General features: G+C 43.6%; 2 protein-coding genes across 3 annotated transcripts in view; both read left to right on the top strand.

Annotated features, from left to right (window-relative positions):
• The first annotated feature begins 4,574 nt into the window (after window positions 1-4,574).
• Window positions 4,575-93,321, top strand: blmh (bleomycin hydrolase). The gene is made up of 12 exons (XM_080210743.1): window positions 4,575-4,844; window positions 10,185-10,382; window positions 16,525-16,634; window positions 18,406-18,559; window positions 20,722-20,810; window positions 21,805-21,897; window positions 52,263-52,418; window positions 53,567-53,725; window positions 56,652-56,719; window positions 60,376-60,493; window positions 68,184-68,253; window positions 93,083-93,321. Exons 1-12 carry the CDS (start codon window positions 4,835-4,837, stop codon window positions 93,229-93,231), a joined length of 1,374 nt encoding a protein of 457 aa, XP_080066869.1. The 5' UTR covers window positions 4,575-4,834; the 3' UTR covers window positions 93,232-93,321.
• Window positions 93,322-119,605: 26,284 nt separating this feature from the next.
• LOC145357536 (sodium-dependent serotonin transporter-like) overlaps window positions 119,606-121,896 on the top strand; it is an 84,400-nt gene continuing 82,109 nt past the window's right edge. The window contains exon 1 of one of the 2 annotated variants that reach the window (XM_080210986.1): window positions 119,606-119,753. The gene's annotated coding sequence lies outside the window, so the exon portion shown is untranslated. Of the gene's footprint in view, window positions 119,832-121,896 lie in introns of both variants that reach the window. The other variant, XM_080210987.1, reaches the window with a different exon arrangement.

The raw sequence follows: 121,896 nt of genomic DNA, 5'->3' as shown, positions 1-121,896 counted from the left end.
CTGGTCAGTGGAGTTGGAGAACTTCACCCTAGTTTCCTTGGCAGAACTGACACTTTGCCAAGTTCTGGTAAGATCATCACCACCCTCCCTTTGTCAACCAATGTCCATTTTAAAGAGTGGACAATTACTTTGTGGCATAATGTTTACTGAATTAATTTGAAGTGACAACAATAAACAGACATAGCAACAAATTATTTAGAAAGGGAATTGTAAACCTATTTCACTTGATGCACATATTTGATGCCCTCATCATTAGAACAAACACATGTGGAAAGGCAACATCCTGGTAGTATTATCGCTTGGCTATTAATCCAGAGACTCAGCTAATGTTCTGGGGAGCTGGGTTCAAATCCCACCATGGCAGATGGTGGAATTTGAATTCAATAAAAAAATCTGGAATTAAAGATCTACTGATGACCATGAAACCATTTGTCGGAAAAGCCCATCTGGTTCACTAATGTCCTTTAGGGAAGGAAATCTATTGTCCTTACCTGGACTGGCCTACATGAAACTCCAGAACTGCAGCAATGTGGTTGACACTCAACTGCCCTCAGGTAACTTGGGATGGGCAATAAATGCTGGCCAGCCAGCTGCACCCATGTCCCACAAATGAATAAGAAAACTTGGAAATCAATTATGTTGGAGCTTTGGTGAAGTAAGACTATTAAAATTTTGGGGCTGCTCAATGGACATGAACAATATTCATAAAGTCTGACACACTGATGTACATTTTATAGAGGTTTTTATGGAGGAGTGAAGTCATAACTGACTTGAAAATAAAAGTAATTGCATTCTTGTTCATAGGACTTTGCTTCTCTATAAATCTGGATGACAGATATTCTTATGGTTCAACAAACCTAAGCTTGTATAAATATTTGGAAATATTTAATTGTGCAGTGGCACTTGGAAACATTGAAATCACATGTGTGCTCAATTTTTAAAGAAATAATATCAAAACTACAGAAACGTTAAGAAAAATGTAAAGTTCTCAAAACCATCTGTTCAGGATGAGTAGTGTTAAGATCTGGATAAGCCCGTTACCAGTTACAAAAATACCTCGTTTTAACCAACAGAACTATGCCACAAGATGTTACCACTTTTTAAAGAAAACATACTTAGTTGCATATAAAAGACTTAAACAAATCAAGCACTAATAACTTAACAATTTGATTTATAACTCTATATGTTATGCACTCAGGTCTAGAATCATAAAAACCCTACAATGCTGAAGGAGGCCATTCAGCCCATCAAGTCTGCACCAACAACAATCCTCTCCAAGCCCTACACTGTAACCCCACATATTGGCCATGCTAATTCCTCCTACCTATGCATCCTGGGACACTAAGGGGCAATTTAGCATGGCCAATCAACCTAACCCATGCATCTTTGGACTGTGGGAGGAAACGCATGCAGACACAGGGAGAATGTGCAAACTCCACACAGACAGTGACTCAAGCCGGCAATTGAACCCAGGACCCTGGAGCTGTGAGGTAGCAGTGCTAACCACCGTGCCACTGTGCCACCCCACTACTTCCCACTCTGAGAATTCTCTTACACGACACTTCATTATTAAAGTTATTTACTTCTGTAGGGACCATACTTAAATATGAAACAGTCCTCAGGAGAATGTCCTTCAGCACAAGATAGTCTCAGAGGTAAAAACTTTCATTTGCCATCTCATGACTGTGAAGGTCTTGTTCTAGTAACTTTTCAAGACTTCCACTAGTTATTTCCTTTTGCAATAAGACATTGTGAGTCCCATTGTCGATTCCCCCACTATGTTAACTAGGCACTCACAAAATTTGAACTGAGATTAAGCCTCACCTGCCCTCCTCATGGTCAGAGTAAATGCTTACCTTACTTACAGTGCAGGTGTGTATAATTGTCATTTATTTTGACTAAATTCTCTCAATGAGCTTCAAACCACACAAGGTCCAAATTGCAACTGAAGAGCTCTTCCTGCCAACACCCAGATAAACTGAACCAGAGAGCCTTCCTAAATTCCACTCCATGATGAATTAGTTTGTCTGGGCTATCCTCAAACAGGCCTTTAATTTAATTATCCCTTATTTACAAGTTACTTTTTAAAAAGCTAAACTAAATGGATTTTACAACTATTCAAAATTTACCAAATGCTTTTAAACCATTTTGGCTCTAATCTAAGTCCCAAACGAAATCACCTCAATGGACTGTGCCGCTTCTCAAGTAATGAAGACATCACATCTCCAGTTCTCCAGCTAAGTTAGCCCACTTACTGTTTTGTGATCTTCTAGCCGCTAACCGCTTAAAGCAACATGGCCTCAATCTTTTGAGTTTAATAGACCCTGAGCTACTTTAATTGTATTGATCCCATCTTCTACAATTAAACTTTAATTCCTTAAAATTACATGTTGCACGAAAAGACAGATAGTTGAAACATGAACCATGAACTAGGTTTGTGCAACTGTAGAATAAGGAAGCTGTATGCAAAATTCCTTTGTTACGTGTTTAAGGTTTTTTTCAGTGACTAACTTCACAAGTGCCCAGTGCTGCTGTAAAGCAGGTTAATATCTTTACAAAAACTGAGTCAGAGGCTGAAGGTTGCAGAGAGAAAATCACTGAAGCAGCGAGCATGGGCATGTTCCTGTGATTTAAAAAACCCTGTAAGAAATCTCACAACACCAGGTTAAAGTCCAACCAATTTATTTGATAGTAAACTCACAAGCTTTCGGGGTTTGCCCCTTCGTCAGGTGAATGGAGAGTTCTGGCCTCAGGCAGAGCATATAACAACACATGGTAGCTTCTTTCTCCCTCATGCTGTGTTATTTCTACATATGTCTTAAATCATGATATTTATTCTCCCTAGGCTAGCTTTAGCCATTAACTTATAAATACATACAATATAATTGCTGCTGCTAATACCAAAACCTATCTAAATGGCTTCCAACAGAAAATACTGGATTTTGTTTTAATTCTTTCATGAGATGTGAGCATTGTTTTTGATTTGATTTGATTTATTATTGACACATGTATTTGTATACAGTGAAAAGTATTCTTTCTTGCATGTCGTACATAGTGAAGGAAAGGAGAGGGTGTAGAATGTACTGTTACAGTCATAGCTGGGGTGTGGAGAAAGATTAACTTAATACCATTCAAAAGACTGGTGGCAGCAGGGAAGAAGCTATCCTTGAGTCAGTTGGTACCGGACCTCAGGCATTTGTATCTCTTCCCAACGGAAGACAGTGGAAGGGAATATATCTGTGGTGTGTGATTGGTAATATTTCCCTGAATTATGTGGCCATTTGAGGATTAAAAAAAGAAACACCATCCTTAGGTTACAAAGCGAATGTTCAGAAAGGACCGGGTAAACCCAAATCCATTCCTTGCTTGCTCCAAAAACCAAATTCAAATTCCAAATGAATCTAATTCATGGTCCCCACAAGAGTGGCCACAAGATCCAAGCTACAAGAAAAGGCATTGCACCCCATCTTGGGCTTCATCTTACCCTGAGGATTTGCAGCCTTCATCTTGACGTTGGCCTATTCATACATACTTCAGGCCAGAACTAGAGCAGTAAAAGCTGTATCCTTTTCCTCCCTGAATTATGATCACAAATTAATTGTGCCTCCTCCCTCCAATTGCTCTTCAACCCGGAGCTGGGATTGAGAATAGTTAAGGCATAAAGTGGCATGGTGACACAGTGGTCAGCACTGCTGCTTCACAGCGCCAGTGACCCGAGTTCAATTCTGGCCTTGGGCCACAGTCTGTGTGGAGTTTGCATGTTGTCTGCCTGGGTTTCCTCCAGGTGCTCTGGTTTCCTCCCACAGTCCAAAGCTGTGCCGGTTAGGTTGATTGGCCAAGCTCTATTTTGTCTTTTAAAAAGCCTTTCGACAGCTACATGGGTGAGATGCATATAGAGGGATATGGGCCAAATGCGGGCAATTGGAACTAGTTTAGGGGTTTAAAAAAGGGCAGCATGGACAAACTGGGCCGAAGGGTCTGTTCCCATGCTGTAAACCTCTATGACTCTATAAATTGCCCTTTGATGTCAGGTGGATTAGCAGAGTAAATAAGACAGGTTATGGGAATAGGACTTGGGTGGGATTGTGGTCTGTGCATACTCGATGGGCCAAATGGTCTCCTTCTGCACTGCACCCCACTGTAATGATTCTATACGAGACATTGTGCTATTAATGAGTGGCAGAGAAGAAATGCACACTGGTTGGACACCCTGTCTAGGCGAGGAAATGGCAAGGATGCGTGGAAAAGTTATTTGAAACTGTGATTTGAAAGTAGCATCTTCTGCCCTACCTATGTATGGGAATTTCCTTCATTAGGCATTAAGATACGGTTGTGAAACCTATATGTTTAAAAAAGTTTGTTTTTTTTTGTCGACATGGTAATAGGTGTCTGGGGGGATGTTTATTGTGTTAAAACATCCCGGAATAGTGAAGGTTTCTTCCTATCTCCGGGCAGGCAATACACGTACATGCAGCCCTCAGTGTAATGCACCCTGCTGCCAGTGTCTGGCAGAGAAGAGAATGTGGGTTATTTTTAATCTTTGTCATTTAAACCAAGCAATCAGATAGCCCCGGGGCTCCAGGAAGAGGCGTGGGAGGTGGTCCTGGGATTGCAGTGAAATTGCCCGGTCGCTGCTGCAGCCACACACAGACTGTCCGCTCCTGACACATCCCAGGCTGGTCTCTCTGCTGCCTCAACTTGTTTCGGTTTCCTGTTTCCGGTGCTTCCTTTAAGACGCTGCAGCCCTTCGTGACTCCTGGCGAATTATTTAAAAGTTGCAGATCATCCAGAAGAAGGCAACTTTTTTTGTTCTCCCCACCCTCCCGGCTACAGAATGACAGCGGGTAAGGAGCTTCCCTCCCTTTGTGCAACCTCGCTCTGTTGGGAGGGACTGTGCTGAGCCGTCCTTTTGTGTCACTTGGATTTCCAGTTGCAGTTCCTATGTGTGTGTGTGTGTGTGTAAAGATGCCTGTGTCTGTGCAAGCCTCTTCCCCACCGCCCCCCCGCAATTGCTGTCTTGCTCACTCAGGTTGCCCTTGAATGAATGGGCGTTTTCGCTGTTAACCGGAGTTCGTGCAGAGCCCAGTTGATGCTGAGTCACATTTAAGGCCTGCAGGCAGTTCAGGGGATTGAATAGCTCTCCCTTCTGTACGGTATTCTCAAAGCCCCCTGTTGCTTCTTAACAAGCTGCGTCGCTTGCCTTTCGCATCGGACGATGTTGTTAACTTGAAAGAATGAGAACTCACAACGAGTTCGACAAAGAAAAGGGTGGAAGCACCTTTTTTTTCCCCTCCCAGATATCTCCCTTCAGAAATTGCCACTTTGCAACATTTTGTGTGGCCAGTATCTGTGCGCCTTGCTAATGGTGATGGATACGGGTGGCAAACTCCTTTTGGGATCACTGTGAGTGAAATGCAGGAGAGGGGAAACACTCTGCACAGAGGTAACTATGGGCTCTGGTTACAGTAGCTCTGTGGATCTTTGCATGAGATCTGTAACACAGTGGATGGCACATCCCCTCCACCTTCCTGCCCAGCTGATTCCCCCCAGGAGCATCACTCTGGGTATTGAGTGGTGGTGGTGGTGGTTGAGAAGTGAATAGTGGGATAACTACAGGAGGAATTTTCCTGTCCCACCCACCACAGGAGTCTTGGCAGACATTCCCAGCTTGGGTCACCGTCTGTGTGGGGTTTGTACATTCTCCGTGCCCGTGTGGGTTTCCTCCGGGTGTGCCAGTTTCATCCACTGTCCAAAGATGTGCAGATTAGTTGATTAGCCATGTTAAATTGTCCCTAAGTGTCGAGGGGACTAGCTAGTGTAAATGCATGGGGTTATGGGGGTAGGGCCTGGGTGGGATTATGGTTGGAGCAGTCTTGATGGGCCAAATAGCCTCCTTCTGCACTGTAGGACTCTTTGATTCTGTACATTTCCCTGACGCGTCCAGGCGATAACTAAACTGGAGGTTGTGTTAAAGTTTCCTCCTACCTTTCATTGGGATGGTGTTGAGGGCATCAGCCCTCTGCTTGAGGGCATGTGGTGGTCTAAACCACAGTGAGTCATTCCTAACAGGGATCCCATGGGGATAATGTTCACTACGTACTGGTTTGGATGTGGTGACTCAGAATATGACTGGCCAAGAATTGCCAAAAAACAAATCCTGGGCCTTCCAACGCTTTTTTAAAAAAATGGAACAGGATACCCAGAAAGCGAAGGACATTTGACCCTCAGAAGTTTGACCCTCAGTTTGGATCTGCTATCAGGTTAAGCGAGATGAGATCTTGACCTGTTCATGAGGTAAGTCAATGACCATCTAACCAGTGCCGGTATGTGAGATAAGGCCCTCCTGATTCCTAGAGATTGCCCGACTGATGATGAGGACAAGGAGAAGGTTTGAGGAAACTAGAGACTTATCTTAATGTGACAACCGTTTGTCTGACACAGGGCTGGGTACCGTACAACTGTACATTTCAGTAACATTCTTCAATGCTGTGGTGTATAGCTTGCTCTTTCCCGCAGGCACATAGGGGGCTGGTACTAATGCCCCGTCTATGGAGGTCGGCCAGGCAGGAGCCATGGCTGGTTCTGAACCCGTTGAGGGTGGTCCACACTTTCCTTGGAAGGTTGAAACCAGGTAGCCGTTGGGTTTGAAATCAGGTACTTGCTTGTCATGTCCAATGATTTTCATTCATTTGTCCAGGCGGAATTTGCGTTGAAGCCCTCTGTAGGAGGAATTTTCAAAATCAGACTTTACCTTGGGTGGGCCGAATAGATTGGCAAGTAGGGGAGGCACTGTGAACTTTTTCTATCATTTTGTGTGTTGTTGCAAGTCAGTAGATAGGTGGCAGAGTGATGTTTGCCAGGGCAGTGGTGTTTCATGTAGTGTTCCAGTAATGATATACGTGTGTGTGTGTGCGCACACATGCATGTGTTACACGTGTGTGTGTGTGTGTGTGTACCCAGATCAATTATGTGGGATGACTCTCCTTACATCATCTTCTCATGCAGCTGTATTTTCCAGACTTGTTCTTTTCCCTTTATTAAAAAAAGGCACATGAAGTGGAACAAATATCACTCCTCTGCTTGTTCATAAAATAATTTCCATGTTTTTCTACTACGCTGCTCTCTACCTAAACTGGGCAGTGTTCCAAATGGGTAATTTTCATTGTGCGACCAGCACTTTGACACTTCAATTTACTTGCTAGTGGTGGTGAGAATGAAAGAAGGCCTACACATGATCTTCCAGATTGCTACATGGTCATGTATGCTTGGGAATTAATAGAAGCATTAGTATATTTGATAATTCATAGTAGGTGTAGAGATTTGCATGAGCTTTGAATAAAATACAAACAATAACGTCTCAAAGCTTAAACTATTCCTTGCATAACCATCGTGGTAACTAGTTTAGATGGATAGAATTTCTAAATTATAGTTTACACTGACTTAAAAGGTATCTGTCAAATGTCTCAACAAGTCACACAATGATTTTTAAGAGGCGTCTTGACAAATATATGAATAGGATGGGAATAGAGGGATACGGTTCCCGGAAAGAATAGGGGTTTTAGTTCAATCGGGCAGCTTGGTTGGTGCAGACTTGGAGGGCCTGTGCTGTAATTTTCTTGTTCTTTGAATACTGTGTTTTTTAAAGCGAAGGACCTGCTCCATATTTCCACAGTCTGAATTAGTTTCATTAGGTCACTTAATACCTTAATATTACACAGTATCCCGCAATGAGTTACAGCTGGCCATGCGCTTCAGGTAATGTTTTATGTCACTTGACTTGATTTCTTTGCTTCGTTAGATGTCAGCATTCAATTTCTTATTAACTTTTAGGGTGATGTCCAATTAAATCCGACGTATCTCTCATCCCTTCCTTTCCCTGCTGAAGATCAATTCCAAAATATGGGAGGAAAGTTGGGAATGCTGCAGAGTTAAAGTTTATTTATTAGTGCCACGAGTAAGCTTACATTAACACTGCAATGAAGTTACTATGAAAATCCCCTAGTCGTCACACTCTGGTGCCTGTTGGGTACACTGAGGGAGAGCTGGGACTGGTGCACTAACCAACACGTTTTTTTTTGGACTGTGGGAGGAAACCGGAGCACCCAGAGGAAACCCATGCAGACCCAGGGACAACGTGCAGACTCTGCACGGACAGTGACCCAAGTTGAGAATTGAACCCAGGTCCCTGGTAACATGAGGCAGCAGTGCTAAACATTGTGCCATTCCCTACATGTTTTTTCACACATTGCTTGTCCATAGCAGCCAACTGCAGTCACATAGACAAGCAAAGGTATTTATTCTCTTATCTTGTGTGCAAACAGGTGAATTTGTTTCATCAGAGACAAAGCACTGAAGTTGTTAGTAATGCACAAGCCAGTTTTGCAAGATAGCTGTCCTGGACGGACCTGCTGGATAAGAATATGGCCCCAGATAAGGCTATAGATCTGATTCCACAACCTTCTGCTCCTAAGTGCGAGGTGGTCCACTTTGGTAGGAATAATGGTAGGAAGGACTATTACTTACGTGGTGAAAAACTGCAGCAGGCGACGGTGCAGAGGGACCTCGGGGTCCTTGAGCATGAGTCGCAAAAACCCAGCCTGCAGGTGGTCAGGAAGGCAAATGGGATGCTGGCCTTCATAGCGAGGGGGATTGAATATAAAAGTAGGGAGGTCTTGCTGCAGCTGTATAGGGCATTGGTGAGGCCGCAGCTGGAGTACTGTGTGCAGTTTTGGTCGCCGCACTTACGCAAGGATATTTTGGCCTTGGAGGGAGTGCAGAGGAGGTTTACTAGGCTGATACCGGAGTTGAGGGGGTTGAGCTATGAGGAGAGGCTGAATAAACTAGGCTTGTACTTGTTAGAGTTTAGAAGAATGAGGGGAGATCTCATTGAGACATATAAGATGATGAATGGGATGGATAGGATAGAGGTGGAGAGACTGTTCCCGCTCAGAAAGGATAGTAGGACTAGAGGGCACAGCGTCAAGATAAAGGGGGGCGGTTTAGAACGGAGTTGAGGAACTTCTTCACTCAAAGGGTGGTGAATCTCTGGAATTCTCTGCCCGTTGAAGTGGTGGAGGCTGCCTTGCTAAATATTTTTAAGACGCGGGTTGATGGGTTTTTGATAAGCGAGGGGATTAAAGGTTATGGGGAGAGGGCGGGAATGTGGAACTGAGCCACGACAGATCAGCCATGATCTTATTTAATGGCGGGGCAGGCTCGAAGGGCTAGATGGCCAGTCCTGCTCCTATTTCTTATGTTCTTATGTTCTATCTAGCAAGGTTGCAAATTTCACAAAATTGTCGTGATTACTTTTTGATGGTGCATGTGTGTATTTACTTGGAATTCCAAAAATGGGTTGCTAATTTTTTTTTAAATTATTTCTTGGGACATGGGTATTGCTGGCTGGCCAGCATTTATTGTCCATCCCTAATTGCCCTTGTTTAGAGAGCAATTGAGAGTCAACTACATTGCTGTGGCCCTGGAGTCACATGTAGGCCAGACCAGGTAAGGACAGCAAATTTCCTTCTCCAAAGGACGTTAGTGAATCAGATGGGTTTTTCTGACAATCGACAATGGCTCCATGGTCATCAGTAGATTCCTAATTCCAGATAGTTTTTATTTATTAAGCCCAAAGTTTTCTGATTATAAGTTCTTTTTTAAATTTACTCTTTCCTAAAAGAAACCTAATACTATTCCTTTTTTAAAAACTAAACAAGCGCTCAAAGTGAAATTGGATAACAGATAGCTGAGTCCTGCTGAAGTTCAGTATTATGGAGGAATTAAATTAGGTGCAAGCTAATTGATTAAAAAGGTACAAATAAGTTGACCCAGGATAGGGTTTTGTTTGACAAAAACAAACAGTAACAGTTTTGGTACTGTTAGCAAATCCTTCATGATCCACTGATCTTATCTAAACTTCCCCAGTACGCATTCATGGTGGGCGTGTGTCACTAAAAGATGTTTAAAATTGCAAACAATTACCCAAACATGATTTAAGCATTCTAATTCCTGCTCGAGGGAGGTTCCAAGACACTGCTTGTGCAATCTTCACATCGTTTTCATAATTCTAGCCAGTGATGATCAGATTAAGTGACAGAATATAACCAGTGCTTGTTAACTTGAGCAAGAACTTAATGCGAATGTCTGTAATTCAATTTGGCTGCTGTTTTTGGTTATCGTCACAGGCCTTTGTCCAGAAAAGGCGGCAGCTTTCACCAAAAAATTCCAGGCTGAGCCACGTTATAATCTTGCCCAGAATGTGGCAACCAGTGGTGATCTTCTGCAAACCTACCTTCAGAGACAAGTCGTTCAAGAAACATCGCATGTATTCAAGCATGTCATCCCTGCAGAAGGAAAGCCAGTTACAAACCAGAAACATACAGGTAATTATCATCCAATCAACTATTCTGAAGTAGGAAAACACCGTGACTCTAACATTTGGTTGTGAATCTATACTAATCCCATCCCTACCCCCAACACTGTGCAACTCCTGTTTAGTTAGTGAATGTATGAGCCAATTAACATCATTGTTTTTTGCTCTATACACGTGCAACGTTTCTGAGGTACAATGATGAGGCTTTTAATGGTATGTTTATAAAAACAGTGGAGACAAAGGGTGGGATTTTACAGCCTCGTTCATCCTGAAATTGTAAAATCCTGCGCAAGGTTAATGGACCAATTCCTGTAGTGGGACAATAAAATTCCAGCCATAGATTTTAGTAGGATGCTACTAGGTACAAGAGGTTACGTTTATGAAGAGTTGAGAAATTGGAGCACACTTTCGTTGCAATTGATGAGGAGAACATTGAAGTTCTTCAAAATTAGAAGGACTTGTGGCAGGCAGAGGAAGATTATCGTATGAGGAACAGTTGAGGAGTCTGGGTTTGTACTGGTTGGAGTTCAGAAGGATGAGGGGAGATCTTATTGAAACTTAAAGGATGCTGCGAGGCATGGATACAGTGGACGTGGAGAGGATGTTTCCACTCATAGGAAAAACTAGAACCAGAAGGCATGAGCTCAGGCTAAAGGGGCGATCCTTTAAAACAGAGATAAGAAGGAATTTCTTCATCCAGAGAGTGGTGAATCTGTGGAACCCTTTGCTGCAGAAGACTGTGGAGGCCAGGTCATTCAGTGTCTCTAAGACAGATAGATGGGGTTTTGATTAATAAGGGGATCAGGGTTTATGGTGAAAAGGCAGGAGAATGGAGATGAGGAAAAAAAATCAGCCATGGTCGAATGATGGAGCAGACTCGATGGGCCGAGTGGCCTAATCTTATTCCTATGTCTTATGGTCTTATTATTTACATTGGCCAACAATAAACAGGTGCAAGTTTTGGAGAGCCACTGGAGAATTAAAAGGTAACAGATGATTAGATTGTAGAGTGCTGTTTCATGTGCCATTGTTTGAAGCTGCTGCCTCAAACCACGAGGGATCTGGGTTCAGCTCCAATCTCGGAGTCTGCATGTTCTCTCTGTGCCTGAGTAGGTTTCCACCAAATGCTCCAGTTTCCTTCCACAGTCCTAAAGATGTATGGATTAGGTTGGTTGGCCATGCTAAATTGACCCTCTGTTAGGGGGACTAGAAGGGTAAATACGTGAGGTTACAGGGATAAGGGTGTTGTGACACTAGTGTACTGTTTAAGAAATGTATTTCCTTTCTGAAATCACGTTCTCTGCAGTTTGTAAGCAGGCCTTTTTTCATTGTTGTCAAGTTGTCTGCTTAGAAGTCCTTTTATTGCTACTTCAGTGGTTTAAATGGGGTTTTGTTTATTTTTACTCTGGGCATCAGGAACTTTCTATTTTTTATGATCCTGAATTATGGGGGGAAGAATGCTTGACGATCCAAGTGACAAAAGTTCTTTCATTTTCAGTCTTGGGCTACTGGTTGCTGTTTTAGTTTAGAAAGTGTTTGGACATCAGACTGAAAAGCAGTGTTTCTGTGTTTCTCCCTGGTATTATCGATTCTGCTGGCCAGCTGGAAGCAGATCCTGGTGGTAGTTCACCTGGAGAAAAGCAGCAGTGTGGGCCTGATCAGCTAAGTAGCCTCTTTGTGTTTGTACTGATCTGTGTACACTTTCCATTAGAATCAGTGCATAGTTGTATCGAGGAAGAAGCTGTGGCCATTCTCAGCTTCTTATTCCTCCCAGGGAATGGAAGCAATTGTAATTCCACTGTTGCCACTGAGAGCAGCTACCTCAACTACATTCTTGTGGTCAGACTTGAGGCCTACCTGATGCACCATATTACACAGTGATCTACCAGTTTGAAGGAGGAAGGAACTAGTTTGGGAGTAGCACATTGCAATCCCTTAGAGCAGCTTTTTCCATTGCCTGTCAGAACAATGTTTTCCTAACTGTCCTTCCATTTGGTGCCGTAGCTAATCTTAAAGTTTATTTATTTAGTCACAAGTAGGCTTACATTAACGTTACTGTGAAAACCCCCAATTGTGATCATTATTGGGTTTCATTTTATGGTCTAAGCTCCTTTCTTTAAACTCCTGCTCAGGTGTTGGCGCACCGACATGTTGTTGGCCTATGACTTGGATTAAAGAGTTAGTCAGTAAAGAACAATGTGCACTCCACCATCATGGCCTTACAACCACCTTGCATGATAACAGATGAAGAAAATCTTAAGGACTTGATCCGACATTGACAATAGTTGACTGATTTTCTTGTCCGAACCACACAGCTTTAGCTTACTCCTCAGTTGAAAACTTTTGCTGTCAGTTTTGTAGATTGTTAACTGAATCACTCAGTTGGATGTTGTACATTGATTTGATCACCCCAGTTGCGGTTCATCAGAATTTGTCACAGATTTTTATGTTAGAATGCTGAGCAGACTTATTGTCAGTGCGGATTTAGCACTTTTCTCTGTTATCTCAACACATGCAGTGGCCTGTGATCTTTTATCTGCAAGCCCAGTCACTGTAGCGGTTATAATAGAAACTGAAACTAAGTGCAGAAGGAGGCCAATTGGCACTTTGAGCCTGCTCCATTATTCATTAGGATCATGGCTGATCAGCCAACTAACTAGCCTGATCCTGCCTTCCTCCCCCCCACATTTCCTTTGATCCCCTTCATTTCATGAGCTATGTCTGACTGTTGCTTGAAAACATACAATGGCCTCAGTTACTTTCTGTGCTAGTGAATTCCACCAGCTGACCATTCTGTACATAAAGAAATTTCTCCTCATCTCTGTGCTAAATGGTTTACCATGTATCCTCAGACTGCTATCTCTGGATCTGCTCACCCCCACCATCAGGAACATCCTTCTTGCATCTACCCTATCTAGATCTCCCCCCATTCTTCTGAATTCCAGCAAATATAATCCTAACTGACTCAATCTTACCTTGTGCATCAGTCCTACCATCTCAGGAATCTGTCTGGTAAACCTTCTCTGCACTCCCTCTAAAGCAAGAGCATTCTTCCTCAGACAGCGAGACCAAACTGCACACAATATTCCAGGTGTGGTCTCATTAAGGCTCTGCTCCTGTACTCGAATCCTCTCACTATGAAAGCCAACTTACCGTTTGCCTTTTTTAACTGCCTGTCACTGCTTACCTTCAGTGACTGGTGTACAAGGACACCTAGGTCTTATTGCAAATTCCCCTCTCCTAATATATGGCCATTCAGTTGTAATCTGCCTTACTGTTTCTTCTACTGAGATGGATAACCACACATTTGTCTAAATTATACTGCATCTGCCCATTCATTAGCCCACTCGCTCAATTTGTCCAAATCACACTGAAGGATCTCTTTGTCCCCCTCACAGCTCACCCTCCCACCCAGCTTTGTGTCATCTGCAAATGTGGAGATATTACATTGAGTTCCCTCATCTAAATCAGTAATAGTGAATAGCTGGGGTCCCAGCACTGATCTCTGCGGTAGCCCCGAGTCACTTTGTGCCACTTGGAAAAAGACTTGTGATTTTGCTACGCTTTGTTTCCTGTCTGCCAACCAGTTTTCCATCCCCTTCTATCCCACGCTCTTTAATTTTACATGCTAATCTCTTCACATGGGATTTTTATCGAGAGCCTTCTGGAAGTCCAGATAAACCACATCGACTTCTGCATTTTCATCAACTCTACTAATTACATCCTTGAAGAGTTCCAGAAGAATTATAATCCCAATTTGAAAATGAATTCCCCAACAAAAGCATTTAGTTGCACTATAATATCAATTGCTGATTAAGGAGGGCAATGATGGAAACGGAACAATTTTTTTTGCACGTAAGGACTAGGGGGCACAGCCTCAAGATAAAGGGGTGGGCGGTTTAGAACGGAGTTGAGGAGGAACTTCTTCACTCAAAGGGTGGTGAATCTCTGGAATTCTCTGCCCGTTGAAGTGGTGGAGGCTGCCTCGCTAAATATTTTTAAGACGCGGGTTGATAGGTTTTTGATAAGCGAGGGGATTAAGGGTTATGGGGAGAGGGCAGGAATGTGGAACTGAGCCACGACAGATCAGCCATGATTTTATTGAATGACAGGGCAGGCTCGAAGGGCTAGATGGCCTACTCCTGCTCCTATTTCTTATGTTCTTATAAAATCCTTGATCTGTAAGCAGTGAATGAAGTGTGCATGGGGAAGATTATATTTCCAAGGAAGAGAGTCGAAAGAAGCAAAAATATTATCAATATATAATTTAGAGGGTTTTAAAAGGCAACACTGTCCTAACTAAGGCAGCAGTAAATGATTTGCATCAGTAGGGCTGCATAAAGATTGTAACCCAGAGTGTGTTATGAACTGGGTCCAAATCTTAAGTGAGTGTCTAACAGCTTGAAGAAAAGTGACTTGGTTAAAGAAGTAACAGAGGACCACAACAGAACAGGCAGCGATTTCAACTGACAGGAGACTGCCTCCAATTGACCCCATGCTAAACTGGCCAGGTCTGAATGAAGCAGCAAATAAATATTAACAGACCAGTAATGAAACTGAAAGCTACTGAAATGCTTGAGTCTTTGTTGATATGCTTTGCGTCCTGGATGTTTTCTTATTCCAAATAAAGGAAGAAATTAATTGACCAATTGCACGGGAGGTTGAGAGGAGATTTGATAGAAAATCTTGAGGGGTCTGGGCTGAGTAGGTGGGGGAAAAAGTGTTCCCACTGGTGGAGGGATGGAGATCAAGAGGGCACAGGTTTAAGGTAATGGGCAAAAGAAGCAATGGCACTGTAAGGATAAACTTTCATTGCACAATGAGTGGTTTGCAGCTGGAATGTACTGCCTGAAAGCGTGGTGGAGGCAGGTTCAACCGAGATATTAGTAAGTTTGCGGATGATACGAAGGTTTGTGGAGTTGCTGATAGTGCCGGGCATTGTCAGAGGATACAACAGGATCTAGATAAATTGGAGACTTGGGCACAGAAATGGCAGATGGAGTTCAATTCAGACAAATGCGAGGTGATGCATTTTGGAGGATCAAATTTAGGTGTGAATTGTACTGTAAATGGCAGAACCCATAGGAACATTAACATACAGAGGGATCTGGGCATGCAGGCCCACACTTCCTTAAAAGCGGCAACACAGTGGCTAAGGTGATTAAGACGGCAGATGACATGTTTGCTGTCATTGGCCTGGGCATTGAGTACTAGGGTTGGGAAATCATGTTGCAGCTATATAAAACCTTGGTTCGGCCGCATTTGGGGTATTGCGTGCAGTTCTGGCACGCCACAAGAAGGATGTGGAAACTTTGGAGAGGGTGCAAAAAAAGGTTCAACAGGATGTTGCCTGGTCTCAAGGACCATGTGGAGAGGTTGAATAAACTAGGATTGTTTTCTCTGGAAAGACAGAGGCTGAGGGAAGGCCTGATAAGTGTCTCCCCTCAGATGAGAAGCATAGACAAGGTGAATAGTCAGAGGCTTTTTCCCAGGGCGGAAGTGTCAATCACAAGGGGGCACAGGTGGGAAAGTTTATGGGAGACGTGCAGGGGATGTTTTTCACGCAGAGAATGGTGGATGGTTGGAACCCATTGCCAGAGGAGGTGGTGGAAGCAGGCATATTAGCACTGTTTAAGAGGCATCTGGATGGGTAAATGAATAGAGAGATATGGACTGAGTAAGGGCAGAAGTTTTTTTAGTTTAGTTAGGATATCATTATTAGCACAGGTTTGGAGGGCGGAAGGGCCTGTTCCCATGCTGTACTTTTCTTAGATCTTTGTAATAATCTAGGCAGAGTGTGGGACTTCCATTTTATAAAAAAAATTTCTTTCTTGAATTCCCTGTAACCTAAATACACTTGATTGAGACGGGTAGGCACAAATGTTGCACTCAATCCCGACCAATAACACTTTGGAACTGGCCGCAGTGGGATGGGATTAGTGGTTTTGTGATGATTCTCGTTCTGAATTTTGCCCCCAGGTCAATTAGCAGAGTTGCTGATTGACACCCCCCCACCCCCCCCCCCCCCCTATCCTTGATGGACGGATTGAATCACTGCAACGAAAGAGCAGTTTTCTACTTTTTGCTTCCTCGTCCACCTTCCACCACCACTCAGGATCATTCATATTAACTTACTGTTTATATATTTCCAGGGCGATGTTGGATTTTCTCCTGCCTTAATGTGATCCGGCTTCCGTTGATGAAGGAATTTAATATTGAAGAATTTGAGTTCAGTCAATCCTACTTGTTCTTCTGGGATAAGGTACTATGAAAAGATTTTGTGCACATATAAAGTGTATCATTGCTTTCGAAAGGGGCGGGATAAACTGGTTGATATAAGGTGTGAAGTGTAACTTTGTATAATGCATAGTTTATATGCCTGAGTATATTGAATCCGTACACGATAACCCAGGATGTGATGTTGAGTGTTACCTCGAAGTTCTTTGACCTGTCAAATGTTTGCTTTTCGAACCATCTGTCTATGTGAAATGTTGCAGGTACTTGAGGCAAGAGAAGTGATGCTGAAGGTTTTGCACAAATAACTGGGGTGTTGGGAACACAGGAACATAAGATCTAGAAGCAATTCAGTCCTTTGAGCCTGCTCTGCCAATTAACTTGATCAAAGCTGATCTTTTTCTGGTCTCCGCTACTTTCCTGCCTGCTCTCCATAGCCCTTTATCTGCTTTTCATCAGAAACATATCTATCTCTTTCTTGAAATCTGTTGATTGATTCTGCCTCCACTGCACTCTGGGACAGTGAGTTCCACAGATTCACAAGCCTCTGAGGGAAATAGTTTCTCCTCAGTTTTGAACCTACCTTCCCTCACTCTATAATCGGTGACCTCTTGCTTTAGACTGTCCCACGAAGGGGGACATCTGTTCAATGTTTACCGTAGCATTTTATATACCTCAATCCAATCCTCCCTCATTCATAGAATCCCTACAGTACAGAAAGAGGCCATTCAGCCCATCAAGTCTGTACCGAGCACAATCCCACCCTACTCCCATAATCCCACACATTTACCCTGCTAATCCCCCTGATACTGGGGTCAATTACGCCTGGCCAATGAACCTAACCTGCACATCTTTGAACTGTGGAGGAAACTGGAGCACCTGGAGGAAATCCATGCAGGTCAGGGGAGAACTCCACATAGACAGTGACCTGAGGTTGGAATTGAACCCGGGTCCGTGGTGCTGTGAGGCAGCAGTGCTATCCACTATACCACCGTGCCACAGATTCTTCTAAACTCCAGTGACTACAAGCCCCAAGCTATTTAACCGCTCCTCATACGACAGCCCTTTCATCCCTGGAATCAATCTGGTAGACTAAGATTGGATTAACATTACAATTCACATTCAGTGCTGATTTTACGGTGTACATTACTCTAATCCCTTCATATTATTTGCAATTTTCCGAATCCGTTCCATTAGCGCTGTGGAGATCAATTTGAAGCATTCTTTTTCCTTCTCTGGTGATCTGTATTAATGCTTTTGAACTGTAGTTTTTTTTGTTTGGGGAGTGGATATTCTGCAGACATTCCTCCCTGCGAATGTTTGCACACTCGGGAGAATCTTGTGCAAGTATCCACGTGGCGGTGGTGCAACGTGCATTTTTAAATGGAGCTGCGGATAGTGATGGTAGAGGCTCTGGTTTTTCTTTCAGGCCCGCTCTTGCTGTCTGTCATGTATTGGAAAAGATTGACAGATTAATAGTGACCTGTTTGGCCGTGTTATGGACACGCCTTCCTTGGCCATCAAGTGGGACGAGAACCTGGAGCTTCTGGCTCGGAGGCAGGGACATTTACTCTGCGCCACGAGATCCCAGCATTCGGATAACTCTTCTACTTTGAGTTGGTGTTAGCAAGGCAAAGGGAAACAGTGCCGTGACTGTGGAATGCGATAACTAAGTTAACACAGAAAAGACAGGGAATGCGCAAGGCACTGTATCCAATATGATTACTCTGGCCAGTATGAAAACCTGTGACATTGAGGCATCATACGAACTCTGAACATCCGCCTTTCTCTTTCCACAGATTGAGCGTTGCTATTACTTCTTGAATGCATTCGTTGAGATTGCTCAGAGAACCGGCAAAGATACAGAACTCCCAGATAGCAGACTTTCGCAGTTCCTGCTATCGAACCCCACAAATGACGGAGGCCAGTGGGGAATGCTTGTCAATCTCATTGGTAAGATTCTGCTTTTTCTTGTTTGAAATAGACATGATTATCATCTGGTGATGGGGATAGAATCTGCTATCACAGGACAAAGCCTCGTGCAGGGGAGAAAGTAAGGGGGAAAGAAATGGATAATTGGCTTTGGGGAGGCACTGTATTAGCAGACTGACCTACCACTCCTGATTTGTGTCAGATCACAGCCAAGACCAGTGGGACTGAAGTTTACCCTCTGCTGCCCTCATGACGTTCGATTTTAAATGTGTTTGAGCAAGCTCAACATCGTCCATATTAGCAAGAATTGAAAACTCATACTGTGTGGCACCATGAGACATACTGAACCAGGAAGCAATAAGAACAGTTCCCACAAGGGTGGCACCGTGGTTAGCACTGTTGCCTCTCAGCGCCAGGGACCCCAGGTTCGATCCCTGGCTTGGGTCACTGTCTGTGGAGTTTGCATGTTCTCCCCGTGTCTTCATGATTTTCCTCCGGGTGCTCCGGTTTCCTCCCACAGTTCAAAGATGTACGGGTTAGGTGCATTGGTCATGCTAAACTGGCCCTTAGTATCCCGGGATGTGTAGGTTGAAGGAATTAGCGGGGTAAATATGTGGGGTTACGGGGATAGGGCCCGAGTAGGATTGTTGTTGATGCAGGCTGGATGGGTCGAATGGCCTCTTTCTGCACTGTAGGGATGCAATGATTCTAAAGTTGAGTAATTCACCATGATGAATGAAGAGGCATAGATCTGAAATAGAAGAAAGGGAGAAAGATGAGCACATTTTCAGAGGAAGGATTATAGTGTGATAATTAAATCTAACTTAACCTATTACAAGTATTTTCTACAGATGTTTGATGCACTGAGTGGACGTGAAACCATGTTCATACAGGCAGTTCTCGGACTTGTGATACAGTTGGTTCATGAAAACTGTGCCTTAAGCCAGAACTGATTTCCTGTAAGAACAATGTTATAAATCGGGATTTCATTCCTGATACCCTATTTTCACCAAATAACCCAGAATTATATACTTGATCAATTAAAGTATAAAATACAAGGTTAAAAGAAAAAATTCGGAAATGCAAAGATTTACCAGGTCGAATCGCAGAAAGAGGCCATTCAGTTGTCACCAACTCCCCAACAGAGCAGCTTACCCAGACCCTATCCTCATATATACATATATACTCTGCTAATCCTCCTAACCTACGCATCTTGGGTAGTTTAGTATGGCCAATCCACCTAACCTGCACATTTTTGGTCAGTGGGAGGAAACCGGAGCGCCCGGAGGAAACCCACGCAGACACGGGGAGAACACGCAAACTTCACACTGGACAGGAATTGTTCCCAAGGCTGAAAGTGAAACTGGGTCCCTAGCGCTGTGAGACAACAATGCTAACCACTGTGTGTCACCCACATCTTGTGAAAACATCGTGGAATGGGAACTGAAAGCCTTATGTCAGGGAGATGGGTGGCGCAGTATGTTGGTGTGCACGTGTGACTATTAGCACTTGTTCATTGGCATGGCATCATAAAGTCAGAACTGACATTGTAAATATGAAACATTTATAAACGTGGTTAGTGTCTTTCATCGTAACTCAATCATTGTAAAATGCAGTGCTTGGCAGGATGAACTTGCAACTGAAGCTCATAAGCCCTGCTGGTGATGCTTTGCTTGATTGGGCAATGTCGTGTCCATATTTTGCATGTTTTAACATTGTGCTGTTTACTGCACCATTCCTATTTACCAGTTTTCGAGATTTAAATGAAAATCTATTATAAATTTCTAATAATCAAGTACATCTTGGGCGGCACGATGGCACATTGGTTAGCACAGCTGCCTCTCAACTCCAGGGACCTGGGTTCGTTCCTGGCTTGGGGCTCTGTCTGTGCGAAGTTTGCACGTTCTCCCCGTGGATTTCCTCTGGGTGCTCCGGCTCCCTCCCATGGTCCAAAGATCGGTCATGCTAAATTGTCCGGGGATGTGTAGGTTTGAGGGATTAGTGGGGTAAATGTGTGGGGTTGTGGGGATAGGGCCTGGGGTGGGATTGTTGTTGATGCGGCCTCGATGGGCTGAAGGGCCTCCGTCTGCAGGACTTCTATGGGTTTCCGTGTATGAGACCTCAGTTTTAAACAGAATTAATGACATAGATGGGAAGAAAAAATTCCTCTTCTTGCCTTGTAGAGAAACATGGAATTATGCCAAAGAAGTGTTTTCCTGAATCTCATAGTTCAGAAGCCAGCAAGACGATGAATGATGTTCTAAATCACAAGGTACGAATAAGCGAAAATAATTGCTGAACGGTTTCCCACATGTTTTGTACAAAATGTATCCCGAGCTGAAATCTTGGGAATAGAGCAACTGTCAACGTAAAGAAGTTCCACGTGACTGCAGTCAGAAAACTATTGGAAAATTTCATCCAGTCTGCCACAATGCAATGTGGCCTCAACAGTGAAGATATTTGGATGGCCTATTTAGAGTTTAGGGGGTGGGATAAAGAAGTAATGATCACATAAGTATGACCAACGGGAAAGGGGTGGGGAGTGGAGACTTCCAAGGGGCTGAATGGCCCATTGCTATTCAAGCGGTGGAACTTTACAGCTTTGCCGAGACCGTGGCGGGGCTGGACAATGTAGCGAGCCATTCAAAAGTCAATTGAATTCAGCGGGACTGGAAAATCCCGCTGGCAGGAGGGACCGCAGAATTCTGTCTGTAATGTTCTTAAATGGACAGCGGAGAAATGCAGTGCTAAAATCTGAACCTTACTTAGTTTGTTCCAGTTGATGCCAATTTTGGCTTCTCGAGTCTGAAGGCTCTGGGTTCAAGTCCCACTCCAGGACTAATCACAAAAATCAAGCTGCCAGCAGCGCAGTACTGCAGGAGTGTTGCACTGCCAGAGATGGCGTCTTTTGGATGAGACATTGAACCGAGTCTCTATCTGTTGCTCAGGTGGATGTAAAAGTTGTACTATTTCGAAGAAGAATGGGCATGTTATCCTGGGTGCTTGACCGATGTTTGTCCCTGAGTCAAGATTGCAATAACGAACCATTTGGTCATTAGTGCACGGAAGTTTGTGGGAACTTGCTGTGTGTAAATTGGTTGCCATTACAGTAGTGACCAAACTGCCAAAAGTACCCTATTTGCTGGTTTTAAAGCACTAATGCCTTATTGCCTTGAAAAGCCCTATACAAATGCAACTGTTCCCCATTTTTGATCTTTGTGGTAACTGTTGCAATTGATTAATTTCACTTAATTTCTGGTCCCTAGCTGCGTGAATATTGTTACCGTCTAAGAATGCTGGTGGAAAGTGGATCATCCAAGGAGGAGCTCTCGGTTGAAATGGATAAAATGATTGAGGAGGTGAGCTTCTTTTTGTTTGTAAATTTTGCTAAATTAAAATATATTTCTTGAATTTGCGCCTTTGGAGTGAATTCTGAGCCACAGGAATCCAGTGTGACACGCAGTTCTAGCCCCCTCTCCCGACTACCTGATTAACCCTCTCCTGCCCGGTCACTAACCCACACTCATTCATTGAAAAACTTGAATCCTTTTAAAAACTTAACCTGAATACGGCAACTGTTGGATTTCCAAAAGGCACTTGACAAGGTGCCACATCAAAGATTACTACACAAAAATAAGAACCAGTGGTGTAGGGGGTAACATTATAGCTTGGAGAAAGGAATTATTAGCTAATAAGGAAAGCAGAAAGTAGGGATAAATTAGTTATCCTTGGCTTGGCAAGCTGTAACAAGTGGATGCTGCAGGGATCATAGCTGGAGCCTCAACTATTTGCAATCTACATCTGTGACTCGGAAGAAAGGATCAAATGTAGAGTAGCTAAGTTTGCTGCTGACAAAAAGAAAAGTAGGACGGTAAGTTGTGAAGAGGGCATGAGGAGCCTGCCAAGGGTACAGATGGGTTGAGTGAGTGGGCAGAAAATTGACTGAGTATAACATGGGCAAAGGTGAACTTATCCTCTTGGCAGGAGGAGTAGAAAAGCAGTATGCTCTAAGTGGAGAGATTATAGAATTCTGTAGTAAAGAGGGATCTGGATGTTTTGTACACATGTAGGTACAGCAAGTGATTAAGAAGGCCAATGGAACATTGTGTTTATTGCAAGGGAAATGGAATATAAAAGCAGAAAAGCTTTGCTGCAGTTAGACAGGTTGGTGAAAGCGTTTATGGAGCACTCTACAATTTTGTTCTTCCCACTTGACATAATTTCATTAGAAGCAATTGAAATCACTCTGATCACCATCTGAATCACCAAACAATTTGTCCCAATATCCTGGTTGTATGTGTAAATCCTCCTCATATCATCATCTGGTAAATTCAGTATCTCCCTCAGTACTGCTGAACACATTCAATCTTCTATATTTTTGAAATTTATATTTTTGACAATACTGGATCCAGTTCACTCCACACATCTACGATCCATTAGCCCAACATTGCTAGTGAGAATATTCATGTATTTCCTCCCATAATGAATGGATTTTTTGCCTTCCAGCATCGAATTGTTCTATTACTTTGACATTGCAACCACCACATTAAACATTCACTCCCTCCACCATCTATGAGATTCATCGCAGCAGGTCCTGGCTGGGATTGTGGTTGGTGCTGACTTGATGGGCCAAATGGCCGCCTTCTGCACTGTAGGGATTCTACAATTGCATCTATGAAACCACCCAGGCTTCTTCAACAGCACCTTCAACCGTAACCTCTACAACCTAGAGGAACAAGCACAGCAGATGCACGGCAACACACCACCTACAATGCACCCTCCAAGCCACACACCATCCTGACTTGGAAATATATCACTTTTTTCACTGTTGCTCAATCCTGGAATTCCCTCCCTAACAGCACTGTGGATGTACCTACAACACATGGACTGCTGAGGTTCAAGAAGGCGTGTCATCACCACCTTGCTAATAGCAGTTAGAGATGGACAATAAATGCTGGCCCAGACTGTGATGTCCCCACCTCGTGAACACATCCAAAGATTCAACAACACTAGTAAGACCACTAAACTGCCACGTGAGTTTTGATTGGTCCGCCGTCATTGACAAGGCTGGATTTGAACTTGTCCTGGGCGAGTAAACTCTCTTTCCTTTGCGCGGTTCCCCCATGTTTCAAATTCCCCACTCCTCCTTTCATCACTTCTTGCAACCACCTGCTTCCATCCAGCCCTTTCTTGTCAGCTCAGGTGACGAAGCCTTTCCGAACTCCATGCTTCCGAAACGGAGTTGAGAAGGAACTTCTTCACTCAAAGGGTGGTGAATCTCTGGAATTCTCTGCCTGTTGAAGTGGTGGAGGCTGCCTTGCTAAATATATTTCAGACACGGATAGATAGGTTTTTGGTAGGCAAGGGAATTAAGGGTTATGGGGAGAAAGTGGGAAAGTGGAACTGAGCCACTTCAGATCAGCCATGATCTTATTGAATGGCGGGGCAGGCTCGAAGGGCTAGATGGCCTTCTCCTGCTCCTATTTCTTATGTTCTTATGTTTAACTTTCTCCTCGACGAAAATTTCACACATGTCCGTGTGTCAGGACTTCCACAGCCTCCTGATGCACACCTCCCATCTAGCGAGCTCTCTTTGACCATCCAGAGACTGGAAACGTGAGCCATATAATTCCAGTTTAAGCAGAAGATATTGTATCTATTTAACTCGCTGTTCACAGCATTCCTTCACTGTCTTTCGACTAACCCTGCACCCCATTTATAGACAAAGGCATTCCTCCATAAACCCAATAATGATTTTTGTTGTTAGTCTTCCACATACTTATTGCCGCTTTTTAAATTAGAAATCCTCCTGTGTACCACTTTTTTTCCTTTTATTACATAGAAGTTATGGCACAGTCTTGTGATCATTTGGTCCAACTGGCTTAAACTCTCCATAAGTCTCCTCCCACCCCCTGTTATCTAACTCTATCAGTACATCCTTCCTTTCCTTGCTACCTCCAGCACTGAGGCTCCTCTTAAGATGCATTTGTTCTATACACCTTAGTTTCATAGAATCCCTCCAGTGCAGAAGTAGGCCATTCGGCCCATTGCAACTGCACTGACCACAATCCCACCCTATCTCCGTAACCTCACAAATTTACCTGCTAATCCCCCTGACACTAGGGGCAATTTAGCATGGCCAATCAACCTAACCCGTACATCCTTGGACTGTGGGAGGAAACCGGAGCACCTGGAGGGAACCCACGCAGACACAGGGAGAATGTGTAAACTCCGCACATGCAGTGACCCAAGGCCAGAATTAAACCCAGGCCCCTGGCACCGTGAGGCAGCATTGCTAACCACTGTGCCACCCTGCCTTGTGGTTGCGAGTTCCACTTCCTACTGACTCTCGGTCTCTGAAGAGGTTTTTCCTGAATCTCATGTTGGAGTTGTTTGTAATAATCTTATATTCCTGGTCCCGCATTTTGCATTCCTCTACAAGCTCATAAATGACAGTAAGTGAAGCTCAATTTTTACTGACCACCTTGATTGTGCAACTGTGTGGCACAATGGTTAGCGCTGTTTCCTCCTAGTGCCAGGGACCTGGGTTCAATTCCGGCTTTGGGTGACTGCCTGCATGGGTTTCCTCCGGGTGCTCTGGTTTCTTTCCACAGTTTGCGGGTTGGGTTGATTGGCCATGCTAAATTGCCCCTTGGTGTCAGAGGGACTAGCAGGGTAAATATGTGGGGTTATGGGGATAGGGCCCGTGTGGAATTGTTGTCGGTGCAGACTCGATGGGCTGAATGGTCTCGTTCTGCACTGTAAGGGTTCTATGAAAATGCAATTAGAGAAAATTGATAAATGGAATCTTTTTTGAATGCTTCCAGAAATGTTATTTTGGGGTTGGGGGAGGAATGTTCTTTCCTTCGTTCTTTAATCTTTTCTCCAAGTGTATCTTTTTGTTACTTAAACTGCCCAGTATGTAGTGGTTTTGGCTTTCTGCGAACATAAAATGCACTGTGATCCAGACGTAAAATCATAGAGAAAATCATATGACTGCCACTGTACTGGATATGAATTTAGAACATAGAGCCAGCCAAGAATGTGAAAACAATCTGATAATGAAATTGAATAGACCCTTCAGTGTCAGAATATAACTAAGTTCTGATCTTATTAAACTAATTATTCAGCACAGCCTATCAGCACTCAACAGACACAAACTGTTTTCTCGGCTGTAGTTTTCTGGATTGGAGATGCTGGCATTGGACTGGGGTAAACACAGTAAGAAGTCTCACAACACCAGGTTAAAGTCCAACAGGTTTACTTGGTAGTAAATGCCTCTTGATAGCCTTTGGTACCAAATAAACCTGTTGGACTTTAACCTGGTGTTGTGAGACTTTGTATGTAGTTTTCTGGACCAGCCAGTAGGTGGCAGAGTGAGACAATGAATGGCATCACGGTTCAGCATTAGAGTGTGAAAGTCTTCTAAGCTTCTAAGAACGGGTGCGGGGGGAGAGGGTGAGTGGGACATGAGCAGGGGAATATTCATAGTTCTACAGTGCAGAAGAAGGCCATTCAGTCCATCGGCTTTGCACCGGCGCTGCATCTTTCCCAGGCCCTCCCCCCCCCCCCCCCCCCCCCACCTAATCTCCACAACCCTTTGAATTTAAAGTTTTTCTTTATTAGTCGCAAATAATGCTTACATTAACACTGCAATGAAGTTACTGTAAAATTCCCCTAGTCGCCAACTCTGGCACCTGTTTGGGTCAATGCAGGTAACCAGCATGTCTTTCAGACTTGTTGGACACTAAGGGTCAATTTAGCATGGCCAATCCACATGCGCGCGCGCATCCTTTATTCTGTAATAATTAAACGTCTTTCTTTTTTTGCGCATCAGGGGGTGCGGAGCTCAGGAAATTATGCCATGGTACAATTTAACTGTGATTTCATTGAATAGCGAGGCAAGCTCTCGGGGCTGCATGGTCCCACTCCTGCCCCCAAATCTACAATTTTCATGCCTAGCGGGTTGCTGGCCCAGCTGATGTTCCCTGTATGTTATTCTCTGTATTTTCTACACCTTACAAAGCAACAAGCTGAGTGAAGAAAAAATCAGACTTGGTGCAGTAACACAAACTGGGCAGGAGGTGGTGCTCTATGCTGAGGCATGGTCTTGACTTCTAACCAATATTGTGCATGTTTGCGAATGCTCCTGTGTCCAATTCATGCCCTGTGTGGGGAAGATTGACAGAATTCAGATAGTGTAGCTCCATCAAGTGAGGTTTGGTTGGCGCAATGGGATGCATGCGTCATGGTATTACTCATCATAGAATCCCTACAGTGCAGAAAAAGGCCATTCGGCCCACTGAGCCTGCACCGATAACAATCCCACCCGGGCCCTATCACCATAACCCCACGTATTTACCCTGCTAATCCCGCTGACACTAAGGGGCAACCTAAGCTGCACATCTTTCGGACTGAGAAGAAACCGGAGCACCAGGAGGAAACCCACACAGACACGGGGCGAGTGTGCACACAGACATTGACCCAAGCCAGGAATTGAGGCCACCCAAGGCCAGAATCGAACCCAGGTCCCTGGCGCTGTGAGGCAGCAGTGCTAACCACTGCGCCACCCGTGCTGCACTATTCCCCGCTTTGCTTATATCTCAGAGATTGAGTTCTAAGTGTTCTTAATAGTAAAACGCTGCCTGCCTGTTACTTCATGGGGTCTGAGCCAGTCCATTAGGTGGGCATTTCACTATTGGGGAGAAGTCAGACAGTCTTGCCCATCAATCAGTTCTCCTCGATTCGGTTTCAAGCAGTTACTGTGCCTGTGTACCCTGACAGTGCAGTTTATGAATTGAAGATCCATCAACCGATCGCAGGTTTTGCACAAAATAAAGGGAAGAAATTGGGGGTGTGTGTAGTTGTGGGTGGGAGCAGATGCTGTTGTGTTACTAGCTCTTAACACAAACGCACCAATCACTTCTGACAGTGATTGTTAATTGAAACAAAGGGTTCTTTATTGAAGATGACAGGATTGGGGGTGGCACAGTGGTTAGCACTGCCGTCTCACTGCGCCAGAAACCTGGGTTCGATGCCTGGCTTGGGACACTGTGCAGAGTCTGCACATTTTCCCTGTTTCTGTTTGGGTTTCCTCCGGGTACTCCGGTTTCTTCCCACAGTCCAAAGCATCTTTTGGTTAGGTGCATCAGTTGTGCTAAATTTTCCCTCAGTGTAGCCAAACAGGGGCCGAAGTGTGGAAACTAGAGGATTTTCACAATAACTTCATTGCAGTGTTAATGTACGTTAACTTGTGCCACTGATAAATAAACTTGAACTTAACTGCTTCAGACACGTGCTATCAACACTGCTCCAACTATATCACATACTATGTCACTTGCATCACTTCCTGTGATGCATTCCAAATTATTTACACAGTTGACAGTATTTTTAATCAGTGTGTTAAACTGCAAAACAATATCGTGGATGCTGGAATCTGAAACAAAAACTGAAAATGCTGGAAAATCTCAGCAGGTCTGATGGCATCTATGGAGAGAGAATAGAGTCAATGATTTGAGGCTGGATTCAGCTCTGACAAAGGGTCATCCAGACTTGAAACGTTGGCTCCATTCTCTCTCCACAGATGCTGTCAGACCTGCTGAGATTATCCAGCTTTTTGTGTTTTTAAAACAGTACCACAGGATTGTTGGTGGATCATGGTGGCGTATTGAATATTCTACTGGACAAGCAACTGAAAGGTTAGAAGCTCAGCTTCCAGCAAAACAAGATGTGAATTTGCATTGAGCTGATAATGTGTGAATTTTTCAAATTGGGATAATTGAACCTGGAACTTTGCTGGATTCTTGTAACATCTCAACTAATACTTGAATACGCGGTTTCATCTAAACATCAGTGCAGTCCTGAACGATACGACGGGCCCTTGAGGCCCCCTAACTATAATAACCTCAGGAGCCAGCTGTAAAGGAACAGAGCCTTATTACAGAAAATAAAAGAAAGGAAATCCACAAGTCTGTGGTGGACACAACAGGTCCCAACCGGGACAGTACATCAATGGACCCACTCAGGGGCCTGCTTTATACAGGGCTCGGTATACAAGCATCACCTAGTGAGTTAATTACCAATGAGCCTTATTGTACTAACGAGTCATACTGAGGTCAATCAGTGATTTTCCCCATGGAGGTCCTGGGGCTGTGGGGGGCGGGGGGGAGGTGGTGGGGGGTATCACATCAATAAGCTGTTCAGACGTGAAACAATTTCACTACTTAAATTTTCTTTGTTCTTTTCCCTGGAAGTGTAGGGGGTTTTAGTTAATTTGGGCAGCATGGTCAGTGCAGACTTGGAGTGTTCTTTGTTCTACTACCTTCTCAGGAGGTGGCACAGTGGTTAGCACAACTGTCTCACAGCCCCAGGGACCTGGGTTCGATTCCCGGCTTGGGTCACTGTCTGTGTTGAGTTTGCACATTCTCCACGTGTTTGTATAGGTTTTCTCCGGGTGCTCTGGTTTCCTCCCACAGCCCGAAGATGTACGGGTTAGCTTGATTGGCCGTGCTAAATTGCCGCTTAGTGTCGGGGGATTAGCAGGGTAAATACGTGGGTTTACGGGGATAGGGCCTGGCTGGGATTGTGGTTGGTGCAGACTCGATGGACCAAGTCGCCTCCTTCTGCGTGGTAGGGATTCTAGGAATAAGTCCCATCAATGGCACCTGCCCATGAACAAATGAAGTCATAACAGTAATAAAGCTATAATAACAATTAGTTTAGTATTTTTGTGCATTATACACAGCCTCTTGACAGACTTTTTTATTGTTTAATATTTGATGTGCTAAATCACAAAACTAAAACTTTAAAAGCTGATTCAGGAGTTTGAGCTAGTAATAGGCTCCCAGTTCTGCTGTGCCTTGGAGAAATAGAGGAAGCCTGACATGGTTCACTGAGACCTGAGTGCCGTAATATAATAGTTTAAGTTTTTACTATCCAAAAAAGCCCAGATGGTACTTGGTTTGTTAAAATCCTTTAGAATTTTTCTGCTGCGTAAACCACAGGGGGAGGTGGTGGCTCAGTGATATTATTGCCAGAATATTAATCCAGAAACTCAGCACATGTTATGGGGACCTGGGTTCGAATCCCGGCACAGCAGTTGGTGGAATTTGAATTCAGTAAAGAAAACCTGGAATTAAGAATCTACTGATGACCATGAGACCATTGTCAGAAAAATCCATCTGGTTCGCTGACATCCTTTAGGGAAGGAAATCTGCCATCCTTACCTGGTCTGGCCTACATGTGAGGTCAGAGCCCACCGTAATGTGGTTGACTCTCAATTGCCCTCTGAACAGGGGCAGCTTAGGGGTGGGCAATAAATGCTGGCCAGCCAGTGATGCCCATATCCCATGAATGAAACAGTAAATAGTGGCACAGACCGTTGGCCTCTTGGCAGCTGTGAATCCCCTGAATTCACTGCACGTTTACTGGCCAAAGGGGAAAACAATTTCTTCCAATGGTGGAACAATTGATAGTAAAATAATCTTAATACCATATCTGACGGGGAAGAATGTACCTTTTTGCCTTGAAACCTATTTTAGCTGGATGGGGTGAGAGGCAGCTTTTATTTAATAGCCCGAGTCGAAAGTGCTTTGAATGAACAATGCTGCGCCGACCCTTCCTATGATTTGACACTTATTGGACATTTATTCAGAGAGGCTTAAAGAGGTGGTTGGTGACTGCATGTGGATAAAGCAGTGGGAACATGCCTGTTCATTGGAAATAATGACAAGTATTTCAGCATTCAAGTATTCCATTATACTGACTCAAAGTAGTTCCTTCGACTTCCAGTTGATAATTGCATCTCTGGAATAAACCTGCAAAGCTATAATCTTTCAGAGTATTTTTGGCATTGAAACAGTATGAATGCAGCCCTCATAGGATTAGATAACATGGTTGGTATGGTGGCACAGTGATGAGCACTGCTGCCTCACAGCACCAGGGACATGGATCGATTGCCAGCATGGGTCACTGTCTGAGTGGAGTCTGCACGTTCTCCCTGTGTCTGTGTGGGTTTCTTCTGGGTGCTCCAGTTTACTCCCACAGCCTGAAAAGCGGTCGGTTAGATGCATTGGCCAGGCTAAATTCTTTTTCAGTGTACCCGAACAGGTGCTAGAGTGTGGAGATGAGGGGAGTTTCACAGTAACTTCATTGCAGTGTTAATGTAAGCCTACTTGTGACACTAATAAATTAACTTCAACTTTTGTATTTTCGACATGATTGTTATGTGTTTGGTGTTATGGTTTGGGCTTTTTCCGAACAATCTTTTGTGCAGATTATCCAGTGGCCATTGCCGTCAGCAGACTATTTGCCACTTGTGATGTATCGCTGTGTGCTTCTTCAAACTAAAATCTGCATCCCCGATTTTGACCACCCTCCCTCCTGTTGAGGCACGGGGGTTTCGGAGGTGGGGGAGCAGAGAGTAAAATAGCAGGGATGGGATTGACTCTGGGATCCCACCCTCCCCAACCCAGAACCGATTTTACAATGTAACGGGCAGTGCCTCAGGTGGTGACCTAAAATTAATTTGATAAAAAAAGAGAGGAAAGGGGATTCTGGTATAATGTAACCAATGATAACACACTGAGGGTCACTGACCCATATAAATAGAAAGCCGATGGGGATTGTGGAGTACCTGTGTGGCCCTGAGTGTTGCATAATGAAGTTTCTTCATTAAACCGTTTTTGCTTTGACTTAGAAACATTGAAACTAGAAGCAACAGTAGGCCCTTTGAGCCTGCTCCGCCATTCATTTTGATCAGGGCTAATCATCAAATTCGATATCCTGATTTCTGTTTTCTCCACCACCACCCCCCCCCCCCCCCGCGCCAACATCACTTAATCCCTTTAGCCCCAAGAACTATACCTAATTTCTTCTTGAAATCAGACAATGTTTTGGCCTCAACTACATTCTGTGGTAGTGAATTCCACACATTCACCGCCCTCTGAAAAATTTCTCCTCCCTCAGTTCTAAAAGATTTACCACTTACCCTCACATTATGGCTCCTAGTTCTGGACTCTCCCACCATTGGAAGTATTCTTCCTGAATTTTGGAAAATAACCACCAATGGATCTACTATTTCCAGGGCCACATCCTCAAGTACTCTGGGATGAAGATAATCAGGACCTGGAAATTTATCCACCTCCAATCGCATCAATTTCCCCAAAACCATTTCTCTACTAATGCTGATTTCTTTCAGCTCCTCACTAAAACTTGTTTCTGTCAGCACTTCTAGTACATTATTCATGTCTTCCTTTGTGAAGCCTGAAGCAAAGTACAAATTTAATTTCTCAGCACTGCTGCCTCACAACGCCCGGAATGTGGGTTCGATTCCCGGCTTGGTTCACTGTCTGTGCAGGGTCTCTGTGTCTGCACGGATTTCCTCTGGTTGCTCTGGTTTCTTCCCATAGTCCGAAAGATGTGCTGGTTAGGTGCACTAGCCATGCTAAATTCTCTCTGTATACCCGAACAGGTGTTGGAGTGTGGCGACTGGGGGATTTTCACAGTAACTTCATTGATGTGTTAGCTTAAGCCAGCTTGTGACACTAATAAATAAATATTAAAAGAAGAGAAGACTGCCAGGAAATGGTATCTCGGACTGTGTGGCACTCTCTTGCTACCACGCTAAAATGGCAGCCTAGGTCATGTGCTTAAACCTTGAAATGGGGCTTGTCTACATAGCTTTTGTGACTTTGAGGCAAGAATGCTGCTGTGGCTGTCGCATGTTTATTTCTTTTTAAGTTTTATTATTTTCCACGTAGAATTCATGCGTCGCTTAATTAGCAAGTAAATGCCAGTAGGAAAGTATTACAACAACGCCATACAAGTGCAGGCTGCTAGCAATTTACTGGTGGTCAGGGCTAATACCAAGGGGTTAATTAACTGTTCTATATTGAGATGGTCTCCAGTGACCATGTTGGACATGTTTCATTAGGGATGATACATGCTTTCTCAAGGATGATCTCTTGCTTTGAATCGATTCACTCCTTCCGTTGTTAGGAGTGAAAAATTAGTCCAGAAATGAGAGAGAGAAAAATAAAACACTGCAAGTTGCGGTTTCTTTGTGGGTGACCTGCATTCTGTCAGTGTTTGAATAGTAAACTTGGTAAATACAGCTGTGCTGCAGCTGTCATAGGCATCTGAAGTAAAACATCAGGATTCTCTGCGGTCCCTTGGATCTCCCTGTTCAAGCACTGGCACCTGTGTCCTTCCAAATGTGCGTTTGGACTCAAAACATTCTGTGAGTAGTCTTAAAGTGGGTTTGCACACTGTCCTTTCATCTCGGAGGTGCGGTTTACTATCCAGTCTGGAGACTTTGGGGATGAAAGCTCCTTTGTTTACTGTAAAGAGTTCTGAGCAGAATGAGCTTGGATACTTTCAGTTCAGTCTTAGTACAGTCGGAACCACAGTATAAAGTGGGCTTTAATCATTAGCTCCATCTCGAGGCCACTGGGAAATGGTGTGGAAAGTGAGAAAAGCGGTGTGGTTGGCACAGTGGTTAGCACTGCTGCCTCACAGCACCAGAGACCCGGATTTCATTCCCAGCTTGGGTCAGTACAGAGCCTGCATGTTCTCCCCGAGTCTGCGTGGGTTTCCTCTGGATGCTCTGGCTTCCTCTGGGTTGGAGTTTTGAAGCTGCGTTTCTCTGCGATAGTTAACTCTGTTCAAACATCCTAACTTCAATATAACTAATCTACAATCAATCAATTTATACACATCTTAAACAAAGGAATTTCAGAGTGGCTTATTTCATAAAACTGGGCAGCACAATGGCACAGTGGTTAGCAATGCAGCCTCACAGGGCCAGGGACCCGGGTTCGATTCCCGGCTTGGGTCTGACAGAGTCTGCACGTTCTCCCATGTCTGTGTGGGCTTCCTCTTGGCGTTCCAGTTTGCTCCCACAGTCTGAAAGATGTGCTGGTTAGGCACATTGGCCGTGCTAAGTTCTCCCGCAGTGTACCTGAACAGGTGCCTGTGTCAGGACTAGGGGTTTTCATAGTAACCTCACTGCAGTGTTAACGTAAGCCTATTTGTGACATTAGCGAATAAACAATTTTTAAAAAAAGTTCACAGGTTCAGTGGGCCTGTGATAGGGAAGTCATGCAAATCTCATTTATTAGTTTTCTTTAAGGGTGTACCAAGGAATCTCAATGGTGGTATGGCAGGGAATGTGGTGTACTTGAATTTCTGTGAAAACCTTTTCATATGGTTCCTTTGGAAAACATGATTTAAGTGGCATCAGCGGAATATTTTACATTGGACTGATGGATTCCATTGGGTGTGGTACAAGGGAGAACATTTCCTGTAGAATGCACAAATGTGTTGGTTCCTCCTTTTAATAAATGATTTGGCATATAGGAGTCATAAACATTGTAGCTAAACTTCATAGAACTATAAAATCCCTACAGTGTAGAAGGAGGCCATTTGGCCCATTGAGTCTGCACCAACCATAATCTCACCCAGGTCTTATTCCCGTAACCCCACATATTTATCCTGCTAATCTTCCTGACACTCGGGGCAATTTAGTATGGCCAATCATGAGGGAGGAAACCAGAGCACCCAGAGGAAACCCCTGCAGACATCTGCACAGACAGTGACCTGAGGCCGGAATTGAACCTGGGTCCCTGGAGCTGTGAGGCAGCAGTGCTAACCACTGTGCCACCGTGCCGCCCTTGTTGATAATGTCAGGCAAAACTGAACCAGAGAAGGTGCTGCTGGGTCTGAACATAGTTGAGAATATGCAGACAGGTGGGAGATGAGATGCGGAGTAGGGAAATGCAAAATGCTTAACTTGGGGACAGTATGCAGAATGAGCTTCTGGCAGCTGGAAGAGATGCAATGAGTTTGATTGATGAGTGAAAGGTGCCTTAGAATCCTTGCAGTGCAGAAGGAGGCCTTTTGGCCCATCAAGTCTATACTGACTTGCTGACAACACCACACCGCCTACCCTACTCCGTAACCCCACATATTTACCCTGCTAGCTCCCCTAACCAACACATCATGGGACGCTAAGGGACCTACCTCTGCTCCTGATTCTTTTCTTATACCAGTTGTTCTTCGCAAGGAATCTGCTAAAGTTTAGTCCTGTGGTGCCATGAGTCCCTTCAGTGGAACAATCCATCCATTAAATTCTTGGAATGTATGCATGCATTTTCAGCCTTCCCAGAATCATAGTATATTCAAAGTCACGCACTTGAGGGATATTAGTTGGAGTATCATCGACGGTCATTTGAACCTCTTGTGCACGGATGAACAACAGGCTGTGGCCAAATCCTCAATGAGGAATTTTCAGTGGAGCAGTGATTGAAATTTGTTTTTTTTAACCTGAATTTCAAATCCAGAATGATATCTGAAAATAAGGTACAACTACATTGAACAATCAGTTGGAATTCTGGAGTATTGTATCGATAGGATATCTATCGATGAGGTGCTCTGTTTGGAAGCAGTTGACATTACAGGTTTTGTACCAAATACTGTAACAAAGCCTGGAGTAAGTAGTGAGTGAAAACCAGTCATGTTTAAAGGCATGTTTACAGCTGTATTTGACTATCACTGAACTGAAGAGAAATCAGAAAAGTTTCCAACTTCCCTTGTCCCTGCAAATAATTGCTGAAGTTGTTTCAGTTGTTTAAACAGAAGCAGTGGAATCGGTGCAAATGTCACACTAATGTTACAGTTGTAATGTAAATGCCTTTTAGAGAAATTGTATCCACACATTTGTACTTGTGGTGGGAGCAAAGAAGAATGACATTCTTTAAATGTTTTATTACTACGTAACAGCATAACATGCATTGACACATGGGTAACCCCGAGGATTAAATGAAAACATTGATTCATATATGGCAAGTTTAAAACTGTTATCAGATGATGAATTTACATGACAATTGTATCATTTGGTGTGAGGCAGTTTCATTTCATACTGATGCTTCAGTTGTTGCGGAGTAAATGCAAATGAAGTTGAATACCTTGGCATACCCTGAACAAGTTGCTTTGGTTTTGAGTTGCCTCAAGTCTTCACACCCAGTTGGCACATGCCAAGTTGAGTGCCTGTGCAAAACCAAGACTTCTTCATACTGACAGTAAATTTGCACTGTAAAAGATGTGAATTTAGAAGTTTGTACAGTAACTTCGATAAAATGGCCTATAGCGTAAGATGATGGACAGTGTTAGAGAAGCAGAGAGTTTAAAGGATTTATATTTATATTGGTAATCATTATGAATAAGGTATAATTTTAAGAGCATTTAATTTAATGCCTAGAAGGGTAAAACGTATAGTTAGGTTCATGCTGGACAAAGGTGATTGTATGTGTTGGTGTTGGCTTCAGTTCCAACTGTAATACTATTGTGCTTAAAAAGGGTTACAGTGTGAAGAGTAAATGAAAGTAAGTTATTGCTTAGCAACAGGAGGCCACTTTACAGAGGGGAGGCTTTCCTTTGTTCTTTAGTTTTAACTGGAAGCCAGAGCATTTAGTGACAGGACGCTGGGGACCGAACAGCTCTCAGCTCTGCCAGGAGAAGCTGTACAGGACAAGAGAGTTACAAAGCTACGAGCTTTCTAAGGAACAAGTTACAATCCAGAGAACCAGTGACTTGGAACTTGGGAAAGAATCTTCATCACAACTGAGCTTAAGTGAATGGAGGCCAAGATATTGTTCAGAAGAATTCAAAGAAGATTAAACAATTAGAGATAATTGCAGTAACCAGATTTAAAGTGGGACAGCAGCCTTCAAAGGTAAATCAAACATTTGATACCATTTTAATTTCATTTGATTTATTATTGTCAAATGTATTTGAATACAGTGAAAAGTATTGTTTCTTGCGCACTATACAAGAAAGCATACTGTACATAAAGAAGGAAAGGGGAGGGTGCAGAGTGTAGTGTTACAGTCATAGCTAGTGTGTAGAGTAAGTAACTTAATATGAGATAGGTCCATTCAGAAGTCTGATGGCAGCAGCGAAGAAGCTGTTCTTGAGTCAGTTGCTACATGATCTTAGACTTTTTTATCTTTCTCCTGACGAAAGAAGGTGGAAGAGAGTATGTTCGGGGTGCATGGGTCCCTTGATTATGCTGACTGCTTTGCTGAAGCAGCAGGAAATGTAGACAGCGTCAGTGGGTGGGAAGCTTGTTTTCGTGATAGACTGGGCCTCATTCATGACCCTTTGTATTTCTTGCGGTCTTGGATAGAGCAGGAGCCATGCAAAACTATGATGCAACCAGAAAGAATGCTTTCTAAGGTGCATCTGTAGAGGTTGGTGCAAGTCATAATGGACATGCCAAATTTCCTTAGCCTGCTGAGGAAGTAGAGGCATTGGTGGGTTTCCTTAACTCTAGTGTCGGTGTGGAGGGACCAGAACAGGTTGGTGATGTGGACACCTAGAAATCTGAAGCTCTCGACCATTTCCACTTCATTCTTGTTGATGTAGACAGGGACATGTCCTTCACGATGCTTCCTGAAGTCGATGACTATCTCCTTAGTTTTGTTGACATTGAGGGAGAGATTATTATCGTCATACCAGATGGATCGGGAATTAAGGGTCAAAGCAGTTTGTACAGCAGTCAAGATAAAGAAATGCTAAAAGAGGTTGGTGTAAAATCCAGTCCTGGATTTTTTGTTAAAAGTGGAGCTGAAGCTTTTATTTGGAAAATCTGGTCAGGATTTTGGAATGCAAGCTGCTAATAGCATTATCATGACAGGGGATTTTAAAGTGTGTTTTGGGAATGGAATTTTGTCATATGATGATCATCTGGGAGAATTCTGATGAGACATCCACAGATGTAGTGTTACAGTCACAGCTAGTGTGTGGAGTAAGATCAACCTAATATGAGATAGGTCCAATCAAAAGTCTGATGGCAGCAGGGAGGAAGCTGTCCTTGAGTCGGTTGCTACATAATCTTAGTTTTTTTAACTTTCTCCTGATGGAAGAAGGTGGAAGAGAGTATGTTCAGGGTGCGTGGGTTCCCTGATTATGCTGGAGACAGAGTCAATGGGTGGGAAGCTGGTTTACGTTCAGAGTGTATTTGAACATAGTCATCAAGTGCGCTTAAAAGGGACTTTGTGTGTTAATGAGACCATTGTAGTTTAAAAGATATTTTGTAATGCATGTTAATTCTAAAACTTGTGTGTAATTGTTAATCTAAAGGGGAATAAAGGAGTATTGTATTATAACCCATTTTTATAATGTTTATTAAATGTTTTTATCTTGTTAAAACTAATTTGCAGACTTGTGACTCTGTTCCTCCACATTTTATCAGAGGAAAAGTAAAAGCTGCAGTCTTTTGAGCCAGGGTTCCATTCTGGGATCTCCCTGTCCAGTTATAACATCAACTGGGATCGTAACAACAGAGAGAGAGGTTCTTAAGAAGTGTGAATTACATTCCAAATATCCAAAGACTTTTTGGGAGAAACTGGACTTTCTAACCAGGAATTAATTTGCAATGGCTATAATAAACAGGCTGAGAAATATAATATTCCTTTTAAATTACAGAGAGGCACAGAAGCTGCATGTAAATTGGTCTAAGATTTGATTCATCTGAAATGATACGAATAAGGTTACATCCACAAGATGTAGTGGATCCTCAAAGCTCTAGAAATCCACAGCTGTTCCATTAGCAGCCAAGATGTTAACTTTACTTTTTCCACTGACCCAATACTTTTGTTTTTATATTTGTTTTTCAGATTTCCACTGTTAGTGTTTTATTAGTGTTTTATTTTCCTTTAAAATGTCTGTGAAGTAAAACTCTGTTAATAGATCCCTGTGTTCTTTTTAACTGACCTTGTTCAGTGTGTCAACATCTGTGGCGAGGACAGACAAGTCAATGTTTTTGGATGCCGTTCATTCTTCAGAATTGTTTTGAAGAAGGCCCTTTATTCATCTGTACTTTGACGCACATTCTGGGTTTTTAGGAGTTCTGTTTTAATTTTTGGCTTTATAGCATCCGCAGAATGTTGCCTTTGATTCATTTCCTTACTACTTGTAGGGACCTAGTCACAGTTACTCAAGGTGATGCACTTTGGAGGTTCAAATTCAGGTGTGAGTTATACTGTAAATGGCAGAACCCTTAAGAATATTAACACATAGAGGGATCTGAGCATGCAGGTCCACACTTCCCTAAATTGGCAACACATGTGGCCAAGGTGATTAAGAAGACATTTGGTATGCTTTCCTTCATCAGTGGGAGCATTGAGTTCAAGAGTTGGGAAATCATGTTGCAGCTATATAAAACCTTGGTTAGGCCACATTTGGAATATTGCATCAGTTCTGGTCACCATACTACCAGAAGGACGTGGATGTTTTGGAGAGAGTGCAAAGAAGGTTCACCGGGATGTTGCCTATCTTGAGGGTGTTGATTATGAGGAGAGTTGAATAAGCTAGGATTACTTCACTGGAAAGATGGAGGCTGAGGGGAGACCTGATAGAGGTCTACAGAATTATGAGGGGCATAGACAAGGTTGATAGTCTGAGGCTTTTTCCAAGGGTGGAAGTGTCAATTACAAGGGGGCACAGGTTCAATATGAGAGGGGGAAAGTTTGAGAGATGTGCGGGGGACGTTTTTCATGCAGAGTGGTAGATGCCGGAAACACGCCACCAGAGGAGGTGGTGGTGGAAGCAGGCCCCTTAGCAACATTTAAGAAGTATCTAGATGGGTACATGATTAAGAAGAGAATAAAGGGATATGGACTGAATGAGGGCAGAAGGTTTTTTTAGTTTACTTAGGGCATCATGAGCGACACAGGCTTGGAGGGCTGAATGGCATTTGTGCTGTGCTGTGCTGTTCTTTGTTCTTACTGTGGTGTTAGTGTACCTGTAAGAGTTTTTTTTATATCATGTTCTCTGTAGCTCACAGCCTTATCTGATGTCATTGTTGCTGAGCTGTCCACGAGGGAATTAGTTTTGTAAGCCTGTATTGTCAGGAGGAAGAATGTTTGCAGGTCAGGTGATAGGAACTCTTTTCATTTTGAGTTCTGAGCTGTAGGTTTTAGTTTTAGAAAGGACATCAAGCTGTCTTTCTCTCTCTCTCTCCCCCTCCCTGTTTTTTGGGAAATTCTGCTGGTTAGCCGAAAGCCTTCCTGAAGTAGAAAGTGTACTGTTGGTGGTTTGAGCAGAGTCTCTCTCTGGTGTTCTGGGAAGATCTTCTGCCTTCGAACTGTTCAGTGTATCCAGCGGACTGTCAGAAGTTACAAGCTGAGAAGTCAAGGTTTTCATTTCTTCAACCGAAGGATTTAGTTCCAGTATCACATGAACATTAGTCTTTGCTGTGTTAAACCTATGAAAATGGTGTTTTGTCTCAAGGAAGTTTTTGTGTGATTGGAACATCTTAGATATATTTGCTAGGGGTTATACATTATCGTGGTTCTTTTGTTTTTGTTTGTAACTGGTAAAAGTTATTGCTAATTTTCTTTCCATATGTGTTAACTATATTCTTAAATAAACTTTGTTTGATAAAAGCTCCCTAGTGGGTCACTTGAATCATACTTGAGGTGAAACACGTCATGCTTACCCTAGCCAAATTCAAGGTGCAAAACTTATGATCGAGGTAGGCTCCATAAAATACTTTGGAGTTTCTGACCCTTGAACCCTAACATTACTCAGACAATCAATCTGCTCTTTACAGCCTTACAGAAGGCTCCCTGTGTTTGAGGATACTTTTTATGTAATGAAATACTGAATTGAAGACTTATTTTTTTTTCACATATTTACACAATTAAATTACCAGGAAATGTTGACGTTTCCTGTCATCGATGCAAACATGACAAAGTCCTATTGCTATCTGAGCTCCCGCCCCCTCAGTTGATACTGATTTGTATAGGCGAGGAAATTAATGGGATTGAACCCTGGTCTGTGCTGAGTTAGGTGCCCTCATCCTGGTGGTGTTGGTATATTGTAATGGCTGGCTGCCGTGCTATTTTGGTCGAGGTGGGAAATCAGCCGGGGGTCAATTGCGAGCGAAGTTTGCGGAGACCTTTATAGGAAATGTTCAGGTATTGGGGGAAAGGATGTCCGTAGTGACAGAATGCTCCCTGCAATGACTTGTGTGAAAAATGGAGACTTGTGCATGGTATTGGTGAGACACCTTAACAAGAAGGGGAGGAAAGAAAGATAGCCTTGTTTATGAATGATGTGTTAATTTCAAGTGAGTTAACAACGCTCGCGCTAGTGTGCAATTTCATGAAACTAGGAACCAGTTAGGTTACATTTCCTCTTTTAAGATGACTAAACAATTAGATGGTGTTGCTTAAGTTTGTGGAAGATGGTCAAGAGGATGTGAAAGCTTCTAGAAAGATAAGCAACCCCATCTAATATTCAGTCAGGAGACCCTTTTTGAAATGTTGTAACTGTTGGTAACGAACAACCATTTTGCCTTCCTACAAACTATTGGTACTAGGCTGATTCCTCCAGTTTAAGGTAGATGGCTCATAAGTTTTATACAAGAATGTTTACTATTCTGACAAAGGGCCACCTAGACTCGAAACGTTGGCTCTATTCTCTCCCCACAGATGCTGTCAGACCTGTTGAGATGTTCCAGTATTTTCTGTTTTTGTTTCAGATTCCAGCATCTGCAGTATTTTGCTTTTGAATTCTTAATTGTTTATGTTGCACACTTTGTGGAATCTTACATCAGATTTGTCTTGCGTGATAAGAAGATGTGAGCTTTATCAATAGGTGCTGATGCACACTAGGATATGAAGCTAAAACGTGATAGTTTGCTAACTGCAAACGGCTTAATGTCTTAACCAGAACCATTTATGGCAAACACTTCTTAGTGTGTGTACATTCTGAGTATTTGCACTGGTGGCTGTTTCTGTTTTGTAAAGCTTTACACCACACCACTAATAGTTTGAAAAGAATTCCAGTGCTATTATTTGTGTACCTGTTAAAAACAAGTTTATACCAATAAAATAGCTGTTGTTCTATTTGATATTCTCCATTTTCAAAAAAAATCTTTGTGTGTATGTGTGTGCCTGTAATAAATGTATTATGTATAGGTATGTGCTGCCAACCTCCAAATAGTTTTCTCAAGAAGATGATGTTCCATAGTGTGGCTTCTTTTACAGCATCTTTCTCACTAGTAATTTTAAGTTTTCATTTAAATCGCTTATGCAGTTACTGCTGTAAGAAAGAAGTCCATCAGCACATGTCCACCATGTGGCATGTTTCATCTTTAACAGCAGTCAGAAGGGAAAACAATTTGTCGTAAAATATTCTGCAGCTGTGTTCTATGTGTGCACTTGACATGGAATAGCCTAGATATTAACTGTTGACTTGCCTACTACTTAGAATCACAGGATCGTACAGTGCAGAAGAGGCCGTTTGGCCCATCAAGTCTGCACTGACACATGAGAAATACTTGAGCTCCCACCTAATCTCATTTACCAGTGCTTGGCCCAAAGTCTTGCATGTTTGGTCGTGCCAAGTGCTACTTGAGTAATAACTTGGTATCCCCTACCTGACAATATCATAGTTGCTTAACGTAACCTCATATTCATCTGTTCAGACTTGGTTAGATTGAAAAATCAGCCCAATATCTCATAATTCATACGCATTTTCGACTAGTAAGTTCTTATTGCAAAATTACCATATTTTTCATAGAATCTACAATGCAGAAGGAGGTCATTTGGCCCATCGAGCCTGCACCGACAGCAATCCCACTCCGGTCCCACATATTTACAGACCTAATCCCCCTGACACTAACGGGCAATTTAGCACGGCCAATCAACCAAACCCACACATCTTTGGAGTGTGGGAGGACACTGGAGTAGTCACTGGAACCCATGCAGTCACGGGGGGACACCCGAGGTTGGAATTGAATCCAGGTCTCTGGCGTTGTGAGACAGCAGTGCCAACCACTGTGCTGCCCCTTTGTTTTAGCCCACTGCCAATTCAAGCTGGGTTGGCGGTTCAGTAGATGGCATCATGCTGAAGTTCCCATTCGGATGGGTCAGTGCTGACCTCCTCCAACATCTGTCCACGCTACTTAATACTGCCAGGAGCAGGAAAGCAGAGTTTCCGCATTCCACTCTCCCATTGCTCAGGCCATTTCTAGGTACTCTGGGAAAGACCAGCACGCTCGACATAAACCATGGTTTTTGAGAAAGGGTTTTGTGTCTGATGTAATTATGGGCTTCTCCACAGCCACTGATGTGTTTCCAGCATTTTCTGCGTTTTTCTTTTTAGAATATGAGTCACGCTTCGGTCGCCCTAGTTTGTTTAGCTTAGCTCATCACTTAGGTTGTGGGCACAGTAAGAAATCTCACAACACCAGGTTAAAGTCAGTAAGAAGTCCAACTGGTTTATTTGGTAGCACAAGCTTTCGGAACGCTGCTCCTTCATCAGGAGAATGGGAGTTCAGTTCACAAACAGGGTACATATAGACACAAACTCAATTATGAGATAATGGTTGGAATGCGAGTCTTAACAGGTGATCAAGTCTTTACAGGTACAGACAGTGCGAGTGGAGAGAGGGATAATCACATGTTAAAGAGATTGTGGAGTTACTGACTGGTGCCATAGGGACAGTCCTACCAATTGTGGAACAAATATGAATTGGAGGCATCATTGGTTATCATCTCAAAAATGTGATGCATTTTGACGATTAAGGCTGGTGATGTAGCTTTGAATCTGAATGTCCTGTTGTATATCCACTTTTATAACCATTGTCATTTTGTGGTCAATACTCTCCACGCTGAGGCAAAATTGAATTTCTAATCTCACATATAATTAGATTTCCCTGAATTTCTGACGAACAAAATGAAAGCAGTGAGTATTTGAGGGGTAAAAGGGATTATATTTTGAGTCCATACTTACGTGGGTGGAAAATGAGCGAGATCAGTGATTCCACGTCAATATTAGGAATAAACCGGGTGTTGTCAGACTTTATACAATATTAGGAATGACATTAATAGATGCCAGAATAGCCTCTGGAATAGTTTAACTACTGTGTACTTTTTCTAAATAGGTTAATGTTGTTTGTCAAAACAAGATTTAGGATTACATTAGCAAGGCATTAGTTGTTTCGTATCTCTGGCTGGGCACTCAGACATAAAAAGAGAAGCAGATTGTGCAGTGGATGCTTTTTATACCAACGTAAATATAATGCGTTGGCAGGGATCAGTAACTAATCAAAGCACAGGTAATCGTCATACCTCCCTTGAAGCATTTCCACCAACTTGCTTTGAGTGCCCCGGAGCATTCTGTACTCCGAAATAAATCCGTAGTTTTCAATCTCCTGATTAATTAGCAAATATCTGTCCAAACTTCAGTGCTACCTTCACTTCTCTGTTTTTATTCTGCTGACTGTGCCCCACATTGCCCATTGGATGCGCAGTCACCATCTGCGAAAGTCATCATTGTCCCAGAGGACCAAAGGCTGCTTTGAGGGGGAGAGCTGACCATGAGATATCGGAGCAGAATCAGGCCATTTAGCCCATTGACCTGCTCTGCCATTTGATCACGGCTGATCCGTCTTTCCCCTATAACTTTTGATTCCCTTACCTTTGAAGAACTGCATCCCCCCCTCATCCTTCTAAACTCTTAACAAGCACAGACCCAGAGTTCTTAAACATTCCTCATGCATCAAACATTTCATTCCTGGGATCATTCTTCTGAACAAACAGGTGGTGATTTTAACCTGAGGGTCACCTCGCCTCAGGTGAGGAGCAAGGCTTAGAAAGTGTGAATAAGCTCAGCCGGTACGGGAATTGAACTCATGCTGTTGGTGTCACTGAGCATCATGAACCAGCCATGCAGCCAACTGAGCTAAACTGACAATATATGCCAGGTAGCAGAATGGCAAAAGGTCACTCATAATAGCACCTCCAGGTCACAATAGCTGGTGCTAGATCCAGTTTATGCAATGAGCCTTGTAGTTATGATTATAGCGCTAATTGTAACCTTTGGTATTGGTGTAACAAATCGTCCCTAAATTAGTCTTCCCCAATAGGCGTAGACGACGGTCATGGGTAGAGGAGGGCACTCACAATGTTAAAATGGCGGCGCGGGCTCGTTGGGCCGAAGGGCCTGTTTCCCATGCTGTGTTGTTCTTTGTTTATAAATACTGGGTCACCAAAATAGCAATCATCTTGTAATGTATAAGCGGCATTCTTTAAGTTTAAGATGAAATGATTTTGGTTGCATATAAAACCAGTTGATATCAGTGAATTTGACTCCCTTGGTAAGTTAGTGTATAGTTGGAACCATCCAAAGCAGGAATGTCCCAGGTTCACTTGGTGATTGTGGGAGACACTGATTATGGTGCCACTGTTGATTAGTGTATATTTCTCAGGCAAGGTCATTGCATCTGATTTGTTTTTATTCATTCATGGGACATGGGACATGGGCATCGCTGGCTGGCCAGCATTTATTGCCCATCCCTAGATGCATGGGGGCTGCTGAGAGTCAACCACATTGCTGTGGCTCCAGAGTCACATGTAGGCCAGACCAAGTGAGGGTGGCAGATTTCCTTCCCTAAAGGGCTGGAGTGAACAATCAACAGTGGTTTCCGACGATCTCCCCCTCAAAACAGCCTTTGGTCCTCTGGGTTTTTCCGACAATCAACAATGGTTTCACAATGACCGTGAAACCATTTTTTATAGACCACCAGCTGCCTTGACAGGATTCGAACACACCGCCTCTTCAAATTCTTATTATGTGATTTATGCAGGAACTGTTCCTTTTTGGGCAGATACCATGAATGGTTTCTTGACATCGAACGTAATCAGCAGGTTGCTAGGATGAGTGCTTGAAGTTGGGTCATTGGACTTTTAAGATGGTATTCTGGCAGGATGAAGCAAAATGGGCTGAAACGTCAGCTGCAGTAGCGGTTTGGTGCAAAATTTCTCTGGAGCTGAATTCAAAAGCCAACTCTGGGGCACTTACCCTCCCAACTGTCAGCTATGTCTTTTGGTGGGAGGGGGAGGAAAATGGGGTGGGACTCATCACGATCACCAAGTGTGTGCCGCCTGGCTCCATCGGGCATTTGGAAATAAATGCTCATCTTTGTAGTGGCAATCACTTGCCAGGCTGTGTCCGTATCCATCGTCAACTCCACGTGGCATTCCGGTTTTCTTGAGAGATTCCCAGCAGAAGTGTTGAGCATTGATGCTGGCCTGGACACCTGAAAAATGGCCTGACTGAATATTGTGGAATGTTTGTTGAGCCTCCTGAGCACATTGTTCTGCAAAATCAACCACTTTTGTCCTCCATTTTCCATCCAGAAAACTGTAAAATAATGATTAATTTTTACTTCAATAAAAAATCTTACAGGTGCAATTTAGGTATGTCACTTTTCCTGCAGCAGAGTTTTTTTTTAAACAATCAGTTATATCATAGGGAGTTGAATATGATTGAATGAGTTTACATTTATTTATTACTATCACAAGTAGGCTTACATTAACACTGCAATGAAGCTACCACTGGAAATCCCCTGGTCGCCACACTCCGGCGCCTGTTCGGATTACACTGAGGGAGAATTCAGCATGGCCGGTGCACCTAACCAGCACGTCTTTTGGACTGTGGGAAGGAACCGCAGTACCAGGAGGAAACCCACACAGACGCAGGGAGAACATGCAGACTCTGCCCCGAGCCAGGAATTGAACCCGGGTCCCTGGCACTGAGGCAGCAGTGCTAACCACTGTGCCACCGTGCTGCCAATATACCCATATTGTATTTGGAATGTTAAGTGGAAACGGGCAGCAAAATAATTCCTTCAAGTTCCACTTTTATGTGACGTTGTGAAGAATGCTTTCCTTTTTTCAAAAAAAACGCAAAGAAACATTTCTAGATACCGTTGAATATCAGAAATGCGTATTTGGCTTGTGTCATCCAATGGTGTTTACTTTAAGAACAAACGCATTCCTTATTCGACAACTGTGCTATTTGGTACAAAAACACCACATTTAGCTTGTGTTATTTCATAGAATTTCCTTTAAGTAGGATCACGTTCCTTCATACAAGGAGGTACTGTTCGTTAGGTATTATTGTCACTAGGAAATTGCTGCTTTTATTCCCCTGTAAGATCAGGGTTTGACGAAATGTAAGCACTGGCTTCCCACAAGTGATGAAAATTGACAATCCTCAGGCCAAGGAGAGGTCAAGTTGCTGAACTATTATAGATGACTGACTACAAGTTGATGCTCGGTCAACAAGGTTGGAGTGGAATACAGTCTTTGGTACAAATGGCAAGAAGTCAGGAACCACTCACTACTACTAGGCTAGGTGCAAGAAAATAAAATGTTAGCCTGGCTTTTCAGTGGACAGCCACTGTGAAGTGAGTGTAAATCAATATCCAGCAAGAATGGAAATGGTTTGAGGTCTGATCTGCTTGAAGCACATATGATTTGGGCTGGGATAGCTCTGTGAGTGTTTTTTTTAATTAATAAAGTCTGTGTTAACCCTGTTATTACAAGAAAGGAAGGGAAAACTTATTCAAGAAGAGAAACGTGGATGCTCGCTGATGTATAGTTTGGCATTTTCTTCCATATTTTATGATCTTTGAGTGAATGGCCTTGAATCTTCGGCTTTGGGCTAAAAATTCCATGTCTGCAATTGGTCCATCTAAGCAAATTAGGAAAATAATGATTGGCAGAGGCCTAAACGTTCTGATATAATTATGTACAAATTGGCTTTGGTAAAATTAATCATTTTCTTTTGGTCCCCAATATTTTTCCAACCACTCTTATGCCTCTTCATGGAAAGCCAAAGTGTTGGCTTTGAGTATTCTTGAAACACTTCAACGTTTCATTTACCTATCAAGTTGAAGGAGAGACGATGGTGTATTGGTACAATCTCACTGGACCAGTGGTCCAGGCTAATACTTAGGGGACATAGGTTCAAATCCCACAGTGACTGTGGAGGAATGTGGAATATCTAGAATAAAAGACTCGTTGCAGTATTGATGATGAGAACAGCTAAGCACTGATTGTGGTAAAGACCCATCTGCTTCATTTGTGTCCTTTTAGTGAATGAAATCTGCCATCCTTACTTGGTCTGGCCTACATGCTGATCCATAGCAATGTGGCCGACACTCAATAGCCTTAATAGCCTCTGAAACAGCCTAGCAAAGGCTACTGGGGACTGGTAACAAATGTTGGCCTTGCTGATGATGCCCACATCCCATTGGAAGAATGTACATAAGAAATAGGAGCAGGAGTAGGCCATCTAGCCCCCCGAGCCTGCCCCGCCATTCAATAAGATCATGGCTGATCTGAAGTGGATCAGTTCCACTTCCCCGCTTTCTCCCCACAACCGATCTACCCGTGACTTAAATGTAACAAATCTGCAAAGGAAAAATGTCAGTTGTTAAGGAATTTTATTATTCAGACAAAGTTGTTCGAACACCTGGAGCAAAATTTTCCAATCCCGCCCACCACAGGAATCATAGCGGGTGGGACAGGACCATGCAAAGGTCCACTGACCTCGGGAAGGATTTTCCGGTCTTGGAGCGAATGCGGTTGGAAAATCTCACCCCTGACATCCGGGGAAAATGTTTCAATAACCAAGTGATTTGACAAAATATTTTACAAAGAAAATGTTCTTCAGAGGACTTCTGCAGGGCAATTACATAGATACAGTTATGTTCAAATTGGCTTTGATAAAATTAATCCTTTTTTTGGTCCTCAATATTTTTCCAACGTCCTTTGAGCCTCTTCATGGAAATCTCCAGAAAGTTTTCCCAATTAAAACTCTCTAAACCAAAAAAAAAATCACTGGTCCAAGGACAGTGGACCACAAGACTGTGAAACCAGCTTTCCGGAGGATTTAGGGGTATTTTTGGGGGCACTTTCGTTCTCCTGGGAAAGGCTCAGCTTCTTAGAAAAGCGGGGGTTGCTCTGTCCAAAGCTGCGCACGTCCGATTGGGGCCTCGGATGCAGTGGGCAACTTATCAGGAAGTCGCATGTGCTGTCAAGACAGCGACAGTTTTCTGGTAAATCAACTAGTTACCCTTGAGGACCCACCAGTCCCCCAGTGCTCCACCCCCTCCAAGCTGCAGCAAGATGATACTGTTGCAGTTCTATGAATTTACAAGAATCTTCCCCAGTGAATGCAACATAATTCCAGTTATATGTCAAGACTGCAGTTAAAGTGCGTTAGATCATGACTGTTAATTGCAACTTCCTGCAAGGGGATTATTTTTATTATCTGTAATTTGCTATGACTTACAGAATCACCAATGGGCTGTTCTGAAGACTGATGCCATAAAGCAACCTTGGCAACAATTCCCTGTATATAAAGGTTAAAGACATGGTAAAGAATTGTCTGCTCCTTATCAAATTTAAAATGTTAGAGATAAATTTTTCTACAATTAGGCCTATCTCAGGAGATTAGAGTCGCAATAACAGTGGGTATAATTTTACTTTACTACTACTCATTTTGATACCAATGTACGCAAGGAAAGTCTTTCATTGGAAAACTATTTTCCATCCCTGAGGTTGAATTAGTGTCCTAGGCCCAATCTTCTTCAGTTGTTTAATCAATGTTCTTCCTTCCATCATAAAGTCAGAAGTGGGAATGTTCACTGATGACTGCACAATGTTCAGCGCCATTTGTGACTCCTCCGATACTGAAACAGTCCATATCCAAATGCAGCAGGACCTGGACAAAATCCAGACTTGGGCTTTATGCATTTCCTTGGGACTGAGGAAGACTTTCTTCCACACTGGGATTGGGAGTTCCAAGAGGACTAAGAAGTCCTTCACACACTCTGCCACTGGTGGCGCAGGTACTGTTTAGTGAGGTGGCTGGGTGGGGTGCTGGGAGTTCACTCTGCTCCTTGGGTGGTTTGCACTTGGCTTTCACCCAGACCGCTCTGAGATGATTGAAATGGTTAGCATGTTGGCAGATGCTTCTACTCCAGTTTGGGTGTTCAGGAACAAGGGATGCCCATATCGGTGGGGATGTTGCATTTTTCTTAGGGAGGCTTTGAGGACGTCACTGAAAAGTTTCCTTTGCCCTCCTAATTGCAGTGACAAAGCTCGGAGTTGGGAACCTGTTTTGGAAGTCTTGCATCAGGCGTATGGACACCCAATATAACTGATAAACTTGCCTCGATATTGGAGATGTTGGCCTGAGGGAGGACAACGGATATTAGATTCTTGATTTGATTTATTATTGTCACGTGTATTAACATACAGTGAAAAGTATTGTTTCTTGCTATACAGACAAAACATACCATTCATAGAAAAGGAAACGAGAGAGTGCGGAATACAGTGTTACAGTCATAGCTAGGGTGTAGAGAAACATCAAGTTAATGCAAGGTAAGCCCATTCAAAAGTCTGACAGCAGCAGGGAAGAAGCTGTTCTTGAGTCGGTTGGTGTGTGACCTCAGACTTTTGTACCTTTTTCCCAAAGGTGGAAGAGAGAATGTCTGGGATGTGTGGGGTGCTTAACTATCTGCCTGCTTTGCTGAGGCAGCGGGAAATGTAGACAGGAGGCATCGCTGATGTTTATCCAGGGATTTAAGGTGTCTGGTGTATCTTGTCCAATGTCTCTGGTACGTACAGAAGGGTGGGTAACGCTGTAGTGCTGTACCCCACAAGCTTGGTCTCTGTCATCAAACACCCTTCCTCAGTCAGCTGAAGACTGCGCTGGCACACTGAAGGTGATGTTGAGTTTTGTCACTGATGTTTACCTTCACCGAGAGCTGGATCCAGAGTATGAGGAACCATGTACATTATCCAGTTGTTCATTGTGGATCTTAATAGGCGGGGTTGATGGAGAGGTAGGGAGAGTGTTGCACAGTAGGACAGGCTGCTAGAGGATCTTTGTCTTCCAGATGTTTAGCCCAAGGCTCATTCCCTCAATGTGCACCAACGGTAGTTTGGAGCTCAGCTTCTGAGTGATTGTGGTTTTACTGATTTGTCAGATTCAGCCTGCTCATGGCCACAGGTTACATACACATCTGTGTCTCATAGAATCATAGAACCCTACAGTGCAGAAAGAGGCCCTTCGGCCCATCGAGTCTGCACCAACCACAATCCCACCCAGGCCCTACCCCCATATCCCTACATATTATACCCACTAATCCCTTAACCTTTGCATCCCTGGACACGAAGGGGCAATTTCTTGGCACAGCCAATCAACCTAACCCGCACATCCTTGGACTGTGGGAGGAAATCGGAGTACCCGGGGGGAAACTCACACAGACACAAGGAGAATGTGCAAACTCCACACAGGCAGTGACCCGAGCCGGGAATCGAACCCAGGACCCTGGAGCTGTGAAGCAGCAGTGCTAACCAGTGTGCTACTGTGTCGCCCCATATATACTTGGTGATCATACACTTGGAGCTAAAAACTCCATGCCAATGAAGAGTTGCGGTTAGGGCGTGTGTGTGTGCATACACAGGCTCCTGATCGCTAATTGTCATTGATCCACTGCAGTGCTGACTGACCGTGTTCCTGTAACGATATTAGACCAGAAGTTCTGGGCTGCTGACCTCTTTGCATTACTATCTAAAGATGATCAAAAAACATGCAAAGCAGAACACCCATAAAGATTGCATCGGAGCTAAAAGTTAAATGCTTCCGCTGGTTGATGGTATTTTGGATATTTCAGCAACTTGGTGTGATAATTACAATTTAAGAGCAGGTCTAGGCCACTTAGCCCCTTGAGCCTGTTCTGCCATTCACTTTACGTCATGGCTGACCTGATTATGACCTTAACTCCAAATTCCACCCCGCCTCAGATAACCTTTCACCCGTGCTTGTCAAGAATATATCTAGTTGTGCCTTTAGCAGTTTTCGAAGACTGCTTCCGCTGCCTTTCCCTGAAGAGAGTTTGCAACCTTCTGGGAGGAAATGAAATCTACTCATTTCTGTCTTAAATGGGTGACCCCGAGTTCTAGATTCTCCCACCACAGGAAACATCCTCTCCACTTCGACCCTGTTACAACCCGTCAGGAACTTCTAAGTTTCAATCAAGTCACCTTTTAGTCTTTAAGTTTTAAGTTGATTTATTAGTGTCACAAGTAGATTTACATTAACACTGCAATGAAGTTACTGTGACAATCCCCTAGTTGCCACACTGTGGCGTCTGTAAGGTACACTGAAGGAGAATTTAGCATGGCCAATGCACTGAACCAGCACGTCTTTGGACTGTGGAAGGAAACCAGGGAACCCAGAAGAAACCCATGCAAACACGGGGAGAACGTGCAGACTCTGCACAGACAGTGACCCAAGCTGGGAATCAAACCGGGGTCCATGGCACTGCACAGCAGCAGTAGTAACCACTATGGCACCGTGCCACCCCCTTCTAAACTCCGGCAATGCAAGCCTGGCCTGCCCAACCTTCCCTCATAAAAACAACCCTCCCATTCCAGGTGTTAGTCTTGTAAACTTTCTGTAAACTACTTCCAGCACCTTTATCCTTCCTTAAATAAGGGGATAAAAACTGTATGCAGTACTCCAGATGTGGTTTCACTAATGTCCTGTATAATTGATGCGTAACCTCTCTACAGCAGATCCCTCTGCATCCCAGAGTTTGACAATCTCTCACCATTTAGATAATGTGCTGTTTTAAATTTTTCCTGCCAAAATTAGACAATTTTGTTATTTCCCACAATTATGCTCCATGGATGGATCGTTACTCATTCTGTAACCTCATTTCACTCATGTTGTTGTTGCAGAATATCCTCACAAAATAATAATGATACTTTCTTCCTGTTATCGAGAACACTTCTAAGGAAGTGGTTCCATTATCTACTAATGAAATGGGGCCTTTTGTCTTTTATAGGTCTTCAGAGTAGTTAATATTTGTCTGGGCACCCCTCCTGAAACCTTTACCTGGGAATTCCGAGATAAAGAAAAGAATTACAAGAAGATTGGGCCAATCACACCCCTTCAGTTTTACAGAGAACACGTGAAGCCATTTTTCAACATGGAGGATAAGGTAGGCAAAATTATCTGTGGAGTTGTTGCCTCTAATGGCTTCACTTCAACAAAACATCTCCTGTTCATTGAAAGCCCAACACCAACTCAGTCCTTGAACAACCTAAGAATTAAAGTTTTAAAGTTTATGGATTTTATTGTCACAAGTAGGTTTACATTAACACTGCAATGAAGTTACCGTGAAAATCCCCCAGTCAACACACACCAGCGCCAGTTTGGATACACTGAGGCAGAATTTAGCATGGCCAATGCACCTAACCAGCACGTCTTTCAGACTACATAGTTACCATACATAGAATTCACATTTCATAGAATCCCTACAGTGTAGGAGGAGATCATTTGGCCCATTGAGTATGCACTGACAATATCCCACCCAAGGCCCTAACCCCATAACACCACATATTTACCCTGCTAATTCCCCTCACACTAAGAGGCAATTTCGCTTGGTGAATCAACTTAACCTACACATCTTTGGAGGAAGCCAGAGCACCCGGAAGAAACCCACGCAGACATGTGCAAACTCCACACAGACAGTTGCCCAAGTCCGGAATTGAACCCGGGTCCTTGGCACTGTGAGTTAGCAGTGCTAACCACTGTGCTATCTTGCCATTTGGTCTAATTGGTCTAAGCCAGTGTTTTTGCTCCACATGAGTTTTCTCCCATTCTAGTTCATCCAGTTCTTGCCATAATTTGCATCTGTTGTTTCCCCCTCCTTTGTTTTTTCCCTAGCTTTCTGTGTTGGATTTGACTCGAAGGAAAATAGTTTTAAAATGCGTAGATTTTCCATTTTCCAAAAATAAGTGCTTGGGGATATGGTATGTCATATTGGATTAGGTCAGATGAAGCCCATGATGTGCTTTCAGTTCACTGCCAGTCTTACTGCAAGCACAGCAATGTAGAATGATGCCAGGAAAAGATTGAAAAGCATATCATGACAGAGTTCAAATGCATTCAACATTGCCTGAAAACTCCATGGTACTAATTATGTTTACCCCAGATAATGGTCAAGTTTAATGGTACTAATGATACCAGACATGGAGAAAGATTTACGGATGCAATTTACACTTGAAAGGGGATAGATGAGATACTAATTATCTGGGTAATGAAATTCTTAGCCAAGACTGATTATTTTTTCTGTTTGTGTTGTAGGTGTGCCTGGTTAATGATCCCAGATCTTTCAATCCTTATGGCAAGCTGTACACAGTCGATTTCCTGAATAACATGACGAACACGAGGACCACTTTATACATCAACCAGCCAATTCAAGAGTTAAAGCGTTTGGCTGCTGCCTCCATCAAGGATGGAGAGGTTTGTATGTTCTAATACTTAGCCTCTTTATCATTACAGTTTGTAGTTAAATTAAAACTTTTTTTTTACCCAAAGTAAAGTGTGATCTACTTGTAGAAGATCAAATATCAGGGAGAACTGAACTGCAAACCTCTCAATTTGTTTTGAAATGTTGGCTGTAAGGAGGTTTTGTCCATCCAAAGAGGAAAATCAGACTAATGTGCCTCAGTTACTTACTTGTATCAGACAATATCTTTCAACTATGCTGTTCCAAACAGGTCATAGGTGGAGACTTGGGACATTACCAGTGGAATTTTCCCATCCTGCCTGCCTTGGGAATCATAGCAGGCAGGACAGACCATGCAAAGGTCCACTGACCTTGGGCAGGATTTTCCAGCCTTGTGGCGAGTGCGGCTGGAAAATCCCGCTGTACATTTCCAACTTGTATCTCCCAGGGAAAGAGGAAACAATTGGAGGGTTGGACAGGTTGGGCTATTCTTGCACTCCTTGTGGTGACATTCTATAACGTGGCCTCCTGTAGGAGCAGATCTTCAGTCCATCTTCTTGATCGCAATGTGACAAGCTGTGAAGTGAGATGAGTAGGCTACCAAAGATTAGAAAGAATATTCTACCTCCAAGTCATTAATGGAATGATCCGTATGCATTGCAGATGGATCATTCACTACAACATGCGCTGTAGCAAATCAGCAGTGTTCCTGACAGCCTCTTGCAAACCCACAACCTTAGCCATCACAGCAGATGCATGGGAGGGCCACCACCTGCAAGTTCCCCTCCCAGCCACATCACAATCCTGATTTGGAACCACCTCGCCATTTCTTCACTATCGCTGTGTCAAAATCCTGGAGCTCCATCCCAAACAGTACTGGGGATGTACCGACAGTGACTGGATACAACGGTTCAGAAAAGCTCGCCACTGCCTTATGGACAATTATGGATGGGCGGTAAAAATGCTAGCGCGGCCAGCGACATCCACAATCCACAACTGAATTTTATAACAAAGTGTGCAGCTTCAGTCAGGAGATTTTTCCTCTGTGTTTGGACTCACTTCCTAGACCAGAAGATGGCTCTGTGAGATTAAAAACATTCACAACTTCTATCTCCCAGAAAAGCAACTCCCCAATACTTGCTGTGAGGTTTCGCTAGCACATTGCTTTGAAATTGTTTCATCCTGGGAGATTTTTGTTTAATGGCACAATGCCTTTATTTCTCATAGAATCTCTACAGTACGGAAGGAGGCCATTTGACCCTTGGAGCTTGCACCGATGACAATCCCACTCAGGCTCTATTGCTGTAACCCCACATACTTTACCTGCTAATCCCCTTGAAACTGAGGGGCAATTTTAGCATGGCCAATCTAGCTAACCCGCACATTTTTGGAGTGCAGTTTCTTTTAAGTGACTTCAATGGGATTTCAGTAGCAATGTCCTTTTCTCTTAAAGATTTTACTGTGAAAATCTTCTAGTCACCACACTCCGGCGCCTGTTTTTTTTTAAAGTTAAAAGTTTATTTATTAGACACAAGCAGGCTTATATTCACACTGCAGTAAAGTTTCTGTGAAAATCCCCTCGCGTACACTGAGGTGCATGGCCAATGCATCTAACCAGCAAGTCTTTCGGACTGAAGGAAGAAACCAGAGCACCCGGAGGAAACCCACACGGACATGGGGAGAACATGCAAACTCCGCACAGACAGTGACCCAAGGCCAGAATTGAACCTGGGTCACGGGCAGTGCAAGGCAGCAGTGCTAACCACTCTGCCATCCAATAGCACATTGATAGGAAGTTCCTCTGGTTCCATGTAATTTTTTTCCCTCAGAGCGGGACTTGACACGTCATGTCCATCCCAGCTCCATTGCAAACTACATTGTAGATATTTTATTTCTCATTTTCTTTGCTGTTTATTCCCTGAGTCCTAGCACATGATGTTCTCATAGCTGGACTGGGAGAATGCCTGTTCAGTTGTTTACAAGTCTGGCAACCCTAAAGCTGTAACTTCAGTTCCGGCCCCACCTCTGGCCATTGTGCAAACTAAACCTTCAGTGGTCTGCCTGGGGTTAAAGCCTGTGGTGCAGGGCCCTGATAACACTGAGAGATAGCATCATCTCTGCTAACTTCACGCTGATAATTTAGCAACACAAATATTTCATTTACATTGCAAATGGGTAATGAATCTCTCTAAAAGCTAACAGGGACGGCACGGTGACACAATGTTGAGCACTGCTGCCTCACAGCATCAGAGACCCAGGTTCAGTTCCCGGCTTGGGCCACTGTCTGTGCGGAGTCTGCACATTCTCCCCGTGTCTGCATGGGTTTGCTCCGTGTGCTCCAGTTTCCTCACTCAGTCTGAAAGACATGCTGGTTAGGTGCACTGGCCATGCTAAATTCTCCCTCCGTGTACCTGAACAGGTGCCGGAGTGTGGCAACTCGGGGATTTTCACAGTAACTTCATTGCAGTATTAATGTAAGCTAATGTGACATTAATAAATAAACTGAAAACTAACCAGTGTTGTCAACCTTGGATCAATGCGCTGGACTCCTGTCTTTGAGCCAGAGGATTGTGGGTTGAAGTCTTACTTCAAAGACTTGAGCGCAAAGTTCAGGCAGACACGTTAGTGCAGTACTGAAGGAATGGTGCATTATCCTGCAGGTTAAACCAAGCTTCCTGGTGTCCTCTCTGACGTTGAGATACTATTTGAAAAGATGAGCAGGGAAGCTCTTCCTGTGCAATGGTCAATATTTATCCCTCTCCCAGCACCACTTAAACAGCCTATCTAATCGGTATTTGTTGGAGCTTGCTGTGCAGAAATTGGCTGTTGTGTTTCCTACTTTATAACAGTGATTATAGTTCAAAAAGTAGCTCACTGGCGGTGCCCAACACAAAAACAATGAAATTTCCATGTTTCTAATGCTGTTAATTTAATATCTAGGCAGTCTGGTTTGGATGCGATGTTGGAAAGGGATTTTACAGCAAGCTGGGAATTAATGATCCCAAAATGTAAGTATCAAATCATGAAACAAATAAAGTGCTGCTGTATAGATTAAAATAGTGCAAACCATCATTATATATCGCAAGATTGTCATCTAGATAGTAGCTCTACTTAGTACATACCCACTTCAGTTGTGCTAATTCAGCATTTGCTTCATTGACCATCATAGCTTTTGAAATACTTTCATCTACAGCATCAAGTTTATGAATGAATGCAAAGTAAAACCAGTACTGTGGCATACACACACTAGCCCCTTCCCAGGACTATAGTTTAGCAGGCCCAGTCTTGGGCCTACCTTATAAAAGGCTCAGGCAGTGAGTCCAAGCTGGGCAGACATTGCCTGTTCCCAGGGGATCTCATACGCAGTGAGCCCCACAGGGAGATCAATCAGTCACTCACCATGGACCTCATGAGGGTTATCGCAGAGTCCAAGAGCACCACCCCCCCCCCCCCCAGCCAAACCCCAACCAAGGGATGTTCGCTGGCCTGCGGGATACCTTCTTGGTCTGTCAAATTCAGCTTTTGCCTTGGCCCTTGATTGTGCTTTTCAAACTAGTACTTGGAGATGTAAAACCCAGTAAATAATGTTTATAAATAGACACCCATGTTGAAATTTGATATTCCAGCCTGCTAAAGGTTTCTTCCAGGTTCTGCACAGGCACTTCAAATCCCACCTCCCCACCCTCCCAGATCCCTTGCTCCTGCCCATAATCCAGCTTTACTTTAATATCAGGGCCAGTCTCCTTTATGATGTTCCGAGTTAACTTTATCCTAGGGTGATGTTGTAGTGGTATTGTCACTGAACTAGTATCCAGACATCCATGCTAATGCTCCAGGGAACTGGATTTGAATCCTACCACAGTAGATGTTAAAATTTGAATTCAGTAATAGTCTGGAATTAAGAGTCTCCTGATGATGATTGATGTAAAAACCTATCTGGTTCGTTAATGTCCTTTAGAGAAAGAAATCTGCCACCCTTACCTGGTCTGGCCTATCTGTGACTCCAGACCCACAGCAATGTGATTGACTCTTAACTGTCCCCTGAAAATGGCTGAGCAAGCCACTCAATTCAAGGGCAGTTTGGGTTGGCACAGCTGGTGATGCCCACATCTCCTGAGTGAATAAAAAAAAGAACTAAAGTGGGTTGCACAAAATTGAGATTTTTAGAAAGTAAGGAAAGAGGATTTAATTAGAATAACTATTCCTTCCGATTAGACAGAATCACAGTCTGTTCCTTACCAATGTTATTAAATTCTTTTCTTGTTGCAAATATTTCCGCGTGCACACACTCTCCATTTTCCCTTGACCTCAATCAAACAAAAGTTTCAAAGCTCACCCGGGGTGCAGTAATCCCTACAAAAAAGCGCTGATCCAACGTTAAGCGCTGTGTATTCTTGTGTTCATTCTTGTGTTCATTGTTAGAAAGCAGTGCCTCTCTTTCCCTCTCTGAAGTCTGGAGACAGGGATCTGCCAGAGACTAGGTTTATTTCTCTGAAATTCTGCTGTTTGAGCGTATATCTTTTTCTGAGAATCCTGTATGAGAGTCAGAAGATGTGTGTCTGTCTGGACCTCTGTCTAGAGGAGTTAAAAGGCTGGAATTTTGGCATTCACAAGAGCAGATTTGCTTTTGGTGCTTACTGGTTCTGAAGAAGGGGTTTATGTCAATGGGGATAATGCTAAATCAGAACAGTGAAGATGGCTAGCTATTAAGAATTCTACTTGGTTTTAATTGGTAAAAGTGTGCTAATTCTTTTGGTTATATTCTACCTGCGTTCTTAAATAAAGTGTGTTTCGATAAAAGCTTTCTCGTGGATCAGTTGAATCATACCTGGAATGAAACACGTTGGGGAGAATTCTCCCGTCCTGCGGGTCGTGGGAATCTGAGCGGGCGGAGGGCGGACCAAGCAAAGGTCCAGTGACCTCGGATGGGATTTTCCGGTTTTCCTAGAATCCTCTTGGAATCTCTACAGTGCAGAAGGAGGCCATTTGGCCCATTTGAGTCTGCAACGGCCACAATCCAACCCAGACCCTATCCCCGTAATCCCACACATCTACCCTGCTAATTCCCCTGACAGGGGCGATTTAGCATGGCCAATCCACCTAACCTGCACATCTTTGGACTGTGAGAGGAAACCGGAGCACCCGGAGGAAACATGGGGAGAATGTGCAAATTTCACACAGTCACCCGAGGCCAGAATTGAACCCGGGTCCCTTGCACTGTGAGGTAGCAGTGCTACCATTGTGCCACTTCAGTTACGTTTTGCGGTGAGGATTACCGGAGAGTCCCACCCCTTATGCTCACCCTAATGCCAAAATCCAAAGTAAAAGTTGGGGTCTAGGCTAACTTCATAATAGACATTGGAGTTTCTGATCTGGTCCTTAAGAAAACCCAAATAACATTTTTTTTAGTTAATTGCTCAATGTAAGACAAACTCCACTTTAGATAGAAATTAATCCTTAATTTAACTCTTACCTTCCCTCCGTAACCCAACTCCATCTGAAGCACACTGCAGCATTCCAAAGTCACACTCCGGTGCAGATGAAGCTGCACTTTAAGATAGCCTATTTTTATATTCAACTGAATCTGTCGGAAGCTGCTATGTAGAAGTATAGTTACCATGAATGGTAAGGTACCGGCAGGATTGCCAGCTGAATGAATGAGTCAGTACTGATTGATGTAAACTGTGCAACTTTAGACCCCAGACTCTATTGGGTAAATTGAATTACTGATTCCTAGCATGGAATGCACTCAAAGGAAACTCACCAACCAATGCTTGCTTTAAGTAAGGCACCTTCCTCAGAGTAGTGGAGATTGCTGAAGTGACCCTGATTATAGAAAAGAATAGAGGAAATTCTGTTGCCAATGCGGATTACATTTTCTGGGATATCCAGTAGGTAACTTGAAGCACCAGGAAGGAATAATCAAGTACTTTGTTACATTCAGTAACGCAAAGAAAATTTGGACTCTGTAATTTAGAATTATAGAATCCCTACAGTGCAGGTAAAGGCTATTTGGCCCACTGAGCCTGCACCGTCAACAATCCCAACCGGGCCATATCCCTGCAACTCCATACATTCACCCTCTTGACACAAAGGGGCAATTTAACATGGCCAATCAACCTGCCCATCTTTGGACTGTGGGAGGAAACCAGAGCACCCGGAGGAAATCCACGTGGAATGTGCAAATTCCGCACAGACAGTCACCCGAGGCTGGAATCGAACCCGGGTCCCTGGTACTGTTGTTTTTGTATAGCCAAGATAATTTGAAGATAGCAGAGTGGTTTTGTTATAAAGGTGCAGCTTCTAATTTCAATGTCATGAATGGTTGTTTGTTTTTGAGAAATAATAACAGGCGTAACATTTGCTTCTGTGACTAATATACCAGGTTAATGGCACTCGGGCTTCATGTAGATCTAATTACGGCTATAAATATGTATATTAAAAATGTATTGATCATTGATTTAAGTTCTGGTGTGGACTAACACTCCTGCAAACCTAGCCTAGGCAAATATTCATTATTTATTTTTGCCTGGGTTGCGCAAGTGTGCCTTCTTATAGAGATTAGGGACAATGGGACATGGCAAAGGCTAAAAAGCAATCAAATAATTGAAACAAGATGAAATGATGGTAAAACCATTCACAAAGTTTTTTATAATTATTACAGCCTGAACCGGGAGCTACTCTTTGGAGTCTCGTTGAGTAACCTGGGCAAAGCAGAAAGGCTGATATATGGCGAATCACAGATGACTCACGCTATGGTTCTAACCGGCTTCTCTGCAGAGGTAACTCTCATTCAACTGTTAACTGTTTCCTCCCAAGGCTTTACTTATGCAGGTGACTGGCTCTGTCCAAGCCACTTGATAGAATCATACAGCGCGGAAGATGCCCTTTGGTCCAGCGACTCCACAGCGACACATTAGAAACCTGAACTCCCACCTAATTCCATCTGCCGGCACTTGGCCCATAGCCCTGAACGTTATGACCTGCCAAGTGTTCATCCAGATACTTTTTAAAGAATGTCAGGCAGCCTGCCTCTACCATTCTCCCAGGCAGCACATTCCAGATCGTCACCATCCTCTCCCCTAAATCTCCTGTCACTCACCTTGAACCCATGTCCTCTTGTGATGCCAGAAGCCTGGTTCTGTCTGCACTCCCTGGAGTAACCAGTGACCACATTAGCCTCCAAAATGGAACGGCGATTTGCGAGCGAGATCCCAAAGGACTCCTGAACTACCTGCCTACTTTTCTTGGACTGTCTGGTGGTCACCCATTCTCTTCAGCTGCAGTGTGACCACCTCCCTAAATGTGCTATCCACAATGCTCTCTGACTCACGGGTGCTCCACAGTGTCCCCAGCTGCTGTTGCAGCTCTGAAACTCGAACTTGCAGGAGCTACAGCTGGACACACTTCCTGCACACATGCTGGCCCCGGGCACTGGAAATGTGCCCGGCCTCCCACGTGGAGCAAGAAAAGCAAACTACAGCATCGAACTCTCCTGCTGGGACTAAACTCTTCAAGTTTAAAAATTTTATATTTTTTAAAAAAAAGCAAATAATTCCCCACCCTTGCCAAAGCAATGAGTTTCGATTAAATATGGCTTGGATATACCCACCAGGACTTACTCACCAATAAGCTGCATCTGTTAGTCTTGCACCACTTTTTGACCTATAATGCTGTGCCCTTTTTTTGGTTAGAGGAGGAGGGAGGGAAATACTAATGTAGAGTTCTGGGCTTAACCACTCCTTGACACCAGTTCTTCCTCTTCCCGTTTTTTTAATATTTGTGAATGCACTGACTTCTCCCAGAATGCTCCTCAGTGATGTCTCTCTGCTGCCTCTGTTGATCTGTAGTGATGCTTTCCAGGGAGGGATGGGTAACAGTGTATCGCCACAGTCTCATTCACGATGGTGTGTGTTGTTCTACAAAACATGGGTTTTAAAATCTGACCAGTGTACATCACAGCTGTGTACATTCTGCTTCAAAGAAGTAGGGGTGGTGGTGGTGGTGTCATGAACTTGCAACCTTTTGATTTGCTCATAAACAAAATGCTGACAATTGAACACTCCTCTTAAAATCTATTATGGCCAAATGTTTTCAGTTTTTAAAGTTTTATCAGTAAATGCAAAATTCCTCAACCTATCATTGCATTTTGCACTTTTTGTTGATTCTTTATTGCCTTCGATGAAATTGAATTTAATGCTGTTGCAATCAATAATATGACTTTTTGGTTTGATTGGACCTTGTATGCCCTTTCGCTAATATTTGCATAAACCAATGAACTGAGAAGATATTTATTGAAACTGGAAGCTCCTTACTACAATATTTAACATTACTCGCTGCCAGATAAATTAAAAGTTAATTTATTAGTCACAAATAAGGCTTACATTAACACTGCAATGAAGTTACTGTGAAATTTCCCCAAGTCACCACACTCTGACATCTGTTCTGGTCAATGCACCTAACTAGCGTATCTTCGGATTGTGGGAGGAAATCGGAGCACCTGGAGGAAACCCATGCAGACACAGGGAGAACATGCAGACCCCACACAGACAGTGACTCAGGCTGGGAGGAGTGAGCAAAAGAGAACATGAAGATGTTTCTAAAACGGAGGACCCAATGGTTCAGCACAAAGACAAGTTAATAAAACATTGTTAGATCACAAATGCCATTGTAAGTGTACAATAAACATCAAAGGCCATTCAAAAATCAGATTCAATTAAGAAATATCAATCTCACTTTCACCGTTTGAATAATGTTGAGTATAAAATGTTGATAATATCCATTTTAGTAAATTTTCTTGAACCCCTTTATTTTAAATTGAAAATTAAAGTTTAGCTAAATTTTAAAATGTTTAAATTTAAAATTTTAATTTGAACTAAATGCAATGAAATGATCTTATTTTGCCGAAAAAAATCATCTACAGGCATCACTGCAAATACGTTGCGGACGGCACAGTAGTTAGCGTTGCTGTCTCTCAGCGCCAGGGAGCCAGGTTCAGTTCTGGCCTCAGAACACCCTCTGTGTGGAGTTTGCATGTTGTTCCTGTGTCTGCATGGGTTTTGTCCAGGTGCTTCTGGTTTCCTCCCACAGTCCAAAGAACTGCGGATTAGGTTGATTGACCATGCTAAATTGGCCCTAGTGTCATAGGGATTTGCAGTGTAAATATTTGGGGTGCCGAGAATAGGGCCTAACTGGGAAGTGGTCGATGCACCTGGATGGCCCCCTTCTGCACTGTAGGGATTCTATGATTCTGTCTACACATCATGTTTTGGGAGGACTGAATCTAAGAGTGGGACTCTACGCAGTGCCCCTGGCGCATTTTGCAGAGATGTCCTGCCATTGACTGGTGGTTTGATCTTCCGGTCCTGCCACTGTTAATGGGGTTTCCCATTGTCCGCACCCTCTGTCCCTGGGAAATCCATGCCAGGGGGTTGCCATTGACGGGACCAGAAGATCCTGCTGCTGGGAACAGCCGGAAAATCGTGTGGTATGAATCTGCCTTCCCACTAAAAAACAGGTCCTTTTTCTCAATGGTGTGGGGTGTCTGTTGGCCATGTTTACACTGATGTTTTTCAAAACTTCCTGTTTGTGAGGTTTTTGATTCTTGATTCTTGTGGCAAAGTCCAGTTTATTTTTCCCATCTGGAGCAGACTTGAATGTACAAACACACTCAAAGGACTTCAGACCAAGCCCTGAGTTAATTTCAGGAGATCCGAGGGATGATTGGTTTCATCACCGAATTAGGTCGACATCATTGCAGATGCTTTTATAAAGCACTTTTATATTTGACGCTTCTATAGGTCAGGGTTTTTGGAAGTCTATGATTTCAATAGATACATGACTATAATCAGGTCACTTTTCTCCACAGTGAAATTCTAGACAGCTGAATCTGCAGTGCTGAAGGGAGAAATGAGTTCCACTTATGCAAGCACCACTAACTAAATAAACTCATATTTGTCCATCAGTTGTGCTACGCAGAAAAGTCCCGCCTACGAGGGAAAAGAATGCAATCCAGCATGGACTCGATGGCTGGAATTGTACCATTTTTTTGCCTAAGTGCCAAGTGGGCTGAAACGGGGAGAGTTTAAGATCTGTTTTTTGGGTGCATTTTCAGGCCCTGCCCCCATATGCATTCTGGCTGCAAAACTTTGAGCAAATCTGTTGCTCGTGGCAGATGCCTGTGGGCAGGGCCTAACATGCCCGAAAGCCTGCAGAGGGAGGTAGTGTGCACGACTTCTGATGGGGAGCATGTTGGCAAGAACCTCTCCCAGTGAGGCAAGCCTGTATGATTGAGCGCCAGGCTCGCTAAGCACATGATTTCCATATATTTAAATAAATTAGTCGGCCCATTTCCGGCAAGAAACTGACTGTGCTGGAAATCAGCGCTTGTAAAATGGCGCCGGTCGTGAAAACCGGTGCAATTGAGCTATTCGCTTTACAGCCCACTTTATGACTGTATCGTGTCCAAAAACGGGTGCCAATGTGATGGTAAAATACTGCCCAATGGGTTCCTATGCCATAATAATATTCTATGAATACGAACATTTTTTCAAGACAATAAATTGAATGGTCCATTTGCGTGGCCAGCTCAAATACATAGAGAAATTAAAAAATAGTTATTGTACAAGACAGTAACCATCTGTCTTGTACAATAAAACTAACATGCGCCAAATCCACAGCTGCTTAAATTAATATGCATGTTAACCTCTGTTCAGAGACTTCTTAATATTTGCAGATTGAATCATCGTTAATCACATCTTGTGGATTTATTAGTGGGCACATCACGATTAGCTCATCACAAGAGGAGACAAAATTAAGTACTTCACATGAACAATTAAGTAGCACAGTCGGCCAGCCATTAATATTTCTGAGCCCTGGGTTTAAAGCCTACGTTAATGAGATGGAATTCCCCTCCTCCTGCTGGCTTACCGGATGCTATGCCAAATGGATTTGGAAGTTGACATCCGTTTCCCTGTGGACAAGGTGATAAAGGTTCAATGGTAGTTGTTCTGAGACTGTAACTGAGACACGTTATTGACACATAGCATTATTAGGAGCTTCGATGCGTTTCAGGATGTTACGTGACTTTATCATAGCATCTCGACAATGCAGAAGAGGCCATTTAGCCCATCGAGTCTGTGCCAGCCCTCCGAAAGAGTACTCTACCCAGGCCCAGTCGCCCTGCCTAACTCCATAACCCCGAACAATGATCATTGCCAATCCACCTAACCTGCATATTTTGGTCACTGATGCCAGAGTTCTACAGCCTCACCGGCCACAGAATTGGAGCAGGCGCGGGGTGGAAGATGGAAATGTCCATTGACCTTGGGCAGGAATTTCCGGTCTCGCTCGCATAAGGTGTAAAATCCCACCCTAAGGAGCAATTTAGCATGGCCAATCAACCTAACCTGCACATAGAATGCTACAGTGCAGAAAGAGGCCATTTGGCCCATGAAGTCTGCACCAACCACAATCCCATCCAGACCCTATCATCACATATTTACCCTAGCTAGGCCCCCCTGACAGTGAGGAGCAGTTTAGCATAGCCAGTCAACCTTACCTGCACATCTTTGGAGTGTGGGAGGAAACCGGAGCATGGAAACCCACGCAGACACAGGAAAAGCATGCAGACTCCACACTGACAGTCACTCAGGCCAGAATTGAAACCAGGTCCCTGGTGCTTGTGATGCAGCAGTGCTAACCGTTGTGCCACCGTGCAATCCCACGAATGATCTATGCTGATGCTGGATGTCCGAAATGAGCAGAAATTCATTTCCTCGGCAGTGACACCCTTCGATACCATGCACAAAATTTAAAAAACTATACGTTTTTAATGAGCATTTATGGCAGACCTAACCGAGGTTGTTCCCAATTTGAAGCAGAACCTGTGAAAGTGCAGTATTCGGGGGGAAAAAAACCTAGCGAGGAATAGCAGCAAAACAAGAAACTCACTAATCTCTTTGTGAAGCAGTCCAACTGGAGTTGCCTGACGTAGCCATCATCTATATTACATTTCAAATGAAATTAAGTGGGTATCAGATGAACCATAAGTAAAAATCTACATCCAATTAAAGAGCTGCTTTTTAATATTAGAGTCTGACAACGCTCTGGACAAACATTGTTATAAGCCAAATGAATGGAATCAAAAGATAAATAGATTACATGACCCACGACTGCTAATACTAGTTGAAACAGTGACTGACTTCCTGAAATTACTTTTCTCTTTTAATCACTGCTGACCTTTAATCTGTGGTGAAGATATCTGATGTTGGTGTGAGATGATTTTATAAAGAAAGCCTGTTTGGTAGTGATATATAACTGCCGGGGATCATAGATATTCTGCTTGTTCTGTCAGAGTACAGAACAGATGTTTAAAAATTCATTCACGGGACATGGGCGTCACTGGCTGAGATTTATTCCCAAACCTAGTTATCTGAGGGCAGTTGAGGATCAACCACATTGCTGTGGCTCTGGAGTCACACATGGGCCAGACCAGGGTAAGGACGGCAGATTTCTTTCCCTAAAGGACATTAGTGAACCAGCTGGGATTTTCTGACAATCAACAATGCTTTCGTGGTCTTCAGTAGATTCTTAATTCCAGATATTCTTTTTTATTGAATTCAAATTCCACCATCTGCCGCTAAGGGGCAATTTACCATGGCCAATCAACCTAACCCGCACACCTTTGGGCTGTGGGAGGAAACCAGACCACCTGGAGGAACCCCACGCAGACACAGGGAGAATGTGCAATCTCCACACAGACAGTGACCTGAAGCCTGAACTGAACCTGGCACTGTGAGGCAGCAGTGCAAACCACTGTGCTGCCCTGAATGGAACAACCATGTATATAGGTCTTCTCAGGGCTAATGTTGTGGCCTATATAGAAAGTGATAGGGGTTTATCTTCTCGATTTATATACTCCGTGATATTTGATGCTTCATATTTGATATAGTTTGAAGTCCATTTCCAATTAACTGTCTTCTTTCTCTAACTGTCTCTTTTATTTCATCCACTTGTTGCTGTTGTATGATGGGAATAGATCTTTGAGTTTTGGTGACCACAATAATTCAGCCAAACGCCCATTTTCTGTCACCAATACTCTTCATTTTGCACCGAAGGAAAGGGCTTTTTGTCAGGTAGTCTTCACCTCTGACCCACTGCAGTGGTCCAGGTAGAGTAATAGGTTTAAAACCCCTGCTGACCGCTTCCTGCTTAATAAGGCACTTCGTATTCCACAAAGCCCTCGACTGTTGATGATCTCCCACTGCCTTTGTGGCCAGTGGAACAATTATCGTGCTATGAAAACACCCATTGTTACACCCAGTAATGCCCAATAATGAAAGTGTTCAAAGAACAATTTAAAACATGCTGTTTTTAAAGTCGCTGAGATTATTTTTTTCTCTAGGGCTGCTTACAACAGTACCCAACAGATTAACCTTTTAATTCCTACTGATTGCAGAACATTGGCATTCCCAGAGTGATTTAAAAGGAAAATGGTGCTGATTTTACAATAGCAATTTGGAGGTGGGGAGAAACATCATAATTTTGGGATGAATGTATATCATAAAAGAGATTTGTTTTTAATGTACAAGAAACAAAACCTAAGAAGGATTTAAAACTCATTCCCTACTGAAATCGTGTTTAATGTCATTGCTACTGTGGCCACAGAGACACCAGATGGTATCAGTCCAACATGAACATTGATTGTAGTCACATAACTGGAAAGGATTGAAATTAACTTGCAAAATCCATGCAGTTGAGAGCTAAGCACCCCAAAACCTATTTTCACATGTACAATATGTATGTGTAGTTTGGTATTGTGTTTTTGATTTGATTTTATTATTGTCATGCGTATTAGTATACAGTAAAATGTATTGTTTTTCTGTGTGCTACACTAACCAAGTGTACCATTCATAGAGAAGGAGAGAGTGCAGAATGTAGTATTACAGTCATAGCTAGGGTGTAGAGAAAAAAATGACTTAATATAAACTGGATCCATTCAAAAGTCTCATGACAGCAGAGAAGAAGCTGTTCTTGAGTTGGTTGGTATGTGACCTCAGACTTTTGTATCTTCTCCTTCATGGAAAAAGGTGGAAGAGAGTATGTCTGGGGTGCGTGGGATCCTTGATTATGCTGGCTGCTTTGCCAAGGCAGCAGGAAGTATGGACAGAGTTGGTGGATGGGAGGTTGGTTTATGTAATGGACTGGGCTTCATTCACAACCCTTTGTAGTTTCTTGTGGCTTTGGGCAGAGCAGGAGCCATACCAAGCTGTGATACAACCAGATAGGACGCTTTCTATTGTGCATCTGTAGAAGTTGGTGAGAGTCATAGCACTGAGAATACTCCAGACTTTGCGTCCAAGATTCCTGCATCACAATATTCCAAAGCTTCTTGTTCATGAAATGAATGTCCATTGCACAATATAAGTAAAACTTTGCTGACGTTCTGTTCTTGTGTACTTTGGCACACAGGGTGAAAATGATGCTGAATTTGAAAAGTGGAGAGTGGAAAATTCATGGGGAGAGGAAAGTGGGAACAAAGGTAAGTGTTTAAAATAAAATATATATAGAGTGACTCGTATCATTCAGTTTGTGAAAGTGTAGCTAACAGAAAAGAGTGTTGTCTTTGGATCTGGATAATCTATGCAGTCTGCAGAATGCAGCACACAACGGTTTCAGATCATTGGGCAGAATTTTCCAGCCATTCACACCGGCGGGTTTCTCTGGTCTCGCTGCAGTGGATGGAGGTTCGGCTAAGTGCCAAATTCTCCGTCCTCACTTGCAGTGGCAGCAGGGCGTGAAAGACCGGAAAGTTCCAGCCCATGATGGGGACAATTCTCCCAAAAAAATCTCAGTGTCAAATTTGGGTGAAAACCGGAGTAAATTACGCTGTTTATTTCAGTGGGAGTTCAGAGAAGAATCTCCCACACTCTTGTGTGCTGCAGAGTGCACCAGCGTAAATCCCGTTAAAAATCGGTAGACAGGGCCTGTCCCAGCTGGAGAAGCTGGCAGCATAGCGCTAGGCGAACCACTGAGCATGCACCGATCTGCCGGCCTCCCGATTGCGGGCCAGGTCGATTGCTGGCCAGCCCCGCAATCCCTGCATCGCGGCCATGCAACCCTCCTACGGACGACCCAACCGCTGGCCCCCCCCCACAAACATGATGTGGAGATGCCTGCATTGGACTGGGGTAAACACAGTAAGAAGTCTGACAACACCAGGTTTAAGTCGAACCGATTTATTTGATAGTAAACTCACAACCCCCAAACACGCCCAGGCCCGCAGTTCCAACCCTGCATTCCCCCCATTCGACCCCCCAATGCCAATTTTCCCAACCCCCCCCCCACCAACTACAGCCTTGACTGCTCCCCCCCCCCCCCCCAACAAAAAGCAGGCTGCCCACCGCCCCCCCCCCTACTCCAATGGCCAGCCCCGAGCGCTGGCTTCTCTCCCCCATTGATCACGACTGCAGAGTGTCGGTGGGACCCCCACCCTCACTGATCGCCCCCGTTAGGCCCTGTCCCCTTGGCACTGCCCAATGCCCGGTGCATTGGCACATTGCTCCTTTGGCAAAGTGCCAGGGAGCTCAGGCGCAGGGAAACGCTAATTATATTTAAAATATAATAAAATGATTAAATGAAGCCTTGCATAGGTAACAGAGCTCTGTGCCTGTTTCCGGCGCGGAGCTAACAGTGCTGGAAACCCGGCACTGGGAGAAGCGCTGGGGGCCGGACGCCCAGCGCGGATCGCGCTAATCTGGCCCTGCTTAAATCTCCCGGCCGGCTGCGTTACAACATCACCGCAGCAGGACAGGAGAATCGTGCCCTATTTTCGTGACATTTATGCATCACAAGTAAATCTCAAGTCACGAGTAAACAGAAGCAAAGGTTCAACAATAAAAATTAGTCTAAGTCATCTGTGTCCAAATGCATCTCTTTTCTTAATAGAACATTCAGCCCCAACCTTTTGCTTCATAAAATCAAAATAATCTGTATCTTCACCTACCTGCCTCAGTACCTTATCTAACAGACATCTACCAAATTTAGTTTTGAAATTTTCAATTTACCCAGCCTCAAATCGCTTTTTTGGGAAGAAGGATTCCACAATTCCGCTACTGTATTTGTGGGCACAGTGCTTCCTGGTATCACCCCTGAATGATTTAGTTCTAATCCTAAAGTTATGCTTCCTTGTTCAGGATCCCTTCACTAAAGATAATACTTTATCTATCCCTTCAGCACCTATTTAATGTTTTAAGTACCTTGAAAAGATCACCCCTAAATATTCTAAACCCAAGGGGTAAGATTTTAAGTAGAACAATGGTGCTTGCCATTGTGAGAGTTGGTGCCAAACATGCAGTTGCCAACTCTCTATCTCCCACTGCCATTTAGTGCTTACTTGAGTCTTGATTGGCAGTGGGTGGGAATTTTGTCCGAACCTGGATGGAAGGTTTCACCCATGAGAGCTGGCCCACCGCCCTTTAGCCCGGCCAGGCACAGCACTCCAGTGGCCACAGTTGGTCCTGCAGAGCTCTGTCTGGGAGGAAGTCCTAGGGCCTTCAAAAAGGTAAGTCCCAAAGGTAAAAGGGTAAAGGATGCCTGGGGGGAAATGGCATGAGGCGGAGATGCCAGCGTTGGGCTGTGGTGGGTACAGTAAGAATCTCACCACCCTAGGTTAAGGTCCAACAGGTTTATTTGGAAGCGCGAGCTTTCGGAGCGCTGCTTCTTCATCAGATATGAGTGCCTGATAAAGGAGCTCTGAAAGCTTATGATTCCAAATAAACCTGTTGGATTTATCCTGGTGTTGTGGGACTTCTTACTGGGGAAATGGGAGAGGGGTTGATTGTGCTGTTGGTGGTGATAGGCCAAGGAAGGTGTCCCAGAGCTCCAATGCCCTGGGTGGCGGAGCGGCGGTGGTAGTGCCAAACACTGAGGGGCTTTTAGTGTGAGGCTCTCCCCCGACCCCACCGCTGTATGTCCTCCCCCCCCGCCCCACACACACACACACACACACACTCACTCACACCTCCATTCCCACCCATGGTCTGGAAAAGCTTTAACATCACTTTCCCACCCTATCCACACCCACTTCTGCCAACCAAAAAATTGAGACTGGGTGGGATAAGACACTTAAGTTGCCACTTAAGAAACTTAATAGCTGAATGGGCCCTGCCCGCCCAAGGGTCAAATTATATGTGGGTTTAGATGGGTTCCTGGAGAAATCCCATCCATTCACCCAGCACCACTCTCCCCACCGCCCCCGCCACAGAACCTGCCTTGTGGGAGCATAAAATTCTGCCCATGGTCTTATTAGTCACACATCTTCATTGACACGTGAAAAATACATATCCGTATGTAATTTATTTCAGAGGCTGCTTTGAATTGTATCTAAGCTTTGTAAATACCTGTCATAAAATTGCCAGAATGGATTTCCTCAACAGCTGGAGTGTAGGGATTCTGAATAACAAGATTTGGAAAGTTAATGTTTGGCCACAGAACATGCGAATCATAAAAACCGATTTCAATCAGATTTGCTTTCCTATTTTATGCATTAATACGTGACAGTCTTTGAGGAAAGCTCTAAGGTGGCTTATGGGAGATAGAAACCAAGCGCATCTTCTATAATCTGATATCAAAAGCATGGGTTTCATACAGCACAGAAAGGGGCCCTTCAGCCCATCACATCTACACTGGCCATTGAGAACCTATCCTAATCCTATTCTTCAGCATTTACTCAGAAACCTTGACTGCTATGATATTTCAACTGCTCATCTAAACATTTCTTAAAGTTTGTGAGGGTTCCCACCTCTGCCACTCTTTCAGGCAGTGAGTTCCAGATTCCCACCACCCTCTGGCTGGAAAAGCATTTTCTCAACTCTTTTCTAAATCTCCTGTCCCTTTCCTTAAATCTGTGGCTCCTGGTTACTGACCCCTCCACTACGGAGCAAAGTTTCTTCTTATCTGCCCTATTTGTGTCCCTCATAATTTTGTACACCTTCAGCCTTCTCTGCTTCAAGGAAAATAACTCCAGCTTCTCTTCATAGCTGAAACGCTCCAGCCCAGACAACATCCCCCCTGCACCCTTCCTCATGCAATCACATCCTTCTTAAAGTGTGGTGGCCAGAACTGTGCACAATACTCCAGCTGTGGCCTCATGAGTGTTTTATACAGCTCCATCATAACCTTCCTGCTATGCCTCTGATCTGTATAACACCATTATTGACTGGATGAACCTGCTGAGACAGGTAGAGCTAGCCAGATTAAATCGAAGACTTTCTTTCCAGGTAATGTTTAGGGAATTTTGCCTGGATGGTTTTCCAAGCACATGTCTTCTTGGGCTGGGTGAAAAGTTTTTGCATTTTGCAGCCATGCCAGTCTCTGTATTTCAGACCGACACTCTGAAGTCTAGTTAAGTTCTGGAAACACATTCTTCAGTGTAAAAGGAACTTTTATCAATATAAACAGCAGCATTAACATTGGAACCTGAGCAATACAGATCCACAATTGCTATGTTAACTGGTCTCGACAGAAGGACTTGTAAAAGTGCTGCAGTTGCCCCCTGGATTATTGAGGAGAAAATCAGGCACGATTCCTGATCTCAATCATTTAAATCTGAGCTCTGACTCCACTTTCAAGGAGCTATGAACATGTACCCCTAGCTCTCCTTGTTCTGTAACTCTCCCCAACATCCGACCATTAACTGAGTAAGTCCTGCCCTGATTCAATCTATCACCTCGCATTTATCTAAATTAAACTCTGCCATTCGTCAGCCCGCTGGCCCAATCGATCAAGAACCCGTTGCAATCGAAGGTAACTTTCTTCACTGTCCACTACGCCACCAATCTTGGTGTCATCTGCAAACTTACTAACCATGCCTCCTGTGTGGATTGATCAGGATTAGGTGGCACAGTGGTTAGCACTGTTGCCTCACAGGTTCAATTCCGGCCTCAGGCCACTTTCCGAGTGTAGTCTGCATGTTCTCTCTATGTCTGCGTGAGTTTCCACCGGGTGCTCCGGTTTCCTCCCATGGTCCAAAGATGTGTGGGTAATTGGCCATGCTAAATTGACCCTAATGTCAGGGGGTTAGCAGGGTACATACATGGGTTTATGAGGATAGGGCCTGGGTGGGATTGTGCCCTCCTTCTGTACTGTTGAGATCCTGTGATTCAGTTTGACTCAAAAACCTCTGAAGGCGAACAGCCTGTGGATATTTGACACTAGGGCTTACATGTGAGTTATGTTTAGTTGGGACAGGATACCAGAGAGTGACCCACACCAATAGAACTGAACATGGGCAAGGAATCTGTCCTCAGGAGAGGCAGTGGTTTGAGGAAATTTATAGAACAGAAGATTCAGGCTGGCGCCTGCACAGGTCAAGGGAAGGCCAAGGTGGTGGCACATGCATTTGCGTTCCTGATCTGAATAAGGCCTGGTAGCTGTTAATTTGTGTTTATAACCACAACAGATTAAAGCCTCCCAGAAGGAAATAAAAAGTTCCCAGTGGGTTGGTGGAATGTTCAGAGAGCAAATTGTTAAATATAAAGGCTTTGGTGTGTTTATTCTCTGTTTCCTTACTTAAAAGGCAGCAGCAACTTCCATCTGCTAGCTAATTAATTTAAAACTAGATGTATATTTATTTAAGGATACACTGGGCTCCCTTGCTGGAAAGTAAGACAAAAAGAAAGTCTTGCATTTAATTTAGCACTTTTTATGGCCACCACTCTTAAAGCGTGTTGCAGCCAATTAAGTATTTTTAAGATGTGTTGTAATGTAGGAAGTGGAGTGTAATGAATGTAAATGGAAGTAAAGGATACAGTATGGACAGGTATACAAATATAGCATAATGGGGAGATGCAGATGTTGGACTGGAGTGGGCACAATAAGAAGCCTCACAACACCAGGTTAAAGTCAAATGGATTTATTTGGAAGCACGAACTTTCGGAGCGCTGCCCCTTCATTAAGTGACTCACCTGATGAAGAAGCAGCACTCTGAAAGCTCGTGATTCCCAGTAAACATATTGGACTCTAAAAGAGAAAATGCTGAAAAATCCCAGCATTTTCTCTTTTGATTCCAGATTCCAGCATCTGTAGTAATTTGCTTTTATACTGCACTCTAACCTGCTGTTCTTACAAGAATAGCATCTTTGAGTATGACAAAATAACCCACAGGATGTTTTATTCAGTGAATACTTTCTTTCACTTTGCATGGTACATAGTTGTACTGGTGAGGATGATGATGAAACCATGGCAGCAGTTACCTGACGAATAATCTGTTTCCTGAATTAGTACAATTAACATACAAAATTGATTAAGGGGGGGGAAAAAAAACTCTCCGTCAAATCTGCCTCACACCATGATGGCTGGACCCTACAGCCTTGTCCTTGGTAATCTGCTAAAAATGGCAGAATACAGAAATTAAATCCAGGGTCAATAGAGTGGGAGAGCCAGTGATTCCAAATAAACCTATTGGACTTTAACCTGGTGTTGTGAGACTTCTTACTGGGGGAAATGGGAAGGGAGTTGATTGTGTCATTGGCAGTGATAAGTCAGGGGAGGTGTCCCAGAGCTCCAACATCCTGAGCGGGATGGGTGCCCAACACCGAGGGGTCTTTAGGATGAGGTCCTCCCCCCACCCTACCCTTTCTGCCACCGCCCTCCACCCCATCTACGCATGGCCACCCAGAATCAGATGATCAAAACTCGTCCATGTGCCAAGTTATATAGAATCCCTACAGTGCTGAATGAGGCTATTTGACCCATCGAGTTTGCACCCACTGAAGGAGCATCCCAATCCCTATTCCCATCGCCCTCCATATTTACCCCACTAATCCCCCCCTAATCTACAGACTTTGGGACACTAATGGGCAACTTCAACATGGCCAATTAACCTACTCTGCACATCTTTGAACTGTGGGGAGAAACCGGAGCACCCGGAGGAAACCCATGCAGACATGGGGAGAACATGCACATTCCGCTCAATCATCAATGGCCAGCATTGAACCCACGATCCCAGTGCTGTGAGGCAGCAGTGCTAGCAATTGTGCCGCTGTACCACCCACAGATTTGATAGTGTTAGGTAATTGCTGATATCTGGTCACTGTTACTGAGATTAGCATTCAATTCCAGATTTGTTACTTGAATTTACATTTTACCAGCTGTCATGGTGAGATTTGAACCCATGTCTCCAAAGCATTGGCCTAGACCTCTGAATCACTAGATCAGTGACATTGATTTGATCTGACTTATTATTGTCAAGTATATTAACATACAGTGAGAAGTATTGTTTCTTGTGCGCTTTACAGACAAAACATACCATTCATGGAGAAGGAAATGAGAGAGTGCAGAATGTAGTGTTACAGTCATAGCTAGGGTGTAGAGAAAGATCAACTTAGTGGAAGATAAGTCCATTCAAAAGACTGACAGCAGGAGGGAAGAAGCTGTTTTTGAGTCGGTTGGTACGTGACCTCAGACTTTTGTATCTTTTTCCTGACAGAAGAAGGCGGAAGAGAGAATGTCTGGGGTGCGTGAGGTCCTTAATTACGCTGGCTGATTTGTCGAGGCAGCGCGAAGTGTAGACAGAGTCAGTGGAGGGGAGGGAATTGCCACTATGCCATCAATATTGCCGATGTCTATAAAGACACTTAGCTTCTGGATGATATTTCTAACCCAAGTCAGGAACCAATCTAGCTCCCTCTTGTCGACATACAGACATTCAGCACCCACTCAAATTTAGCTGGCCATCCAATCAGTCGGCCGCAAAAAGAGTCCAATTCCCTGAATCCCGTGACGCGGAGCAGAGAGTTGACCTGTGGAGAAAATGGCTCTTCTCCGAGCCACTAAACCTTACCACAAAGGGGGCAGAATGATTCGACACTATAAAGATATAGGCCGAAACTTTACCACCTCACCGCCACGGAATCGGAGCTAAACTGAACTAAAACTAAACATCATAGGGCCAACGTGTCTGTTCCTTTGCTGTACTGATCTCCATATTAGAAAAATGAAATGGAGTCACTGGGGAAGGAGCAAGAAAGATTCATAAGTATAATACCAGAACTGTAGTCACATGTGAACTCGCTGGTGTTTCACCAAGTTTGCTGACTGAGTGAGGGCCCAACAACGGAAATCTCCGTTGACCTCAGGCAGGAATTTCCAGCCTTGTCTGAGCGAGGCCGTAAAATCCTGCCTGTAGTTAATGTAACACACGTTGAAAGAAAGTTTTAATTTAATTTAATAAAGTGAAAATCAAGATGTGCGCAGAAAAAGGCTTATTTGGTTTAAAGGGGATATTGGTCAAAATAGCAGAAAATCTCTCTGCTCCTTAAGTAGTGCAATTAGATTTCTAACAATCTCTTGAACTATTAGCTTTGGGCAGATCGGGCCGTGGTTTGATGTCCTAGATGAAGGAAGGTACCTTCAATAATGTTGCATTCTCTTTAACTGCTGCACTGATCTGTCAGCCTAGCATGGGTTCCTTAGTGCTGACTTTAGAATTGAGTGGGCATCGAGTACAAGAGCAAGGAGGTTAAACTTGTGTAAAATACTGGTTCGACCTCAACCGAAGTATTGGGTCCAGCTTTGGGCACCACCTTTGAGGAAAGATGTGAAAGCATTAGAGAGAATGCAGAAAAAACCTCAATAGAACGGTTCCAGGGCTTGATTTGAGAAATTGAGACTGTTTCCCATGGAGAAGAGAAAGTTGGGAGGATATATAAAATAGAGATATTCAAAATCATGTTGGGGGGGGGGGGGGGGGTAGTTAGATCTGTTGTTTAATCGTAATTCTGCCAGATACCAAAATAGTTGAATTCTACAATGGCCTCTCCAAGTAGTTATAGATCACGACGTACCCTTCCCCAAAAGATCAGACATTCCTCCCTTAATTCAGCACTAATTGGTAGAAAAATCACCAGGATGCCTATTATGGGAAATGAAAACCTTAACTCCACTTCTGAAATAAACTTTGGGTATTTTCACTGGTGCTTCGGCGCAGAAAATGTGCCAAAAATTTAAGATATGCACAGAAACAATGCAGCAACCCGTAGAGTTCATTCAAACAATTGCAAAATATCAGTTGGTGTCATAATGCAGGCATTAACTAGTTCATTTTCGATAAGAAACACTGGAATTTGATAAGAGCAATTTCAATATTCATCTGATGACATTGGTCATCCGCTACTTCTCCCCTGTAGAGAATGGATAGAAGATAGTCATTTAGTAGCACAGAACTTGGGTTTGGCTGAAAAAAGCAACATGCTGTCAAAGCTTTTCATCTTGCACTCATCAGGACAGATCACAATTGCAAAAGTAATGGGAACAGCAACTTATACTGCAGGCAAAGAGAGAAATGATTGGTTGGCAAATGGACTCTGGTCAAGGCATTGCTATGGGGAATGAACTAAGAACAGTTAATCACTTTTGAGCTTTTGTTCAAACTCAAACCAAGCAGGTTAACTTTGGTTGACAAGGCATTGCCATCGTGAATGAATCGGGGCTGCATTACCCCCCACCATCCCCACAAACTTTTGCTTTTGTTCAGTTTTAAAAAGATGTGAACATGCTCCTTCTGCCTGCTTTTGTACTCATTTATCCCCATTCACAAAGCCAAAAATTCCCATAAGCTTTTGTAACTGGTCATTAATTGGGTTGTAAGGATATGATTTGTGATTGATATTAGAATGTGTTTCTTGAGGAATATAGTTTGAAAGATAAAGGGTGGAATTTTCCCAAACTGCCCACCACGGGAATTGGTTGGGGGAGGGGTGCGGAGATTGTGCAAAGGTCTGTTAATGTCAGGCTTGATTTTCCAGCAGTGGGGCAAGCACAGCTGGAAAATCCCATCCGAAGAGTCAATTGTTTCAGTTTGGGTTATTTGACAAATGTAAACTATAACAAATGACAAACATTAAAGATCAACTTATTTGCAGTGTAAGGCAAAATTCCAGGCTTTTAATTTAGGCATCAGCAAATTGAATTACAAGGACAGTGTCTCAAATCTGAAATCCATGTGACCTTCTATTCTCTCTATGGACTGCCATTAGCACCTCTTAGCCTTTCACCTTCTTTATGTGGCTATGACTCATCTTACATTCCCTCACCCTACAGTATAAACATCTCACACTTTCTATGCCTTTTAGCTTTGACAAAGGGTGACCTGGACACACAACTTCAGCTCTTTTCTCTCCTTACAGATGCTGCCAGAGCTGCTGAGAGTTTCCAGCATTTTCTCTTTTGGTCTCAAATCTGAAAACTGGCATTGTACAAAAGGTGCACGTTTTTATAAGCTGCCACGTGTGAATTGTGATTACTAACTGAGTGAAATAACTTAGTGGCTTGTTTGGCTAAGTGCTGCATTGGCGTAATGGTGTGGCAGACTAGTTGTCGACTTTGTGTGCTAGTCTTATCTTGCCTTTCCTGCGGTGAGTGACCCTAGAATCCACGTGGCCAGATCCGATGTGGAACCACCCAACCCAGAAGGTTGCCAGTTTTGAGACTTGTATCAGATGATTTCATTGAAGAGCACAGTCATGTTTATGGACTGATGCTGGTGAATGCAGTTCCAACCCCTTGGAGTTGGGAAGTGAGGGTGGGGGTGGAGGTTGGCTTTTGTCTCAACACAAATTGCCAGTTTGATTGCAAATTTTGGAAAATGTTGATTGTTTCAATTCCAAGGCTACCTGATTACTTACTGACATCCTGTTTTTGTAGGAAATTGAGAAAATGGGTTCTGCTTATGAAATATAAACACAAAATAATCTTATAATCAGAAGGATTTCCGTTTCAGGCCTTGAGATATTTCTTAATGGCAGCATCATAATATGCTGATCCATAACTATCATTGCTTGGCAGATGTTGGAAAGCAGGACAGATTTGGGGTGTACAAGTTGTGGAGGCAAGTATGCCAGTCGACCTTTCTATTATACTACGAAATTCCTCGCTGGATAAATTTTTATTCATTTGACTGGCCAGCATTTATTCCGCATGCCTAGTTACCCAACAGTAGTTGAGAGTCAACCACCTTGCTGTAGTTCTGGAGTCACATGTAGGCCACACAAGGTAAGGACAGCAGATTTCCTTCCAAAGGGACGTTAGTGAGTCAAATGGGTTTTTTCCAACAATCGACAATGGTTTCACGTCATCAGTAGATTCTTAATTCCAGATTGGTTTTTTTTAATTGATTTCAAATTCCACCATCCGCCATGGAGGGACTTGAACCCAGATCGCCAGAACATTAGCTGAGTTTCAGGATTTCTAGTCCAGTGGTAATACTACTAGGCCATCGTCTCCCCATATTACATGGTTTGGAATCTGTTCAAATATTTATCATGGCACATCAATCTAACAGAAAGAGTTGACTATAATTTTCCAATAAACTCCATTGCAGTTATAATGGCACTGAGGGCCTCTGGCATTCCCCTCCCCCTCCCACCCAATTCCTTAAAGGTGTTGGACTCATCACACGTGCTGCTGCCACACTTGGTCTTCCTTTGTTAGAGCTCGTACCTGTGAGAGAGTGGGATCTCTGTTTCTCTCTTTCCTCTCATATCCAATGAAGGAAAGAAAATGAATGCAGTTAAGATCTGGGGTTATTTTTGCATCAATGGGCATTTGAACAAAAATTTGAAAAACCATTGTTGGCTATGGCTTCCTTGGTAGCACTTTAATAAATCAGAAAGTTGCTAGTTCAAGTCCCATTCCAGGTCTTGAGTGGCACAGTAGTACAGTGGTTAGCACTGCTGTCTCAAACACCAGGGACCCGGGTTTGATTTCCAGCTCAGGTCACTGTCTGTATGGAGTTTGCATATTTGCCCCGTGTCTACGTGTGTTTTCCTCCGGCGCTCCTGTTTCCTCCCACAGTCCAAAGATGTGCTGGTTAGATGGATTTGCCAAGCTAAATTGTGCCTTAGTGTCAGGGAGATCGGCAGGGTAAATATGTGGGGTATGGGAATGAAGCCTAGATGGGATTGTTGTTGGTGCAGGCTCGATGGGCTGAATGGTCTCTTATTGCGATTCTGTGATTCAAGGCTGACCCTCCAGTGCGGTACCGAGTGAGTGCAGTCCTAGCAGAAGTGCTTTCCTTTGGATGAGATGTTAAATCAAGTGAACCTCTGGATCCGGGATCGTGGCGCCATTTTGGATAAAGTGCAGAGTCTCCAACACTCTGTGAAAATCCGGGCCAGTAGGGTTAGAGACATGGGGCGGGATTTTATGGCCTCGCTCAAGCGAGACAGGAAATTCCCACCCGAGTTCAACGGCCATTTCTGTTGCTCACCCCTCACCCGTTCCGATTCCGTGGCGAACGGGGTGGTAGAATCCGGCGATGGGCCGGAATTCCCTCACGTAACCATTGGCTGCTAGTGGAATTCTCCAGTTCCTCCAAATTCTAAAGCATTTTATGTAGCTCTCTTTCTCTCTATGAGAAGTCTCACAACACCAGGTTAAAGTCCAACAGGTTTATTTGGTAGCAAACACCACTAGCTTTCGGAGGGCTGCTCCTTCATCAGGTGAGTGGGATTTCAGTTCACAAACAGGGCGTATAAAGACACAAACTCAATTTACAAAATAACGATTGGAATGCAATTCTTTACAGTGAATCAAGTCTTAAAGGTAGAGACGATGTGAGTGGAGAGAGCGTTAAGCACAGGTTATAGAGATGTGTATTGTCTCCAGACAGGGCAGTTAGTGAGATTTTGCAAGTCCAGGCAAGTCGTGGGGGTTACTGATAGGGTGACATGAACCCAAGATCCCAGTTAAGGCCGTCCTCACGTGTGTGGGACTTGGCTGTCAGTCTCTGCTCAGCAACTCTGCGCTGTCGTGTGTCATGAAGGCCACCTTGGAGAATGCGTGTGTCATGTGCGTTCCGTACCATTAAGAAAGAATAGTCAGTCTTTACTAAGTAGTTGCAGGCTCAGAATCAGCTCTCAGTAAAAACAGTAACTATATCCAGTGTTACTTTGAATAATTTTCAGCTCTGAGGAAGAGTCATCCAGACTCGTGTTGGCTCTATTCTCTCTCCACCAATGCTGTCGGACCAGCTGAGCTTTTCCAGCATTTTCTGTCTTTGAGTAATATGTGGTTGAGTTTCAGCTGGCTCAAAGTCACTTAGCATTTAACAACTTTTAGGTCTTGGCACGAATGACATTGTCTAAGAGTCAAGAGGAGAGCGTGTAGGTTCAACCCTGCCCCAGGTCTGAGTAAATCATCTCATGGAACCACCAAACTGATAAGGCACAAGCAAGAGACCATTTGGCCCATTGTGTCTGTACTAGCTCTTGAAATGAACATTATAGCTTAGTGCGATTTCCCCTGCCTTTCCCTCATACCCCTGCACACTGTTTCCATTCCGGTAGGATGACGTTTTAGTGCAGTGCTGATGCGCTTGTCAGAGGTGGATGAAACATTCATTTACCCCCTCGAGTGGAAATAAAAACTCCAATTGGACTGTTTGAAGAATTCTCCCTGTGTGACAAACATTTGTCCTTCGCTCAACATTGCCATACAGATCACTGGGACATTTATCTAATTGAGCCGTAACTTTGGGTGGAATTTTACCAGTATGCCTACCTGAGGTTCATGCCGGTAAAATTCTGACCTTCAAGTAGAATGCCAATTGAGTCAAATCGCTACTCTGTTCATAGTTTCTTACATTCAAATTCCTGTCCCACCCAACATTGTAACTCAGGCAGGTGAGATCCGTGCAGTGCAGCATGCCCTCGATGGTAGGCAATGGGAGCTGTAGAATTAAAGGCAAATAAGCCATGCTTCCTTTTTTTTTTCACTATAGCAGCTAAATAAATAAATAAGCATAAAAATCCAAGTCAGGGAGAAGGTAAATGTATAAGGTAATTAGGTAGGATCAGGGAGGGTCGATCGTGGTGGTCAGAGAAGGATGGGCTCATTCAGGGTCAGAGGATCCGTTGCTGAGGTCAGATGAGGCATGGGGAGGAGCATCAGTTGAGGCGGGTCCAGTTGAGGGGGCAGGGGAAAGTTCATCAATGGAGAGGGGGATCACTTGGTGGGGAAAGCAGTCATTCAGGGGGCATAGTTGGTCGAGAAGTCCAGTGGAGGTGGGAGGTGAAGGGAATGTGGGGGGCTGTCGATCAGGAGGTCCTGTGGGTGTTGGGGGTGATCAGCTGGATCGGGAGGTCCTATACAAGTGGGGGGGCCCCTTGCCAGTCACAGGTAGACTGTCAGTTGGGAGGTTCCCTGTAGGTCTGAGTAGGATTGTTGAATTGAAGTCCCTGCGCAGGTTGGAGTGGGGTTTGTTGGTTGTAGGGTCTTGTGCTGGTTGGGGATTGTTGATGGGCAATCTATGGCGGAGGGGGGGGGGCGTCAAGGGTGGGGAGCCCATGGGTGGGGGGAGGGTGATCCTATTGTGTGTTTGTTTGTGGAGTTGGAGTAGAGTCCCAAGAGAGATGGGTGTATTTTGTGGATTCAGGAGCAAAGTGAAGACTAGGCAGTAGTTGGGGTGGTGAGTGTGTCCCACGCAAGGTTAAGGGAGGTCAGTGCAAGCTAGAAGTGTTTTTGTTCTTTCTGTTTCTTGGTAACTATTGCTGCAACACAGTTGGAACCATCCAAAGTTTGCGATTGAAAACAGATTTTTAGGTGGTTCCCATTGCAGGGTGTACATGTTTTTTCCAAGGCTAAGTATTGAGCTTAACTTTAGCTAATATTTGTGACTTCAGTATCTGGCGAAAGAAGTTCTTTGTTGATCAACATATGCTAGTCAAAAAATTGGATCAGGCAGTCCAACACTTCTCTGAAGTTACGTTGCATCAGCAAATAATTATACACTTTCCAAAAGTAATTTTACACGCTTACTGGCTTATTTGTTCATTTCTGACTGGAATCATCATTAGTACAGATCAAAATTAGTAAATGTCATTTACTTTGGCCAATTACAGATATAATCTGACAACATGGAAACACGAGTTCTAGTGATTTCTGATAAATTTCCCATGGCCACCTGTTGACTGTTCCAGACCCCCTCGTGTTTGAAGGCTTTGTCTATTCATTCGGGCATCATTAGAGTTTGTTATTATTGTTGTTATTATTATTATTATTATTATTATTGTTATTATTCATTCATTAGAGTTCACTAGCTTTGCCCTTGGCTTCTGAATTTTCTATTCATAAGGACTGTCTAACATTCATGTCAATAAGAGTTATACTGCTGTGGGTGTATTGTTATAAGGAAAGTGGTTGACTTTACTGGCCTATTTCCCATGATGCCTTAGAACTCTGTGTAGCCAGCCAAGCTACAACAAACACACTTTTCAGAAATACATGTTTAAATTCTCTAATTGTGGTAATATGTGTTTTTTATGCAGACAGTACCTTTGTAAAATATATGAATAAGGCAGTCTGTGATTCTTACCTTTCTCCTAAGCTAATTCACTCTGTTCTGTTGGTCTTTATTAGTATTTTGAATCCCAAAGCATGTTGAAGCCCTCTAATACAGGGCAATTGCCTATCATAAGTTTGAACTTCCCAGACAATTACCATGCAGTCCTTTCCTGGGAACATACTACGGTAGTGTATTTCCCAGGGCATCTATGGAGCAATCCCCATTCACAATGCCCTGGTGTTCGGACGCTATGGCCCAGCGTTGTTTGTGGGAAGTTTCAGTGTGCAAATTGATGCTGTGTTTTCATATTCTGCTGTAGTATCTATGCTTCAGAAGAAATTCCTTGGTTGTAATGTGGGATCTCCTAAAGTCATAAGGTGTGAAATAAGTGCAAACACAAGCTTATCTTATGATTATAAGGATCGCCACTTTAATAGTTCAAATGCTAATGATGGATTGGATTGAAAGATTTTTCAGTGTAATAATCTGACCAAGATCAATCTTCCATCACCAATCACCTTTTATTTACAGTGTGTTTGGAATGCTGTTCAGCAGCTACAATGTACAGGTCGGCCCTGGGCCAATTGACTGCTGGCCTGAATGGAGCCAGCTGGTTTTAAATACCCCCCCCCCCCCCCGGCCCCTACCCCTTAGCTGCTCCTTCCCTATTAGGCAAGCCTCCACTCGCTTAATAGGGGAGCTCGTATTCTCCAAGGACCACGGGACGATCTATTGACGATCGTCCATGGCCTTCAGTAAACATTCAAGAAGTGTGCTAATGATCGTGGCTGAGCTCTTGTTTAAATTGTTTAGAATCTAATTGTTATGCTGAAGTGTTTAAAGTGTATTTATTAGTGTCACGAGTAGGCTTACATTAACACTGCAATGAAGTTCCTGTGAAAATCTCCTAGTTGCCACACCGGCAACTGTTCAGATACACCGAGGGAGAATTTATTTAGCATGGCCAATGCATCTAACATTTTTCAGACTGTGGGAGGAAACCGGAGGAAACCCACGCAGACACAGGGAGAATTTGCAAACTCCCTGCACACAGTGACCTGAACTGGAATTGAACCCGGGTCCCTGGTGCTGTGAGGCAGCAGTGCTAACCACTGTGCCACCAAGTGGAAGTGTCACTATAAAATTGGAGACATAGGAGGGGAGATGGAAAAACTGACAGGGTGATGACATTACTTGAAATTAGCACAATTCAGAACCATCCAACCTCTTCACATGTAGAGCAGTTTGTGCCAGTTCACATTTAATGGGTGTTTATAATTAACTTTTATAGTTGCGAGAAGTGCAAGTGATTTTGGATGCTTTTTCAAATATTTACTATTCTATAAACTCTCCGATTGCTAGTGCGTGCCTTGCTTGTACAAAACTGTACAAAATTTCGCACCAAGACTGTAGAATGTTTAACTACATAGATGAAACATCAGAATACAAGTCAAGGGAGGTCATGATTAACTATACAGGGCTCTTGTCAGACTGAACTCTCGAGTACTGTGTACAGTTCTAGTCACTGAGAAACAAGGGTGATATTCAAGTTCTGGCAGAATTTCAAAGAAGAGGCATGAGACTGGTTCCTCGCAACAGGTCTGAGTTACGAGGAGAGACATGAGCTTTAAACCCTGGATAGCAAGCATCTGAGAAAAGATCTTATAGTGATAATAAACTGCATGTGTCAGAAGAGGCACACAGAATCAGTAACTTTAGGAGTCATATCGGGAAGTTCTTCATTATGTGTCAGCCCTTGGAGTGGACCTCTGGGCAAAGTGATGGATCATTTAGACAAGTAAATGCAGTGATGGGGAATATGGAAGTTCATTAGCAGCAGCTTAATTGTGATGAACCAAATAGCCTTAACTCATCCACAGATATCTCATGATTCTGTGGACCCCAGTCAGTCTGCTTCGTGATGTATCAGTCTTCAAGTGAGGAAAGTTAATGGGTTGAGATAACTAAGCTCTGGCATGGAGACATATTTCAGTCCCCGCTTTAGAGGTATACATTGTGTATTTTTACATTCCCATTATAAATGATGTTGTCCACATTTATAATGGAAACTGTTTCTATAAACCTGTTGTGCTATAATTACACCCACTGCCATTCATGACGATGTAATGTGTTTGATGACAGAGGGAATGACAATTGTATATTGACAGTTTCTGCTTTAAGTAGGAATTATACAACAAGATAAGTCGACAGGAAGTGCCTGCAGTCATAAAACAATAATAAATCAAAATTCCATCCGTTATGGCATTGCATCTCAGGAATCAGGACTAAGTGTAACCTTCAGGTAAAGGGGACAGTGAAGACAGATTCTCTGTCCCCTCTGCCATTCCTGCCCGCTGAAAACTGGGACTGAAACCACCTCTCCTCCCCACCCCCATGTAGATTCCCTTTAAAAGTCATAGATTTGATCATATATATATATAATAAATCTCACATTCTCATTTATAATGGAAACTGCCACACAAAGGTGCGCAGGTTAGGTGGATTGGCCATGCTAAATTGCCCTTGAGTGTTGAGGGCTTAGCGGGGTAAATACGTGGGGTTCAGGGATGGGGCCTGGATAGAATTGTTGTCAGTGCAGGCTGAATGGGCTGAACAGCCTCCTTCTGCACTGTTGGGACTCTATGATTGTAAAAGTATTAATCCAATATATAGTAAGATGTGACTCAGTTGAATAATGCCAACCTACTCCAACACACAAATAAACTAATCCCCAGGCTCAACATATAACTATCCACTGATTAGCATCTTGCTCCTCTGTAATGTAACAACTTACAGCCCTAATGAATGTCAGCTTATGACAAATTAGTTCCTAATTAGTAGCATACCGAAGTAAGATAACTGATCACAACTACTAATTTGTCTCTGAGATTGATGTCTTGTTCATTAGCGCTATCATTTGTCACATTTTAGAGGAGCACAATCCCAACAGGAGGAAGTTAGATGTTTAGTCTGGGGTTGAGCTTATTTGTGTGTTGGAGTACTTTGGACAGTTGGCATCCGAGTCGACAAATGGTCCTTTGTTAAGGTTATCTGATTACGATATGGAGGACATGAAATGCTGTCGAATGTTTTCTAAAACTCCGCTTTTTGTGAAAACATTTACCACTCCAAGCAAAACACAAAATAAAAATGCTACTTATAACTACTTTTGGAATTAAATTTGCAGCATGACATGAAGTGATATCTGTTTCACCAGTTTGGGTAATTTTATAATGTTCATTTAAAATTTTGCAAGTGTCCCAGTTGGACTTCTTAAATTGATTTCAGTGGCATTGCTTTTTTGATTTGTTTTTGCCTGAAAATATTATAGTAGTTGGAGTGGCATGGTGTCACTGTGGTTAGCAGGCTGCCTCACAACGCCAAGGTCCCGGGCTGAATTCCCGGCTTGGGTGACTGTGCGGAGTTTGCACGTTCTCCCTGTGTCTGCGTGGGTTCCTCCGAGTGCTCTGGTTTCCTCCCACAGTCCAAAGATATGCAGGTTAGGTGGATTGGCCATACTAAATTGCTCCTTAGTATCAGGTGGACTAGCTAGGGTAAATGCATGGTGTAATGGGGATAGGGCCTTGGTGGGATTGTTGTAGATGCAGACTGGATGGGCTGAATGGCCTCTTTCTGCACTGTAGGATTCTTTGATTCTATTTTGGCTCAGAGTCACTGTCTAATGCTTCAGGTAACTTTAGGTACAGCCACTTTTTTTTAACAAAAACTCATAAAGTTAGATTTCCTATGCAGTGTAAAATTATTAACCAGACCCTAGGAGGAAAATAGGTACAGAATGGACTGTAGTAATGTTGCAGTGTAGACAGTGATTTTTAAAATCCGATTTTAAGATGGCCACATAGATATTCCTTTAATAAAATTGATTTTAAAGATAGCCCAGCAGAATGGAAAGTTATTTTTGTTAGTTCATAAAAGTTCCATCTACCAAAATTTGATGCGGTACTAAAGAAATGGTGGAAGGTCACACGCTACTGATTTTTCATCTGGTTCCTTGTTATACTTTTACTGATTTTGTGTTGTGCTTTTATTTGTTTCTCAGTAGGGCATTAAGTTTTGTATTTTGTTTATACTGCCACTGTTACTGCATGTCCTCCACTTGCTGCCTGTACTGCATTCTAGTGCAACACCCTGCACCCTAATAATTCTGTAGAGCATCTGTTCCATGGAACCCTTACATTTTAGAAGGAGGTCATTCAGCCCATCGAGTCTGCACCAACTCTCCGAAATCCCACTCAGGCCCACCATCCATCATCACCACCCGCCCCTCCACCCCTCCCACCATCGTTGCCCTGTTGCCGCAACCCCGCACATTCACCCCTGGCTAATCTACCCTAACCTGCACATCTTCGGACTGTGTACACTAACTAATATATTTATGAATTAGGAGCAGAAATAGACCATTTGGCCTGTTCTGCTATTCAGTAAGATTGGAGTTGATCTGATTGTGGTCTCAACATCGCTTTCCTTCCTACCCTGCTATGCCTGTTGACTCCCTTGTTAATGAACAATCCACCTAACTCAGCCTTAAGAATATTCAGTGACCTTGCTTCCACCACTCTATGGAGGAGGAACTCCACATACTTTAGATTTACAAGAATGTCACCAAGGCTTGAAAATTGCAGCACTGGGGTTAGGATTGGATAAATTAGGGTGGATTCCCTTAGATCAGAGAAATCTCAGGGGGTTACCCAGCTGAGGTGTACAAAACTGTGAGGGGCCTGGACAGGGTATTTCGATTTAGCTCAGTTGGCTGGACAGCTAATGCAGAGCACCTCCAACAGCGTGGGTTCAATTCCTGTGCCAGCTGAGGTTATTCATGATCTTGCTCCTTGCCTGAGGTGTGGAGATCCTCAGGTTGAATCACCACCTCAAAGAGGAGAGCAGCCGTGGTCATCTGGAACTATGGCGACTTTACCTTTGTGGGTGGCACGGTGGCGCAGTGGTTAGCACTGCTGCCTCACTGCACCAGGGACCCAGGTTCGATTCCCAACTTGTATCACTGTCAGTGCGGAGTCTGCACATTCTAGTGCAACAATTAGGTGTATTGGCCCTGCTAAATTTTCTCTCAGTATACCAATCAGGTGCCAGAGTGCAGCAACTATGGGATTTTCACAGTAACTTCATTGCTGTGTTAATGAAAGCCTACTTGTGACTCTAATAAATAAACTTTAACCTTTTAGTCAGGAAATAGCTGTGTCCCCCTAGCCAAAGGATGAATTACCAAGGGGCACAGGTGATTGGCTGAAGGATTAAAGGGGACATGAGAAATATGTTTTTCACCCAGAGGGTGGTGGGTGTCTGGAATTCGTTGCCCGAATTGATAGCTGACGCCTGAACACTCAACTCATTTAAAAGCTACCTGGATTTGCAGCTGAAGTGTTGTAACACTCTTGACTGGGTGCTGGAAGGTGGGATTAAAATGAACAGCTAGTTTTATTTTTTTCTTTTCCGGGGGGCTGGCATTGACACAATGGGCTGAATGGCCTCTTTCTGCTCAGTAACTTTTCTATGGTTCTTTGGAGCCTCTGAGATACAACATCTGCCTAACAAATATATACTTGATTACAACACATATGTACTTCATTAGAAGAGAAATATACACATGGTTTAAGTGATGAACCCAAGGCGTTGTTTGTTTATCGAACTGGGTTTCGAATGAGAGTGAGGTGTTTTCCCATTGTATAACCAATATTCTCCCCTCAGCCCGTTGGTCATTCAGATTGTTACTGCTTACTGGATGCCACAGTCACATTGTTGATAAGATTATAAGTCAGAGATATCTTTAATACTAATATTACATGTTGCGTAAGTCTCATTGCATTTAGTAGCAGCGATGGATAACTAACTAGTGTACCTATCATTAGGAGCAGGCGTAGGCCATTTGGTCCATCAAGCCTGTTCTGCTATTCAATAAAATTGCGGCTAAGCTGATTGTGGTCTCAACATCGCTTTCCTCCTACCCCACTATACCCTTTGACTCCGTTATTAATCAACAATCCACTTAACTCAGCCTTAAGAATATTCAATGAGCTTGCTTCTTTAAAGGCCACTGCAATTCGTAGTAGCTTAATGTGGTTAGAATGCTTATGGATCGTTTCTGAGGTGTGTAATGAGGTGCTATAGAAATGCTCTTTATTTTGTTTTATATCGATGCACCTTGAAGCGGACTCAGTGTCTTCTGTTTCAAAGATTAGCCCATATTCTTTTGCAGGCTTCACCAGCAATAGAACTAAATTTCCCAGAAGAAACATGTAAACCCTAATTTATCCCAAAACCCAAGAACAAAGATGTGCAGATTAGGTGGATTAGCCATGCCAAATTGTCCCTAAGTGTCCCAAAATGTGTAGTGTAGATGGATCAGCCATGGTAAGTATTTGGGGTTAGGGGAAGAGGGCCTGGGTAAGGTTTTGGCTGCCGTCTTACCACTGTTCATGCCGGTGGGATTTTCCCATTCTGCCGCAGTGAATGGAGATCTGTCTGGCCATCAAATTCTCTGACCTCGCTTCAGCGGGAGTGTGGCATGAAAGGTTGGTAAGATCATGCCCACTCTGTCAGCGAATCGGTGCAGAATTGATGGGCCGTATGGCCTCTTCTGTGCGAGGGATTCTGTGAACAGTGTTAGTACCCGATACAATTACGATAACGTGGAAGGGTTAATTTTAATGCTTCTCCAGGGAACTTTAGGACTGTCCTCTTTCCATTATAAAATATTGACCATCTACGGAGGGCATTGTCACAAAAAAATACTGAAACAAAGGGTGGAATTCTCCAGCCCTTCTTCACCATGGGTTCCTCAATGGTGGCACAAGTGAGGGATGTCAATTGCCTCTAACTGTGGTGGGACTGGAAGATGCCAATGGCAAGCTACCTCCACTACAGGGAAACTGGGGAATTCTGCCCAACATGATGACATGGATGGGAACAAATAACACATAACAGATTTGGTTAGTTTAGTACATAGAATCCCTACAGTACAGAAGGAGGCCATTCAGCCCATCGAATCTGCATTGGCCTTCCGACGGAGCATCTTACCCATGGCTAACTCCCCACACTATCCCTGTAACCCCACACATTTACCTCACTAATCCCCCAACCCATACATCCTGGGACACTAAGGAGCAATTTAGCACGGCCAGTCCACCTAACCTGCACCTCTTGAGGCACTAAGGGACAATTTAGCGAGGCCAATCCCCTTGGAATGTGGGAGAAAGCTAGAGCACCTGGGGGATCCCACACCGACATTGGGAGAACATGCAAACTCCACACAGTGACCCGAGGCTGGAATTAAACCCAGGTCCAAATCGCAGTGAAGCAGCAATGCTAACCACTGTGCCACCGTGCCATGAAGGGACTAAACTGAGAATTTACCAATAGGGAAACAGCGTGGAGTGCTTTCCTTATCTTGGCCACATAGTGGGGATTTAAACACTTGCATCTGAGTAACATGAGAACCACAAAGTATATATATATACTTAAGTTCAATAAAATAGGCAATTCACAAGTGTTATGACAGGTGAAAAAATCTAAAGCAAGCCAAAAAGTTGGCCATTTGCCAGCAGGAGTTAACAGTAAATAAACTCTACAGTATGTGACACTGGTATGATGGCAGAGCGATTAACACTGCTGCCTTACAGTGCCAGGGACCTGGGTTCGATTCCCAGCTCAGGTCTCTGTCTGTGTGGAATCGGCACCTTCTCCCCATACCTGCGTGGGTTTCCTCTGGGTGCTCCAGTTTCATAAGAACATAAGAAATAGGAGCAGGAGTAGGCCATCTAGCCCTTCGAGCTTGCCCCGCTATTCAATAAGATCGTGGCTGATCTGAAGTGGATCAGTTCCATTTTCCCGCTTTCTCCCCATAACCCTTAATTCCCTTGTCTATCAGAAATCCTTCCACAGTCTGAAAGACGAGCTGGTTAGGTGCATTGAACATAAGAACATAAGAAATAGGAGCAGGAGTAGGCCATCTAGCCCTTTGAGCCTGCCCCGCTATTCAATAAGATCATGGCTGATCTGTCGTGGCTCAGTTCCACATTCCCGCCCTCTCCCCATAACCCTTAATCCCCTCTCTTATCAAAAACCCATCAACCCGCGTCTTAAAAATATTTAGCGAGGTAGCCTCCACCACTTCAACGGGCAGAGAATTCCAGAGATTCACCACCCTTTGAGTGAAGAAATTCTTCCTCAACTCCGTTCTAAACCGCGCCCCCCCCCCCCTTTATCTTGAGGCTGTGCCCCCTAGTCCTACTGTCCTTTCTGAGCGGGAAGAGTCTCTCCACCTCTATCCTATCCATCCCATTCATCATCTTATACGTCTCAATGAGATCTCCCCTCATTCTTCTAAACTCTAACGAGTACAAGCCTAGTTTATTCAGCCTCTCCTCATAGCTCAACCCCCTCAACTCCGGCATCAGCCTAGTAAACCTCCTCTGCACTCCCTCCAAGGCCAAAATATCCTTGCGTAAGTACGGCGCCCAAAACTGCACACAGTACTCCAGCTGCGGCCTCACCAATGCCCTATACAGCCGCAGCAAGACCTCCCTACTTTTATATTCAATCCCCCTCGCTATGAAGGCCAGCATCCCATTTGCCTTCCTGACCACCTGCTGCACCTGCAAGCTGGGTTTTTGCGACTCATGCACAAGGACCCCGAGGTCCCTCTGCACCGTCGCCTGCTGCAGTTTTTCGCCACGTAAGTAATAATCCTTCCTACCATTATTCCTACCAAAGTGGACCACCTCGCACTTGCCAACATTAAATTCCATTTGCCATTTGTGTACCTGAACAGGCGCCGGAACGTGGCAACTAGAGGATTTTCACAGAAATGTCATTGCAGTTGATGTAACAATAACAAATAAACTTTAAAACAAAGATTAAAATTGTGTTAGCATTTTGAAGATGTGCCTTAAAAATTAGAATGTTAAATTTTCTCGTCAAATTTATTTGTTGCTTAAATGAAGGGAGTTAATATTCTACTTTATAAATCTTACAAGAAAAGAAATTAGCTTTAAGGCAATGAAAAGTAAATGGAGGTCTGGGCTCAGCATGGATGCCTGAGAAGTAACATGAGAGTAATAAAATGTACACGTAAAACAAAGTCCATATCAGTAGACATCACTGGTGAAAAAATATAAATCAAGGAATATTGCTGGCAGCCTTGCAGCAGGAGGCAATTGTGAATAGCTTCCTTTGTGTGTGACCAAGATACGCAAGGTCAACATGTTCTCTGTTTTGAATACACCATCAGGTAAAGGAATGACAAATTTTTCAAGAATTTCCCCCATAGCCTTTTGTTTCCCTGTAACTGTTTTCAGAAATATTCTCCTATCATGATGTTGCATTCGTTGGCGCTGCTGTCTCACAGGGCGAGGGTCCCGAGTTCAATTCTGGCCTTGGGTGAAGGTCTGCGTGGAATTTTCACGTTCTTCCCATGTCGGCGCAGGTTTCCTCTGTCTGCAACAGTTTCCGCCTGTACTCCAAACGTGTGCAGGTTAAGTTGATTGGCCATAGTAAATTGCCCCTTAGTGTCAGGAGGATTAGAAGGGTAAATATGTGGGATTATGGAGACAGTGTCTGAGTGGGATTGTTGTTGGTTCAGACTCAATGGGCCAATTTGTCTGCATTGTAGGGATTCGATTCTATTCTATTCTAAGGGATGGTCCATTGCACAGTGGTGAGCACTGCTGCTCCATAGCACCAGGGACCCGAGTTCGATTCCCAGCTTGGATCCTGTCTGTGTGGACTCTGCAAGTTCTACCCATGTCTTCCTCCGGGTGCTCCAGTTTCCTCTCACTGTCCGAAAGGCATGCTGGTTAGGTGCATTGGTCATGCTAAATTCTCCCCTCAGTGTACCTGAACAGGCACCAGAGTGTGGAGACTAGGGGATTTTCACAGTAACTTCATTGCAGTGTTAATGTAAACCTATTTGTGACACTGATAAATAAACTTTAAAATTTATTTTGTTCTATTCTATTCAGAGGATTAATTAATTTGCTTTTGTTTTGAAAAGGTTACCTGGTTTTAACGGATGATTGGTTCACCGAATACATCTTGGAAGTGGTTGTGGATAAGAAGTATATCCCAGCAGAGATTCTGAAAGTGATGGAGCAGAAACCCAAAGTTCTCCCAGCCTGGGATCCAATGGGCGCCCTTGCATAAACAGTCAAGGCGGCCTTCATTTTACAAGAATGTTTTTACATTCTCCTTGCTACTCTTTTAAAATTCCAAATAAAAATATATTCATTCTTACTCTTAGCTGGAATTTTTTTTTCTCATTGTTGAACGACCATTGTAAGATACAAAATTATGGACTTTTGACAGAAGTATCCCTGTTTTGTCACTCTGAAGCATAGAATCTTTCAAAAACATTGCGCCGCTTTCCAATCTCAAAAAACATGAGACAGTATTTTCAGTAAGTATACATCTAGTGTTTGTTTTTGCTCAATAAATGGATTTAAGTTTCTCAAGGCAAGGGACTGAGCTGTACAGAATCATAGAATCCCTACAGTGCAGAATGAGGTCACTCGGCCCATCGAGTCTGCACAGATCACAGTCACACTCAGGCCTATCTCTGTAACCCTAATGTTTACCCTGCTAATCCCCCTGACACTAGGGTCAATTTAGCATGGCCAATCCACCTAACCTGCACATCTTTGGACTGTGGGGGGGGAACCGGAGCATCCGGAGGAAACCCACGTAGACACAGGGAGCATGTGCAAACTCCACACAGACAGCGACCCAAGGCCAGAATTAAACTTGGGTCCCTGGCCCTATGAGGCAGCAGTGCTGACCACTGTGTCACCGTGCTGCCCAGTAAAATACCCAATGGCTGCATCAAGTCACCTCTGATGATGTATAAGGTGAGACAGATGCAGCGACTATGGGCAACAATATGGATCTTAAGTTTTAGGCCGGAATTTTCTGACTGTTCGTGATCTTCCCACCCGCTGCAGTGAATGGAGATTTGGCTGGGTGCCAAATTCTCTGTTCTCATTGCAGTGGGAGTGAGACATGAATGGGTGGTAAGATCACACCCTATATAGTTTATTTTTATTACATCACTGACTAGGTCAGCAATTACTGTCCATCCCTAATTGTCCTCTTTGGTCTAAATCTTACATGTAATCTACTGAATGCATGGTAATGACATTCTGAAGAAATGATGCACATTCCTTGCTATATACTAGGGAAGAGACGATTGAATATCTTATTTTTTTCAACATCCTTCTGACACAGATTCCCAGATGGGGAATGCATGCCCTTTTCTTGGCTTCATAGATTATCTCAATCTTTCCTGTAATCAAAAATGCACAAGTTAACCGTTTTGGCCCACTCTGTGTTATTCCCTTTGCCATGTTTGTCATTGTTCTCGCCACTTGTTAAATTTCCCAAGAACTCTCGCTGTGGTCTTACCGGCTGTCCGCACCACGCTCCCGCTACAGCGAGGCCGGAGAATTTGGCAGGATGGGGAAAAATACCGCCGGCACAAACAGCCGTAACATTCCAGCCTACGTGGTTATTCTCAGCCACGAGAGATCAATATCACAACCAAGCCAGTCACTAAGAGCTGGACAAGTGATCTATTGTGGCGGGACTTTAAATTTCTTATCTGTCTTCACTTGACGTAAGTGTGCAGCAGGAATCTGGAACTCAGTTTGTGGAAATTGCCATGTCCTTGCCGTTCAGAGCATTTATTATCCCAAGCAACATCGTTCTATATTTACTTTTAGCTAGATTCGAATGAAAGTCAGTTCTGAGAAATTGGACTTGGGAAAACAGGATAGTAAATCTGATGACTGAATTGCTACAATAGTAGACCTACGCCACACAAGCTTGTGTAAATGTTGGTGCAGGCTTGCTGCCCCATTATCTACTCAAAGGTATAGAGAAAAAAACTGAGAAACATTAAGTTGCTAACTGGATACTAAAATAAAAATAAATGCAAAGCTTTGTCACCTCTGTCTGTTTTTATTGTGATATTTTATCACCACTTAAAAAATGGAGGCCAGTGATGTCCTGGTCACTGGGGGATGGGGAGGCCAGCGATGTCCAGGTAACTGGGGGCGTGGGGGAATCCAGTGACGTCCAGGTAACTGGGGAATGGGGAGGCCAGTGATGTCCAGGTAAATGGGGGATGGGGAGGCCAGTGACGTCCAGGTAAATGGGGGATGGGGAGGCCAGTGATTTCCTTATGGTGGGAAAGAGGGGAGTGAGAGACAGTCAAAAAACAAGAACATCAAAATATTACCTCCAGTTGTTAGCACTGCTGCCTCCACAACAGCAGGGACCCAGGTTTGACTGTGGCTCGGGTGACTATCTGGGGAGTTTGCACGCTCTCCCCATGTCTGTGTGGGTTTCCTCCGGGTGCTCTGGTTTCCTCCCACAATCCAAAGATATGCAGGTTGGGTTAGTTGGCCATGCTAAATTGCCCCTTAAGGATGAATTTTACTGTCCCACCCCCCACAGGAATTGGAGGGGGTGGATTGTGGAACGGTCCGTTGACCTCAGGTAGGATTTCCCAGTTTTGGGGCAAGTGAGGCTGGGAAATCCTGCCCTTAGTGTTCTGGGATGTGTGGGTTAGGCGGATTAGCAGGGTAAATATGTGGGGTTACGGCCTGGGTAGGGATGCTGTGTCGGACAGTCAGTGTAGACCTGATGGGCCAAATGGCCTCCTTCTGCACTGTGGGGATTCTATGATTCGATTCTGTCAACAGAATGCTGAAGCTGCCCAGACAAGTGGATTGTTTAGCTGACCACTGTTCAATTCTGAGAACACTTTGGCTGGAATTATGAAATGCATCATTGTTCAAATTGAATTGAAAATTGAGGTTTGACATGCTCAAGGAGCCATCCAAAGAATGTCTTTGACTATTTTACGGTCAGGTATTGTACACATTACCATCTGGCAGTTGGTTTATTCATCGAAGAATGATTTCCTGTGAAGAAACTTGTTTATCTGTTGCAACATGAAGGCTTTACTAAAGCTCTCCACTATCAGAATGGATTAAATTGATCTGAGGCAAAGCACTAGATTATGATCTTTGGGTTTTTTTTGAAATCATTTTCTTTGAAATGCAGTGTTTTTTATGAACATGTTGGATCGCGCCTTCGCTGGAGAGGTGTTGGCTGAGATCTTGACGAAATTAATTCTTTGGGGTCCATTTTCTGAAAGGTTTGGATGGTCCTTGAGGCAGTAAGTCGCAACTTTATTGTGGCCGGTTGTTGGTGAAAAATTCCATACGCCGTGTGAACAAAATGTACACTTCAGAATGAAGCCACTCATGTTGGAGTTGCCAGGAGAAAATGAATAAAAGCTGAGTTTCGAGCACTCAAATATCCGGTCAAAGTTGTGTGCCAAGACTCTGAGCTTACATAGAACATTAGCAAGCATAAAAGTCCAATGTACTCCACTTCTGACCAAGGGTGCCAGTAGTTTCTTCATTTCAAGTGACTTTCTGATGAAAAGGCCTCTTCGTCTTCAAACACAATCTAGGCTTTGTAACTGAGCATTGACATGTATCAGTAAAAGCGATAAGCTTCCAAGCCAAAAGTGATGTTATCAAACATGCTTCCATTGGTGGACAGAGCTGTTATTAACTGAGCCTCAAATTTAACCCCTTCAATTTTGGTCACAAACATCTTTTAAAGTTTATTTATTTGAGTCACAAGTAGGCTTACAAGGAATGCCCGGTGGCACAGTGGTCAGCACTGCTGCTTCACAGCTCCAGGGACCTGGGTTCAATTCCTGGCTTAGGTCACTGAGTGCGGAGTTCTCTCCATGTCTGCGTGGGTTTCCTCCGGGTGCTCCGGTTTCCTCCCACAGTCCAAAGATGTGCAGGTTAGGTAAATTAGCCATGCTAAATTGCCCCTTAGTATCCTGCGCAGCATAGGTTAGAGTGATTAGCAGGGTGGATATGTGGGATAGTGGGGATGGGGCCAGGGTGAGATTGTTGTAGGTGCAGACTCGATGGGCTGAATGACCTCCTTCTGCACTGTAGGCTTTCTATGATGGTTAACACTGCAATGAAGTTACTGTGAAAATTCCCTAGTCGCCACACTCTGTTGAGCTGCACTGAGGGAGAATTTTGCATAGCCAATGCACCTAACCAGCATGTCTTTCACACTGTGGGATGAAACCCAAACAGACACTGGGAGAATGTGCAGACAGTCACCCAGGCCAGGAATCGAACCCTGGCGCTTTGTGGGTCAGCAGTGCTAACCACAGTGCCACTTTGTGTCAAAATCTAATTCTGGATCATTTCAAATCTCCACTTCAACACAAGAAGTATTATTTCCAGCTTAGGCAAGAAAAACATTTGTGACACCCTTGTATTGAAAATGGATGGATCAGGATTTGAAACCAAAGTAGAATTCCCAGCACAAAAAGGGATTAAAATAGAACTATACAACACCATTGTTAGACCCACACAGTCAAGGGGAGTGGGAGAACAGGAACTAACTGAGGTTTGGAAGATCTGTTAGAGCTTACAAGACATAATTTTGGAAAACATTACATTTGTGATGCTTATGGAAAGATAAATAATCACAAAATAGGGCCATGATCACAGTCTGTGGCAAATAGTTGAATTCAGTCATGTGTACCGTACAATATTGACTCTGGTGCATGTTTGGCCAAATTTTAACTATTATTTAGCTGCTTGGTTCATTCATCAGCAAAAGAAAATCATGGTATAAGATACTGTGCCTTGAAATACATGGGGCAACATGGTGGCACAGTGGTTAGCCTCACACACCAAGGAAACCAGGTTCGATTCCCAGCTTAGGTCACTGTCTGTGTGGAGTTTGCAGTTCCCTCTGTGTTGGCGTGTGTTTCCTCCAGGTGCTCTGGTTTCCTCCCATACTCCAATGATGTGCTGGTTAGGCACATTGGCCATGCTAAATTCTCCCTCAGTAAACCCAAACAGGCGCCGGAGTGCGGCGACTAGGGGATTTTCACAGTGACTTCATTGCAGTGTTAATGTAAGCCCAGATTCGACATTAATGAATAACAAACTTTTAACATTCCAGAAATGACCATTCACAAGAATAACATAAAAACAAATGCTTGCTACAATTAACTGACATTCCACCAGTTGTATTTAAACAGTTGCGCATTCATAGTAAATCAACAGAGTCCCATTCAGGTGGCCTACAGACAATCCCTGTGTGAACATGCAAAAGATGGTCCATTATTTTCACCAACGTTTTCGAGCCTTAGATGCAAACAAAATCAAAGAAAGTAATCTTTCAAGTATTCATAAAGTTAGTTCATTGTAAGTCAGTCAGTCCATACTTTATTGCTGGGGCTTGATAGCATTGCTGTTTTTTCTGATGAAGTATTGCATTAGAGATGACATTTTGGAATTGTACCAGTTAGTGTCGCTTATGTTCGGACCAAGTATAATTTCAGATAGGTACAAATAAAAAAATGCTGGAGCGAGTCGGAGAGGGATTGTCTAAAGAGTTTTTGCCCTAATTGATTGTAGGCTTTTCTTTTTTTTTGGTTGTTCTTTTAAATTTATTCATGGGACATGGGTGTCGCTGGCAAGGCCTGTATTTATTGCCCATCCCTAGTTGCCCTTGAGAAGGTGCTGGTGAGCTGCCTTCTTGAATTGCTGCAGTCCATGTGCTGTGGGTTGACCCACAATGCCAGTAAGGAGGGAATTCCAGGGTTTTGACACAGCGACTGCAAATGAACGGTGATATATTTCCAAGTCAGGGTGATGAATGGCTTGGAGGGGAACTTGTAGGTGATGATGTTCCCATGCATCTGCTCCCCTTGTCCTTCTAGCTGGATGTGGTCATGGGTTTGGAAGGTGCGGCACGGACAAGTTGGGCCAAAGGGCCTGTTTCCATGCTGTAAACCTCTATAACTCCATGGGCTCAATGATTCCCCATCCATTGCTGAATAACTTACAGATAACTTTTAGCCTGTAAAAGTAACTTTATAAATGAACTTTTTTAATATTTACATTTTTTAATTGATTGGATCCAATGCCTGAAAAAGTTTCATTCGCAGGGTGAAGTTAACATCTGAACATCATTATGAATGAAATACTAAGTTGAATTCATGTTATCTGTATGTCTTGCTGAATGGTTCGCTGACACTTTGGGTAAGGGAAGAGAGGAAAATGCCAGACTAAGTAACCTTGCCCTGCCTTTGTTTCTGGGCTGTAATATATTTTCAAGCACAATTCTAATGGTTTTAGACATAAACTTTCTTTTCCTAAGAATCTGATTAATGAAGGAGCTGAGTTACCTCTCCAGAAATCTGGGTTTTAGATAGGGGCTTCTTGTGCTGCCCTTGTGGTGCTACTGAATGTCTTTCCTTCCCCCGATCTCTCCCTTACTCTGTCTCTCTTCACATGTCTTTGAGTGTGTGTCTCTCTCTCTTTGAGTCTGTCTTTCTGTGTTCTCACAATTTTTTCCTATGTCTCCTTCACTCCTGTATCCAGAGAGAGATTGTAGTCCCTCCACCAATGCAGCGACCTTTTCCTTAGTGTTGTCTGTATCCAAATACCGACCACCGCACGGTGCTATTGTGCTAACTTCTACCCAGTTTCAACAAGGCTTCATGATCGCGCTAACCGTTGTCAGCTTTAAAGGACTTTTGGTTGTTTTCATTATACTCGTGTCTAAGGCCTGGCTTTCCAGATCAAGGAAGTTGTAACAATGAACCAGTCTGGGAAAACAGGAATACCCTCTGTCTTGAGAATAATGGTTGTCGACTGCAAAAAATAAATGTCTTTTCAGATGCCTCAAGAACATTGATACCTCCACAATTTTATGAGAAATGTAATCAAAACAATATGAACAATGTTAAAAGTTGTCCAGAAATAACTTGGCATCTTCTAAGTTTCAAAGCATGTTTTGGGTAATGCGCAGCAATACAATATGATGAAACATCGACTGGTTAATCTTTAAGTTTGGCCTTGTAAATATATTTAAAGCAGTTATATTTGCAGCGTTAGATGTACCGTGTGCATTTGGAGATCACTAGCGCGGCAACTTCTCGAACATTTATAGGAACGCAAAACTTATTTTAAAACTCGAGTAGGATTATGCGGGTATATTTTGAGATCAAGGTTGAATCCACTCAGTGTCCTGATGGAGCCTGGCAGCTGGCACCGTGTTTAGCTGACTGAGTTGACTATCAGGAGAAGGTTTGGAGATCTTGGGAACTTGTGGAGCCAAGAAGCTGTCAGTTGTAAAAAATGGTGCTGTATTGGTAATGACATCCAACATAGCTCGTAGGCATGTGGTAAAGTTTCTGCCGTGCGAAGTAAGTAACCAGAGGCTGATTTATTTCGCTAATGCTGGGCTCATGTATTTGTCGTGCCTTCCACATGTACAAAATTGGCGTTCCTGCTTTTCAAAGTCAGGAACATTGAAGAAATCGGTGCGGCGAGTTTCAGTACAAAGTAAATCTGAATTAACCACGCAAAGTAAACCATGAAACACCAGGGGCAGAATTTTCCCGTCCCATCTGCCATGGGAATCATAGTGGGTGGGGGCAGACCCATGCAAAGGTCCCATCCCAGATTTAAATTCATATCAATTTGAAGATATCACATGGAAACACAGAAAATAGAACCAGGAGCAGGGGATTCGGTCCTTTACGGCTCCTCCACCATTCTTTTTAAACATAGAAACATAGGAGATAGGAGCAGGAGGAGGCCATTCGGCCCTTCAAGCCTGCCCCTCCATTCCTTTTGATCACAGCTGATCATGAAATTCAATACCTGCCTTCCTGCCTTTCTTCTGTAACCCTTGATCCCTTCAGACTCAAGAGCTATATCCAATTTCTTCTTGAAATCACACAAGGTTTTGGGCTCAACTACATTCTGCGCTAGTGAATTCCACACATTCACTATCCTCTGGGTGAGGAAGTTACTCCTCACCTCAGTTCTAAAAGGATTACCCCTTATCCTTAAACTATGATCCCTAGTTCTGGACTCCCCCACCATCAAGATCATTCTTAATCTGGACTCCCCCAACATGGGGAACATTCTGAATCTACCCTGTCTAATCCTGTTGGAATTTTATGTTTACTGTAACAGTTGTGGCCAGGACATGTAACCAGCTAAAAGGCATAATTGAATTTGCTGTGTAAGGAAATGGGTATTGGTAATTTATTGACCCCAGGATAAAGCTGTTTCCTTTTCACCCTTTGGGATTGTCTTCTTGTCCCTCTGGCTTGGCTTCAGTCTTCTCCAAGCTGCAAATCTGTCATGGACATACTTGCATTACATTTTCCCAACATGTTCATGTGCTGTAGGTTCTTGAGTAGCTGTGACAGCGCAGCCCACTTGTTCAAAACAACCACACTGAACCGAGCGAGACAGCACCTGTAACTGAAGGAGCATCAAGATGGCATCTGAGCGAGGTGACTTCTTGTGAGCCTTCCCCAGCATACCTTCTAACTCTGTCTTTTACTCTCATGCTGTGTTTTCAAAACTTAACTCGAACTCTCTTAAACTTTCCAATATTGCTCTATTTACCTTATATTAAGTTGATCTTCCTCTACACTCTAGCTATGACTGTAATGCTACATCCAGTGCCTTCTCCTTTCCTCCTCCACTGTGTACTCTATGTACAGTGTACTTTGTCTGTACAGCGCGCAAGAGACAATACTTTTCACTGTATACCAGTACAGGTGACAATAATGAATCAAATCAAAAAAGCAGCAGTCCTGCCAATCATAGCTCATGATGTACAGATGCCAGCGTTGGACTGGGGTAAACATAGTAAGAAGTCTCACAACATCAGGTTAGAGTCCAACCAGTTTATTTGATAGTAAACCCACAAGCTTTTGGAAACGGTGTTCCTTCGTCAGGTGTGTGGAAGGTTCTGATCAGAGAAGGGCATATTAAGTCACACACAGTTTACAGAATACTGATTAGAACACAAGTCTTTACAGCTAACCTGCTATTCAATGTTCCTAATGTTTAATGTTCCTAATCATATCTCAGCCATTATTTCACACTCTGAACCACGTCAGAAACTGTGGAGCTGGATTTGCTTCTGAATTTTGGGCAACTTTGTGGATTCCTGGTTGGCTTTCAATTCAGATTTTTTTAAAGAGCTGGCAGGTTTTGCTACCCCTCCCTCCACCCTCCCCATGTCTTGCCACACCAGCCCTGACCACGTGGCTTTGTACTGACATGGGGTCAGGCCCTTCACATACAGGATTTAATGGCTGACGAAAGAAAATGACCAAAAGAAAAGTCCAGGCAAACACTAAAATGGAGTATGGCACACTGCTACTGAGATACTTGGCCTCCAATATGAAACTCACTCAGACACTGGAAGAACGTGCAAGCTCCACTCAGACAGTGACCCAAGACCAGAACTGAACCTGGGTTCCTGGCGCTGAGACAGCAGTGCTAAACACTATGCCACCGTGCCTCCCCAAAAAATCTCACCTCTGTTTAAATGGGCCGCCCCTTATTTTCAAACAGTGACCTTAGATTTAGACTCTTCCACAATAGGAAACATCCTTTCCACATCCACCCTGTCACAACCCTCAGGATCTTATATTTTTATTCTTCTAAACTTCAACAGGTAAAAGCCTACATGACCATGGGTCACAACATACTCGGAAATGGTGATGTGAACTTGAGATATTGGCTGCTTGATATAGCTTTATAAGTAGGACTCTGATGGGCTGTTGCTTAACTAGTTAGTAATACCACCCTGGCAACTGTGGTATAAATTTCCTAGAACTGTAGAATCCCTACAGTGTAGAAGGAGGTCATTCAGCCCATCACTTTCTGACAAGGTACTGCTGAGATTTAAACTCAGGATCTCCTGTTTACTAGACAGGCGCTTTAACTAAGCCACTGTGCCAACTAGTGATGGGGGTGTCTGGAACATAAGATATAAAGTACGAGTCAGTGAGGATGACTGTGTTGGCCTGTTACTTGAACAATCACTGGACTCTTCTCTCAATTTTGCCACATCTCCAGATACTAGTAAGGAGGAGTTTGCAGGCTGACCAGGAAGTGTGTGTCTTTGTCATTCCTGGTGCCTAGGTGAATGCCAAGAAGCCTGTCAAGTCTTATTTTTATTCATCTTTCTTGCCGTGGTTTGGTACAACTGTATGATTGCTGGGTCATTTCAGAGGGCAGTTAAGAGTCAACCACATGGCTGTTATTCTGGTCTAGGTTCGACCAGGTGATGAAAGCAGAGATTTTTTCCCTGAAAGACATCGGAGAACCAGGTAGGTCTTTACAATCCAGTAGTCCAAGTTCATGATTAATGAGACTAGAATTTTATTCCAGAGTTATTGAACTCCTCAGTCTTACATATGCAATTGTTATAACGCAGGGCAACTTGTTAGCAATGATCCATTATTTACTGTTTATGTCAGTCTCTCTTGTTTTTAATAGGTGCTACACCTCCTATGGCATTCCTTATGGTAACTCGGAAAATGAGCTACAACACCACCTGGTGGTCCCAACATTCAAAGTTAGTGTCATCAATATCAGTTTACTTAGAAAACTCCGATTAAAAGAGGTGAGGGGGTGGGGGGGATGACAGGTGGTCCTTGGTTTGTTTAAGCTGAAATCATGATATTCCATTCGTCAATGTTCAGGATTTTCAGAGGTAGGTCCACCAAACTATATATTAAACATATGGGCCTGAATTTCATGCTCCCCCGTGGGTGGGCTTTCAGGTGGGGGGAGGTGAGTGGGGGGAGTGTGATGTTGAAGGGAAAGGAGACCCGACCATCTGAAACATTCAGATCATGAATTAGGGGCAAGAATAGACAACTTGACCTTCAACATTGTGTCATGAAGGCCGTGTCACGGGCATTCGGCCTCTGATCTTCAGGTAAGTGTTCTCCAAGGCGGCCTTCATGACACATGACAGCACAGAGTCGCTGAGCAGAGACTGATGGCCAAGTTCCACACACATAAGGACAACCTCAACCCGGACCTTGGGTTCATGTCACAGTATTTGCAAACCCCTCCCGACTTGGCTGGGCTTGCAAAATCTCACTAACTCTCCTGTGTGGAGACAATACACATCTCTTTAACCTGTGCTTAACGCTCTCTCCGCTCACATTAGCTGTAAAAAATCGCATTTCAATCATCATTCTGTAAATTGAGTTTGTGTCTTTATATGCTCTGTTTGTGATTAAAACTCCCACCCACCCGATGAAGGGGCAGCCAGCGTTCCGAAAGCTAGTGGCTTTTGCTACCAAATAAACCTGTTGGATTTTACTGATGTTGTGAAGCTTCTTACTGTGTTTACCCCAGTCCAACACTGGTATCTCCACATCATGAATAGTCCCAAACAATCATCTTCTCCATTGTGTCTCTCCAGCAGCTGCCCCCAGCTTTAGCGTGCCCCTCAGCACATAGTCCTGGGTTTCAGAATATTCCTGTCTGGAACACTCAGCTGGGGACAACTGTTTGTAGCAGAAGACCAACAGGTTTCAGGTAGACCAAAGAGTGCAAATAAGATTGTTAGTCCAATGCCATAACCTTTGGACTATTGTATCAAAACGATCAAAAGATAAATACACATTTTAAACTCACTTTTCACTAATGCTGCAGGTCAGTGCTAAAACAAGATAACTTGCCCATGTGTATTTTTATCTTTGGGTACACCAACATTCCACCGATTTCTCTTTTACTCACTTATTTTATTCTTGTAACAAAATTAGCAAAAAGGTAATATATTAGTTAATTAGCAATGGATCAATGTCAGTTTAGTTTAATAGGTTGCCTTTAGTTTAATAGGTTGATTTCTCTTTGCCCAGGAGATCAGTACAAATAGAATTAAAAAAAAGTACTGTCATTCTGTAGGTCTGTAAAAGAGGTAATATCCCTTAGTTTAGTTATTTGTAAGAGGTAAATAGACAATAAAATATTGCACAGAAATTAGCAGAGCAGTTAACTATTTAAAGTTTATTTATTAGGATCACAAATAGGCTCGTTTTAATACTGCAATGAAGTTACTATGAAAATCCTCAAGTCGCAACACTCCAGCACCTGTTTGGGTACACTGAGGGAGAATTTAGCATGGCCAATGCACCTAACCTTCGCGCCATTTGGACTATGGGAGGAAACTGGAGCACCCGTAGGAAACCCACACAGACGCGGGGAGAATCTGCAGACTCCGCACGGACAGTGACCCAAGCCAGAAATAGAACCTGGGCCGCAGGCACTGTGAAGCAGCAGTGCTAACTACTGTGCCATCGTGCCACCCACTTATATTTATACCAAATCCAGAAATGGCCCTGTTTTACCATTTTGATTCTAAGTGCTGGGTGGACTTGAAACTGGGAGTGTTTCAAATCTGACTTTTAGACCCGTTCTCAGGCACCCCCATACACATTCTACCTGAAAGAGTATCAGCGATTCTGAATCACGCTGCAGAAACCTGTGGGTGGGGTTTAACACGCCCAAAATCTTGTAGCTCCGATCAGCACCTCCATCTGCGCATGCACAGAAAATAAATGATAACGCCTCCCCATGGCCCCCACAGACATTGCCCCACCCTCACAACATTACCAACTCCCTTATCATTCCCCCACTTCCTCCGCCACCCAGACCGATCACGGCTCCTCCCCCACTTCTCCCCACCGATCTTGTGCAGAGTGGCAGCAGACCCCCCTCTCCCTCCTCCCCACCAATATCAAGCAGAGAGCCATCACACCCACCTTCCCCTCTCCCCCGTTTCGGGCGCGGTTCCGATCGTGGCCATTTTCAGGCCCTGGTAAAGAGGGAACCAGTACGGAGGTGGGCACGGATTGTGTTATCACTTCATGTCCGACTTTACCAAGTTTCGCACCCGAAAATGGGCGCAACTTGGTGGTAAAATCAGGCCCCATGAGATGTCAATGATTGAATAATGAAAATACCACCTTACCAAAGATTCATAATAAACCATCCTAACTTAGTAGTGACTAGCTAGCTAATTGGAAAGAATGGTCGGATTTGTTGAGCAATTAAATTATTCATATAACTGAGAGCCTTAATATAAATACAAACAGAGGATATTGGATGTCTGACAGAGGATTATACAGTAATACCAAGTTGCTAGGTTTGGACAATGTTTCGCAACACAAGAGAAAAGTTTGAATGTCTATTTTTTTCAGCAACAGAACAGCAAGATTAGATTATCGACTGTAGCCCTCTGTTGGAGGTGCAATGCAGTTTAAATTATCTGGAATTAAAAAATAATAATGGTAGCTGATTTTTTGATATTGCAGACAAGTGACGAGAAACCTCCCAGGATATTTGGCTAATTTGGAAGATGAAATATCAGAGAATTCACCACTTTCCTCATAAATTATTTATAATCAGTGCAAATTTCAATGATGCGACCTTAGAAAGCCGCTTTATTTGAAATCACTGCATGAATCCATTACTGGATGTTGCCTGGTGTTCCAATGTGGGTCACAGTGATGCATGACAATTGATACATTGTGGGGTTTAATTCAAAGTTAAGCGGGTGCCTCACCTCTGCACAGTGCCCTAAGAAGTTATCGCTGGGAGCAAGGTTTAAAGAGACAATGGTGTTGAAAGGATTGCAGAGGCCCCGAAGAGGAAATGAAGATGTAAATTTCTGTTTTGTATGGCAGGGCCAGGATGAGTGAATACAGCTTCAGCTGTGGCTACTCCCAGGTCCACACCTGACAATAACCCCCTCAATCCCCCTCACCCTTCCTGTCCCCGACATTGAGATGCTCTCCATCAGGGATCTATCTTTGCCTGGCCAACAGCCTGGTTAGACCACTCCATTTTGCAACTGCTAGCAGGATAACACAATAACAAAAGCACTTTCATACTTATATACTTAATAGATTGGGTCTACTGTTGTAAAGTGTCCCAAGACACTTCAAAGGAGCATCATCAAAACAAAATCATCAGCTTCCCATCATGGTGGAATTTGAATTTGATAAAAATATCTGGAATTAAGAATCTACTGACGACCATGAAATCATTGTTGATTGTCAGAAAATCCCATCTGGTTCTACAATGGCCTTTAGGGAAGGAAATCTGCCATCCTTTACCCGGTCTGCCCTGCAGGGATGGCACAGTAGTTAGAACTGCTGCCTTGCAGAGACAGGAACCCGGGTTCGATTCCTGGCTTGGGTCACTATCTGTGCAGAGTCTGCACGTTCTCCCCTTGTCTTTGTGGGTTTCCTCCGGATGCTCCGGTTTCTTCCCACAGGCTGAGAGACGCACTGGTTAGGTGCATTGGCCATGCTAAATTCTCCCTCAGTGTACCCGAACAGGCACCCAAGTGTGGCAACTAGGGGATTTTCACAGTAACTTGATTGCAGTGTTAATGTAAGCCTACTTGTGACACTAATAAATAAACTTTATGTGACTCTAGAGCCACACACTGTCAACGGCCCACTGAACAAGGGCAACTGGGGATGAGCAACAAATGCAGGCCAGCCAGCGATGTCCACGTTCCACGAATGAATAAAGAAAAATTGACATATCCACCCAGGAGTTGAACGGTGCCTTAGTTTAATATCTCATCTAAAAGACTACACGCCCTCAAAGAACAAAGAACAAAGAACAACACAGCACGGGAAACAGGCCCTTCGGCCCAACGAGCCCGCGCCGCCGTCCCACTGTCTCAGTGACCTATTCATGATTTTAGTCTACACCTAACGTGCGAGGATCAGGGAGGTCCAATTTAGGGACAATTTAGTACCCAATCAATCAGCCTAAAAGCACATCTTTGGGGGATGTGGGAGGAAACCGGAGCACCCGGAGGAAACCCACGCAACCACGGGGAGAACGTGCAAACTCCCACAGACACAGGCCCAAATCCATGTGTCTGCACAGCAACAGAGATAGTCTCTGAGCTGTCATGTTGCCCTCGAGATGGTCCAGTTTAAGCACACTAACGACATGAAGCAATAGGCAACTCCCGAAGCAACGTCCAAGAGCAGCCCACTACAACCTGCCGCATGCATGCCCCTTGCTGGACTTAAATGCCTGTGGAGACAAAAAAATTCATTATTAAACAGGCAAAGACTAACATCCCTGAGGCAAAACGTATTCCCAAGCCTACAATGTTTAGTAAGGCCTACTATATCCCCCTATATGTAGCCCGCTCATATGGCTGTCTAAGTGACTCTTAAACAACCCTAGCGTGCCTGCTTCCACCACCTTACTCGGCAGTGCATTCCACACCCCCACTACCCTTTGCGTGAAAAACTGCCCTCTAATTTTTGTCTTATATCTAGCCCCCCTCACCCTAAGCCCGTGACCCCTCGTTCTATCCGTTTCTAATAGCGGAAAAAGCTTACCACCATTTACTCTATCTATCCCCTTCATAATCTTATAAACCTCTATTAGATCCCCCCTCAGCCGACGTCTCTCAAGGGAAAACAGCCCAAGTTCATTCAATCTTTCCTCGTAAGACAGCCCTTCCATACCAGGCAACATCCTGGTAAATCTCCTCTGCACTCTCTCCAGGATCTCTACATCCTTCCGGTAGTACGGCGACCAGAACTGGACGCAGTACTCCAAGTGAGGCCTAACCAACGTTCTATACAACTGCAACATCAGACTCCTACTCTTATATTCTATACCTCTTCCTATGAAGGCTAACATACCATACGCTTTCCTCATCACATTCTGCACCTGCACCGACACCTTCAGGGACTTGTGCACTTGCACCCCCAGGTCTCTCTGCGTATCTATACTCCGGATAGTTCTACCTTTTATCGTATAACTCCCCTCCACATTATTCCGGCCAAAGTGCATCACCTCGCATTTCTCCGGATTAAATTCCATTTGCCATCTATCTGCCCAATCTACCAGCCTGTCTATGTCCTGTTGCATTGCCAGGCACTGCTCCTCAGTACCCGCCAATCCAACCATCTTAGTGTCATCAGCAAATTTGCTGATCACACCACCTACCCCCTCTTCTAAGTCATTAATATATACCACAAATAGAAGAGGTCCAAGTACCGAGCCCTGCGGCACACCACTGGTGACAGGCCTCCAATTGGAAAAGGAGCCTTCCACTACTACTCGCTGTCTCCTCCTCCCAAGCCAGTTCTCCACCCATCTACATACCTGGCCTTGTATCCCATGAGCCTTCACCTTTTCTATCAGCCTACCATGAGGGACCTTGTCAAACGCCTTACTGAAATCCATATAGACGACATCAACGGCTTGTCGTTCGTCAACCGTTTTTGTCACCTCTTCAAAAAATTCCACTAGATTCGTAAGGCACGACCTCCCTGTAACGAAGCCATGCTGCATATCCCTGATCAGATTGCAGCGCTCCAGATGTTCATACATCCTATCCTTGAGGATCCTCTCCATTAGCTTGCCTATAACTGAAGTCAAGCTCACCGGCCTATAATTCCCTGGGTTATCCCTCTGACCCTTCTTAAACAACGGTACTACATTTGCAATGCGCCAATCCTCTGGGACCTCACCTGTGTCCAAAGAAGAGACAAAGATTTGCGTCAGAGGCCCAGCAATTTCATCCCTCACCTCCCTTAGCAGCCTGGGATAGATGCCATCAGGCCCCGGAGATTTATCCGTCTTTATACTGTCTAAAAGTCCCAACACCTCTTCCCTCGTGATGACTATATCCCTCAACGGATCCTCAAACTCCTCAAGCACAGCACCAGACATCAGGCCCCTCTCCTGCGTGAATACCGACGCAAAGTATTCATTCAGGATCTCCCCCATTCCCCCAGGCTCCAAGCATAGTTCCCCTCCTCTGTCCCTGAGAGGACCAAGCTTCCCTCTAATCATCCTTTTATTTCTAACATAGGAGTAAAATGCCTTAGGATTTTCTTTAATCCTACCCGCCAAAGCCATTTCGTGGCCCCTTTTTGCCTTTCTGATGCCCCTTTTAAGTTCTCTCCTACATTCTCTGTATTCTTCTAACGCTATCTCTGTCCTCAAATGCCTAGATCTAATGTACGCCTCCCTCTTCCTCCTGACCAGGTCCTCAATATCCCTAGTTACCCACGGCTCTCTAATCCTACCCTTCCCATCCTTCCTCTTGACCGGCACGTGCCTTTCCTGCAAAGATTTTAGTTTTCCCTTGAGAGACTCCCACATACCCAGCGTCGACCTGCCATCAAACAGCTTACCCCAGTCTGTATCTTTAAGATCCTGTCTAATCCGGTTGTATCTAGCCCTCCCCCAGTTTAACACCCTCCCCTTAGGACAGGCTTCATCTTTATCCATTAATATCTTAAACCAGACATGGCTAAATGGGAGCACATTACTAGATCTTGTGTTCAAGCCTCTGGAGCTGGAATTGAACCAACAACCTTTTGACTCTAACACCCAGTAATTGAACAAGCGAAGTAACAGAGGTGATTGGCTGAACTGAAAATTTGAAAAGGGATTTGCAGATTTAATCTCATGCCTTAGTCAGACCACTTTTCTATTCCTGCTTTGAAAGCTTCTGCTTATATATGAGGGATTTCAGATAATAATTTCAGTCCGCTAAGCCTGTTTCTCTATGGCAGCAGAACTGCAGAATGATATGTGGCATAACTTATGTCACTGATTCTTATGTGGTTACAACACGTATGCTATAGCATTTAAAGGACTTCAACATCAATGGTCTGGACTGCACAACAAAGACTCAGTGGCTGCACTTAAGACAAAATGGCTAAAGTAAAGTTTATTTATTAGTCACAAGTAAGGCTTACATCGCACTGCAATGCAGTTACTGTGAAATTGCCCTATTGGCTATTGGATTAACTATTGCTTCATAAACTTCCATGTGTGAAAGCATCAAAGGCATGTAGAGTTATAAAGTCACAGAGCAATAATGCATGGAACAGCCCTTCAGCTTAACTGGTCCATGGTGCCCCTCTCAGCTAGTCCAAATTGCCCACGTTATCCCTCTAATCCTTTCCCATCCATATAGTTACTTATTCAAATGCTTTTTAAATATACCTGCCTCAACCACTTTCTCATTCCATATATGCACCACTCTCTGCGTGAAGAAGTTGCCTCTCAGGTCTCTTTTAAATCTTTCCACTCTCACCTTAAACCAATGCCCTCTAGTTTTCAATTCCCCTTCACTGGGAAAAAAGACTATATGCGTTCACCCTATCAATGCCTCTCATGATTTTATACACCTCAATCTCCTATGTTCCAAGGAATAAAGTCCTGGCCTGGCTCAGCACCCTTCTTTCTTTGGGCTACTCTCCCCAACTGGCCTGAGATTGAGTGTACGAGACAGACTGTGTATCTAAAAGGAAGATTGTAACACACTTTTTGAATCAAATGAAGCCATTAGACCAACTAAGCTTAGATGGGTAGTGGGAAACCATCTCAAGGGGACAGTTTCACACAGCTTTAGCTCTACATAGGCAGCTGATACAAAACTTCAGTGAGCTACCAGGGCTCCAACAGAATGCCTAAGGGACCTGTGAACTTTTACAATTTTGTTTTTGACTTTTTTAAAAGTTAACAGAGTGGTCGCCATTTCTTTGTTAATGTTTAAAATACAAACTGAACCAAACCTGGAACACAAAAGTTGAATTGCAGAGATGATGCATGAACAACTGCCCAAGCCAATTTTCTATCAAGTGAGACGTCAAGGAGCCATTGGACAACTGAGATCGTTGAGGATCAAGTGTAAACTTCACAAATATTTGGAGTCACACCCATCGCACAGGAAGATGGTTAGCAGCCAATTATCTCAGCCCCAGGACACCACTGCAGAGGTTCTAACATCTAGTCTAGTTAGCATTTAGAATTTGACTACCATTTGCTGTCAAATTTACTTTAAGATTTTTAGGATTAACAAATTCTCAACAGGAGAGGCAACTGCAGCTAGTGAATTAGGTAGCTAGTTTGAACTAGATTCCTGAGACAGCAGTGTTGACTCATCTCTGTAGAATCCCAGCTCGTATAAGGAGGCCATCTTGCTTAGCACGTAAAGTAAATTAGCACAAAGATAGCAATTGGTCACTGAGTGCAGCTATCCACAAAGTGTGGGCTTGGGAATTTGATGAGTGAGGAAATTTTAAGGTTAAATTTTAAGGATTAATCTTTTTCTGAAATCTAGTCTAATTCGCATTTAGCATATAACTACGATTTACTGTTAAAGGTAAGTTTCTTTCAGCCTTGGGGTCTCCCTACAGGAGAGGTAACTGCAGCTAGTCAATTAGCTACCTTGTTTGAACGAGATTCTCCAGCCAGTAGCACTGACATATCGCTACAGAATTTTCAGCTAGTATTAAATAGAAGTTGTCTTGTTAAGCCTACAAAGTAAGCAAGCATGAAGACAGTGAACTCAGGAATTTGGTGAGGGTGTTCAGTACAGTGAGGGAGGAGGTGCTGTTTATAAGTACCTACCTTAACTTTGAGTATAAAAGAGCATAGAGAATGGCAGACCAATTTAAACAAACTAAGGAGTGCAGTCTCTGGACTTGCCATAGTTTGAGGAAAGTCAACGTGTGAGGTTACCTGGAAAGTTATTGCTTGGTGAATATTCTGCTCATTTAGCTTTCAAAACTCATATAATTTGTTAATCATTGTTAGTTTTTATTAGTATTAATAAAGATTACTAGCAGTAGTAAAGCTTACTGGAGCTAGTAAGGTTTATTGATTACAAATTATTATTTTCTTCAAAGTAACACATAATAAAGATGGCAGGGCAGGTGGTGTGTCGTGACTACAGTATGATCCAGGGCAAACATGTCTGCAATAAGTTCCTGTGGCTCGAACAGCTTCGGCTCAGAGTCATTGAGTTGGAGACTGAATTGCAGACACCACAGTGCATCCTGAAGGGAGAAGGTTATCTGGACACATTGTACCAGGAGGCACTCACACTCTTTAGGATTGGATCTTCTGATTTGTCCTGTGGTCAGGGACAAGAGGATGTTACTGTGAAAGAGGATAAGGCAGAGAACAGTGTTACATCAGGGCGTGGCAGGAAGGGACAGAGTATACAAATTTAAGAGTGCCCCTGTAGATAAGGCTGGAGGTTGCGTAAATAGCATAAAGAACTGACCTGAAGGCTCTGTATCTGTGCGTAACACTCACAACAAAATGGATGAATTGACAACACAGTTAGAAATAAATATGCATCATCTGATAGCAATCACTGAGACACGGCTACAAGATGACGAAGGTGGGGGCCTGAATATTCAAGGTTACACGACATTTCCTAAGGACAGAAAGCTAAGAAAAAGGTGGAAGAGTAGCTCTGTTAATTGAGGATGACATTTATACAGTAGAAAAAGATTACCTTAGTTCTAAAGATGTACCACTACTTGATATGGCTGCTAAATAAGAGATGAGAAACAATAAAGGTAGGAAGTCACTTGTGGGAGGCCTCCCAGCAGTAACTGTACCATAGATATGGGACATAGAAGAAGAAATGAGATGTAGAGGAAGAAATAATGTGGGGTTTGTGACAAAGGTGTGGTGATTATCATAGATGATTTTAATCTACATATAGATTGGACAAATCAGACAGGCAAAGGTAGTGTGAAAGATGAGTTCAGGGATTATCTTAGAGTTAAATGTGTTGGAGCCAATCAGACAGTTGATTATCCTAGTAATGTGCAATGAAGCTGGATTAATTATGACCCCTGTTAAAAGTGTCCCGAGGTATTAGTGATCATAACATGATTGAATTTCACAGTCAGTTTGAAGGCGTGAAGAGTGGGTCAAGATTAATATTTTAACGTTAAATAAGGTCAGTTATGAGGTTATGAAGTCAGGGTTGCCTAAAGGGAACTAGGAAGTTAGATTAAGGGATAAATCAGTAGAGATGCAGTGGCAGGCATTTAAGGAGATATTTCATAACACTCAACAGAGATATATTCCAGTGAGAAAAAAAAAGTAGGATACACCGTCTCTGGCTAAGTAAGGAAGTTAAAGAGAGTAACAAATTGAAAGAGTAAGTGTACAATTGCAGGGCCAGGTCAGAAGGCTGGACAGAAACTTGAAAAAGCAAAGAATAACTAAAACATTAATAGGAGGGAGAAATTAGGTTATGAGAGGAAGCTGACTAGAAATATAAAAAAGAGATTTCTACTGTATTTAGAAAAGGAAAAGAGTGAGTCAAGTGAGCTACAGTTCTCTTGAGAGTGAGTCCGAGGAAATGAATAATGGAAAATAAGGAAATGTAAGATGAATTAAACAGATATTTTCTGTTAGGCTTCACTACAGAAGATACAAATAGCACCCTAGGAATAATAGTGAATCAAGAGGTAAAAGGAAGGGAGAACTTAGAACAATTCTAATCACCAGGGAAAGGCCAATTTGAACTAGAAACTGACAAATCCCCAGGTCCTGATAGACTTCAAGCTTGGGTCTTAAAGGCAGTGGCTGCTAAAATCGTAGATGCATTGGTCTTAATTTCCCAAAATTCCCTACATTCTGGAACAGTCCCATCAGATTTGAAAATAGTTTTTATTCTAGAAAGGAGGGAGACAGAAAGCAGGAAAGTATAGGCTAGTTAGTTTAACATCTGTTGCAGGGAAAATGCTGAAATCTATTATTAAGCAGGTTAGAGTGGGGCACTTAGAAAATCTCAATGCAATCATGCAGTATCGCCACGGTTTTATAAAAGGAAAATCATGTTTGATGAACTTATTAGTGTTCTTTGAGGAAGTAACAAGTGGAACCTATGAGAATAGCATACACATTTCAGAAGGCATTTGGCAGGCTGCCATAAGAGCTTGCGATGTAGGGGGTGATGCATTAGTGTGATTAGAGAATTGGTTAGTTAACAAGAAACAAAGGGTAGGTATAAATGAATCATTTAGAGGTTGGCAAGATGTGATAAGTGGAGCGCCACAGTAATGATTGCTGGGGCCTCAACTACTTGCAATCTATACTGAAGAATTAGATGATGGACTACATACATGACTGTTTCATTTGCTGATGACACAACCAAAGAGCTCATAAGGAGTCTGCAAAGGGATATCAGTAAGTTGTGCGGGCAAAAATTTGGCAGTTGGAGTAGAATATGGGAAAACGTGAACTTGTCCACTTTGGCAAGAAGAATAGCAAAGCAGCATATTATTTAAATGGAGAGTGCAAGTCTCTGAGGTACAGAGGGGTCTGGGTGTTCTGGTATATAAATCATAAAAACTTAGTGCAGGTACAGCAAGTGGTTCTGAAGGCAAATGGAGTGCTGCTATTCATTGCGAGAGGAATGGAGTGTGAGCATTAGGATATTTTGCTACAATTTTACAGGACATTAGTGAGACCAGATCTACAGTGCAGTGTACAATTTTTGTCTCTTTATTTAGATTGATTCCTGGCATGAGGGGGTTATCTTATGACGAAAGCAATGGGCAGTTTGTATTTGCATGTATTGGTATTAAGAAGAATGAGAGGCAACCTCACTGAAAAATATTAGATCCTGAAGTTTCTCTCCCACAGTTGACTGGGCACTCCACTTTGTCTGACCCATATTGGGCATCTCTGCCCTCACCCCTTCCCTTCCCTCCCACAGCTATGACAGGGTCCCTTTTGTCCTCGCTTTTCACCCCACCAGCCTCCGCATGCAAAAGATCATCCTCTGCAATTTCCACCAACTCCAGTATGATGCTACAACTAAAAAAATTTCCTCTAAATTTAAGCTTATTCATTAGTGTCACAAGTAGGTTTATATTAATACTGCAATGAGGTTACTGTGAAAATCCCTGAGTTGCCACATTCTGGCAGCAGTTTGGGTACACTGAGGCAGAATTTAGTATGGCCAATGCACCTAACCAGCACGTAGCAGGAAACCAGAGCATCCGGAGCAGACACAGGAAGAATGTGCAGACCCTGCACAGACAGTGACCCCAAGCTGGAAATCAAACCTGGGTCGCTGATACTGCAAGGCAGCAGTGCTAATCACTGTGCCACAGTGCCGGCCACCCCGCTGTCCACAAGGCCCATTCCCATGGTGACAACCTGGTCCACTTCTCCATTGTCCCCAACTCTTCATCCCCTTCCCACAGCAACCGCAACCTGCCCCTTTACTTCCTCACACTCTTTTTGGGGGAAGCAACATTTCACTTGCATCTCCTTCAACTTGGTCCACTGTATTTCTGCTGCTGCCAACGCAGTCTCCTCTACATTAGGGAGATTTAACTCAGACTGGGTCACTGCTTTGTGGAATATCTTTGCTCCATCTGCAAGCATGACTCCAACCTTCCAGTTGCTTGCCATTTGAAAATTAGCATCTTGCTCTCATGCCCACATGTTCATTCTTGGCCTGTTGCAATGCCTCAGTGATGTCCAACAGAGTCTGGAAGACTGTTGTTCTCCTATTTACACATTCTGCTATCTTACCTTTATGCCACTATTAGCACACTTCAGTCCTTAATGCCACCATTAACACCCCCTTTGCCTTGTGTCCACGACACCTTTGTCAATTTCTCCTTAGCTCTGGCCTATCCTCCTATTCTTCCCCACTTCCTCTAGCCCCCCTCTCCAAGTGTACTTTTATCCGTCTTCAATTCTGTAGAAGAGTCATGCAGACTCAAAATGTTAACTTTTCTTTCTCGCTCCGTGAATGCTACCAGAATTGCTGAGTTTATCCAGCATTTTCTGTTTGTGTTTAAAATCCTGTGGGGGCTTGACAGTGTGGATGCTGAGAGCATGTTTCCCTTTGTGGAAGAGACTAGAACTAGGGGACACAGTTTAAAAATAAGGTGTCTCCCATTTAAGACACAGACGAGAAGAGTAAGTAACAGAGGTGGCAAACTCAGGCAATGGTCATCTCTAATAAGAGATAGTGTAATGGCTTTGCCTTAATAGTCGGTGGTATTCCCATTTCTAAGTTCTCCATATCAGAGCCTGGTGGGTCATTATTGACCAGAAACACAACTGCATTAGCCAAATAAGTACTGTGGTTACGCACCATCAATGGAGTTCTGTGCCAAAGAAGAAAGCTGTAGCTGCTAGAACAGCTCTGATGTTAATTAATCTATGACTCAGCTTCTGACTCTCCAAAATCTCTATTCACAAGTCAGATATGTTATGCAACCCCATCCAATGACATAAACAGTCACTCCCTCCCTTCCAAACTGGTAGCCTCCACCTAGAAAAGACAAGGACAGTAGATGCACACAGACACTAGAACCTCCAAGTACCTGACGTCAGACACCATCCTGACTCGGAACTACATCGTCACTCCCTGAGTCAAAATCTGGGAATTTCCTCCCAAAGTGCACCTCTAGGTCTACCTACACTTCATGAACTGCAATAGTTCAAGAAGGCAGTTCACCACCACCTCAGTGAGGGCTATTAGGGATCACAGAATCCTTACAGTACAGAAGGAGACCATTTGGCCCATCGGGCCTTCACAGACAACAATCCCACCCAGGCTGTATCCCTCCATATTTACCCTGTTAATACCCCTGACAAAGTGGCATCATGGTTAGCACTACTGTCTCACAGCGCCAGGGAGTCGGGTTCGATTCCCAGATGGGTCACATTATGAGCAGAGTCTGCACATTGTCCCTGTGTCTGTGTGGGTTTCCTCCAGGTGCTCTGGTTTCCTCCCACAAGTCCAAAAGACGTGCTGGTTAGGTGCATTAGCCATACTAAATTCTCCCTAAGTGTACCCAAACAGGCACTGGAGTGTGGCAACTAGGGGATTTTCACAGTAACTTGATTGCAGTGTTAATGTAAGCTTACTTGTAACACCAATGGATAAACTTTAAACTGACACTCAGGGGCAATTTAGCATGGCCATTCCACCTCATCTGCACATCTTTGATGGGTAATAAATGTTGGCCTAGCCAGTCCAGCCACACCCTGAGAATTGCATCAAATATGTTTTAAAGTAATGCTTTGAATGGGCCACATTTAATTTCAATATAATCCCACACCTGTAATCAATCTGTTTTAAGGAGGGGCACAGCGTTCTGGTTTCCAGTCATTTTTCCGTTGCTCTTTCAGACACACTGGGGAAGCTTACTCCTCCTGAAGTGTATTGAGTTTCAAACATGTGCAAATCATTGGAGAAAAAAAACTGCTGCAAAAGGAAATGCATCTGTTTTTGGCCAGAGTTCACTCAAAGGTTAAAATCTCAGGGGGAAAAAAGCGTGCACGCAATGGATAGATAAATGTGACATCGCAGCAAAAACCTCACTCTCCCATTATGGTTTAGTCAGAAAGTGTTATTTCAACTCTTCTGTAGGAGGGGAGGTGTGGCGGCACAGTGGTTAGCACTGCTGACTCACAGCATCACGGAATTGGGTTCGATTCCCGGCTTAGGTCACTGTGTGGAGTCTGCATGTACTCCCTGCGTGGGTTTCCTCTGGGTGCTCTGGTTTCCTCCCTCAGTCCAAAGATGTGCGGGTTAGGTGGATTGGCCATGTTATAATTCTCCCTTAGTGTCAGGGGGATTAGCTAGGGTAAATGCATGAGGTTATGGGGATAGGGCCTGTGTGGGATTGTGGTTGGTACAGACTTGATGGGCCAAATGGCCTGGAGGGATTCTATAATTTTTTTGTGCAGTAACTAAAGTAATCCCTCAGATTCTGAAGGCTTGTGACTCAATCCCATAAATAATAGAATGGCTGCTTCTGAGTGTGAGTCTGAAATGAAATGTCTTTGTGTCAGCTCTCCTCCGCAGGAATGTCTGTGAATATATTCAATCTGCAGGACATTTTAATAACTCTCTGGTTTAAATTCCTAGTGAAATTGAATAGTACCTGGTCGCCCAGTTGTTCCACTTTTGCAAAGCTACATTAACCCCCCCCCCGCTTCAACAGTGTTGGGTGAAGAGAGATGGAGGATTCTCTTGATGTTTGAAGACCATCGAGTGTGAGTCAGCTTGTTGCTGCACCTCTAACATTTGGTCAAACAGATAAAAGCGAAACCCAAAGAGAAAATGCTGGAAAATCTCAGCAGGTCTGGCAGCATCTATAAGGAGACAAGAGAACCAACATTTCAAGTCCAGCTGACCCTCTGTCAAAGGTTTGATTTGACAAAGGGTCACCTGGACATTTTCTCTTTTGGTTTCAGATTCCAGCATCTGCAGTGATTTGCTTTTATTAGATAAAATTAATTATTCATTAGAGAAAATTGCTGGAAAATCTCAGCAGGTCTGACAGCATCTGTGGAGAGAGAACAAGAAAGTTTCCAGTCTGGATAAACATTCGTCAGAGCTGCTGTCCCTCCCAAAGGGTTGAACAGGTCTGACTGAAGCCATTCACAGTCACAAACACGGATAAGGTGCATGTAGACTTCCACCAACCTTCAAAACATTCATGTGGTCAAGATCCTTGGTGTAAAGAAGTTATTCCAGTCCTCCCGGGGCAAACGTATGGATTAGTAACCCATTTTGCTCCTTAATTGACCGCTGGTTTATCCAAAGATTAACTATTGCCTGGCAGGGGATTAAGAACCGAGTCGCCCGTTGACCGATCCACAGAGAAACAGAGAGAAAAAAAAATCAACGACCGTCCTCCTCCTCCAAAGTCGGGAGGACTGAATGTAAAACATAAATTTTGCCTGGGGTAATGTGACGTGAATATCGCGCTGAAGAGCTCTTTGGCAGCCAGATTATCTGCAAATCAAACCATGTGAGAGAGCTCGTCTACAAAAGCCCTGAAATATGTTGGGTTTGCCATATTTCCTGGGCGGTGGAGACCGACCTGGTTCAGGTTACCAGCGGTTTCAACTCAGCACAACTTCCAAAGGGACAAACTTCCACTGAGCAGTTACCAGCCAGTAACTCGGCGGGAGGTAATATTGTTTGGCTTCAGGGATAATAGCCTCCGAACAACACGTTTTTGCTGGGTGCATTTGGAAAGTGCAGTAAATGTGAGGAGTTTGCTGTTTGCAATTATCATTGCGCGGGGTCTTGTTAAATGAAGGGGAGGAGACTTGAGTATGTTATAACTGCAGGGGAGGCGAATTTTCCCAGTAAAGGTGCCATCATTGCACATACAGTGAAAGCTTCTTGAGTGTTTGTTTAAGGTGAGTTCGTTATGATAGGTGCAGGGGCAACAAAAGTGCAGAAAGCTGCATTTCTTTTCCATGCGGTGTTGGATAATGCAACAATCGAGTGCATTTAATGAATGCAACTTAAAAGCAGGTTGCATTTTTACATTGCACTGTTCAAAATGTACTTTGTGCGATACGAAGGGACTTTGAGGTCGTGGAAGGCATTATACACAAATGATGTGTTTACTATGAAATAAATCGGTTGGACTTAAACCTGGTGTTGTCAGACTTCTTACTGATGATACACAAATGCAGATCTAAATGTAACTGCCCCAGTTAGTGAGGATGCTAAATGCACTGCTTGAGATGTAAGGAAAGTTTTATTTAATATAATCAATTCCTGTGCAACAGGCTCTTTAAAAATGGAAGTTTTGTTGGGAACTGGCGCTTTACACACGGTGTGGAGATGCCGGCATTGGACTGGGGGTAAACACAGTAAGAAGTCTCAACACCAGGTTAAAATCCAATATATTTCCCCACTCACCTGAGGAAGGGGCAAAGCCCCGTAAGCTAGTGGCGTTTGCTACCAAATAAACCTGTTGGACTTTAACCTGGTGTAATGAGACTACTTACTGTGCGTTAGAATAGAACAAATGGGACACATGTTGTTTTACTTAAAATCTTGTTAAAGTGCACTGGGTAAACAGAGCCAATGTCAGCCCAATGAACTGACAAGTTCACATTTCTATAGCGCCTTTAATGAATCACCCCTTAAGGCACATTACCTGAAGGATTTTGACGGAGGTCCCCAGGAAAATCTAACGAAGATCAGAGCTGTTGAGGAAGAGTCATCCAGACTCGAAACGTTTATTCTGTCTCCACAAGTGCTGTCAGTCCTGCTGAGATTTTGCAGCATTTTCTGTTTTGGACTCGGATTCCAGCAGTAATTTGCTGTTATTTGGTGGTGGTGGGGGTAAGGGTGGGGGGGGAGGTTTAAAGAGTGCAGGACGCGAAGGAAGCGAGAAGGGACAAATGATGATCCACTTGAGACGAATATTATTTTAACTTTCAACGCGAAGGCAGCTGCCTGGAGTTGATGGTTCCAGTCGCCAGTCAGTAAGCAGCCAGTGTGATGTGTTAGAATTTATTCCGAGACATTGTCATTGTGGAAACCCCTTCCAGTTTTAAAACGCATTCTGGGCTGCCTGGGTCGTTCTTCAACGGAGGGGAAATAATCATTGGCCTTTAATTTTTCGCGAGTCTGATTACACTTTTTGTTGGTCTGAAACGCCCTTTGCAATGTCTCGTGTGTTTGTTTGCAAACGCGTCTGAACTCTGACTCATACAGTTTGTGTGTATTGTTACGAAATCCAGATGTTAAGGCGCAGTTTATTCCTGTGTCCGCGCTAACCAGTCAGGGAAGGGTAGTTCCATTCACTCTCACGACCTGCACTTTTATATTTTCACGAGTGGGTTCCAGGGTCACAACACGAAAGGCACCAAATTCGACTTGTAAAGCTGTGATTTCACATCAGTGCGTCTATAATAAGCACCACGGCAGCAAGATTGAAATATGAAAAGTGCGTGTTTATGTTCCAAATTTAACTCCGACGCAAATACCTTAAAAAAAACTATTTTAAAACCCCTCGCAATCGATTTGAATGAATCGAACATAAGGCAGCCGGACAGTAGCAAAGCATTGTACGGGGAAAGGTAACCGATGGTCCAGTATACCAGCAGAACCTTGTTTTAACGTTACAGGAGCGGTACTGCAAAGGGGAATCCTCTTGGAATTCTCTCTCAAGGAGACAATCCCCCTGCCACTGATATTAGCACCAAAAATAAAAGCAAGAAGTTTGCCCACTGGTGCTGTCTGTAATTTTAGTATACGGAACACTAGTTTTGGTGTACAGAACACATTTGTTTTGGTGTAAAGAACACA

The sequence above is a fragment of the Carcharhinus amblyrhynchos genome, chromosome 23, assembly GCF_965287045.1.
Source record: "Carcharhinus amblyrhynchos chromosome 23, sCarAmb.v2.hapA, whole genome shotgun sequence".
NCBI classification, from domain to species: Eukaryota; Metazoa; Chordata; class Chondrichthyes; order Carcharhiniformes; family Carcharhinidae; genus Carcharhinus; species Carcharhinus amblyrhynchos.
This window is presented reverse-complemented; position numbering and strand designations above follow the sequence as displayed.

Bases quoted from the DNA above. Each gene is read 5' to 3' on its own strand.
- blmh (XM_080210743.1), top strand. The intron at 20,811-21,804 runs GTACGAATAAGC...TCTGGTCCCTAG, and splicing joins ATGATGTTCTAAATCACAAG to CTGCGTGAATATTGTTACCG. The intron at 21,898-52,262 runs GTGAGCTTCTTT...TGTCTTTTATAG, and splicing joins TGGATAAAATGATTGAGGAG to GTCTTCAGAGTAGTTAATAT.